Genomic DNA, 103,379 nt, shown 5'->3' with positions numbered 1-103,379 from the left:
TTTGAAAACATTCTAACATGTTTAAAGGTTTCTGTGAATAGGAAATTAAATTCCAGATTTGACTTTTCTGAAAGAATTAAAATGTCTGTAAATTTAGTTACAAAACTGAAGTCACTCTTGCTTTAAACAGTCGAATTTTACTTGAAAAACTGTCACTGCAACATGGTTGTAGGCCACTCTGTTTCCTCATTATGTCAAGTCCAAAAGATCTTTTAACTAAGAATTGGCAAGGAAGTCTGGATCCATTTCTGATCTGTTAGTAGGGCATCTTTTTTCAGCTACCTCCATATCAGGCCAAAGAGTAGCTGAAGGAGGATTAGTAATTGGATATTTAGCCCTTCACATGTAGGTCATTAAGCTTAGGCTGGCATAGTGATGTGCCAGAACTTTCAACAGCTGTTCAGTTGCCCCTCAGAGATCTGTTTTGTGAATAATAATATATTTTTCAGAGCTAATACCTGATACCCTTATTAAAACAAAAATTTTAAGTTACTTAAAACACCCTCATATGTTTTCCTTTGACATAGCCATTTAACTTTACAGTCATAGGGTGTGAAATTTAAAATGGTTCTAGTATCATCCAAAGCAAGCACTAGCAAAAAATGGACAATTTAACCAAAGATATAGAAAGCATATAGAAAATACAGGAAGGCAAAAACCATAATATGAAACTATTATTTTCATTAATCTGTAAAACTTATGTATTTATTTGACATACTTGTTGAGTCCCATGTTTTTTTTGATTTTTTTTTTTTGTCTTAGTATTGTTGATACAAAGATAACTAAATCGTGATCTTTGTTCTTGAGGAATCCTTAGTCTAATGGAAGAGCTGGTGTTAAATATCATACAATATAATGTACTTGAGATGCCTGTACATGGAAAGGAGCAACTAAGTGTTCCTGGAGGTGAGTGACATAGTTTCAGAAATTGAATAATTTGTTCTATCTTGGAAAGTAAATAGTTCTCCAGATATCAAGATGGAAAAAGTATTTTAAATATTGGGAACAGTGAAAGCAAAGGCATGTCATAGCTTGGTACATGACTGATAAGCTGTGGTTAGGATGAGAAAGGAGGAGGAAAGACTGACCCTAAGGGTTTTTCTAATTTAGACAACTGTGTTAGCCCCCGTCATGTCTGACTTTTTGTGACCCCAGGGACTGCAGCCTGCCAGGATCCTCTGCCCTTGGGATTTTCCAGGAAAGAATACTGGTGGGTTGCCATTTCCTTTTCCAGGGGATCTTCCCAATGCAGGGATTAAACCTGGGTCTCCTGCATTGCGGGCAGATTCTTTACCATATGAGTTCTAATTTGGACAATTGCTACTGCTGCTGCTAAGTCGCTTCAGTCGTATCCGACTCTGTGCGACCCCATAGACGGCAGCCCATCAGGCTCCACCATCCCTGGGATTCTCCTGGCAAGAACACTGGAGCGGGTTGCCATTTCCTTCTCCAATGCATGAAAGGGAAAAGTCAAAGTGAAGTCGCTCAGTCGTATCCAACTCTTAGCAACCCCATGGACTGCAGCCTACCAGGCTCCTCCGTCCATGGGATTTTCCAGGCAAGAGTATTGGAGTGGGGTGCCATTGCCTTCTCCAATTTGGACAACTGTAGGAATGTAATTCTGTTAACTGGATCATTTGGCAAATAGTAGAAGAAAATTAGGCTTTTAAAAAATTAGTTTGGTTTTGAATATATGGGTTCTGGGGAGTCTGCAGAACATCTAAGTAGAAACAGATCTAGAAATTATCAGCACATATTTGGTATTTTAAGCCAACATCAGAGGTTGAAATCAGAGATGCTAGACCATAGGTTACAAACCTATACTGTCTATTATGACTGGAAGGTAAATGGCACAAGCTATCTAGAAGAAAAGTGCCACAAACCTGACAGCATGGTCTGTTTAATCAGGGAACAAGTTCCAAGTAGTAGGCCTAATGCCATCAGAGCTCAATTTTTTAAGAGCAGCCAGAGGTCTGGTTTTCTATGTGAAATCTGATTTTTAAGTGTTGGTAACTTATTTTGTTTGTTTTTAAGTACTAAGCAAAGCATATCTTGGACCACATTTAGACAGCAGCCAGTTTGTTAAATTGGACTGTAGATCACGGGTTCCTAACCCTCAGGGCCATGGACCGGTTAGGAACCAGGCCTCACAGCAGGAGGTGAACGGTAGTAGCAAGCAAAGCTTCATGTATGGCTCCCAATGGCTCACGTTACCACCTGAACCAATTCCCCCTCGGCCCCTCTCCCACCACCACCATCCATGGAAAAATGGTCTTCCACAAAACTGGTCTTTGGTGCCAAATAGGTTGGAGACTGCTGCTGTAGATTGTAGAGAAGAGGGCTACAGGTAAAATCAGAATGTTAGGACACAAATATGGTAATAAATAAAGTGATGAGCTCCTCCAAAATGCTTGGCCTGAAAACATAGGGCAGTCATCACAAATTATTTTAAGCCTAGTTCTGATGTTTTATACATATGAGAGTACTCTTCAGCAGGTTGGGGAAGTATGGGAATAGAGTTACACTTGTAGGTATATTAATTTGAGGCTAAGCAAAAAAAAAGCCTAATTTATTTTAAATGACATGAAAGGTATCTAAAAGGCAGAATCAACCTATCATCTGTAATCATTTCAACTTGCATTTGGATTGCCTTCAAAAATATAGAAAAAGCTTGTAAAAATGTTTTTAAAAACACCTTATCCCCTTCCATCCTGAGTAACATGAATATTGAAGACTCTAGGAAGATGACTGGAGACAGTGTAGTCTGAATCTCCTCATAAAACATCTAGGACAGTAATTACAAGAACAAATCATGGCTACAACAAGAAAGAATCCTTTTAAAGTTCAAAATGTGAACAGGTGGTAGCAAACCTCCAACTTAATATCAGAATCTGCATAAGAGGAAATAGTGGGAAGACAACAGAGTAGCTAAAGGCCATGAGAACCTCTGACTGCCAACAGGTATTCACTGACAAGCAAGGGAGATCAATATGAAATTAGCAGCAGAACTGACAGACTCTAATTTCAGAGTGAATACAGACAGATGAGCAGGAAGGTCTGAAGGTGCTCATGGGATGTGGCGGGGGGGCGGTCTATGAATTCCCAAAACTTAATAAAGCTCCGTTCTTGGAAGAGAGCCCAACACTAAGGGGAAACTTCTGGGAGTAGAATTCCAAATTAGACAGATTAGAGACAATATAAGCAGAGAAAAAAAGGTCCAGATGACAGTGGGAGAAGAGACGACAGAGCTAAGAAATGACCAGGATATGAAAGTGTCATTTCATGAAAACATCAGAAAAGGAAGCTCTGGAAGCTAGAAAATCTATTCTACACACACCTGTCTCTTAAAAGTATAGAATAGCTTATTTAAACTAAAAATGTGCCATGAAAAGAATTATAATTGAATTCTATGTAAAGCTGTTATAATAAAAATATGAAACAGCAAAAAAGATGAAAACTGTAACCCTATATTTCAAAACAGGAAATTGTTTAAATGGTAGAAGATAGAACAACATAAACCAGAAAAACTCAGAAATAATGTGATTGGAGAAAAGATTTGAAGGGGAGTAACAAAACTCAGAAAATATGAAATATAAAAAGTATATAACATACTGAAAGTGCATGCAAACATAGGAAGAAAAGGAAATAGAAGTAAAACTATTCTCAGGTGACATGATTGTCTATGAAAAACATCCCCCCAAAACAAAAACTACTCATGGAATTAATAATTGATTATAGCAAGGTCACAAGTGACAAGGTTAATTTAGGAAAGTTCCTGTCTACCATCGATGAACAACTGGAACTTAAAATTCAAGAAAACATTAGCACCAAAAACAAAGGTATGCTTCTAACAAAATATACAGGATCTATATGAGTGAAACTACAAAACTCTGATGAAAGAAAGATCTAAATAAGTATAAGATTCTGAGTACATGGATTAAAAGATGATATTGTAGGGACAAGCTCAGGTCTTGCTTTCACATACCATTTTTCAATAAAAGGGACCAGAGCTCCTTGGAGAAAGGGCTGACTCTAGGATTGGGATAAAAACATACAAGATGAGCCTGGAGCATTTTGTAGGACCAGAAATGAAGGAAATGCTTGAACATACACACACATACAAAGATGGGATATGTCAAAGGAACATAGGAGCCAACTGAATTGAGCTCCTGATGGCTAAAGCTGGAACAATTGTAGAAATAAATTTAAAAGTCATATTGGATTATAACCCCAAATCTAAAATAAATAGTTGTGCTTATGCTGCTATAAATCATAAATAAATAGGGAAGAAGAGATAAATCTCTCATGCAGAGAAACTCCAAATAATTTATAAAGATACTCCATCCTCAAAGAGGAGGAATATAACTCCTTAATCTTTAGGTATGAGCTGCCCATAGCACTTCCTTCCAGAAAGTACAGTATGGAAAAGGTTTAAAAAAGGTAACTTTACAGTGGAGAAGTTTGACAACATTTGTCAGCCAGGTGACCAAGTTCAACATCAACAGTGATAAATCATACCTTTGATACAGTGTGATGAAAATGGCACCTCTATGGTTTTCCTCCAAACCTAGAAGCCCACTCGTCATAAGAAAAAAATATTCCATAAAACTAATAAAGGAGCATTTTATAAAACACCTGGCCTGATCCTGCAAAACACGTCAAAGCTGTCAATGCCATCAAAAATGGGGAAAATCATTATATGTGGAATCTAAAAAAGGAAGGGGGCAAAGGAACTTACCTATAAAATAGAAAGAGTTACAGATATAGAAAACAAATGTATGGTTACTAGGGGGTGAGGGGGACAGGGATAAACTGGAAGATTGGGATTGACATACACACTACTGTATATAAAATAGGTAACTAACAAGGACCAGCTGTGTAGCACAGGGACCTCAACTCAGTACTCCGTAATGGTCTATTTGGGAAGAGAATCTGAAAAAGAGTGGACATATGTGTAACAGACTCACTTTGCTATGCACTGGAAACTAACACAACATTGTAAATACTATAGGCCCATAAATTTTTTTTTAAAACTGAAGAAAATTAGAGAAACTAATAGCTAAGAAACACCTAAAGGTACATGACAACTAATTTTAATGTAACCTGGATAGAATCTTGGAATAGAAAAAAGCATTAGATTGGAAATCTGAATACAGTATGGATTTTAGTTACTATGTCAATTATTAATAAATATACCACATTAGTGTAAGATATCAATAATGACAACTGGGTACAGTGTATATGGGAAATCTCTGGAATGTCTTAGTAAATAAAATGATTCTGATCAAAATTTAAGCTTTGTTTTCTTTACAATAGTTCATTGAGAGCCATCAGTTTTCTTCCTAAATGCTAGAAATTCGGTTTTGTGCCACCAAAAATAAAGTTAGACTCCTCTTAGGGAGAGTATTATTGACCCACAAGGAGTTTTTGGTTGTTGTCAAATACATGTGTGTGGAGGTGTGGGAGGTAGAGGTAAAGTTTGTTTAATAACTCCCATTATGCAAAAATGATTATCCTTTTTTGCAGGTCTTAGATTCCATATATTTCAAACCTGTCTGGTTTATTCTTTTTAAGGAAAAGCATTTTCCTTAGTGCATTTTTCTTTTATTAAAGAGAATTCTAAAACAATACCTTTAAAAATAGTATGTGTATTCTCATATAATTTTTGCTTAGTATAAAAGAGAGCATTACTTTATGAGAATACAGTCCCTAAATTAGGACTGGAGTTGACATAAACACATTACTATATATAAAATAGTTAGCTAATAAGGACCTACTGTATAAAACAGAATTCTACCCAATAATCCATAAAGGTCTATATGGGAGAAAGATCTAAAAAAGAGTAGATATGTGTATATGTGTAACCAATTCACTTTGATGTACACCTGAAATTAACACAACATTGTAAATCAACTCTGCTCCAATAAAAATTAAAAAACAGACAAATTGAGAAAGTGTTAACTGACAAAAGTCAAAGACAAAAACTACAGTCCTGTCTCAGTATCTGTGTGGGATTGGTTCCAGGATTCCCACGGTCAGCAAACTCTGTAGATGTTCAAGTCCCTTACAGTTGTCCCTCCTGGGTATCCCCTGGTTCCTCATCTGCTGAGGCAAAGGGTGGACTGTATTCCTTACCTATCAAAAATATTTTTTGCAGGATTCCTTGAGAATGCTAATTTCCTCATTGAATTGATAATACTGGTAGAATTTATTATGACCGCTTAGGGATAACTTGAAGAGTCCCTCTAAAAAGTTTTTTTCATTAGTGTCTTGCTTCTTTCTAGGACAGAGTAAAGTGTTCTGACATCACAATGCCTTTCTTCCCTCCATAGATAGCTATCATACGTATTGACTTAACTATATCTAGAAGGGTAATACATTTCCTTCCAGCCTTTAGTGGGGTAAAGTTCATTCATCTTCTAATCTAGGAAATGAGTTAACTCCTAGCAACCTCTGACACTTAATAAAAATACAACTGTACTTTGGAATTAGTCCAGTTCAGTTCAGTTCAGTCGCTCAGTCTTGTCCAACTCTTTGTGACCCCATGAATCGCAGCACGCCAGGCCTCCCTGTCCATCACCAACTCCCGGAGTTCACTCAAACTCATGTCCATCGAGTCAGTGATGCCATCCAGCCATCTCATCATCTGTCGTCCCCTTCTCCTCCTGCCCGCAATCCCTCCCAGCATCAAAGTCTTTTCCAATGAGTCAACTCTTCGCATGAGGTGGCCAAAGTACTGGAGTTTCAGCTTTAGCATCATTCCTTCCAAAGAACATCCAGGCCTGATCTCCTGTAGAATGGACTGGTTGGATCTCTTTGTGATCCAAGGGACTCTCAAGAGTCTTCTCCAACACCACAGTTCAAAAGCATCAATTCTTCGGCCGTCTTTATTTCATAGTCTCTTTATTATCACTGCCAAATAGAATAGCAAATATTCCATAGTGCCATGTACTTACCAATGGATTTAATTGCAATGCTGCTGCTGCTGCTGCTAAGTCACTTCAGTCGTGTCCCACTGTGCAACCCCATAGACAGCAGCCCACCAGGTTCCGCTGTCCCTGGGGTTCTCCAGGCAAGAACACTGGAGTAGGTTGCCATTTCCTTCTCCAATGCATGAAAGTGAAAAGTGAAAGTGAAGTCGCTCTATTACTTGATTGTGACCTGACTAGCACAGATCAGTTTTTTTGCTGGGACCATCTGTTCAGCCTGGAACATCTAACCACAGCAATTAAGCTACCTGTTAGCCTCCACACAAAAGTGTGATGGACTTATTAAAAGACAGTCTGAATTGATAATTCTTTGTCATACCTAATAAATCAATTTTCCACCTCCTATCTCTAATATTATTTAAGTAAAGGAGGATATTGGATCTAGGTTTCAATGTTTGTTTTTCTATGATCCTTAAATCATTTTACTAAATTAATCTAAATGTCATTTTGCTAACATGTGAAATAATGGTTGTTAGGTTATACTACAAAACGTTCAGTGCTTGGCATAGTGTATTAACCTAGTAATTGTACCATAGATGGCAAGCTCTTATTTTTGTATCGTGCTGTGCTTTTCTGTATTGCTTCACATGCTGTGTAAATAGCTGATTTACACGTGATAAGATTTGGAGGTATTTCCCACATTATTGTAAAATGTCACTTTGCTTGGTCAACAGAGTAACCAAGGAGAATGCCTCTCCTTTGGTACACAGAATTCACTGGATATGAAAACGCTTTGGCATTCTTATTTCATCTCTGAAACTATCTTAAGAAGTCTTTCAAATATCTTTGTAAAAAGTTAAGGATGATGGTTGTTATTACTAACAGAAGTAGCCTTATTTGAACATCCTATATTTAAATGACTACTTAATACAGAGACTCATAGGTGCTTTCTAGTGGAAAGCAAATGCTCAAATGAACAGATTTTGTTAGGCAATAGTGACATGCTTTTTATTGGTTAGACTCTGGTAAACACCTGATGACGAATAGTACTTTAACCGAATAGACACATATCGTGCACCACACAGTCAAACCACAAGCATGTAGCTGTAAACCTCAAATGAAAACAAAAGGCAGTTCTCATAGAATTTAAAATAGTCCTTAATCTAAGCAAAAAAATATGTAAAGTTTAAGTGACTATAGTGGCTTCATATCACTATGTATGCAATGCAGAAATTGTGGGACTACATTGAAATCTATTCAAATGTAAAGCAATAAAGCACTTTCATGTTATCTTGTATTTATAATACATACCATTCATAAAAACATATTTCTTCAACAGTTATTTTTCTAAGAGGACAACTTATTATTTTCTATTTACGCCAGGATGACTTATTATTTATAACTTTAAAGTGAAAATAATAACCAAATATTTTATTTTTGTATAGGTACTTTAGCCATAATTTATATATAAAACATGATAGCAAATGAGGTTTTAATCTCAATAGAGGATAAAGACAAACGATTTTCACATTTCAGTTCTTTGTAAAAAATATACATATTTCAAAAGGAAGTATGCTTAACTTTGAGATTTTGTATTTTAGATTTCATCTTGTGGCCCTGTTTATCAAGTTGACTATCTTTTACCTGTGTTGTCTAGAAGATTTAAGCTTAAGGTTAGGATTCTAGAAAAGAGTTTGGAGAGAGACGGGGTTAGATGTAAGAACCCGTTATGCTTAAACATGGCCATACTGCTGCTGTTTAGTTGCTAAGTCTTGTCTGATTCTGTGACCCTATAGACTGTAGCCCATCAGGCTCCTCTGTCCATGAAATTTCCCAGGCAAGAATACTGGGATGGGTTGCCATTTCCTTCTCCAGGGGATCTTTCTGACCCAGGTCTCTGGCTTGGCCAAGAGGTGAATTCTTTACCATTTAGCCAGCAGGGATGCCCCAAACATGGCCATAAGTATTTTCAGTTTTCTTTGAAAAATCCCTTTACCAACACATTTGCCAAAGCATCCCCACATGGTTTGCAAATCACCTCATTTTAGTAGGTTTTATTCATAGCAAGTTTCTCTTGCAGAAGTTTACAAGAGCAGAGCTGGTTTAGTTAGTGTGGTCTTAGCCATTCTAGGGTATTCACTTTAATTCTAGAGAAGTGTCCTAATTAATTTTCTGTTGCAAAAGTAGTAAGGACTGGAATCCCCTTTCTGAATTTCTGCCTAGAACTGGGATTCAGAAAGTGCAGGGAACTCCAGCCAGCCAGTCTGAGGATCCAGACAATTGTTTATTGTCATAGCTACAGCTAGAGGTCTACTATGATAAACTCAGTTGCCTGCTAGTGTGTTAATGATAGACAATGCTGATTCACACATAAGAAGAATCATCTAGTTTTCAGAAATGAATGTTGTATCTATTCTAACATTATTTTGAAGTGATTGGTGGTGGTATAAGTTAAAATTTTGAAATTCAAATTCTAAAATTCAGAGTGATTTTTTAATAATAGCATACACATGGTGTAAAAAATTTCAGATGACCATACAAGAGAATAAAATTCCATCAAGTTTACCTGAGTTCGCAAATCCTCACCACCCTCCCACATCAAATGGTAAATGTGAAGACAGGCATTTAATGGTATGGGCATGTTGATGATTATGTGCTGAGCAGAAAAGTATCATCCCCAGTTTTCCTTGATTGCCCCTCTGTACTTCTGAATTTACAGGATGGTAACTGGTTTAGTTTAGCTCTCAAAAGTGAAAATTTTCTTGATTTTTCTTATTGAGTAAAAAAGTAAAAGAGTGAGAGACTGAAAACTATAGCCCACCTAAGTTTAATCATTAATAGTGAGCCCTTCTGTGAACTTAGGTCCTGATTTTGGAGTTTGGAGTCTGACCTTTCTCCCAAAGATAAACAGTGTTGCAGGTTCTGAGAAGGGTCACTCCCTTGCTGCCATTGAAAGAGTCCACTTCTCAGTGACTTCTAGCTGGGAACTGAGTGCATTAAAGGATAGCTTAATCAATATGATTCTTCTTGCTGTGCTTTTTCTCTGCTTCATTTCCTCATATTCAGCTTCTGTTAAAGGTAAGTTTGTGTTGCCTTCTGCTAAACGTTAATTTTAATCGTTGAGGGGGGAAAAAGTGTTTGTATGTGTAATGAAAGAATTCTTAACTGTGATCTTCAAACCCATGTAACTTTAGAATGCTGGTGAAGGCATGACTGGGTTGGAATGAAAACTAAATTCGAATTCTTACATACATTAAGAAAACAGAGGCTCCTTTTAGTTTCAGTCCTTCAGACTAGCATGCTTCTTGCTCCATTCTCTCATTCATGGTTTATTTTTAAAAGGGAGAAAAAAGATGCCAGCTATTGTTACCTGGTGCTGCTGGTCACTCAATGAATACAGCTACCTCATTTGAATTGTAAAAGTAGATTTAAAAAAACAGTTCTTAAATTTCCTTCTAGTTGCCTAGCAATGTGACATCAAAAAGAATTAGACTCAATGAAAAAGGCAGATTTATCAAAGGATTATGAATGAAATGGTAAAGCCTGTATTCTATCATCATTCAAAAAAGATAAGATTATCATAGTTGATGGATTATAGAAAATAAAACTACATGACATAGATTTAAGAGATAACATTTATCTTTGGAAAAATAGTGTTGCTCATTATAGTTTCTATTTTAAGATAATATTGATTTAAAAACATACAAATTGCTAACTTTCAGAGCAAACAAACTTTTGAGTAATGATTTCAAAAAGCTGTATGAAATATATTAATATGTAATCTTATTTTAAATCAGCTAATTTATGCATGCTTTGAATTTCTAAATATTGAGCCTGTAAAATGATCGCTTTTTAGAATCTCTTAAGAGGACTCTCCATCAAAGTCAGTTGACCTATTATAAAACAGCATGATAGTGTCCAATTTTAATAACTGTGTACGTTAAGCAATTGATATAAAACTATTCACTTGTAAGCTTCTAAAATCCTCTTGAGATAACTGTGACTTTTTTTTTTAATACGGTAAAGTTTGTCTCAAAATTTTTTGCATGGAAAATTTCCACATGAGGAAAAGAGACAATTTTTGCTATTGGAACAATAAATGTGGGGGGAGGGGCTAAATTATTTCACCTAAGCAAATTGCACTTCAGATTCTTAAACTAAAGATTATACATATATTTATATGCATATATATATATTACCATTTTCTAAAATGTTTGGTAAAGATATAGCCCTTACTTGCATGAAAGAAAATTTTAAAGAGAAGAAATAAAGGTTTGTAAATTATATCTGACAGAGAATTGTGAAACAGCTTGCATTTTATCTGTCAAATACTGCTAAATATTCATAATATGACCAATTTATGCACCATGAGATCAAACCTAATACCATGATTATTTTGAGAAAAATGATTGAGCTATTGTGGGCTTCTCTTTTTTCCTTTTCCTACATATACATAGAATATTGGATAACTTGATGTTTTCAAATACATGCATTTGTAAAGATTTAAATGCACACATATACACATACAGAAATGACATACAGGAAAATATGACTGAGAACATAATAGATAGCTACAGTTTATTGTAAGTTCAGTGACAAATCCAGAATTTTAGAAACTGAAGCTTATACAATTTAGGCTCCATTTTTGAGGAAAAAAAATTTTCACAAAAAATATTTTACTTTCACAAATATTACTGAAAAAAGATATGACATGTATGCATAACACTAAGATCCCCTTCTAAGATCTTGGAAAAGGCATGGGCAAGTGGGGGCGTCAAAGCTTAAGTGTTATTAGTGTTGTGATATAACCTACTTGTGCCAAATATCATGAATAAAAAATATAGGACTTGGCAACTTTCTCTTACCCAGATGGGGTAACTTCTTATATTATGGTGCTTTGTTCACTCAGTTGTGTCCGATTTTTTGCTACCCCATAGACTGTAGCTCACCAGGCACCTGTGTCCATGGGATTTCCCAGGCAAGGATACTGGAGGGGGGTACCATTACCTTTCCCAGGAGACCTTCCCAACTTAGGAATTGAACTCTAGTCTCTTGTGCCTCCTGCACTGGCAGGTGGATTTTTCACCACTTGCGCCACCTGGGAAGCCGTGTATTACAGTATCATGGTTTAATCATAGATTCCTTGTCCTTTGAAATGATTGACATTTAATAAGCGAACTAGTTGTGAAGAGTTTACTTTAAAATCAGGCCATTATAAATTTGGGATGTTATGCATCACTTCAAAACTCATCTCGAAGTTAATTATCAATGCAATTATTTAGCAAATCTCCAGATCTGGGTGGATGTTGAGAGCAGATTGGACTGTAAAGGAATGGAGAAGGAGTTAGTATAGGGAAGAGAGATGCTGACTCAATGTTTGGGAGACTCATGTATCCTCTACTTTTTCTAAATCATATTTTGTAATGGTGGATCTATTCTCATTGCCTTCTTTGGGTTTTCTTCATAATGCTTTTGCTTTCAATAATCCACCCATACGTACACTTTCTACTTAATCTTGTTACCTCCAAACCTGAACTGTTCCTGAATTCACACCAGTCTTTCTTTCATTTCCTGGCCTGACTATACTTTTCAGTCCATTCACAACAACCATCTTCCATTTTTCCCCTCCCTTATCCTTCATCCTACTCTTTTCCTTCCAGCCTTCTGGGTTTCTGTTGGATTCCTAAGTCCCCTTATCTTTCATCCTTATCATCACTGCAGGTCTCTTCAAGCCTCACCTTTACTAGCTTATTTCTATTTTGTCTTTTTGCTTAAGTCAATTAACTATTATATTGATTTGAGTTTAATAAAAGAATACTTTAAGATTTTTTTTTTAAGTTCAAAATTAAAAGCTTTTTTCCTTTTGTGGTGGTAAAAAAAATCCCTCAAAGGAACACACTGAAACGGTACAGACTCCTTTGGGAGCTAAAAATTGATTTGCTTATTTAATCTACCATCAAGTCCTGTTGCCCTTCTGCATACTCTACAGAGCAATACCCGAAGACAGAAATTTAGTCAAGATATATAAATGGAACATGCCCCCACTTGCCAGTATTGCTGGATCTCTGGGTAACATAAACAGAGAAATACTTATCAAAGAGGAAAGGACAGCCGGGACAACACTTCAGCACCATCCACTTATTTAAAGGATGTATCTTTAAATCCTTTTTAGGATGTATCTCCTATTGAAAGAGGTAGGAAAAGTTGTAGAACAAAGCCATTCTTTCCTCTACTTTACCACCTCCAAGTCACCGTCAGGAACTGAAATAGATTGTCCCTTTTCACATTCTTTTGACCAGTCAAGTAAAAACAAACAAACAAAAAAACCCAACATGATAGTTTGGAAGGCTTTGGCATTAAAGAGAAACTTTTCATAGTTATTTAATCAGAAGCCACTTCAGGTTGTCCACAAAACCTGAATTTTAGTATATTCCAACATCAAATTCTGCATTGTATCTGCTACGTTGAATTAAACGTGGAGTCAGCTTTTCTCAACTGCCCTATACTGCTTACCTATCAGATAAGGCAACAAGTATTTCGTTTTTGCCCTTTGTGGAGTTTGATAGGTGTCATAAAAAAGAAGGCCTCTTTGACCAAAATACCTTCCTGGTCAGAAAGCTGGTGATTGAACCTGCTACAGTATCCCCAGTTTTGGGAGGCTGGAGGGACTTACAGACTTCGTTTCCTTCAAGGTTTTTCCTGCCTTTGTCTGCTTCCTTATTTCATACCTGAGGTTCTGCCTGACTTGGTGTTTGGACACAGCCTGTTATCATGTACACATTTGGGTACCCACTCCATTACTTCCTTCTGGCTTTTCTGTTAAAGATTTTCCTTTTAAAATCCTCATCCTCTTTCACTGAAGTTTTGTCAGATCATGTAACTTCACCACCCAAAACTTTTCAACAGTTTTTCATCTCACTCAGTCGAATTTTAAGTCTGTACAAATACCTTCCCCCTTCACCCACCATCTCCCAGCCACTCATGGGTGCCTATTTGACCTCATCTTTTTCAGCTTTGTCTTTTACCCAATCCCAGAGTCTTTGGCCTCTCTGTTGTTTCTCCATTACCCCTCTGGGAACTCTCCTCAGGGTCTTTGAACTTGTTTTCCCTTCTGTGGTGGTGAGAAATGGGAGGAGGAAAGGGTGGGGAGTGCCCTCTCTGCAGATATCCAACTAACTAGCCTAAAGTCCGTGCCCAGAATATTACCTTCTCAATAAAGATTTTCCCCTCAGCATCCTCATTTCCTTTCCTATCTCGTTTTTCTTCATTAGCACTTCTAATATTCTTTATAATTTACTTATGTACTTGCTTTTTTATTGCCCATCCCCCCTCATTTAAATATAAATGCCACAAAGGTAGACATGTTGTCTGCTTGTTAACTAGTATAGCCCCAAAACCTAGAAAAGTGCTGACTACCCAGTAGGTGCTCAGTACATTCTTGTTGAATGAATGAATGAATTCCTAGCTCACTCCCCAGAAATGGAAGAGGTCAACCTAAAGGTTTATATGTGTATAGTGTAGGCAAGAACATGGTCTCTGAATCCAGACAGGGTGTTAGAGGCTTCACCACTAATTTCCTGAGTGATCTTGGGTAAATTGTATAATCTCTGTGTCTCTTGATTTCCTCATCTATAAAATCAGGCTAATAATAGTACCTACCCCATTAGATTTTTTTGAGGATTAAATAATACATATGAAAGACTTAGAATAGATAGGAAAGAGGTTTTCTTAGTTTTTGACTTTTCAAGTAATTTCACTTCCTTCCTCAGCTGCCTCAATTCTCTCCTAGTCATCTCAGCCTCCTTTTCTGTCCCTCCCCCATATGCATGCTTCCTGTGGGGGAAAAAGAGACATGGTTGCCTGTTACAGTTAACTAGTCTATTCTGCCCTGTTAGCCCTGAGGAAAAATGCCTACTGGAATCTTTTTTTACTCTCTCCTGAGAGCTATGAATGGAAGATATATCAAAAGACTTTGTATGACTTCAGTTCATCTTTGAGAAAGACTGGATGCGACTATTTTATGTTTTCTTTGGGTTAAGATATACCGACTGGAAACTATATGAACTCTTCCATGTATCTTTTTTTTTTTTTTGGTTATGATGCTGACTTGTATACTATTTGACATTAAACATTAAATTGTCCCTTCCAAATTAAAACCTGTGCTGGATTTTATGTAGGAAAACATCATTTTATTCAGGAACAGCTAATTTAAATTTACATATGTGTTGCCTGGAAATGTACTTTCATACTGAAAGTTTGCTAATTTAATTAATAGGATAAATTATCTTGAAGGGATATTGTTTAAATGTTCAAAATATCCAATGTAAGGGACTACCATCTAACTGCTAAAATTTCTTTGGCTTTGACCTGTTGTATTTTAAATATGTTAATTGAAAATTATCAAGCAATCTCTGGCTGAACTTCTACTTGAAATCAAATTTTATTATTTGATTTAAAGAAAGCTGGGCAGGGAGAGGGGAAGAAATAATATACATATAAGTTAAAGCAATACAATGATATTTATTTAAAAATATTCTATAGTTCAACCAAGGCAATATTTAGATAATCGGATTATTATTTAAAGATACAAACTAAATTTTCTGAAATGGAAGCTTATTTCTTTGTTAGTTGTTGTTTTTGTTGTTCAACCAATAATTTCAGCAGATGAAGTAGAACCATGTTTCATTTAGCAAAGATTTACTCCCGTTAACAAATATAAGCTCCCACTGGGTACCACTGTGCTGGAGAAGGAATGCACTGATGGCAAGATAGCATAGTCCCTGGCCTGCTGGGTGCCTTACAACTAAGACTTGACTTGTATCACTGTCTTTTTTACAGGTCACACAACTGGTCTCTCATTAAATAATGACCGACTGTACAAACTCACATACTCCACTGAAGTTTATCTCGATCGGGGCAAAGGAAACCTCCAAGACAGTGTGGGCTACCGAATTTCATCCAATGTGGATGTCGTCTTACTGTGGAGGAGTCCTGATGGTGATGATAACCAACTGATCCAAATTACAGTGGGTATTTTCTACCCCAGAGAGATGCAAAGATTAGATGTTAGCAAAGTCTTTGAGAAGTGTACCATTCAATAGCACTTGTTTGTGCTGTTGGCCATATGTTCATTGAATATTATCCATCACTAAAATAAGTAGATACACAGTTTTGAAGTTTTTGCTAATCAAAAATTATCTGATCTTTCCAAATTATTGAAACAGGCAAATGAAGGTGTCTACTGGTAACTGAAGTATTATGTTCAGTTCTATATGTCATATTTGTTGTTGTTCAGTAGCTCACTTGTGTCTGACTGTGATCCCATGGACTGCAGCATGCCAGGCTGTTAATATGTCGTGTTAATAGGTACAATAAACTAGAATCCATTTGAAATGTTCTGCATGTAAGGAGTATAGAATCCATGTCATATGAAAAGCAATTGAGACCATTAGTTGTGTCTGACTCTGTGCGACCCCATAGACGGCAGCCCACCAGGCTCCCCTGTCCCTGGGATTCTCCAGGCAAGAACACTGGAATGGGTTGCCATTTCCTTCTCCAATGCAGGAAAGTGAAAAGTGAATTTGCTCAGTTGTGTCCGACTTGTAGCGTGGACAGCAGCCTACCAGGCTCCTCTGCCCAAGGGATTTTCCAGGCGAGAGTACTGAAGGAGGAGAAAAATTGTGACCTTCTAGCTTTCCTGAGTTCCTTGATCTGACAGGTGGAATCACTAATGAGGAAGTAACCTATCCTGCTTTCTTCCTGAGGACAGAAACCAGGTGCTTCCCTGAATGGCAGTGTTTGGTCAGTTATGATGCTTTAGATTTATGTGTTGACAAAGAAGGTCAAATTAGATGGCCTTTGGGCCTCTTCGGACGTTAATATATGATTCCACATTTGCTTTTCAAGGACCTAAAAGCAATAGATTTCTTTAGTAAAGTCAGTTCTCCTTCTATACGTCAGTGTGAAGCAGGCACCAGGACCAAGATTTTCCTCATTGTAACTGGTGAGTAGTTGGTAATATACTTTATAATGAGGTACTGTTGCAATACATTTATCAAGTAATCTTTGCTTCTTTGGTTGTCTCTAATAGCTGTGTGTGTTTTCCGAGTTGGATCACAACTTTATCATCCATCTCCCCATTTCTCAGTAGAACAGTATTCTGCAGAAAACATTCTGAACCTCTTTGTTCAGTAATCAGATTGTTAGTGCTTAATTTTGTATGTATAGAGGTACAACAAGGCAGGATACCTTTCAAACAAATGGTACAGAAAGTGAAGAGAGCAGGCAGACAGCAACAGTTCAAAACAAATGAAGAGAGTGAAAATGACATTAAAGAGCCATATTCTAGACACAGTTACTATAAACCTGAAGTCACAGATTCCTTTAATGTCAGTATTTTTACCTAATTCAAAAATCTAATTTTTGAATACCTTCTCCTTTCTTTTAAAGATGATGGCGAGGTACTGTGAATCATGTGTTGAATGACAGAAGAAATTATGGCCAACCCTGTTTATTGCTTTACCATTTTATTTTCTAGGAAACTCTGATGGAAGCAGGTATAGGAAGTTTTTCTAATAGGTTTCTTTCCGTGATTCCAGATGAAAGATGTAAATGTTGAAAATGTGAATCAACAGAGAGGAGAGAAGAGCATTTTCAAAGGAAAAAAGTCATCTCAAATCATAAGAAAGGAAAACTTGGAAGCAATGCAAAGACCTGTGCTCCTTCATCTAATTCATGGAAAGGTAAAAGAGGTTTTTGGAGTTCCACGTCTTTTTTTCCCACAACTTCATCTTTTTCTTCCTTAGGTAGATATTAATATCATTTTAGGTGATCATGGTGTCACTACTTTTGTGAAAAATGGAATTTTTTAAAAAGAACTAATAAATGGAAGTCACAAATTAAATGTTTCATAAGTAAATCAAGGCACTGGATTCACTTATACTACCTAGCCATTTATTTCCCTATTTTTATGAAAAATCTTTATAGTAGAATCAAGTATTTGTTTATTGATGAGAGGCAGTATTAAAAGGTACATTCCTTATTAAATTAGAAAGGATCAAAAAGCTACTGTAACACAATAAGTCATCATAGATGAATGGTTAAATTCAGGAAAGTAGGCAAATTATAAGAATGAAATAATCTAAATTAGTTAAGTGATATGCATTTGTCCTAAGAGTATCAATAACTGGCTCAAGTACAAAACTGAAGCTTTTGAAGGGACATGACATTTCTAAGATAGAGTTGATTAAAAAAAGACATTTAGAGATTATTTTAAAGTTATGACTTTGAAAAGCATTTTATATACTAAAGTAATGAATGAGCACTATATGTTGGAAATTTGCTCTGAAAATTCTGTAAATGTGATTACTTACAATTTGCATCTCATCTCTTAAAACTGTCTTAGTATGTTTGGAATTAAAACACAATTGTGATCTGTGAATTTTCAGGCATTAAATATATGGGTTTATGAAGAGTATAGATGTTATATTGACATGTCAAAACATACTATAGTAGTAAAGATGAAAGCTTGCTTTCAGGAATTAATGTAGAAAAAATAGAAAGGGATCAGTAAAACTTCAAATCTCTAAAATTTCTCTAGATCAAAAATTTCCAGATTCAAACTAAAAATGAAAACAAATACTTTAAAATACAAATTTAAGACATGTAATATGTTGCTATTCCTGATGCTCATTTTTAGTAAAGTACTAAAAAAGGGATTCTCAAGAAGGATTATTGTATCATCACTCTCTTACAACCAAATATGAATCACCATTTCAGGAATGCTTCTCTCCCTTCTCTACTTGTGAAAATATTAATACTTATTATGCTTCAAGCTTTGCTTACAGGCCTTTTCTTTTGTAGCGTTCACACCCTTTTAACCAGCTGGAAATAGCTATCCCTCTTTAGAACCTTCTTAGCACTTTATAGCTCACTCATAACCCTTATCACTTTCCTTTTGGCCATTTGTGTTCATTGCTAGATGAACATTTGTGTTCATTGCTAGGTTTTGGTGAAAGAAATTGTTCTTCCTCTTTATATTCCAGCCCTTCTACTCTCTTCCTGAGCAAAGCAGTCAGAACCCAGTCTTGCACTGACTGATTCGATGTTCTGGAAGCCTTTCCCAAACGCTATGCTTCCCTGAGCCTACCCAGGTACTGCTAGTGGTAAAGAACCTGCTTGTCAATGCAGGAGACATAAGAGATGTGGGTTCAATCCCTGTGTTGGGAAGATCCTCTGGAGGAGGGCATGGCAATCCACTCCAGTATTCTTGCGTGGGTAATTTCATGGACATGGGAGCCTGACAGGCTACAGTCCATGGGGGTCACAAAAGAGTCAGATACAATTTAGCTAAAACATATTTAATGCTTAATACCTGCACTGACCAAAGGTATTACATGAATTCTCTCTTTTATCTCCATAACAGCCCTGGAAAGCAGGTGCTGCTTTTTCATCCTCTTGTAATAGATGAGGAAATCAAAGTTAAGAGAAGGAAAGAAACTTGCCTAGAGTCACACAATTAGCAAGTGGTGGAGCTGGGATTTAAAAGAGAGGGTCTGTGTGGAAACTTCTATGTTTTTCCTGTCTTTTCTAGCTGGAAAGTATTTGGGGAAAAAACATGTCTCTGGTTGCTTTGTAGTCTTCTTGTCATTCTTCACTGTATGTATTAACTCAGTTGATTTTCATATGGCCCAACTTTGTAAACAACAGGAAATACTGTTGTTTTTTCCTTTGGCATTCCATTGTGGCAACATGCTTGAGCCATAACATATTAATTGCATTTATAATCTAAGTGTGAAATGTTAGTCACTCAGTTGTGTCCAATTCTTTGTGACCCCATGGATTGTAGCCCACCAGGCTTCTCTGTCAATGGAATTCTCCAGGCAAGAATCCTGGAGTGGGTAGCCATTCCCTTCTCAATCCAGGGATCAAACCCAAGTCTCCCACTTTGCAGGTGATTCTCTACCATCTGAGCCACCAGGGAAGCCCAAACCAGTCAGTGCTAAAGGAAATCAACCTTTCCTTTCATTGAAAGGATGCTGAAGCTGAAGCTCCAATACTTTGGCTAAACCACAACCAACCATTTTATAGCCCTGTGGGCGGCAGTTGAGTACAAAGTCTTTGGTTACACATACAAAAGGACTCAGTGCCTCCCTGTACAAAGGCTGGGATGGAGCTGCCACATCATTATTTCAGTGACCCCAACGTGCCGTTTCTGCAGGAGCTGTTTCTTGCGGTGATTTACTGTAGTCACAAGTTAAAGTACATTGTGGTATCTTTCATTTATATGATTAAGTACTAGTTGGAAAAAACATGACCCTGGAGATAAAGAAGCCACGTGGAATTTTTAGCCACTTCACTGTCAGAAATATCATTATTTTAACTATCACATCATCTTACTATGGGGGAAATTATGAAAGGAAAGTCTGTACTGCTGATTGGCAGTTTTCTGAGAGTATTTTCTATCCCAGATTCAATTTAAGTTTTACTTCCTGAAATTTCTGTGATCTCAAGGTTTCTCACCAGCATGTATTTTTGTCTTTTCAGAGTCCAAATTTACATTATAAAAGATACCCCATGAAAATACTTAGATGCATGTTTATTGCACATATGTTTTTTTCATCTCCCTCTACTTAAATGTTTGGGTATGACTCTAATTTATTTACAAATTAAGTTGGAAACGTGACAGTTTTCTACTTAAGACTGACATGCAAAAGACGCCTCGTTACCACATGGATTCTTTTTTGGCCTGAAATGCTAATTCAATTAACTGGAATATTACCAGATTTCTATTTCTGGTTTTCACTCAGTATTGACTGAATTAATCACGTGGCTGCTGAGTCTGCCCTTCAATTTTGTTGTCCCTAGGCATTGATTTGCTCTCTGAATCTGGCAGCGTCGCTCCTGTGAAAGTGAAAGTGAAGTCACTCAGTCGTGTCTGACTCTTTATAACCCCATGGATAGTGGCCTGCACCAAGCTCCTCCACCCATGGGATTTTCAAGGGAAGAAGTACTGGAGTGGGTTGCCATTTCCTTCTCCAGGGAATCTTCCCAACCCAGGGATCAAACCCAGGTCTCTCACACTGTAGACAGACGCTTTACCGTCTGAGCCCCAACCTCCAAAAGAAAAATGACACCTTGAAAGCCTCCTAACTCTTTGTGTATTTCTTCACTTGTCTGTTTTACAAGGTACCATTTCCTAGCTATGCTCTTTCTTAAGTACATATGAAAGAGACATAAATAGCTTCAGCTAAGCAGACCAAAGAAAGTGACTAATCTCTGTTTGCTGTGATCCTTTTGGTTTAGTTTTGCTCTTTGGTAGGTTAATGAAGTTTTGCTTTCTCTTTTTCGTAATGAATGTGTAAATTGAAGGAATGTATAGAAGCATTTTTTTCTTTAAAAAATATGAATAATCCCTACTGATTTCTAGGGGAAATTGGCCCTCAAAATTTGGCCAGAAGAAGCGCTGCATCTCCTTCGTCACAACCCACCCTTATTCCTCTGTGTTTAGTTTCCTTGGGTTGATGGCTTACTTTGTGACTATACTGCTCTTTGGAAGCTTCAGGGACTGTGAATTTAGATAAGAGTCCTGTGCTCTTGGATATTCAGAGCTCATTTCAGAACGGAATGAAGTAATCAGATTTATGGCCTGAATATAATAAAACTCACTCAGTTCCTGTTGTGAAATAATGAATTTAAGATTGTGTCAGCCTCATGGATTAAACTTCAAAGTTCTGACTTTATTATTTCTTAATTACCACTTTATTCTGACAGTTTTTACATGTAGCTAGTAGGGACACAAGTGCTGCCTTCCCTCTGGGTCTCAGTGGTCTACATGGGTCTCAGTGGTCTGCAACTGAAGGGAGGGAATTTAGGTCCCAAAGGTTAGCGGGCATACAAAAGGAAAAAGAGACTTGTCATCTTTTCTAGTTCTATGGAGACAATAAAAACTAATAGGCGGAATGAAAAAGAATTTTCTGTCTCACACTTTGTGTTGTTCAGCCTGCCAGGAAAAAAAGTCTGTCACACTGTTTTCTTAGGGATATAGCAGTCAAGATCAGAAGAAGGAGTAGGAGGAGAGTATATAACCTTATATATGAAGATTAAATCTGTCAACTGGGTTTCTGAAATTTTAGGGAAAACTTTATAAGCAATTCAGACATATTTTATAGCTTGAAAGCAAACTGAGGGTACTGATCTGATGGTAGTACAAGTATTTTTCCTAGTTAATGGATCCTCTCACTTTCTGAGGTATTTAAGGCTCAGGCCAAAAATGTCCCAGACCGTAGGCATGTGCATATTGCTACCAGTGAGCCCTTCTGACTGTGTATGGGCTCAAGAAATCCAGTTAGGATCCTTTAATAGTCCTGATATTTGGAGATTAAGTTCTCCCAAATATTTGCAAGGAAAGTTACACTCTAATTCCTCAAAGGTAAGAAAGCCTAGTTTACAAAATAGAACATCAGAAACTCAACCTTGGTTCTGAGAAATTGTCAGTGATTTGTTTGAGAATATGATACCGTGGATTTCCAGACGTTGAGGTCACTATTCCAGTTCCCTTTTAACCTGGACAAACACAATCCCAACATTTATAGGTTCATCCAGTGTAATGACTAAAATTGATTGCCGGATAAAGTACCCGGTAAATCTGTCCCTAAGGCAGAGTATATGTAGAAAATAAAAATAGAAAATTTGAGGTACTTGTTTGAATTTTCAGGCAAAGTATTTTCATATAAAGTATGAGGGAGTTTTCATGTACACTAAATTGTTCAGATTGGTATCAATTGAATTTATTGCATAATGAGCGAGCTTTCAGTTTTACTTGAGAAGTCATGGTTGGTTTTAAAGAGAAATAAGAAGGCATTCAGGATATTTCTGGTAGATATGCATCTATAATTACCATAAACCTTGGGAATTTTTATAGGGAAGCTATATCCATCCTCTCCATTTCTAAATCATGTGATATGTTTGAAGTCAATACAGGGTAAAAAATGACAGCCTGCTTTCCAGAAAATTCTTTGTATTTTTATCCTTGTTTCTTAAACATGAACTAAATGATCAAAATGGTATGAGACATAGTTATCGTCTCTGTGCCTGTAAATGTCAAGGATGAAACAAAGCTAAGATAAGGCTTTTACTAATGCAGCCAAATCACAGTCCCCTTCCTCATTCTAGCCTTTTTCCTGCTTTCTGAAGAGAAACTCAAAGCAGTGCCTGTAGCAGGCCATGCAGTGTTAGCACCGTAAACCTCAAATCTTCCAACCTTCTGTGTCTCCTCATACCCAAGGCCAACAGGAATGCTCTGGAGAGCCAAACAACATCAGCCTTGTGGAATTTTGTCCATGGGCATTTTGGCCACGTGTGGGCCCTTATCATAGCCCTTAGAGGCCGTGCTGTCTCCGGATTCACAAGCATGGTGATTGCCATTCTCTACAAGAATCTATTTCTGTGGTTACTTTGAAAATTGATTAGTTTTTTAAAATTCTGTTTATACACTTTTGACTGTGATGAAGACTTGATTTTTGTCTTCGCTGCGCTGAGCAGGAATTCTCTAGCTTCAGGGGCTGCTCTTCCTTGAGGGGCAGGTTCCTCATTGTGGCGGCTTCTTTTGTTGCGGAGCATGGGCTTTAAGCGCATAGGTTGTCACATGTGAGCAGTAGTTGTGGCACTCCAGCTTAGTTATTCTGCAGCATGTGGGATCTTCTTGGATCAGGAATCAAACCCATGTCCCCTGCGTTGGCAGGCAGGTTCCTAACCACTGGGCCACCGGGAAAGTCCAAACATTGGTTAATTTTTGTTCCAAGCAGAATTACAGGTAGGGAATATGTTGACATGCTTGAAGAGAATGTTCCTGATTTCTCTTTCTTGGGCAATCCTTGTTTTCACAGAAACCCTATCCTGTATCAGTACTCTTTTTCCTTTTCTGTGTTATTACCATCATAGCCAAAGCCTTCATTATCAGCCTCCTGAAATGTCATATTTTGGTGGTCTAGCTTTTTGAAATATAAATGGCTTCTTTTCACAAAAAATGAAGTCCCAGCTTTGAACTAACAGATCTCTTTCTCCCAGGATTGATAGGGGTGAGAATCTAACCTTTCCTGCTATTTATTTAACCAAGTCTCATAAATGATCCATTTATGCTCTATTTATGTTTATTCTTTTTTTACCTAGATCAAAGAGTTCTACTCATATCAAAATGAACCAGCAGCCATAGAAAATCTCAAGAGAGGCCTGGCTAGCCTATTTCAGATGCAGTTAAGCTCTGGAACTACCAATGAGGTACTTAGTAATATTATTAAGCATCTAGAATCTTATTTGTTAATATAGTTACTAAAATTGTTTATACGGGTTTCTATTTGGAGAAATTCAGTAAAAAAAAAAAAATTTACTCCTATGGTAATGATTAGAAAAGGTGAGTTGGGTAGTTGTCTCATTTACATATGAAACAAATTGTCCTTTACCCCAATTTGTATTTGAATACAGGGGAAAAGAAATTAGAATCAGTTATACTAAGGAGACCTGTAGAATGACTGAATGATCAGTTCAGTTCAGTTCAGTTGCTCAGTCGTGTCTAACTCTTTGTGACCCCATGGACTTCAGCACACCAGGCCTCCCTGTCCATCACCAACTTCTGGAGCTTACTCAAACTCATGCCCATTAAGTTGGTGATGCCATCCAACCATCTCATCCTCTGTCATCCCCTTCTCCTCCCACCTTCAATCTTTCCCAGCATCAGGGTCTTTTCAAATGGTCAGTTCTTCGCATCAGGTGGCCAAAGTTTTGCAGTTTCAGCATCAGCATCAGTCCTTCCAATGAATATTCAGGACTGATTTCCTTTAGGATTGACTGGTTGGATCTCCTTGCTATCCAAGGGAGTCTCAAGAGTCTTCTCCAACACCACAGGTCAAAAGCATCAATTCTTCAGCACTCAGCTTTCTTTATAGTCCAACTCTCACATCCATACATGACCACTGGAAAAACCATAGCCTTGACTAGACAGACCTTTGTTGGCAAAGTGATGTCTCTGCTTTTTAATATGCTGTCTAGATTGGTCATAACTTTTCTTCCAAGGAGCAAGCATCTTTTAATTTCATGGCTGAACAATAGAGACCCAAAAAACCTTGGAGAACATTCCAGTGACCTCACTGTACATCCCTATGCCACAGGGAAGTTATAAAAATAAAGATTCCCTGGATTTACTGTAGAGATTCTGGTTCAGTAGATTAGCATCTATATTTTAATAGTTTTCTCAGCTAATGTAGGTGCAGTCAGTTTGAGAAACTACTAGTCTATATGAACCCTTCCATCTAATAGATGAAAACAAAGGTTAAATGACAGAAGTTTAGTGGCTCCCCAAGTATTATATCTAAAGCAGAGCTGAGTCCAAGTTTTCTTGTCTGAATTCAGCCAGTTCATGAGCTGGTAAGAAAATCTGATGGCAAGGCTGGCCTAAGAGAATGTTGGTTAGCTTGCTGAAAAGACTGAGGGTAGAAAGACTGGCTTGTAGAGCCCAAAGGGACACCTCAGAGAAGCTATACAGAGTCAGTATTGAGATGTATTTGCCTACATTCAAATTATTCATGTGCCTTATAGTGAGCTGAATTAATGCCACAGGTTTTAAAGGACTTAGCTCATCAAAGCATGTGTGTGTTTGCATGTAGACACACACATACACACACACACACAGCCTACACATAGTATTGAAAGTCAACTCCCCTCACCCCATAATTACCCATTTGAGAGATTTTGATTATGACTAGGTCATTTTTTGGGGTTCCAAAATCACTGCAGATGGTGACTGCAGCCATGAAATTAAAAGATGCTTTCTCCTTGGAAGAAAAGTTATGACCAATCTAGACAGCATATTAAAAAGCAGAGACATCACTTTGCCCACAAGGTCTGTCTAGTCAAAGCTATGATTTTTCCAGTAGTCATGTATGGATGTGAGAGTTGGACTATAAAGAAAGCTGAGCGTCAAAGAATTGATGCTTTTGAACTGTGGTGTTGGAGAAGACTCTTGAGAGTCCCTAGGACAGCAAGGAGATCCAACCAGTCAATCCTAGAGGAAACCAGTCCTGAATATTCATTGGAAGGACTGATGCTGATGCTGAAACTGCAAAACTTTGGCTTGATGCAAAGAACTGACTCATTTGAAAAGACCCCGATACTGGGAAAGATTGAAGGCGGGAGGAGAAGGGGATGACAGAAGATGAGATGGTTGGATGGCATCACTGATTCAATGGACATGAGTCTGAGTAAGTTCCAGGAATTGGTGATGGACAGGGAAGCCTGGCCTACTGCAGTCCATGGGGTTGCAGAGTCGAACGTGACTGAGCAACTGAACTGAACTGAACTGAACTGAGGCCATTTGTCCAATTCCTATTAGACATTAGAGAGAAGTAGGAAATCATTTATTATTCCTGGGGCAATAAGAATGTGCTCATAAGACTCAAAGAGGATGGAAAGGAATCCACATGCTGTGGGAAACACTGAATTCTTCTGTCTTCCTATCTTGTCAGAGAAAGGAGTCCTGCAATGCGTATTAGAACCCCAATTTTTAAGCTACTTGCCACTGGAATTCAAATGGTTCATGTGAGAATCCCATCTGAAACATTGTATTTTGGCTTTTCTTTTTAGGTAGACATCTCTGGAGATTGTAAAGTGACCTACCAGGCTCACCAAGACAAAGTGACCAAAATTAAGGCTTTGGATTCATGCAAAATAGAGAGGGCTGGATTTACGACCCGACATCAGGTATGCTCGCTATCACTTTCTTTGAGGCAACCAAGTTCTTTTTGCAGAGATGATTCAGCAATAATAGGTGAATAAAGCAGCAATATAATTTGGGAACACTTGTAATTTTTAGTTTAGGGTATAGTATTATATAATATCAAATGAATGGATTTATCTTAATGTATTGTAGGCTTGTGTGTTGAAGGAATATGAAGGGAGCATTCTTATGAAGATGAAAAGATAATTTGCTATTTGGCTTGATTCAAAGATAAAAAGCTGATTGCTTGTTACAACCACATTTATTTATTTAGGTCTTGGGTGTCACTTCGAAAGCCACATCTGTCACTACCTATAAGATAGAAGACAGCTTTGTTGTAGCTGTGCTCTCAGAAGAGATACATGCTTTGAGGCTGAATTTTCTACAATCAATAGCAGGCAAAATAGTATCGAGGTAAGATAATGCTTAAATTTTCTTTACTGTTCTTTAATGTATTATTAAAATTTAAAAATATATATACATATATATACATGCACATAAATTAATAATTTATTGCTTCCTCATTTTGACTGTGAGCTCCTTTAGAACAATGATTATGTCTTGTTCATCTTTATTTTTCATATTATGTATAATAGTATGTGGCATGAAATAAATACTTAATGTTTTAAAATAGGACTTCATTAAAAATAGTTTATTGAATAGAATCTAAATTTTAAAAAGGCAAACACTTTGATTCATTCTTATTTATTTTCTGATTTCTCTATTAAATGCTTTTAATGTTTAGATTTAAAAAGTGGCATTTGTGTGTTCTCTCCTCAAGATTATTTTTTTGTCATTGTTGTTAATAAACACAAAAATGTTCCACTGTAAAGTGATATGACAGAATTTTTGCTGCGATTTATAGTACTTACATATTCAAAACTGTTATTTCAATTTGAGAAAATTTCTCTGGTCAGAATAGTTCTCACAGGCTAAAGGACTAGAATTTCAAATCTAAGAGTATGTCTTACTTTCAGATTTTACTTTAGAATAACACATCCTAGCATTAAATGTAAGTTATATCTTCTGCTATTATTTCTCAAATATTTCTTCTGAAGTAACCCTAATGTCAGAGGTAAATGGTTAAAATCTTGGTAGAAATGCCTCAAACCACAAATGTTTGAAATTTTATTGAAGTCTCCTCTGAATTAGAACCTTGCATTCTGCTTTGTACTACATCCATCTTGTTTTCATATAAAACTAATATTTTAAATTTAGGTTTATCGGGATTCCATTGTTCTATAACACACCACTCCAAACTTAGTAGTATAAAAAGCAGCAATCACTTTATTATTTTCTCTCATAATCGTGACGCTTGCCTTGATCCTGCTAGGCATGCCTTGCTTGGTGTGTGCTGTGCAGTTGCAGAGCTGGTTCACAGGCTGCTCCCTCACCTATCTAGAGTCTGGGCTGGAGATTCACATTAGGCTCCTCATGCATCTCTCTTTATCTCCATGTGGCCTCTCAACATGGTAGCTTCAGTAGCCAGACTTCTTACATGGTAAGAAGGTATGTGCTGCTAGCATGCCAGATGAAAGCTGAATTCCCTTTTGTGACATTGCTGTTCAGCCACCCAGTCGTGTCTGACTCTTTGTGACCCCATTGATTGCAATACGCCAGGCCTCTCTGTCCCTCACCATCTCCTGAAGTTTGCCCAAGTTCATGTCCATTGCATCAGTGATGCCATTCAGCCACCTCATCCTCTGATGCCCTCTTCTCCTTCTGCCCTCAATCTTTTGCAGCATCAGGGACTTTAGCGATGAGTCAGCTGTTCACATCAGACGACAAAAATACTGGAGTTTCAGCTTCAGCATCTATCTTTCCAATGAGTATTTTGGGTTGATTTCTCTTAAGATTGACTGGTTTGATCTTGCAATCCAAGGGACTCTCAAGAGTCTTCTCCAACATAAAAGGACTTAGCCTTACAAGCCATATATTGAAACTTCTACTGTTCTCTACAAGTCCTGGCAGTCACAGAGTCCTGCTCAGGTTTAAGGAGAGGGATGTAGACTCTACCTTTTGAAGGGAGAGAGGCAAGCTACTGAAAGGGCATATCGGATTATTGAGGCCATATTTGGAAAACAAGATTTCCTAATTGTCTTAGTAAGTGACATGTGGTTGTCCTGAAGATATCATTTTTCAGAGAGCTGGGCTAAAGCCCAAAGAGGTGACATCATATATCTTGCTCAGTATCCAGGCAAATTTTCTTTCCTGTAGTCTCTTGTCATAATATTTTGAAATCCCAGGCTTAAACTTTCAAAGCTTTGAATAAAATTGTTGCTCCAGAAAAGTTTCAGAATTATCTTGAGATTTCTGTTACTGCTGGAGATCTCTCAGTTTGAAAGACATGGCCTTACAGAACTTGAATACATTAGTATCTTGTTTGCCAAAAGAATGACAATTAATCACTTGTTCACTCAAAAGAAGGCTGCTGATGTGATATTTCTCTTCCTTGGTTATGCAGGCAGAAACTGGAGCTGAAAACCACAGAAGCAAGCCTGGGACTGAAGCCGGGAAAGCAGGTTGCAGCCATCATTAAAGCAGTCGATTCGAAGTACACGGCAATTCCCATTGTGGGCCAGGTCTTCCAGAGCAAGTGCAAAGGATGCCCCTCTGTAAGTGTGAGCCACAGCACTGTGTGGCCAAATCATGGAATAATCATGGCCTACAATTCTGTTTTCCCTTTGTCTCCAGTGGAAGCTTCAGTTAATTTATAAGGAAAGTTTACACAGAACACCCAGCACCACTGAGTTATAATGGCAGTAGCCTAATAATATGCCATAATAATTAACAAACGACTACCACGTCCACTTAGTTCAAATAAAAAATATTATGACTTGAAGGCAGCTTCCTCAAAGCAGACCTCAGAATGCAGTGGGGATAAGCCTGATGAAGTTAGGGGAAGCATACAGCATTGAGAGCATAGACAGTGGCCTGAATCCTGAAAGTTCTGCCTCTCAGGAGTAATATGTCCAGACTTCCCAGGTGGCTCAGTGGGTAAAGAATCCACAGATGATGCAATACAGAAGATGCAAGAGATATGAGTTGGATCACTGGGTTGGGAAGATCCCCTGGACGAAGACATGGCAACCTACTCCAGTATTCATGCCTGGGAAATCCCATGGACAGAGAAGCCTGGTGGACAAAAGCCCATGGGGTTGCAAAGAGTAGGACACAACTGAACCAACTGAGCATACACACAGTAATATGTCCACAGGTGAAATGTTTTACTGAGCTCAGTTTTCTGAGAGCTGCTAGGAGGACTAGAAATGGATACCAAGCTCTTCACCTAAATCAGGAACACTTATTTACCACACCCCTACCTCCACTACTGTTACAGCCAGAAATGAGCACACAAGACTAACCCAAGGCTAAGTGTGTGAGTATGTGTGTCTGTGTGTGTGCAGGTGTGAGTGTATCTGTATGTATTTGTGAGTGTGTGTGTAATATTTTTACTCTAATAAAGAATAATTTCTTTTGTTGCATAAATCAGTTGTGATTTACGGCCACAGATGTGACTCTGGGTTCCACCATTTCCTAATACTTAACCCTTGGCTTCAGGCTCTTCCCTTGGCCGTTATTAGTGTTCAAAAAAGTGGAATCATCAAGAGCTAATACTAGAATTTGCTTAAAGTGCAAGGCACTAATTCCTTATTAGTTTCTCAAATATATCAAAATTGAGTGAAGGGGAAAACAAAATGAGACAAAACTAATTGTTCTCAAACCTTGTTTCTTCTTTTTTCCCCACAAATTATCTAATGTTCCAGTGTCATTTGCTAATGTCATATGAGATGGAAATTATTTAGAAAGGTGACTAATGAAACCAATGATCTTTTCTTATTCTGTTAATTTCTCTCCCCATAGTTATCAAATATTATGAGCCATCTAAGATTTCTCAAAACTATTTCTCCATTATTATAGGAAAGGTTTATGTCTTTGGTTTGCTTATTCAATGTCAGTATAATGTCACCATTGCAACTCTTTAAAGAAAAAAATTCTGACTTAACACTGATGTGATCTCTGCCTTCAGAAACAACCCAGTAAATCTAGCTAAGTACAACTGGAATATTTTTTTGACTATCCTCTTAAGATTAGATAACCAAAAGGGATTTGAAAAGAGCAAAATATGTATCTGTTGTTATTGGAAGGAATGAATAATTTAAAAACTGGTAGCACGTAGATTATGCAGAGTTAAGAGTTCAGTTCAGTTCAGTTCAGTTCATTTCAGTCGCTCAGTCGTGTAGGACTCTGCGACCCCATGAATTGCAGCACGCCAGGCCTCCCTGTCCATCACCAATTCCCGGAGTTCACTCAAACTCGTGTCCATCAAGTCAGTGATGCCATCCAGCCATCTCATCCTCTGTCGTCCCCTTCTCCGGTCACTAATGGGATTTAACACATTTTTTTTTACAACTAGGGGAGAAGTGGTACACTATGAAAACTAAGGTTTTGAACTTTTTTCTAAGCCAAAAGATGTTATTGGTTAGAACTATTTACAATTTTTAAAACCACAGCAGCATAACAGTAGTGTATATGAGTATTACCTTTATCTAAATGCCACTCTACTTAACACAGAAATATGAAATGAACAGTTCAGATCTCAGCAAGATGTTTTACTATTACTAGTATTTCATCCAAACCATAAAATAAAGAGAATAGGGAGATCAAATTATTATAAAAACTGGTTTTCAATAAGGTTTCAGTTAATAAGAAATATGATACAATTCTTCAGCAGTTCTGATGATTTTTCCCAACAAAATAGCCTGTTAATGAAAATTCGACATAATTTCACTATGGTAGTCAAAGCCTGGCCTCAGATGTAATTCCCTTGTGTAACCATGGAATGACCTATATGCCCAGAATCTTGAGGTCATTTGAGCTAAGTTCTAATTGACAAAAAGCGTCCTCTTGAGAGGACTTGTGCACTGGTCAGCAGGCCTCTGTATTTGCCTCTGAGAGTCACAGGAATGTGACAGGGGCAGGGGCAGTCAGATATATGGAGGTAAGATACAAAGAGTTTCTTTTGCTTGTCGGATACAAGGAAAAATTTATTTCTGGAGAGAACATTCTTTATAAACACAGATGTTCAGAATTATGAGTGTGGTCTGGGCCCGCGGCCATGTTTTGCAGCTCTCAGAGCACTGGCAGTCCATCAGAAAACACCTGCAACCTGACAACCTCTCCAAGGCTGAGGCTGTCAGAAGCTTCCTGGCCTTCATCAAGCACCTCAGGATGGCAAAGAAAGAAGAGATCCTCCAAATTCTAAAGACAGAAAACAAGGAAGTACTGTAAGTTCCCTGAACATTTCCTGGGGTTGTCTATAAGAAAATGTTTCTGGATTGCTGTTTATTAAGCAGGTAAAGATCCCTTTTTAATCGGGTGCCTCACCTTCCAATCAGTTATTTTGCTATTTCACATTTGCATTGAACAGTTATACCTCAGTGCAGTAACTCAATGGTTATTTGGCCAGAAATGCAAGTTTTCAGCAGTGACTCAGAGCGAACATTTTATTTTGAACATTTTGTTCATGAGTGTAAATCAGGTCTAGATTGGTACATAGATAGGGGGAAGGTAGAACTTTGATGTGATACTACGGTGCAGGTGCTGCCACACTCTGCTGAAATTATGTTACCAGAGCTATTAATTGACACTCAGAAAGAGTTCAGAATTGATTATGAAAACAAACAAAAAAAAAAAAACAGTATGATTTTTTTCTATTAAAAATGAGCTTTCCTTAAAGATACAGTGATGATTCTCATAGAAGCCTTGTTTTGAAGAGAAAATTGAGAACTGAGATAAACAGCCAAAAGAATCCAGAGAAAAGAAATATGTACATCATTTGAGTATTCAGTGGAAGAGTGCCTTATATTGCATCCACAATAAAGAGAGTTGACAATTCTCAAACTTACGTTGTAAATACCAATACAAATACACTTTCTAAATAGAAGTGTTTGGGTCTGTAAAACAAAATTTATCTGCAACTACAAATGCAACTGTTTAACACTAATTATCCTAATTGATGATATAGAACATGGCTCAATTAGTTTGACAAACAGTGGAAACTAGCCATTAATAGTCAAAAGTATAAAATGGCCAAGTTACACCCCTTCCCACAAACATACAACAGCAACAGTCAGTGGTCACTGAGTTCAAAGGACTTGATTACTCAAGAATAAGAAAATTCAGCTTTTTTCCTGAGAAGATTGTTTATTCTTGATTGTACTGTTATTGACTTGACTTAGGGGATTAAAAAATTGATATGAATTCCATATGACTAACTACTAGTTAGTTGGATACTGTCTTCAAAAATAAACATTTAAACTGAGTTAAATATATGCAAAATTATAAATTCTCAGACTCTGTTTTAATCATAGAACTTAAGGATATATTTTAGAGTGACTTATCTTTTTGTCAAAAAAAAAATTACTGACAAAAACAGTGCAAAATTTGGCTGTTAACTTAGAGAGATTACACTAAACCTTAGACTTATTTGTATCCTAAAAATCTTATGGTGGCAATAATTTGTATGATTGCATGATGTATTTTCTAAACCAGGTTATTTACCTAATATTTTCAATATTGTATCATATCATAGGGAATAGACATGTAACATTGTATAGTAGAAAAGATATTCTGTTCAGTTCAGTTAAGTTGCTCAGTCATGTCTGACTCTTTGCGACCCCATGAATCACAGCATGCCAGACCTCCCTGTCCATCACCAACTCCCAGAGTTCACTCAAACTCGTGTCCATCGAGTCAGTGATGCTATCCAGCCATCTCATCCTCTGTCGTCCCCTTCTCCTCCTGCCCCCAATCCCTCCCAGCATCAGAGTCGTTTCCAATGAGTCAACTCTTCTCATGAGGTAGCCAAAGTACTGGAATTTCAGCTTTAGCATCAGTCCTTCCAAAGAAAACCCAGGACTGATCTCCTTTAGGATGGTTGGACCTCCTTGCAGTCCAAGGGACTCTCAAGAGTCTTCTCCAACACTACAGTTCAAAAGCATCAATTATTTGGCGCTCAGCTTTCTTCACAGTCCAACTATCACATCCATACATGAACACTGGAAAAACTATATAGCCTTGACTAGACGGACCTTTGTTGGCAAAGTAATTTCTCTGCTTTTTAATATGCTATCTAGGTTGGTCATAACTTTCCTTCCAAGGAGTAAGCGTCTTTTAATTTCATGGCAGCAGTAACCATCTGCAGTAATTTTGGAGCCCCCCAAAAAAGTCTGACACTGTCTCCACTGTTTCCCCATCTATTTCCCATGAAGTGATGGGACCAGATGCCATGATCTTCATTTTCTGAATGTTGAGCTTTAAGCCAACTTTTTCGCTTTCCTCTTTCACTTTCATCAAGAGGCGTTTTAGTTCCTCTTCACTTTCTGACATACGGGTGGTGTCATCTGCATATCTGAGATGATTGATATTTCACCCGGCAATCTTGAAAAGATATTCAGTTCAGTTCAGTTCAGTCACTCAGTCATGTCTGACTCTTTGTGATCCCATGAATTGCAGCACGCCAGGCCTTTCTGTCTGTCCATCACCAACTCCCAGAGTTCACTCAAACTCATGTCCATCGAGTCGGTGATGCCGTCTCATCCTGTCGTCCCCTTTTCCTCCTGCCCCCAAACCCTCCCAGCATCAGTCTTTTCCAATGAGTCAGCTCTTCGCATGAGGTGGCCAAAGTATTGGAGTTTCAGCTTTAGCATCAGTCTTTCCAAAGAACACCCAGGACTGATCTCCTTTAGAATGGACTGGTTGGATCTCTTTGCAGTCCAAGGGACTATCAAGAGTCTTCTCCAACACCACAGTTCAGAAGCATCAGTTCTTCGGCACTCAGCTTTCTTCACAGTCCAACTCTCACATCCATACATGACCACTGGAAAAACCATAGCCTTGACTAGACGGAACTTTGTTGGCAATATTACATATAAGTTTCCTTAAATATATTCCAAACTTACATGACCTTGAAAATCCCTCTTCTTAAAGCATTTTGTAGGATTAGTGTTACATGAAAACACTTTAGAAAACACTGTAATTAAGACCCATGTATTCCAGAGTCAGAAAAAACTGAGTTCCAATCCTAGCTCTATTTTTACCAGCCATGGGACCTTGAACAAATGATTTGATATCTCTGAGTTTGTTTCCTTATGTATAGGGAGAATATTAGTATTAAACTGACAGAGATGTTCAGTGAGCTGATGGTATTAATAACAGCATATATTTATTGAGTATTTACAATGTGCCAAGCACTATTCTAAGTGTTTTACATAGATCATGTGATTTAATCCTCTTGACAACCCTAAAATAACTGCTCTTTATAGCCCCATGTTACAGATGAAGAAGATAAAGCAAAAAGAGGGTCCATTCAATTCAGTCACTCAGTCATGTCCAACTCTTTGTGACCCCATGGACTGCTGCATGCCAGCTTCCCTGTCCTTTGCTAGCTACCAGAGCTTGCTCAAACTTGTGTCCATTGAGTTGGTGATGCCATCAACCATCCAACCATCTCATTCTCTATCATCCCCTTCTCTTCCTGCCTTCAATCTTTCCCAGCATCAGGGTCTTTTCCATTGAGTCAGTTCTTCGCATCAGGTGGCCAAATTATGGGAGTTTCAGCTTCAGCATCAGTCCTTCCAATGAATATTCAGGAGTGATTTCTTTAGGATGGACTGGTTGGATCTCCTTGCAGTCCAAGGATCTCTCAAGTGTCTTCTCCAATGCCACAGTTCAAAAGCATCAATTCTTTGGTGCTCAGCTTTCTTTATGGTCCAACTCTCACATACGTACATGACTACTGGAAAAGCCATAGCTTTGACTAGATGGACCTTTGTTGGCAAATTAATGTCTCTACTTTTTAATATGCTATTTAGGCTGGTCATAGCTTTTCTTCCAAGGAGCAAGCGTCTTTTAATTTCATGACTGCAGTCACCATCTGCAGTGATTTTGGAGCCCAAGAAAATAAAATCTGTCACTTTTTCCACTGCTTCCCCATCTGTTTGCCATGAAGTGATGGGGCCAGATGCCATGATCTCAGTATTTTGAATGTTGAGTTTTAAGCCAACTTTTTCACTCTCCTCTTTCACTTTCATCAAGAGGCTCTTTAGTTCTTCTTCACTGTCTGCCATAAGGGTGGTGTCATCTGCATATCTGAGGTTATTGATATTTCTCCTGGCAATCTTGATTCCAGCTTGTGCTTCCTCCAGCCCGGCATTTCTCATGATGTACTCTGCATACACGTTAAATAAGCAGGGTGACAATATACAGCCTTGATGTACTCCTTTCCCAATTTGGAAAAAAGGTTGCATACCTAAAATAGCTAGTGGAGTGTTTGCAATAATAACACTTAAGAAGTATTATCTCTCTCTCTCAGTCTGCTCCATTCCATGAGTTTTTGTTAGGGCCAAAATGGTATAGTACAAGAATATGTTTTTAAAAATATGTATATATATATCTAGTGCATTAAATACATGTATGTATTTGTTATGTAGATGTGGAATGAAATATATACAGACATCTTATGTTCATTAGTATAGCAACTAGTTTCAGAAATATTATCATCCCAAGACTCAACCAATCAGGGATTCTTGATGAGGAGACTATGTACCTAGCACTTTCCTGTAGAAGTTTCACTCTATTCTCAACTAATTGTTGTGATTGAACTTGAACTATGCTTATGTGCACGCTAAATCGCTTGTTGTGTCTGATGCTTTGTGATTCTGTGGACCGTAGCCCACCAGGCTCCTCTGTCCGTGGGATTCTCCAGGCAAGAATACTGGGGTGGGTTGCCATGCCCTCCTCCAGGGGATCTTCCTGACCCACGGTGAAACCCACCTCTCTTACCTCTCCTGCACTGGCAGGCAGCTTCTTTACCACTAGCACCACCTGGGAAGTCCATACTTGAACTGTACCATGGTGCTTTTTATTTTTTAAAAAAATGAGCAGAAATCTCTTTCTTGGATATAAATGAAAGTTAAAAGAATGTCCCATCTTTCCACTGAATGATACTACCTTAGTTATGCATTTAAGAAATGTATATAGTTGCAAAGCTAATTAGAAAAAGAATTGATTTGAGAGACCATAGCTTTTATATATTAATTATGGAGAAAAGAATTTTAACCTAATTTGTAATATTATTATTATTATTTTATTTACAAACCTCCAAATTATATTTGGCTTAGGGTAATACAGTAAAATTAATCTGTGTATTCTGAGGGTACATTGAGTGAGAAAGAAGGGAGTTAAGAGAGAGGCTTAAAATAAAATGGGGTCGTGTCTTTCAGAGAAAGCCATCACTTTTTTTTGTTTAAATAAAAAATTTTCACTTCTTTAGGAAACTCAAACCAATGGGGTCTATGAATGGTAGCAATTCAAAATAATTTATTAAGCACCCTAAAGATTGATATATATGACTATGTTTTCTGTTGTAGACCCCAGCTAGTGGATGCTGTCACCTCTGCTCAGACACCAGACTCATTAGATGCCATTTTGGACTTTCTGGATTTCAAAAGCGCCAAGAGCGTTATCCTCCAGGAAAGGTTTCTCTATGCCTGTGCATTTGCCTCACATCCCGATGAAGAACTCCTGAGAGCCCTCATTGTAAGTCAGATGGACACTGCCAAAATTAAAGCTCTCAGCTGATCTTCAGAATCTAAGCAGTAATTAAAAGTTGCCAGCATCAAAATAAAGGCTGAAACTAGACCTTCTGATTATTCATATTTGAATTCTATTAGACTGTTTTCTTTCATTAATCATTAATTGTACAGTAGATTATTTCACAAAGTAGAATATTTCACATAGTGTCTTCTTTGCAATTCCTCTGGATAACTTAAGCTATGTTTTATGGAAATTTAAAGATTATATTCACCTATCATGTAATGTGACATAGGAAAAAATTTCAATTTCAGTCTTGGTTCTACTTCACAATTTGACTTTAAAAGATTTATTTTGACTTCAAAAATCTTCGTGCTATTTAATGTATAGTACATTGTATAACATATAATTATTATATGTTATGTATTAGGTTGGCCAAAAAGTTCCTTTGGGATTTTCAATACATTATTACTGAAAAGCCCCAATGAACCTTCACCAACCCAATACATATAATTCTTCTGATACTGAAAAATTATATTGGAAGCAAAAGCTAGAGTTCTCTTGGACCCAAGGTTTAAAAACAGAAAGTGTACTTATTCACTTATGATTTAGGGGAATAATTCATAGTCTTTTTGGAAAATAGGCTTGTTTGATAATCTGATAGCATTAGTGAAGTCCCTCATTACCCACACATACAATTTTACAGACCATTTTTTTGATTTACTGATGCAGTGAATATAATCCATAAGCCTCTCAGGAATTCACAGATCCATGTTAAAAATACCTAGAAAGACTTTACCAACTCTTCAGTTCAAAGCTAGATAGTGAATTTGAGTGTCCCCAAAGCAAAAATCAGAGTTTGCAATCTAGAAATATGGAAACAATTTCTTTAGGCTTTGGCTACTTTGTTTCTTACTGAAAAATATTCCATGAAAATGTTTAAATGTTTTGGTAATCTGTTTTATCCCTGTTTGGCTAATAGAGTAAGTTCAAAGGTTCTTTTGGAAGCAATGACATCAGAGAATCTGTTATGATCATCATCGGGGCCCTTGTCAGGAAGCTGTGTCAGAATGAAGGCTGCAAACTGAAAGTAAGTGCAAATCCAATCTCAGGCACTGTATACATATCTCCAAACCATCATATTTAACACTTGCGTGCTCACGACTGGTGTTCCTAATTCCTCTCACCCTACTCTGTTTTCACTATTTGCATGGCAATTATTGCTGTTGGACATACTTTATAATTCAGTTAATTATTACATGGATTATTTATTCTGTCTCCCACTGAAATATAAGTTCACTGCAGAAATGGATCTCTGTTTATTCCACACCAATTGCTTAAAATGGTGCCTGGTACATAGGTAAAGTTCATTACATGCTTGCTGAAAGTGAATAGTCCAAGAATCCCTCATCAAGAAATATTTATTGAGTACCCACTGTGTACTGTACTCAACTTTGAATGATGTATATATGTATATATGGTGAAGTTCTTGTTCTTCGATAGTAGATTCTAAGGCTACCTCCTAGAGCAGACTGTTATCTATAGTAAGTATGGTTTGCAGTTTTTGAGTTTTTATGGGAGAAATTTGTTACTTCTAACTACTTTAGAACTTTGTATTTTATTTTTAATTTAATTTCCTCAAAGCTTCTCCATTTGCCTGAGTAGACTATCAATTTTAACATCTTCCTCATTAAATTATGATAAAACATTCACTTTTAAGTACAACTAAATATGGAAAATCTAAATGAATTAATATCAAACTCAATTCATCTTTCTGTAAGGCAAATAGGTTAAAGATGTTAAATATATACAAATATAATCTTTTCTCCATCCATGTTTAGTATATAACCAGCTTTCAGTCAGAATTTTACTTCTATTTCTGTTTCCTATTAATATGTGTTTTTGCTTACATTTTGATCTCACTGCATCCTAATTTCTTTTCTCCCCCAAATTTATATTTGAAAAAAAATTCAGACCTATGAAAAAGTTGTCAGAATAGCACAATTTCATGAATATTTGTATACCTGATTCATCTAAATTTGACAGTTGTTAATGTATTATCCTATTTGAATTATCTTATTTCATTTTATATTATTTTGGTTGAACCCTTTGAGAGTAAGTTGCATGCATCTGATGTTTTACCCCTAAAGACTTTTACTCCTCATTACTTGAAGGCCATTGCATCTAGGCTTTTACAATGGACAAAATACATGTATTTATATTTATTAAATTGTGAGTTCATACTGCTACCTCTAATTCTAATCCAGTTCTACAGGGTTCTTTCTCTCCTTCTATCATTCCATAATTATATCTTCCTTCTCCCACAATGAGGACCTTGGTTCTCAAGAACATTGATACTGTGATTCATTTGCTCAATCCTAAAGCATGCACAAAATAGCTTTGGAATTGTTACACGAATATCACTACAAAAAACAATCTTAAGTAAAGTTCAAGACTTCACAATCTTTTTGTCTTTAGAATATATTACACTAAAGGTATATAATCAGAGTACTATGCTCAAACATTACTTGGGTTAATTCTTTTTTATTCTCTTTCATTCAGTTATGTTATTAATCTGAAATTTATTCATGTTCATTAGATTTTGTTTGAATTCAACTTTAGCATCCTTACATCCTTGTTAACTTCATCTTATTTCTTGAATATATGAAATAGGAACATGATTTGAAAGTCAAAACTTGATTTAAAAAATATTCTCAAAGAGGTCTCATTCCCTTTCCTACCCTTCCACCCATTCTTAACTACTTTTTCTACATAAGTGGTATCATTAGTTTGGGTTCTCTTTCCTGTTTCTTTTTGCAACAGTAAGCAGGTGTACACACACATTCTTATTCCTTTTTTCTTACACAAACTGTAAACGTCTGTATATCTTATTGTTTCCACTTAACAACATATTCTGGAAATCAGCCCATACTGGTTCACAGAGATCTCTCTCCTTCGTTTTACAGCTGCCTAGTACTCCATTGTGTGTTAAACTGAGGCACCACAGTTTATTCTCCCATGTATGGTCATTAGGTGATGTCCACTGTTTTTGCTCTTTAGAAATAATATTTAAATGGATAATCTTGGGCACATTTTCTCTGATTTTTGGAGCTATAGCTTCAGGGCTAGGGTACTGGATCAAAATGCAGATCTGTTAGCTTTTGCCAAATTATCTTCCATGGGAATTGTAACATTTTAGGTTCCCACTAGGATGCCTATTTCCCAATAGGCTCAATAACAATGTATGTTATCAAACTTTTGGGTTTTTAGAGTTCAGTCTGATAGTTGAGAAATAGGACTTCTTTATTACATTTAAACTTCAGCATCTTCATTCTCTTTGAGGGTCACTACCCCCCATCTCTCCCGTGTGTGTGTGTGTGTGTGTGTGTGTGTACCTGAAGCCCCTAAAACATACCTAGTAACAAAGGTTAAATAGAGCCTATTTCTAATTTGCTTTTCCATTAAACTATTAACTTATTAGTTAATAGTTTCTAGGCCAGAAAACAAAAGGCCTTTCCTGATTAAAGAATATGTTTCCAAAGTACCTGCTACACAGAAGGCATTCAAGAAAGGTTTTTTGAACAGTATGTCAGCATTAATGAAATTTGGAATTGAGTGGAAATGAGTACTCTTTAAACAGTTAGAACAAGACCTTACAGTTGAGTCCTAGGTGCTTTCACCATAGTTAATCCAAAAGAAAAGGTGAGTGCCACCAGTTAGGTACCTTCTAACCATTATTTTAGAATTTCAATGAATGGGTAATTCTAGGAATAATCGATTACAAGGGAATTTAAAAAATGATTTTATACATGTGTTTAAAAGTAAATATGCCCATTGTTAATTATACTCATTGCTTCTTGCAGATATGTTAATGTATGTATTTAAAAAATAACAACAATACCTTTATCAAGCTTTACTTTCTCATTTTCATTGCATGCCTCAGTCAAGCAACCAGTGCAAAAGCTGTAAAACTTGAGGCTGTTGTCTTGGACACAAGAGTGAAGCCAGTCTTACCCAGGCTTTGTTTCATGTGTGGTTACACATGTGTCTGACGTAGAATGTGTTCTTTTAGGGAGTGGTAGAAGCCAGGAGGTTAATCTTGGCAGGACTTGAGAAAGCAGAGAAAAAAGAGGACATCATGATGTACCTGCTGGCTCTGAAGAATGCCCGGCTTCCAGAAGGCATCCCGCTCCTTCTGAAGTACATGGAGATGGGAGAAGGGCCCATCAGCCACCTCGCTGCCACCACACTCCAGAGATACGATGTCCCTTTCATAACTGATGAGGTAAGTTCTCCAAGAATATTAGCAACCTTCACAAAAGGGGAACAAAAGCATGCCTAATCATGCTGCCGCTGCTGCTAAGTCACTTCAGTCGTGTCCAACTCTGTGCGACCCCATAAACAGCAGCCCACCAGGCTCCCCTGTCCCTGGGATTCTCCAGGCAAGAACACTGGAGTGGGTTGCAAACTTCTCTCAAGTCACCCTATTTCCCACCCTAAACTAAGAATCTCTTTTTCCTGTTTAGAAATAACTTCAATTGGATTTAAGTCGGTTCTGAAGTAGCCTCACATTTTGAGTAGATATTGTCCTATATCCTGAAGCATAAATATTGAAGCACCTTCTTTTACTTTAAGAAACAAATTCTTCTCTGAAATATCTTTATTTCCCTGGTGGCTCAGATGGTAAAGAATCTGCCTGCAATGCAGGAGACCCAGGTTTGATCCCTGGGTAGGGAAGATCCCCCTGGAGAAGGAAATGGCTAACCACTCCAGTATTGTTGCCTGGGAAATCTCGCAGACAAGAGGAACCTGATGGGTTACAGTCCATGGGGTTGCAGAATCAGACATGACTGAGCAATTAACACACATAGACACACACACATACACACACACACATAAGTTTTAAGATGCTCTTAAATTGTTTGACATGGGAGTAACCTGGCTTAAGTGTGACCATTCAGGAAGCCATCCAAATTAAAAAATTTTTTAGGACAGAGAATGTTTACAAAGTATAAGATAAACTGCCTGCTCAGAATGATGTTCTAAGTTTGCAGCTACATTTGTTGATAGGCTGTGAAGTGTGATAATTAGGGTCATGAGTGTTTGAGACAGACAGACTTAGAGAGAGATTCTGGCTCAGTCTCTTCTTAGTTGTTTTTGTTTTGATGAGTATCTTAATTCCTATGTATTTGAGAACAAGGTCAACATTTGAGAGAGAGAACAAGGCAGAGGGGAGTAGAATTGAAAGAAACATTTATAAATACCTAGTATAGAACCTCTATTGTTAGGTGATGCTAGTGACTAATGAAATTAGTTGTTGCCACAGGATGTAATTATTTTGATGAATTTTCTTCAGTATTAACATTTTGTAAAAAAGATTAAAAAAAAAGAAGAAAATCCTCTATTATAACCTATGGCCTTTGGATGATAATGATATATCAGTGTAGGTTCATCAAATGTAATACACATACCACTGAGATTCAGGATGTTGACAGAGGGGAGGTTGTGTGGAAGGGGGAGTGGGAAGGGATGGAGATCAGGAGGTATATAGGAGCACTATACCTGCAGCTCAGTTTTTCTGTGAACCTAAGATTTCTCTAAAAAATAGTCTATTAATTTTAAAAATATGGAAAATTCTGAGGCACTTCATTGTAAGGAATATAGGTTCATATAGTCATCTCTCTCTAGAGGCCCTTTGCCGTGTAGCAGTAGTACCTTTGAAAAATCTGTTTGTTAGGTAATACTATGATATGCTGCATAGCAATCAAGACTCAGAAATCTCAGTTTCTCACATCTCAGCTTCTCATCCATGCTATGGCTAATCCATGCTAAGGGAAAATGTGGCCATGAACTCACTATAGTAGTAGAGTAAAGAGCAGGATAAGATATATCAGCTCTTAGCTGCCTCAGCCCAGAAGTCACCCGCAGAAATTCTGCTTACAGACTATTAGCCAGAACTATGGCCCCACCCTAAGTGCAAAGAAATGTAAGAAATATACAGGCACGTGTCTATTTTTATGAGCATGAACTCTTCCTGCCATGGTATCAATTCATGAAATGAGATGTGAGCTAACCAAGCTTGAACATCTTGCCTACAGGTAAAGAAGACTATGAACAGGATATACCACCAGAATCGTAAAATACATGAAAAAACTGTGCGTACTACTGCAGCTGCCATCATTTTAAAAAACAATCCATCCTACATGGAAGTAAAAAACATCCTGATCTCTATTGGGGAACTTCCCAAAGAAATGAATAAATACATGCTCTCCGTTGTCCAAGACATCCTACGTTTTGAAATGCCTGCAAGGTAGGGAACAGCGCCCCCTCTCTCTGCTTATCCGAGCTTGCTTGTATAATGATGTGATACACATGTGGCTAATAATAATGGTGTGGTCTTTATGCTGGGTTATGTTGCATAAAACCAAAGAGTTTGCCAAATTTCCCATAAGAGAAGTATTTAGCAGGCCAGATTAAACTTTGCCTTGGCACTATGATTTGGAACTCTGGATATAGTTTTTTTTCACTCTAGGTCTTCTGTTCGGTCTGGTAATATCATATTGCCAAATGTTAGTGATGTTTTAAAATCCAACTACATTTTCAGTAGGACTGAAATCTTCTCTCGGCCTGACTTCATCCCTGGAGCAAAGCAGAGAGAGCTAATCACTCACTCATATGCAGTCCCTATGAGTATTTGAGGACTGCTCTTTACCTTTTCTTCTCTATGCTAAAATCATATCACCTAGTGATTCTGGGGTGAACCCTGTAAGGCAACATTCTTCTTCTTCCTCTCAATAATGTTCTACATCAGACCTAGGTATGGATTTCTTTGGTGGATTATTTTCTTTTTTTGCTGTGCTGTTTAAATTTTATTATTACTGATGCAATTAATGTTAAGTAGTCAGGAATGGCAATATCTCAACACTAATTAGATAAGTAAATAAGATAGAGAAAAAAAAAAGTGAAAGTCTCTTGGTCGTATCCAACTCTTTGGGACCCCAGGTACTATACAGTCCATGGAATTCTCCAGGCCAGAATACTAGAGTGGGTAGCCTTTCCCTTCTCCAGGGGATCTTCCCAACCCAGGGATCAAACCCAGGTATCCCAGGTCTCCCATACTGCGGGCAGATTCTTTACCAGCTGAGCTACCGGGAAGCCCAAGGATACTGAAGTCCATAGCCTCTCCCTTAGAAGGGTAAGCTTACTTAGAAAGAGACGCTCAGGCTTCCCAGAGGGTGCTAGTGGTAAAGAACCTGCCTGCCAATGCAGATGAAAGAGACATGGTTTCAATCCCTGGATTGGGAAAATCCCCTGGAGAAGGGCATGGCAACCCACTCCAGTGTTCTTCCCTGGAGAATTCCATGGACAGAGGAGCCTGGTGTGCTCTAGTCCATAGGGTTACAAAGAGTCAGACACAACTGAAGTAACTTGGCACACACATTGCATTTTACTGAGATGTTTCTTTTCTTTTTTTACGGCCATGCTGAGTGGTTTGTGAGATCTTAGTTTCCTGACCAGGGATCGAACCCGTGTCCCTTATGGTGGAAGCTCATGAAGTCCTAACTGTTGCACCACCAGAGAAGTCCCTTGTGAAGTGTCCCTTTAATTGAATATTAGACAACACTAGAGGGTATAGGAAAACATTTAAAGAAAGATTGGGCAGCCTCTCCAGTTTGGTACAATTTTCCTTAAAAGTATATACTATTTGACAATAGAACCACAGTGATTCAAAGAACATGTTGTTTTCCACTTCTGAGTTGTGTCCATCACTCAGCTTCAACCATCTCATAGTTGGGTGTCCTCACCTTGCTGTCATTTTGATACCAAACTAAACTTCAGATATCTGAGGAATGAAGGGGAAAACCCTCATCCTGATGCTGACACTCCAGCTGGCACCTCCCTAGTCTTGGAGTGGCACGAGGAAAATTTGGCCCCTTCTTTTTTCCACTGAGGATTTGGGTTCCTTCCAAATCTGACTTGGGAAACAGCCACCACAATGCAGCTTTTTCCTTTTTTGTGTTACAGCAAAATGGTCCGTCAAGTTCTGAAGGAAATGGTCGCTCATAATTACGATCGTTTCTCCAAGAGTGGGTCCTCCTCTGCATATACTGGCTACGTAGAACGTACGTAACCCAGAAAGGGGCTCTCCCTCCCTGCCCCATGCCCTGCTCAGTGTTGCTGTGACTGTTGTTAAATTTGTGGATTTTTTTTGTTGGTGTCATTAGGGACTTCCCATTCGGCATCTACTTACAGCCTTGACATTCTTTACTCTGGTTCTGGCATTCTAAGGAGAAGTAACCTGAACATCTTTCAGTATATTGAGAAAACTCCTCTTCATGGTATCCAGGTATCTCATTTTTCATTAATTTTGCTTATTTGACTATGTAAGCAGTTAGTGTGAAGTAGGATAAAATATATACTAATGATAACACTGCTGCTGCTGCTGCTAAGTCGTTTCAGTTGTGTCCGACTCTGTGCCACCCCATAGACGGCAGTCCACCAGGCTCCCCCGTCCCTGGGATTTTCCAGGCAAGAACACTGGAGTGGGTATGATAACACTATAGAATGTGTAAATTAATCATGGATCTATCATGTCATCCTGATTCCATCATCTGCAAGAGGCTGCGTGGTTTATGGTCCCAGAGAGTTTAAAATATGCAAACATCCATATTTTTTCAAAGGTACACATGTTCACAAAATTGAAATCATGCCAGTATTTCTCACATATGTTTTGCAAAAATATTTTATTTTTACTCATAGATATATATATTCCTTGGAGCTCCAGATATTTAATTCTAGAATGTATTTCCTTCTCTTGGTGTTTTTATGGAGAGATTAATTCCTCATAATGAAAGCTCTCATAATAGAATATGGTTCTCCAAAGAGTTGATCTAATTTTTCTAATACTTCTAAGACAGAAAAGAATAAAGTGTAGGTATTTGACAACTGGCTGACTTCGATTCATTTTGTTTTACCCCAGATTTGGTGACAATCTTTAAAGGCTTCCTAATTTCAAAATATACTCTCTTTTTACTTTTTATGCGTCTCAAAACTATAATCTTCTAAATAAGCTAATTTTATCTTTAGAAATGATTCAGTGTTCTAGAAACTTGAGTTCTTATCAATATTGTATTACTACACTGTTTAACAAGACTCTAGTCAGAAACCATGCCTCTGTCCTGAGGAATCACCATCTGTTTTCTGATATGCGCTCTGAAATGCCAAACGCCCATGGCTAGGGCCCTGGGTGTGGAGGACAGAGAATATGTAGGATTCTTGTGTCTGGTAGAGCTCAGGGTGTGAGCCTGCTCTCTATGTTCAACGTCACTTCTTTTACTGGAAAAGGTTTTACATGGAAGGTTGTGAGTCATGGCTTAGAGAGTTGCACACCCTCTCATAGCACAGACTTGGGCCAACTGTGCCAACATCTCTCCACTTCGTTTTTAGGGGCTCCCTGAGACAGGCAATCCACTATGTATGACAATTCTGCAGAGAATGTGTCTCTAGGATGATGCCATTAAGTGGAAAGTTCATGCTTTGCAGTCAGACAGAAGAGGTTTAAGACCTATCTCTACCATCTGAGTGTTTTTTCAGGCTTCATCTACAAACTGGATACAATCACGTGAACCTCCAAGTGTGGCTGTGAGAATTAAATGAAGAAAACAAAGAAGACAGAAGAAAACAAACTCATATTCAGACACAGAGCTGTTTGTGTTTTATTTTTTGCTTATTTTTTTGCAGCTGCAGGCAACTTTTGGAACCCCAGGACAGTGGTAGGTGTAGCTCACCCTCTCGTACAGAACAGGCAGGGAACTAATATCATGAATGCTATATCTGTTTTCCCTAGGTGGTCATTGAAGCCCAAGGACTGGAGGCATTAATTGCAGCCACTCCTGATGAGGGGGAAGAGAACCTTGACTCCTATGCTGGCTTGTCAGCTCTCCTCTTTGATGTTCAGCTCAGACCTGTCACTTTTTTCAACGGATATAGTGATTTGATGTCCAAAATGCTGTCAGCATCTAGTGACCCTATGAGTGTGGTGAAAGGACTTCTTCTGCTAATAGATCATTCCCAGGTAATTCAGTCCGCATGTGAACATTGAACAGACAAGTCACATCTTACACACATGGAGGAGATGAGGTTAAGTTCCACTCATCTTGGAGCTAAGAGTCTAAGCTTTCGACCCTCTTGGCATTATTGTCCTTTCTTCTTACCTACAGGAAAATGGGTTTTCTTTTGCCTGTATTATCTGATTAAGATGTCTTCTCACTGTTGAGGCAAAAGAGGAACTACTCAACGTGAGTGTAATATAATGTCATTATATCTCAGTAAAACTAAAAGCGGGGGAAGGAAATTGACGTGAACAGAAAAAACTATGGAGAAAATAACTTAGGATTCAACAGAGGACAGGTGGTCTTATTTCTTTCACTTGGCTTTTTTGGGTACTAAGATGATATTTTTTTTCTGAACACAAGCACTGAACTACCAGCTTCATAAGTTACTGATGACATTTAACATGATGACATTAGTAAAGATTCAAGTAGCGCGTCCTCCCTACCATATCAGTAGAGGCACAAGCAAGCACTGACACCAACCACATGTTTCATGGACACTCTTGGCCTCACAGTCTCATGTTCACAGAACCTTACAAAGGTCCATTCATTGTTAAAGAATAAGAGCACTTTCATTCACTTGACCTGCATTCTTCAGAATAGTTTTCAATTTTTTTCACTCCTAAATCTTACATTACTGCACTAACATATGACAATAGTATATTCTGTGTGGTAAGATTTAGGTGACGAGGTTACTGTAGGGTGGGAGTGGTCTGCCTCATGGAATTTTCTCAGAAACAGAAGAGGGTTAATCTGAATAACCTTTGAGTTTGACTGTGTTTGTTGTTTAATTTTTTTTTCTTTAATGACTTGACATTCCCTGTCTTACTAAGCATAGCTATATAAAAATGGAATATTTGCTAAAAAGAGGATCTTATGAAAAATGCTTAAAGTGATCACGTGCACTCTAACTTGTATTTTTGAGTTGAAGAAGTATGAGGAGATTGGATTAAAATGTACAGACTATAGGACTTTCTGGGGAAGTTTCCTTTTGTGGTTTATTCAGAGGTAATAGCCTAGGTTTGACTTTTGCCTCCACTAGTTACCTTCTGGAATGGGCGAATTTAACTCAGATAACCATTATATCTACTACTGTGGGCAAGAATCCCTTAGAAGATATGGAGTTGCCATCATAGTCAACAAGAGTCCAAAATGCAGTACTTGGATGCAATCTCAAAAACAACAGAATGATCTCTGTTCGTTTCCAAGGCAAACCATTCAATATCACAGTAATCCAAGTCTATGCCCCAACCAGTACCGCTGAAGAAGTTGAGGTTGAATGGTTCTATGAAGACCTACAAGAGCTTCTAGAACTAACACCCCCAAAAGATGTCTTTTTCATTATAGGGGACTGGAATGCAAAACTAGGAAGTCAGGAGATACCTGGAGTAACAGGTAAATTTGGCCTTGGAATGTGGAATGAAGCAGGGCAAAGGCTAATAGAGTTTTGCTGAGAGAATGCACTGGTCCTAGCAAACACCCTCTTCCAACAACACAAGAGAAAACTACATGTGGATATCACCAGATGGTCAATACCAAAATCATATTGATTATATTCTTTGCAGCCAAAGATGGAGAAGCTCTATACAGTCAGCAAAAGCAAGACAGGGAGCTGACTATGGCTCAGATCATGAACTCCTTATTGCCAAATTCAGACTTAAATAGAAAAAAGTATGGAAAACCACTAGACCACTCAGGTATGACCTAAATCAAATCCCTTAAAATTATACAGTGGAAGTGAGAAATAGATTTAAGGGACTAGATCTGATAGAGTGTCTGGTGAACTATGGATGGAGGTTCATGACATTGTACAGGAGACAGTGATCAAGACCATCCCTAAGAAAAAGGTATGCAAAAAAGCAAAATGGCTGTCTGAGGAAGCCTTACAAATAGCTGTGAAAAGAAGAGAAGCAAAAAGCAAAGGAGAAAAGGAAAGATATACCCATTTGAATGCAGAGTTCCAAAGAACAGCAAGGAGAGATAAGCAAGCCTTCCTCAGTGATCAGTGCAAAGAAATAGAGGAAGATAAGAGTGGGAAAAACTGGAGATCTCTTCAAGAAAATTAGAGATACTGAGGGAACATTTCATGCAAAGATGGACACAATAAAGGACAAAAATGGTATGGATCTAACAGAAGCAGAAGATATTAAGAAGAGGTGGCAAGAATACACAGAAGAACTATACAAAAAGATCTTCATGACCCAGATAATCATGATGGTGTGTTCACTCACCTAGAGCCAGACATCCTGGAATGTGAACTCAAGTGGGCCTTAGAAAGCATCACTACAAACAAAGCTAGTGGAGGTGATGGAATTCCAGTGGAGCTCTTTCAAATCCTGAAAGATGATGCTGTGAAAGTGCTGCACTCAATATACCAGCAAATATGGAAAACTCAGCAGTGGCCTCAGGACTGGAAAAGGTCCGTTTTCATTCCAATCCCAAAGAAAGGCAATGCCAAAATGTTCAAACTACCACACAATTGCACTCATCTCACATGCTAGCAAAGTAATGCTCAAAATTCTTCAAGCCAGGCTTCAGCAATACATGAACCATGAACTTCCACATGTTCAAGCTGGTTTTAGAAAAGGCAGAGAAACCAGAGATCAAATTGCCAACATCCATTGGATCATTGAAAAAGCTAGAGAGTTCCAGAAAAACATCTATTTCTGCATTATTGACTATGCCAAAGCCTTTGACTGTGTGGATCACAATAAACTGTGGAAAATTCTGAAAGAGATGGGAATACCAGACCACCTGACCTGCCTCTTGAGAAACTGTATGCAAGTCAGGAAGCAAAAGTTAGAACTGGACATGGAACAACAGACTGGTTCCAAATAGGGAAAGGAGTACATCAAGGCTGTATATTGTCACCCTGCTTACTTCTATGCAGAGTACATCATAAGAAATGCTGGGCTAGATGAAGCACAAACTGGAATCAGATTTCTGGGAGAAATATCAATAACCTCAGATATGCAGATGACACCACCCTTATGGCAAACAGTGAAGAAGAACTAAAGAGCCTCTTGATGAAAGTGAAAGACAAGAGTGAAAAAGTTGGCTTAAAACTCAACATTCAGAAAACTAAGATCATGGCATCTGGTCCCATCACCTCATGGGAAATAGTTGGGGAAGCAGTGCAAACAGTGACAGACTTTTTTTTTTTTGGCAAAATAAAGTCAAAATCACTGCAGATGGTGACTACAGCTATGAAATTAAAAGATGCTTGCTCCTTGGAAGGAAAGTTGTGACCAACCTAGACAGCATATTAAAAAGCAGAGACATTACTTTGCCAACAACGGTCCGTGTAGTCGAAGCTATGGTTTTTCCAGTAGTCATGTATGGGTGTAAGAGTTGGACTATAAAGAAAGCTGAACACCAGAGAATTGATGCTTTTGAAGTGTGGTGTTGGAGAAGACTCTTGAGAGTCCCTTAGACAGCAAGGAGATCCAAGCAGTCCATCCTAACGGAAATCAGACCTGAATATTCATTGGAAGAACTAATGCTAAAGCTGAAACTCCAATTTTTTGTTCATCTGATGTGAAGAACTGACTCATTTGAAAAGACCCTGATGCTCTGAAAGATTGGAGGTGGGAAGAGAGGGGATGACAGAGGATGACAGAGGCATCACTGACTTGATGGACATGAGTTTGAGTAAACTCCCAGAGTTGGAGATGGAGAGGGAAGCCTGGTGTGCTGCATTCCATGGGGTTGTAAAGAGTCGGACACGGCTGAGCGACTGAACTGAACTGAATTGAAATGAGTTACCTCCTGTGTACTCTTGGGAAGTTACTTCATAGCTTTATATCAGGAATTCCTACACATAAAATGAGATATTTGGAACAGATGATTCAATTTTTTATTAGTTTTGTTCTTTGGTGGATAACTCGAGGATTTTGATGTGTTGGGTTTTGCTTATGAAATCAAAGATTTTAAGATCTGTAAGTGACCTGAAGTATCAGATTTCCTAAAAATCCATCCAAACGTCATTGGTTGCAACTAGAAATTAATTCCCTTTCTTTATTATTCTTCATAACAGTTCAGAATAGCTATATATAACAACAAAAAAACTTAATTTAGGGTAGTTTGACCAAATAGTTTGATTTTTATCATGTAAAAGATATTTAGAAATAGATAGTCCAGGGTTGATATGGCAACCCTAGGTATTATTAGGATGCGGGCTCTTTTTCCATCTTTATTTGTGGCTTTTAACCTCATCTTGCCACCTCAAGATTCTCAGATGGCTGTTGTACTTCCAGCACTAATTTCTCATTCCAGGAAGGAAGAGGGAAGGGTAAGGGGCAGCAGAGTCTGACTCTTTTCAAGAACTATCCTACAAGCCTTATCTATTTCTAAAAAAGAAAACCATCTGCAAATGGAAGTCCTTTGTTGTGACCAAAACTGTGTCATATGGCTCTCTCTAGCTGCAAGAGAAGCTGGTAAAAATAGTATTTTTTGGTGGCTGTACTGACACTCTGAACAAAACTGTGTTTCTGTTACTATGAATGAAAAGAAGGAAACCAGCAATGCCTCTAATACCCCTTAATTCTCAAAATCACACATGAAAAATTGTTCTCAAATTAATCAGAGAACTGCACATCATTACTCTGCACATTTCCATTAAAGTACTACCTGTGGGAGATCATCTTTTTCTTTAGTTGGGGGGCTGTGGTGGGTCTCCGTTGTTGCACATGGGCTTTCTCTAGGTATGCAGGCTTCTCACTGCGGTGGCTTCTCTTGTTGCAGAGAGCAGCAAGACTAGGCACACAGACTTCAACAGTTGCAGCCCGTGGGCTCAGTAGTTGTGGCTAATGGGCTTAGTTGCTCCACAGTGTGTGGGATTTTCCCAGACCAGGGATCAGACCAGTGTCCCCAGCATTGCAAGGTGGATTCTTAACCCCTGGACCACCAGGGAAGTGCTGGGGAAATGCATTCATAATGAAAGAATCTCCGAAGAAGTTCTAAGAGTGCTGAGAAAGTAGTTCACAATTTGAGATGCAGGAATAATAACAGTTCAATATCATCTATATGTACTCACCTTCCCATCAGCAATGCTTAATGTCTAAATCAGATATTAAACTTGATGCAATCATAAATAGTAATCTAGACCAGGGTTGGGAAACAATTTATATAAAGGGGAAAAAGTAAATAGTTCAGGCTCTGTGAGACATATGGTCTCTGCCATTGTAGAGTGACAATAGCTATAAATGATATATTAACATATGAGTGCACCAGTGTTCCAATAAAATTTTATTTACGAAAGTTGTCAGTGGGCCAGGTCTGCCTGCAGTCCATAGTTTGCCAACCCCTGATCTAGATTATCTTTATGGTTTTCCTTTTTAAAAAACAATTTTTTAATTGAAGTATAGTTGATTTAAAATGTTGTATAAGTTTCTACCAAACAGCAAAGTGATTAAGTTATTGTATATTTTTTATTAATTAAGCTAGGGCACCACAGATATATTCTAAGAGAAAGATCTTCACTTAGCTATTAAACATAGCGCAGTGACAGTGTATTTTAAATTGCAGTATTTTACAGATCTCAATTTATTATAGAAATGAGCTGTTTGAGTCTCCCTGGCTCTGCAGAGTGCTCCAGTAATGCAATTCCAGCTTGAGAGGCACATACCACTCTAGGTCAAGTGCTGACATTGAAGGAAATTTTGGCAGTTGAGGGACTGTCACAGCCACCAGGGCAGATGGAATTACTCTATACTCTCTCTCTTTCTCTCTCTCTCTCTCTCTCTCTCTGTCTCTCTCTCTCGGCTAATTGGATTACTCTTCAGAGAAGAATGTTTGATAAAGTCAGATTAATAGGGGGATCCTCTTTAGCCAGCAAAGAACATACTTTCCTGAATGGAAGCAATGGGATGAGTTATCAAAACATGAGTGTCTGAGCTATAAGAAACACCTTTAGGACTAAAAGTAAAAGATCAAAGGGGTCCTATTAGCTACAAATACAAAGCTCCAGTATCTTGTTCTTCTAGTTCATGGACAAGAATTAAATATGCACTCTGAGTCAAACAGGACATAAACCTATTGCTGTTTTAGTCACTAAATTGTGTCTGACTCTTTTGTGATGCCATGGTCTGTAGCCCACCAGGCTCCTCAGTCCATAGGGTTTCCCAGGCAAGAATACTGGAGTGGTTTGTCATTGCCTACTCCAAGGGATCTTCCTGACCCAGAGATTGAACCCAAGTCTCCTGCCTTGGCAGGCGGGTGCTTTACTGCTAAGCCACCAGGGAAACCTGTACTTTATCTTTTTTTGCCATATTTCTTAGAACAGGCCTCCTTGCACAGTAGGAGACAACTGAGAGTTATGATTTTGTGATGGTCATGTATGGTAGTAGAAAAGTCTTCCCACTAGAGACCATCTGGATGTTCAGTCTAGCTCCACAGGTAGCCTTCAAGCCTCATTTTTCTTTTCAATCTTCTGCCAACCAATGAAGATTTGTATGGAAATGAAATGAGATATGAAATATAGAGCCTCAAGGGGCCCGATAGATACTCAAAAACCATTCAGTTCAGTTCAGTTCAGTCACTCAGTCGTGTAGGACTCTTTGCGACCCCATGAATAGCAGCACGCCAGGCCTCCCTGTCCATCATCAACTCCCGGAGTTCACTCAGACTCACCTCTATCAAGTCAGTGATGCCATCCAGCCATCTCATCCTCTGTCATCCCCTTCTCCTCCTGCCCCCAATCCCTCCCAGCATCAAAGTCTTTTCCAGTGAGTCAACTCTTCTCATGAGGTGGCCAAAGTCCTGGAGTTTCAGCTATAGCATCATTCCTTCCAAAGAAATCCCAGGGCTGATCTCCTTCAGAATGGACTGGTTGCATCTCCTTGCAGTAAGGGACTCTCAAGAGTCTTCTCCAACACCACAGTTCAAAAGCATCAATTCTTTGGTGTTCAGCTTTCTTCACAGTCCAACTCTCACACCCATACATGACTACTGGAAAAACCACAGCCTTGACTAGACAGACCTTAGTCGGCAAAGTAACATCTCTGCTTTTGAATATGCTATCTAGGTTGGTCATAACTTTTCTTCCAAGGAGTAAGCGTCTTTTAATTTCATGACTGCAGTCACCATCTGCAGTGATTTTGGAGCCCCCAAAATAAAGTCTGACACTGTTTCCACTGTTTCCCCATCTATTTCCCATGAAGTGATGGGACCAGATGCCATGATCTTCGTTTTCTAAGTGTTGAGCTTTAAGCCAACTTTTTCACTCTCCTCTTTCACTTTCATCAAGAGGCTTTTTAGTTCCTCTTCACTTTCTGCCATAAGGGTGTTGTCATCTGCATATCTGAGGTGATTGATATTTCTCCCGGCAATCTTGATTCCAGCTTGTGTTAGTTCTATTTATTTTACATCCCTCAAAAATTAGAACCACTGTGTTGTGTGATTTAGTCCCTTTCATGAAGGAAAGAGTGGTTTGTCCTTCTACTGGGGTCAGTGGTCTATCCTGAACATATTCCTCTGTGATTATATGTAAGAATTTTTCTTTGATCCCTTTGTGTGAGAGACGGAATCTTCCCAGCAAGCCAAGGCTCTCCTCAAAACCCTCACTGCAGTGGAAATGCTCTCTCCCCACAAAGGGCACATTGTCTAATAGCCGTGAAATGTTCTTTCCCATGCTGCGTGGTGTGTTTTGACATCCACGTAATGTATGGTCAGTGGGAAAACCAAAGTCTACATCATAGACCTCTGCTGAGTTGGGTGGACTAACAAGATTATAGCTTTCAAATTGGAAATATAGAATATGATGCAAAGAAAGAAATACTTCTGAGGCAGGGCACACAATAGGGCCCATTTGGAAGCAGACACCATCATGGTACAAATGCAGAATTTGTATCTTGGTTCTGTAGTTCATAGGCATGGGTTACAATTTGAACATGATTATTTGGGTTTTTCAGGATAATTTGTGTTCCTTCATACTAGTTATGATGCACGAGACAACCTCTGCATCCTTCCACAGTGCCATTTTGTTCTGGACGCACTGTAGCAGTAGATATCCTTAGGGCTGCCTCCTAATGTGCCCCGAGCTCTTTGTCAAGAATCTCATGTCTCCATCTGAATGTCTTTCAGACCAAAGGTAGTTTCATGCCACAATCAGAATTTTTTAGTAAACCTAGTTCTATGACTGAGATTCTTGCCACTCTTTTTGGAAAGTTGGAGAAAATCCAGGGAGATCAATGACCAACACAATCCTTTCTAGAAATTAAAATTGCAGCATTAACAGTTGATAAAAGCGTGGTTTGTTTGGTCTGAGTAGGGCAGTTACCCGAAGAAGTTAGTCATGCTGCCAGTTGCCATGAACCTAAGATCTTTGAAGGAATATAAAAAATTAAGAGTACTGAGCCTTTTTCAAAGAACTGTGGTAATTTCCAACATTGTCCCCAGGCAATCTGATTCCAACCCAGCTGAAGAAGTTTTCAGCAAACATCACCCCATCTAGTGTACACAGAAATTGCAAGGCTTAAAAGGTATATGCTGGCAATCAGTATAAAACAATGAGCTTCAGACAACTACACAGTTGCTGAGGATGGACTATGTTTGTACATGATTACTGTCACTCTGGAATATGCTGTGGGGTTCATGTTGATCTTTTTTGTTATATTGATGTCATTCCAAACGTCAAACAATAGGGTATTAAGGCTTAGTTAAGTTACCCTGCCTTTCTTTCCCAGCTTTCCTTTCCTAGGCAATTCGTAGAATTTGTATACTGCACCAGCAATTTTTATCTTTCCTTACATTTGCCAGCTAGATGCAGTTTACTTTATTTGACACAGCACATAACTACAGAAGTGCTAACGGACTTCTGAAAATCATTTATCCCAGCCCTCATCCCCACCCCAAAGCCAATGCTGGATTTCCGATGGAGATGGCTTCATTTTTCCTTGTCTGGTGGCTCTCAAATTTGGGTACATCAGAATCACATGAGGGCTTGTTAAAACACAGATCCCTGGGCACCCCCCTCAGAGTTTCTAATTCAGTAGATAGGGAGCTCGCATTCCTAACACGTTCCATAGATGCTCCCGTTACTCATCAGAGAAGCACACTTTGAGAAGCATATTCCTCACAAAGTGAGGCAACCATCGAGAGAAAGCACCCTTCTCAACTTACACTTTACTTGTTTATTATTTTAATTGATTACACAATGTAGCATTGTCAGTAATCCACTTCCAGTGATCAAGATTAGAATGTGTTTCCCAGCCTAGAGAAAGATTTCAACATTAACACAACTCCAGTGGTATTGCAGGAGGAATGTGCTATTAGAAAAGGGCTGGCTAAATTGTGCTGCCGCTTCTCCTCCCCTCTCCCTTCACCTTCCCCTTTCCCCTCCTCCTCCTTCCCTTTCTCCTTCTAACTATTATTACATATTTTTGTTTATAGGAGCTTCAGCTGCAATCTGGACTTAAGGCCAATATGGATGTTCAGGGTGGTCTAGCTATTGATATTACAGGTGCCATGGAGTTTAGTCTATGGTATCGTGAATCTAAAACCCGAGTGAAAAATCGGTAAGCATATGTACAGTACTCTATGAAAAGAACCACAGATATTTCTTTTATAATTTTATTGAAGTATAGTTGATTTACAATGTTAATTTCTGCTGTATAGCAAAATGATTCAGTTTTACTGATACATAAATATGTTCTTTTTCATATTCTTTTCCATTATGGTTTATCATAGAATATTGAATACAGTTCCCTGTGCTATATAGTAAGACCTTGTTATTTATCCATTCTATATATAATAATTTGCCACTTCTCACGGCAAACTCCCAGTCCTTCCCTTCCCCATCCCACTCCCCCTTGGCAACCGTGAGTCTGTTCTCCAAATGCAGAGATATGTTTTTGAAATTCTTTAACCTTCCAACCCCTCAGAATCTATGCTATTTGTAATCATTAAATCATAGAGTAGGGAGTAAAGAGTCATTCTTACCATAGACCCTTATGAGCAGGTAGGTATCTGATACAACTTAGAGAAGGATCTTCTTGCTTTTAAAGACATCCATGGACAGCTTGCCCAGTGGATGAGACATCCATCTTCTCTTGGTATTCCACTTTCAGTTCAGTTCAGTCGCTCAGTCGTGTCCAGCTCCTTGTGATCCCATGGACTGCAGCACGCCAGGCTTCCCTGTCCACCACCAACTCCTGGAGCTTGCTCAAACTCATGTCCATCAAGTTGGTGATGCCATCCAACCATCTCTTTCTCTGTCATCCCCTTCTCCTGCCTTCAGTCTTCTCCAGAATCAGGGTCTTTTCCAAGGAGTCAGTTCTTTGCTTAAGGGGGACAAAGTATTGGAGCTTGAGCATCAGTCCTTCCAATGAATATTCTGGACTGACTCCTTTAGGATTGACTGGTTTGATCTCCTTGCAGTCCAAGGGACTCTCAAGAGTCTTCTCCAACACCACAGTTTAAAAGCATCAATTCTTCAGTGCTCAGCTTTCTTTATGGTCCAACTCTCACATCCATACATGACTACTGGAAAAACCATAGCTTTAACTAGACAGACCTTTGTTTTGCTTTTTAATATGCTGTCTAGGTTGGACACAGCTTTTCTTCCAAGGAGCGAATGTCTTTTAATTTCACGGCTGCAGTCATAAAATAAGCAGGGTAACAAAATATTCCACTTTAGTAGTTGACAATGCTGTCAGAAAACTTTATTTTTACGCAAATTATTTTAGCTTATCTCTCTTGTTGAGATTTAAAATCTTCTTTTGCTGTCTTCAGTGGAGAAAAAAATAAAAAGATGATCACTTTTGTGAAAAATCTAAGTCTTAAATATTCTGAGTCCTTTAAGTGTATTTATCAGTGTTCATTTTTCTAAATAGAATTTTCTCTCAGGTCCTTTAGCTTTTTTAATTGACCCATATAATCAAATGAAAGCATTTTATTTTGACCTTAAAGCATCTTTGAACTAGCATTATAATCAAAAGAATTTTTCTTCTGTTTGTTATAGCATTGAAGAAAAGAAAATGAAATTGATTTTTACATTTTTGGATATTTAAAAATACAGTAGGGCAGAAGTGAAATAAGAGTGCTAAAATTAGATTTTTAAAATTTATTTTGAATGATGGGTGAAAGAATTGAGAAAAATCAACAGGTAGCACACTTAACATGAAAGATGAGCCTCAGGGTTACTGAAAGGAACCAGAGTGAGAAATGGGAGAAGCTTTCAGAGGGATAAGCAATGTAATTGAGGGCTTCCCACCAGATCAGTCATCTTTCTCATCTTTCTGATGTATTTTCTGGATAGAAGTTTTCCCAAATTAAACTGAGTTGAATTGTTTGCAGAAAGATGTCAACAACAGCAATGCCCCCCCCCAAAAAAAAGCTGGCTTTTTTAAAAGGGACACAATATCCCTAATTGTCTGCCAGTGTCCACATTATAGCCAATTCATCTTCAGTTTACCATTTGCTCATTTAAAGATGATCTAAGCCTTTGTTGAGCGTAAGATATGAGAAGGTATGGTAAAGGGTTCAGAGATTTAAATGCTACCACCTCTGACCTACTTTTCACTGGCAATGGCAGCAAGTATGCTGTGAGTAGGACGGCAAGCTTTAGTAGGTCTATCAAAAGAGTGTAACGTACAACTCAGATTTTATCTGAAGTCTGCAATTAAATTAGAGTGGTCCCAGAGGTAAGCCTTCTACTAGAATTGCTTATCCTCTTCATTTTCCTCCAAGACTTTATCCTACTCAGTCCAGTCTGTCTAGGTGATCATTGGAGAACCTATGATATCTGTCCTTTCTGAGCCATGCAATGTACATGCTATAGGAATTGTTCTTCATGATACTATATATTTTTAAAAAAATATCTTGGCAACCATAGACTTCTGTCACCAAAGACCTTTTAGAGAAAGTAATGAAATGAATTGAAATAACTACATAGAAGCCAAAAGAGAGACTGGTACCAAGAAAATTGTTGTAAACATCAGCTGTCTTCTGGGTGAGCTTAGATTTTAAGATAATCAGGTATTTCTGACTTTCTGAAAGGACCAGATCCCAGGCATCTTTTCCTCTTGGCTCTTGGTATGCCCTTATCAAACATTAATGTCAGATAGACATTTCATTTCCACATTTAGAACTGAAGGCTGGGAAAGGACTTAGAGGTAAGGCAAATTTTCACTGCCCAATTCCTAGAACTATCCAGGCTGTGGAACCAACAGAATTCTAAGCAAATTTAGGTCACCTTTCCAGTTATCAATGTCAGAAATTCAGACCCCATGGTCTGTTAGTTCAGCTCAGTTAAATGTGATTCATGGATTATTTTGCTCAATTTTTAGGGTAAGTGTGTTAATAACTGGTGACATCACGGTGGACTCCTCTTTTGTGAAAGCTGGCTTGGAAATTGGTGCAGAAACAGAAGCAGGCTTGGAGTTTATCTCCACGGTGCAGTTTTCTCAGTACCCATTTTTAGTTTGTCTGCAGATGGACAAGGAAGATGTTCCATACAGGTAAGAAACAGGACTTATGGAATGTTCCAGGGACATCAAGAGTTCACCAGGAACTTGCACCCAATTTTGAGCATTCCACAGAAATTAAAGAAAAATGGTAAAACCCAGTGAGACATGAATTTTCTTTAAATGAGTAAAGAATAATTGATAAGACTAAAAAAAAATGTCAGTTTCTAGCATGCCAAGAAACTATAATGACAAGTTCATTTGATTCTGGAAATAATATCATATTCTAGCCCAGAAATAATTTATCAAGGCAAAAAAGAGATTTGATTTAGTGTAAGTTTCCACATAGTTTCAGCAAAAACACTAGATGCATGTTTACTATCAGCTGTTTTCACAGTTTTCTCTTGGAGAGAAAGCTCAAAACAGAACATCTGACAATCATTTACCATGGCTTAAAAGCCCGAATGAATTCACAAGTTTTATGTAATCCATATAACAGCAACTTGACCTGGTTTAAATTTTGGCTCAAGCTTACGTGTTGGGGATTTTGAATTTTAAAAAACATGCTTTTATTAGAGTACTTGTGTGTGCATGCTCAGTCTCTCTGTTGTGTTCAACTCTTTGAGACCCATGAACTATAGCCTGCCAGGCTCCTCTGTCCGTGGAATTCTCCAGGCAAGAACACTGGAATGGGTAGACATTGCCTTCTCCTGAGGATCTTCCCAACCCAGGGATCAAACTCAGGTCTTTTACATTACAGGCAGATTCTTTACCATCTGAGCCACCAGGGAAGCTTCCCTGAGGCTATTAAGCAGTTACTAATTTATATTAACTTATGTCTAGAATGGACTCCCTGGTGGCTCAGACGATAAAAAATCCGCCTGTCAATGCAGTAGACCTGGCTTCAATCCTTGGGTCAGGAAAATCCCCTGGAGAAGGGAAAGGCTACTCTCTCTAGTATTCTTGCCTAGAAAATCCAATGGTCAGAGGAGCCTGGCGGGCTACAGTCCGTGGGATCACGAAGAGTTGGATGTGAATGAGCAACTAACACACACACACACACACACACACGTCTAGAATAAACCTCCATTAACACGTTAAAAAGAAAATCAACCTTCCAGTGGTCAAAATGCAGTGACCAGCAGCCCAGGCACAAGGCTAACTGATCCGGTTCCACATTTCACTTGGCCCAGAGCTCTGGGGGAGTTTCCCTGTCAGCATTGTTGGCTTAAACCCAGATGGATTTGCTCCTTACTAAAAGGGATGTACCCCAAAGGCAGGGGCTCTGGAATGAGGGATGGGGGACATAGCAAAGACTAGAAAGCTTAGCAGCATCTCCAAAAACCTGAGGTATTTGGTCCTTCATGCCAGAAAAATGAGTGGCAGGACTCTCATATCCCAGGCCTGTGAAGTGTATCTGTTAGTGGGCAACGAAATGGGAAGAAAAAAATCACCCCACTCATGGGAATGAAAGCTTTGGTACTGACGTCCTTTCTCAAATGGCTTTGACTCAGAAGCTTGAAGTGTTCATTCAATAACTGGCCTCTGATGGGTGTGGTGTGACTTTAATATGTGTGTGATTTTGTTATTGTTGTTGTTATGCAGGCAATTTGAGACAAAATATGAAAGGCTGTCCACAGGCAGAGGTTATGTTTCTCGGAAGAGAAAAGAAAGCCTAATAGGAGGATGTGAATTCCCGCTGCACCAAGAGAACTCTGACATGTGCAAGGTGGTGTTTGCTCCTCAACCAGAGAGTAGTTCCAGTGGTTGGTTTTAAAACTGATGGGGGCTGTTTCACTAGACTCCATCTCGCCAGAAGGGATACGATGTGACATGCCTAAGTATTGCTCTCTGAGAGCACAGTGTTTACATATTTACCTGTATTTAAGAGTTTTGTAAAACGTGATGAAAAACCTCACATAATTAAGTTTGGGCCTGAATCATTTGATACTACCTACAGTGTCATTCTGAGCCAATCTATGTGATACTTTTAGTAGCATTCTTAGTTTTCCTGCATCTCTCTCAAATTACATTTACTACTGTGAAACTAGTTCTGCCCTAAAAAGAAACTATTGTTAAAAAAAAAAAAAAAGACATACACACACTCAGGGGAGCACAATTTTGTTTCAAAAATGTTCAATCACTGTATGAAGTCCTTGGTAAAATCTTACATGGCTTGTCTCTACCAAACATGCCCAATCAGGAAAGCAGAGCTTTTTGTTGCTGTTTTTAGGGGGCATGAGGGAAAAGGGACATGACTTTTAAAGGCTTCTGTCAACTATGTTCTAGAGTTAATATTTATCTCTTCTATTGTTGGTTTTATTGAGCATTGAGGTAGGAGGCACATAGAATTGACACGTACCATCTCATCTCTCTGCTGGCCACATAGATTGCTAGAAGAAAGCCTGTCAGTCCTCTGCCTTCTGCCTTACAAAAATGTCAGACTGAGCTTATCAGAATTAGAAATATTAACTTCAGGAACTCCATTTGACTTTTTTTGTGCTGTGTCTCTTTGAGACTTCAGTATGGTCCACTGTCCTTTATAAGGAAGATCCTCAAATATTCATCATTTTTTATCTTTCGATCAATTGTTTTGTGGTGGGAGTTCCAATCTGTTGGACTACAATCTACAAAAGCTGGGAGAACTTAATAATACTTTAAGAAACTGATGGATTTTGATTCTAAAATATGAAATCAAGAAAAGAATGTCTCTAGCTGTACAAATTAAAAGAAACATTAAAAGAGACATCTCTTATGTCTCCTGTATTGGCGGGTGGGTTCTTTACTGCTAGCAATCAGTACTTTACTCTTTTTACTGTTGAATAATATCCCATTATATAAATATGCCATTTATCAGTTGATGGACATTTGGATAGTTTTCACCTTTTCATATGTTAACCATTTTCAAGTATTTATTAATAAAACAGATGCATGTGTTAGTGATAGGGATCCAAACAGATAACAGGTGCTTACTTGTCCATGAAACACACACACACAAAATGGAAGTTTAAGTAGCCCACCATTAGTTGTAAATTTAAGATGAAACGTGATGAAATAAATATGTGGAATTCCTACTGACTTGCTTTTGTCTTCTATTACTTAGTTGTTGTTGTTCAGTCACTAAGTCATGTCCAACTCTTTGCAACCCCATGGACTGCAGCACACCAGGCTTCCCTGTATTTACTATCTCTCAGGAGTTTGTTCAGACTAGTGTCCATTGAGTCAGTGATGCCATCCAGCCATCCATTACTTTGAGCACCATATTTGTCTGTTACCGTCACTTTCTGAGCACAGATACACATACAACTGAGCCTCTACAGCTCTACAGAATAGGCCAGGTGCTCTGAGTGGTCAGAATCCTTTGGAAAATACACTACTGAAAACAGCAGCAGTCAGAAGCTCTAAGCCCAGTTTTTTTAAAACTTTGGACCAGCACACTTATTGTGGTATTGAGAAAAGAAAAAAAGACTAAAAACCAGGAGGGTTGGGGGGATACTGGTAGTGGTGGTGGCATTGGCCTTGGAGGAAATATTCTATAGAGATACTGTTGTTGCAGCTAAAGCAAGTTGATGCAGAGCACTGAGCTCAAGATGTTGTGAGCTAAGAAACCTCGGCCATATGAGGCTTGGCCCATCCCAGCTACTTCTGTGATAACAGCCTGTGTGGTGTGTGTGTGTGTGGGCTCAGTCGTGTGCAACTCTGCGATCCCATGTACGGTAGCCCACTTGGTTCCTCTGTCCGTGGGATTTTTCAGGCAAAAATACTGGAGTGGGTTGCCGTGACCTCCTCCAGGGGGTCTTCCCGATCCTGGGATTGAACCCACATCTCTTACCTCTCCTTCATTGGCAGGCGGGTTCTTTAGCACTAGTGACCAGTATTTGACTCTTTTTATGGTTGAATAATATTCCATTATATAAATATACCATTTAACAGTTGATGTTCATTTGGGTAGTTTTCACCTTTGGTTATTATGAGTAATTCTGTTATGAACTTTTGTGTACAGATTTTTGTGTGAGCATATGTTTTTATTTCTCTTGGGTATATGCCTCATAGTAGAAATGCTGGGTCAAATAGCAATTCTATGTTTAGACTTTTAAGAATTGCCAAATTGTGTTTCATGTGACTACACCATTTTACATTTCCACCAGCAGTGTATAAGGTTTCTGATATCTCCCTATCTTCAACAACAATCTTACTGCCCTTTTAAAATTATAGCCATCCTAGTGGACGTGAAGTGGTACTTCACTATTGTTTTGATTTGTGTTTCCCTAATGAATAATGATATTGAGCATTCTTCAGCGCATTTACTAGCCACTGCGTATTATTACGTTTTCTTTGGAGATATGTTTATTCAGATCCTTTGCCTTTTAAAAAATTGGATTATTTGTCTTTATTATTGAGTGGTAAGAATTCCTTGTATATTTGGGGTGTAAGTCCCTTGTCAGATAAATAATTTCTGAATATTTTTTCGATTCTGTGTGATGTCTTTTCACTCTCTTGATAATGTTCTTTGAAACATAAGAGTTTTTAATTGTAGTGAAACCCAAGTAATCTATTTTTTCTTTTGTTGCTTGTACTTTTGGTCACATCCAAGAAACCACTGGAAGTCCAAGGTCACAAAGATTTACCCCTATGTTTTCTTCTAAGAGTTTCATAGTTAGTTCTAAATTAAATATTTTATCTAGTTTGAATTAATCTTTATATATGATGTACAGTAGGGGGTCCAAATTCATTCTTTTGTATGTGGACACCTGGTTGTCCCAACAGCATTTGTTGCAAGTATTTTTTTTCCCCACTAAATTGTCTTGACATCTTTGTTGAAAAACAATTGACTGTAAGTGTAAAGGCTCACTTCTGGATTGTCAGTTTTATTCCATTAATCTGCATATTATCTTTATTCCAGTAGGATACTCTTTTGATTGTTGTTGCTTTATAGTAAGTTTTGAAATTGCGACTTGTGAGTCCACCTCCTTTGTTCTTTCTCAAGATTGTTGTGGCTATCCTGACTCCCTTGAGTTTCCATATGAATTTTAGGATTTAGCTTGTCAATTTCCACAAACACACCTGGGATTCTGATAAGGATTATATTGAATCTGTGCATCAGTTTGAGAAGTATTATCATCTTAACAATATTATATCTCCTGATCCATGAATGTGATACACCTTTCCACTTACAGAAATCTTTTAAAATTACTTTCAATGATGTTTTGTAATTTTCAGGGTATAAGTTTTGTATTTCTTTGTCAAATTTATTTCAAGTGTTCTATTATTTTTGATGCTATTGTGAATGGAATTGTTTTCTTTCATTTTCAAATTTTTCATTGCAAGTGTATAGAAATGCAATTTTTTGTATTCGATCATGTATCCTGCAACCCTGTTGAACTCACTTGTTAGTTCTAATATCTTATGATAGATTCCTAAAGATTTTCTATATAAAAGAGCATATCATCTGTAAATAAAGACTGTTTTGCTTCTTCCTTTCCAATATAAATTGCTTTAATTTTCTTATTGCTTAGATGCCCTGGCTAGAACTTGGAGGCTGCACAGTGAATGGAGTAGTGAGTGTGGACATAGGAAAGATGGTGGTGCTAGTGATGATGGTGGTGGGGGCGAGAGCAATGAGGGATGGTAACCTCAGAACGTGGGAGGAAGGCTCGAATCACTTGGTAAAGCTCCGGTTCTGTTTTCACTAATTAATTTACTTTAAAATTCATAAAAACTTATTTGAAAGCTTAAAACATATTAAAAAGAGTCTAAATGTGCTCCTGTACAGGGGAGGAGGCACAGAGTTCAAGATGTCTATCCTGTCATTGGGCTTCCCACGTGTTTCCGCTGGGAAGTTGAAAGTTAAGAGTCTGTTCTGGACTCAGGTTGATCAAATATTCACTGCACTTTCTGCATTAATTTAGTTGTCAATTGAGACAGTGGGGACAGCCGGTGGGTGGAACCGGCAGGTTGTGACTTGAAATTCCAGGTCTACAATCTGTTGGTTGAATGATTTGGGGCATATGACTCTATTTGTCCTCTTTAGGTATGATAATCCTATTTCACTGGGTGGTTTGAAGAATTCCTTGAGATAATGAATGTATATAGTGCAGTGGAGTGGATTGCCATTTCCTTCTCCAGGGGATCTTCCCAACCCAGGGATCAAACCCAGGTCTCCCACATTGCAGGCGGATCCTTTACCGACTGCGCCACCAGAGCACACAGTAGCATCTGATAAATGTTATTTTCCACTTTACTTAATACTATTTTTAGTATTAGAGATGTCATGAGCAATGTTCTTAGTCATCAATGATCAGTTTCAACAAAATTATATTTGTTTATACTTTCTACCTCTACCTTCCAACTAGTGAGATAACACAGTGGTCACACTTCTCTAACTCAATGGCCAGGATATTTGAGCCTCTCATGCACAGCATCCAGGAGAGTGGGAAGCAGGGAGGGAGGTTTGGAATAAGACCACATGATTTCTTTCCCTTTCATCAGCTACTGCTTAACCAGGATTGGCTTCTCCTGTGTATCAGACTCCTTTACTATCCAGGACTTCTAAACCCCCAAGATGGAGTCAGGTCTGTTTGCAGCTTGAGTGTGCAGACAAGCAGTTCACACCCACAGAGCCTACTGCATGATTGCATATTCTATTTGATGAGGTTAGAGAGGAGCATAAAAGTTGATATCAATAAAAAGTCCACCATTGGAGGTACATTAACTAATCATTTACCTTCCATAGTGGGATTAACATTAATCTAGAATGAGTTAGTAATCCTTTGCTACCCTCCTATTAATAAGAGTTTAATTTGTTCACAGTTGACTTGGAACGTCACATAAACCTGTATGCTATTTTGATCCTTCTATTTTTACTAAAAAGATTCCTGCCATCATCTTCTAGGATTACATGTAAAAGTTTGGACCTTCTCTTTCCAGAATAGGCTTTAGATTATATTACCTGATTCCTTTGTTGGTGAAAGTGAGTCACCTCCATTCTGTTTTGGGTTACCTATCCCCACTTTTTTAAACTTCTCCCACTCAATTTGCTTGAAGATCAACCATGTAAACACAGTCAAAAGTAAGATTTCTGTATGAGATGAATTAAATTATTGAGATACGAAGAGATGTTTGTGAGTGAAGATGTTCTAATATATTCCCCAATTATGGAAGAAGACATCAGCTTTCCAATAAAATCTGAGAGGACCTTGGTGAAGCCAAAGCACTTATGGGAAGATCAGACAGTTCCCAAGACTTAGTTATTTGTACTTCACCAAAGTCTTCCACAATCTCCCAGTTACCCTCATGATCCATCATTTGATACAGAACCTCTTAGGCGCCATGCGCTGCCCTAGGCACTTCATAGGTGGCCTATAATTTCACCCTCAAAATGATCTCATAAGGTAGAAACTGTAATTACACACCTTTTTTGTATGGAGAACTGAAGCACGGGGAGACTCAGGGCCTTGTGTAAGATCTCATAACCAGTAGAGAATGCAGGATTAATCCAGGAGTCTCCCTCTAGCGTTCAGGTACATAATCATTGTCCTCTGCTACCTACCCAGGATTCAATCTGAGCTCCTAAATCTGGAAGTGAGTTTCCTCTCCACACTCAAATTCAACATTTCATTCCAGCTTCAACCACATGACTCTTCACAGATAGCACCCCTCATGCTCCTGCCGCATATACTCGCCAAACACACCAACATCCAGCTGTTACAGTTCCTCGTCTCTCACCCTTCTTTCTGCCCAAACGAATCTCCCCAAGTGCAGCTTGCATCATATTTCCTGTGCATAGAAGCTGCCAATGACTGAGTCACCTGCTTGCAGGTACACTTGGTACGTCTACCACCCTCCTGGGAATTAAAAAGGGTGAGCTTCTCAAGCATAGATCCACACTTGGAGAGCCTTGCCCTAGAAAAAAAGAAGATACTTAAAGTCATAAGAAGACTCCTAAGTCTCTTCTAAAGTTTGCAAACTGTGTGTGTGTATGTGTGTGTGTGCGCGCGCGCATGTGTGTTTAGAAAGTGGAGTTGTTGGGTGGGGGAGGGGTTGAAAGCAAGTGTTTGTATTTTAGCAGTAAATATGTATTTCAGCAAATGACAAGGCACTTCTCATCCCTCAGTCTTCAGGATAATTTTATACGAGTGAAGTGCTAAAATATGAAGTTTCTAAATAAGGTGTTTGCATGTTTGGGGGTGGATGATAGGGAGATATCTGTGTCAAAAGTGTTAAGATTATTCATGACCTTTTATTAGAGGACTTTGTCTCAAGGAAATCATCAGAGATGCTTGGAAAGATTTGTGTTCAAAGATGTTCATGGCAGCATTATTTTCACAGCCCCAAACCATAAGAACTAAGTGCTTAAAATATGAGATTAAGTAAACATGAAATAAGAAATAAGGTATAGATGTTAAAAAACATTCCTTTAAAAATATTGGAAGTTAAGGAGGTAGGTTTATAAATTTATGGAAAAAATAGACTACAAAATAGCATGTAAAGTATCAAATACACTTGCAAGTAATAATATTTGTTTCTGGCGGTATTTTGCTTAGTGATTAAGAATTTTCCCTGCTTTTTAGTTTTTAGATTATTTTTACATTTCTAAATTTCCTTAAAAGAACATGTACTATTTTCATAAACAGAAGATATCCCAGTAAGTGGTTTGAGCATTTTTAAGCAAACTGTATAGGAGTGAACTTGAATTTTTCAGTAGCAAATGTGCTATAATTAAAAGGTATATTGTAGTAGTTTATATTTCCTTTTTTTGTTAGTAGTTAATATTTCTTGAATGCAACTATAGGCTAGGAGTAATATGCATTATCTCACAATTCTGTCTTTATAATAATATATAATATGCCACATATTATATGTATATTATAATGTTATCCTATAATGCTCTATCTAGGGTTTGTTTGTGTGGAATATACAAACGTGTATAATGAAACCTGTTTTCACTCGCTATCCAGTGGTACTGAAGGTATATAAGCCTTCAGGGATGATTATACTCAAGGGGCAATCTGTTGATTGGGGCAGAAAAAATATATGTAAGTTTTTGCTGTGTCTTTGATGACTATCTTTTCACACCACTTCTGTGTGAATAAACTTCCTGTCAAAGGGCTTGGGCCATGCTACTGCCCGACATGCTCCTCTCCTTACTGCCCTTCAACAGACCCCTGCCCTCTGCACAACTAAACAGCTGCTTCACTTTCAGTCTCTTGCTATTGCACTGGTTTTCTGCTTCTCTTCACACCTAGCCCTCTTTGCGCCATGCCTGCCCCATGCTGGGTCGCTGGCATGGATCTCCTCTTTGCAGCCTTTGGCCAGTTTCCTCTTTCAATCTCCATGCCTTCGACAAGGCTTAGACTAAAGAGCTTCATCAGCGTATCAGGCATTCTCACCATATTTAAAGGCTTCCTGAAATCCTAACCTCTTCGTGAGTCAGAATGCCTGGCATATAGCAGACATTCATTCATTCCTAAAGAACATTAATTCCCTCCATGCTAGAAATACACCAGTGAGATTCTACCCTCTGAGATTCCAGCATACGCTCAACACATACATAAAGCACACCCAACAACTCTTTTTTTTTGTTTATTGGAGTATAATTGCTTTCCAATGTTGTGTTAGTTTCTGCTGTACAACAGTGTGAATCAGCTATACGTATACATATATCTCTCTTGAACCTCCCTCCCCTCCACATCCTACCCCTCTAGGTCATCGCAGAGCACTGACCTGAGCTCCTGGTGCTATACAGCAGCTTCCCACTAGCTAGCTATTTTACACATGATGGTGTATAGTGTATACATGTCAATGAACAAATCTTTATAGACCATTCTCATTCTAGATTTTTTCTAGAACCTTTGACCTAACCTACACTAGTCTAAGAACTAGCTTTAAAATTCCTTCTTTAAAAAGTATCTGTTTAAAGGAAAGGAAAGTGAAAGTGAAGTCGCTCAGTCGTGTCCGACTCTTTGCGACCCCATGGACTGTAGCCTACTAAGCTCCTCTGTCCATGGAATTTTCCAGGCAATAGTACTGGAGTGGATTGCCATTTCCTTCTCCAGCAGATCTTCCTGACCCAGGGATCAAACCCAGGTCTCCCACAGTGTAGACAGACGCTTTACCATATGAGCCACCAGGGAAGTCCAAAGCACTCCTTAATTAGGATGGTGGTTAAAACAAGTCCCTGAATTATTTGACACTCTTCCCATTGAGAAATGGGACTATGTTTCTGCCCACTGAAATCCGGGCTATGTGAATGCTTGTCAGATAGAGTAAAAGTGATGCTGTCTCACTCTGAACTAGGCCTTGAGAAATGGGCAGTGTCTGTTCCTGTCTGATTGGATACTCATTTTTGGAACCCAGCCACCATGTTTTGAGGAAGCCCATACAGTCCAGGATTCAATCCCTGGGTTGGGAAGATCCCCTGGAGAAGGGAAAGGCTACCCACTCCAGTATTATGGCCTAGAGAATTCCATGGACTGTATATAGTCCATGGGGTTGCAAAGAGTCGGACACGACTGAGTGATTTTCACTTTCTGATCACTTTTTAAGCTGTCCATGGAGAGGCCCAGCTGAAGAGGAACTGAGGCTCTTGACTGGCTCCAACTGAACTCCCAGCTGACAACTATTATCAGCTTTCTAGTCATAGGAATGGGCCGTTGTGGAAGTAGATTCTCCCTAGAAGTTGAGCTGCTGTGAAAAGCAGAGCCAAACCTTCCAAGCTGAGCTCTGCCCAAATTGCAGACTCACAAGTTAAACACATGAGTTTTGTATTTTTTAAGCCACTAAGTTTTAGGGTAGATTGTTACTCAGCAACACACCATGAGAACAATGGTTCTGGACATATGCAGTGGACCTGCTTTAGGAGGGCTTTGCTCGATGGTTAAATTGCTCTGCATAAGAAATAATAGGAAAATGAGAGGATTCTGAGACAACAAGCTAAGGAGCAGAGGATGAAGGGAGGCAGAGGGCTCCAGCCATACAGAGGATGGGTAAAGCATAAATGAACTCAACAGCCAGCAAAACGATCTAGTGCTAGAGATGGCAGGGGGCTATTCGGAACAGGGGTGCTAGTGCTCAGGTTAAAGGTGTTTGCTGACACAGCTGGCTGCCGGCATGGGGCACCTGCCAATCTCTGTGCCATTACCGTAAGCATTCAACATAACCCTGCCACATGTATACACTCTCGAGTCTGGAATATTCAGGACAGGATGGGTACACTGCAATGAAGCTTGGTGGAATAACACAATGCAATTATTAAGGTTTATAGTGACTTCAGTGTTAGAGCTGATCCTTCCTGCCCTGTCTCCAACTGCGCCTCATTTATTTTGGTTTTGAAGGGGAGGACCACAGATCCTTTCCTGGGCCTCGGTGTGAACCCTTGGGGACAATCGTTGTCTAGATTGCTCTTTGGTATCACTGGAGCATCCCACACCTTGGTAGGTGCCCCTCACAATGTTACTTAATAATGCGAGCGTGTAGATGCCTTAGACACCTTGATTAAGTGAAATACTCTAGGTCCAAGGAAAGACCATATCAGACTCTGACGTCAAGAACCATAAAATAATAAACTCATGTTGTCTGAAGCCACTATTTTCAGTGGCTTAAGCCACTAAGTTTGTGGTTACCACAAGAGAAAAGTAATAAAACCTGGATGTGAAACATTACAATAGAGTGTTTTAAGTTAAAGGAAAGATTTGTTAGAAGACAGAAAAAAAGGAAAATGTCCAAAGCTTGTTTCTTGAGTTAAAAGAAAGACAAAACAATGCACATTTTCTTTGCATTTACTTTTACTGGAAAAAAAAAAAAGAAAAAACAACAACAAAACATTTTTTTCCCAAAGAATCAAAAGACCATTACACAAGATTGCACAATCACTTACAAATACTGTCAATTAAAGGTAAGTAGGCTAGTCTCACAGAGTCCTTGTCTAAGTAGTTTTCTCCGTATGCAATACACTGACAAAGTAATTCTCAGAGCTGTTGGGCTGGATTCACAGTCCCACTGGGCATGCTCACTGCATTCCATAATTGAATCACATCAGATCTCAAGTAGGAACTCTTCCACCAAGATTTCTATCATGAGAGCAGTTTAAATAGTCACCTTCTTTCCATTTCCCACTGGCTTTTTTCGTAGTCAGAGGTATAGTTCAGCGTTATCCAATGTCTTTCTCCATTTACCACACAATTTACTCTCCTTTGTTTGGGACCTAACTTCCTCAGTCTTCACATTCTTTTCAACCACCACTGTCTTTACTGTACAATAAGCTGAGTTCAGTGTAAATATAGAAACCAACATCTTCCAAGGGGGAGAAAAAGAAAGGACCACCTGCTAGAAAAAGGATACAGGGATGATAGGTAATTTCAGGAAGCCCTGGAAAGGACTTTTTGCCATTAACATTAGCTTGTAAAAAGCAAGTATGAAACTTAAAAAAAGAAATCAAATTTGATGTGTGTGTGTTTTATTTTGCACCATTATGAATCAAATACAAATACAACTAATAATATGCTCTAAGTTGCAACATGAAACAAGAATGGTAACAGCTTACAAATGCTGTGAACGTTCAGTTCTCTTCTGAGACATGGGGTATATCAATACTCCAGTTTTCAGAATCCTCCCCTGGGCCTTGTAATCACACATGCCACAGATGGACCTGTGTTTTTATTTTTCCCCCAGAGGACCAGAGTCTGCAATTCTTATTAGATTCAAACTCAAGGTACAACTTAGCAAATGCTACATGCTTTATTAATGATTTTATGCACCTGTGAGGTCTACTTAGGACCCAGAAATTAATTAAGAATATAGAAACAATCTCTTGAAAATATATATCATATCTCTACATATACCTCTTTAGGAATTATGTAAAAGCCTAACATATTCTGTGAATTTGATTTTTATAAGTAGTTTTCTAAAACAAACCTACACATAATTTTTCCCCTCAACAGTACTGATAAAATACAGGGCACCTTTTTCTTTCAAGTATTTGGGTAAAATAACATACCCTGAGAATTTGGGGTGCAAACCTACACCTTGTAAACTGTAGAATGAAACTCCTCAAGCACCACATAGGAAAATGTGTACCATGATGGTTTTAAAACACAGAGACCATTACTGAATGTGTCTTCTCATGCACATATAATATATACTTATCATGAGATTATAGTCAGTCTACTTAAGAATCAACACTGTCCTGCAGTCCAAAGTATTATTTCAGGTAGCATGAGCATTCAATTTGTAACAAACACAGACTTCCATTTCTATGAAATATGAAAATAATTTAAATGCATTGAATCTGTTTAAGAGGCAAGAGTGATGAAATCAAATCGGAAATTAAAAGGATTTATATAGCTATGTATTTCTGAGTGACATAGGATGAAGTGCATGTTAACACTTAAGATTCATCATAAAGATGTCAAAATGTAATTTGTATTAGCTTATTTGTTCAATCATATCCAGAGACCCATACACATACAGACATAACAGATGCAGACAGACGTACAGAGAGTCAATATGTTAGGTCATTAACTGCATATTTGGGCTTCATTTCATCCTGAGGGCAATTTCAGAGAGTGTTTTTCAAGAAAATACATTCTGGTGAATTAAACTGCTGTACTGGTTACAAATTCGTTCAGTTTTCCAACAACAATTCAAAAGGAGCATATTTCAACCTGACCATTTGACCAACAGGGAAAAAGGGGAAATGGGTCAAGATTTCTACACAAAATACCCTGTGGTTCATCTGGAAAACTACATTTTCACATGTAACCCCAAGAAGAGATGGCAAAAGCCAGACTCTGCAATTCTAATTAGATTCAAGCTCCAGGAACCCTATAGGAAATGTTACATGCTTTATTAATGGTTTTGTATATTTAAACCATAAAAAGGTAGCTTGGTAGCTGAAAGGACACTGTTAGGGTGATGGTTTTATGGGCCAGAAGGTTTCATATACTCCTGGCTTTTTCTACTTAGCTTTGGTTGAATAAGGAAGGACTCAACTACTTCATTCAAATATCAACACAACCTCAAGAAATAAAACAATGAAAAGTGAGGATTTAGATTTACCTCATGTTTTTAAACATGTTCCCCTCTATCATTTGAGGTGGTAAATGGCCTAGCAGCTTTGCTTTTTATGGTTTGATGAAATAGAGAACCATGAAATTATCACAGATGATATGGTATTCATAGAACACTACTTTAAAATCCTTTATTTTAACCACTTGGACATTTACTACAACCAAAGCAGCTTCTCAGAGGATTTGGCCTCTCTGATAGGGCCAACAAATGAAAAGTTCTTTTTTTCCTAGTTTACCTCATTGTGAAAATTTGAGGCTCAGATCTGTTAGGGGAAAATAATGATAAATAGTGATAAGTAGCTTATGGGATCCCCAGACCCTTGGTAGGTAAGACTCCACCATATTCTCTGGGAAAGGAGATGTCTCTCTTTTTGGAGACCTGGAGTAGTTGACTACTTAACATCAGCACTGGGTTTTCCTAAAAGTCACATGTAGTTTTGAAATAGTCTTGTCAATTCTGGTTCTATCTATGAAATTGTATCTGAGTTTCACAGGATGTGTTCAATACTTGAGATTTCAGCGTTCTGAAAGCATTATAAGTTATTTGAGTACTATGTTTGAGATCTTTAACAGATTCTACATTCTTGTTTCAGTATTAAGTGACCAAGACCCAGAGCATCTCTACTGAATATAAGGAAGGGCTGATGCTGTGAGAGACACTTCCTAGTAATGAAAAATTAAGTTCTGGGGTGAATCTGTTGATGGAGTTGAGTAAGATAACTTCTATAACAAAGGAATAACACTTCCCCCAATTATGGCACAAGGACATCTTTTCCAAATACAGAGACTGTTTCATATTTCATGCTCCATATTTCATAGAGGCAGTCTCCTCATTTCATAGCTCATCAGCCCAATGATTGATTGAATTGTGACCAGAGCTGACTATTCCTGACTCAAACCCTTCCTTTTACCCAAAAGAACTTCTTTTCAAAATAAGATCCCATTAAGGAAAGCCCTGAATATGAAACTGAGGGTTTTTTTTAAAGAGTACAACTGAGATGGAAGCATAACACATATCTTCAGTCATGAACAGTAGAAAGTTCTGTGGTTTCAAGATGTAATTTTAAGCAAAAATCAATATTGATGATCATTAAAATAAAAATAAGGCTTTAAAAATTACCAGAATGCTTTATCTTTTAAAAAATAAGTAAATAAGAGGAGATTCTTTTTTGAAAAGCCCAGGAGAACCTTCAAGTTATTCTTTTTAAAAGTAAGAAATATTCCAATGTAACATTTGTTGAATATATAATATACTGACTCACTTATAAATTATGATAAGCTAAATATTTATCTGTTCAATCAGCTCTTCAAAACTTACCATGAACACTCACTAAAATAACCTTCAGAAGTGGGCTACAACTGAGGCAGTATTGAATGTCAATGAAAGATTCTATGATTTGCATTCTCGACATCTCTTAAAACCATAAGGAGCAAGTGATATAAACCTAGATCACTGCTTTTGGTATGGTGACGGCTGGAGAGAATCGGAGCCACCAAATCAGAGTTCACTTTCTGCTCCACTACCCCAAACAGGTCACACTTCAGACTCCAAACAATCTGTGAGAGAGAGGAGTATGCAACTATGGAGGGAATCATTAAAGAAGAATATAATCCTCCACACTCATAGCAAAGCTTGGATTCTAGAGGGAAATAGATATTTTATACCTTTCTGAAACTAAGACCTTAATCTTAAATGCAACCACTGGCTCTCCAGTCTTTCAAACCATTCTATTTTAAGGCAACAAATGGTGTCATGGCATTGTACCAATGGGAAAGTTAAAACAAGGCACAAAAGTTAAAACCACTGTTTTTCACAATCACATTTGAAATCATGCTAAACCCAATAAAAGGACATGTAAAACATAACCAAGAGAATGACTAGGCTTGGCTGGTCTATGATTCAAAATACAGACCCATCATATTTAAACCCAGACAAATGCTACAACTCTGCCAGCCAGTCCTGATATATTGTAAGAATCTGTAGGGAGATTTGTGATCCAAATGACTGATTTGCTAGTTTGGTTTACAACAAAACCAATCTTATTCTGTTGTATGTTTTGACTGAACTACAAGAACATGTAAGAGATGGTTTGCCTAGTCACAAATGCAGGAAGGAAAGATGAAGGGAAAGCTTATATTAAAGTACAAAAGGAAATAGTTTTACATAGGAAAAAAATGCAACCATTCAATCAGCAATAACACAAAGTGTCTTAACAGGGTTATTCAGAAAAATATGGAAACTTACACACTTGTTTATAAGAAGCAAAAACTAAGAATAACGTAACTAGAGGAAGTTTTTCCGGTGGTTCTTAGTGTTGTTACAATGAAGCCTTCAGATTTAAGAAGGTTTGTCCATCTTTCTGTCTTGCTCCTATAAACAAACATAGTCAAAGAAAAGACTGTTAGTTCTGAAAGTAAATCTCAGTCTTAAGGAAGCAAGAAAAATGCCAAGATACATTTTATTTAACTGGCTAATTTCTGTGTGAATAATGCTGAAGTTCACATTTTAAAATTGGAGAATGTGTTTCTGAACCTACTAGACATCCTACTGACTTCAAGAAATTGCCCCAAATGGGACATCTTTTGGAAACTTGAATTAAATACAGTCAATCCATTCAAAGAGTTAAATATTTAGTTTTACTGAAATCATCCATAACAGAAAATAGTATAACAGATATGTTCTTAAAACATGCAAAAATGATATTTAAACTAAACTGAAACATTTGAAATTAACATGAGATATTAATTTATTTAAATGAATAAACTCTATACTCTAAAGTGAACGGTCACCACCTAAATTGTGTGGAATTTCATACTGTGCATTTTGTTTGAAATGAGATATACTGGTTAGAGTCTGTAACTTATTTCAATCCATTCTAAAACAAGCATTGATGTGTTCAAAATCTTACTGAAAATTAGCCCTTTCTTTCTGTCAATCTCTCTATATATTGCATATCTAATAGAACTTTGCCTAAAGAACTTTTTAAAATTAACCTTTAGGGGTTGAAATTTGAACGTAATATTATGAAGACAGAAATAGAGTGGCCTACAGGTAATATGTTTTTAGGGATTAGACGACTCTATCATGTGAAAAACAACCTTCAAGAAGTATCAAATAACAGCTATCTAATCAATTATATGCAATCAGAGTAGACTGGCAAAGGATATTTTAATCCTGCCATCTAGAAACTGACCTGTGTTAAATATATGCTTAAGGAAAAAGAAGTCTATAAGATTAATTATAGGTTTAGAGCTCATATGTATATATTTCAAGTTTGTTGATTTTACCCTTTTGTACTTTATGTCAAGAAATGACTTTCAAGAGAAAAGGGACTGTTATGGGTCTGGAAACTTCTCATTTGCTGAAGTTTTTCTACCTTAGGACACACAGAACAGGAAAAGAAAACATAATTACAAGAGGAGGAAAAGAAAATAGGAGACCAAGAAGAAAAATATCAATGTGGATCTAAGGACAACTCAGGCTGAGTCCTGTCATGAAGCAAAGTTTGCAAGGACTCCTTGAGCAGAGAGGGGAGAGAGACAGAGAGAAACTGAGAGAGCGCGGGAACACCCCAGGATGGGGAGAGCAAGCTGAGGAATGGAGGAGAAATCTGTTTCTACCAATTGCTGGGATCATTTTCAGGGACTTGTCAGATAAGATCTTTTCACTCATTTGTGGGATATTGCTTCTGCTAATTGGAGAAGGAAATGGCACCCCCTCTAGTATTCTTGCCTGGAAAATCCAATGGATGGAGGAGCCCTGTATATTAACTTTAGAGGAACTGTGTTTAAAATCTTGAAAGTAATAAGATTGCTCCAGTTCCTATTAAGGCTGAAATAATGATTGCCAGTTCAACCTGGCAGAGGGTCATGACAAGTCAGGGAAGGGAGGGAGTGACTGTACTGTCACCAGGCAGTCTGGCCTGGATGACTTCCCATGATTTTAGGACGGAACCCATGACAGAGTTCAGCCGGGATGTTGGGTCAGACTCCCTTGCTCCACACGGGCCTGCACCCAGAGAGAGGGGAAAACCACCACACGCAGCTTGCACCCTACGCCTGGAGCTGTATAACATGCTGAAAAGCGTGGGGGATACTAGAGAACCCTGACCACAGCCAACTCCTGCCCCAGGGGGCCAGGCAGCATGCAGAGCTGTGAGCATGACCTCCGGTTTGGAGAAATACTAAGAAATCCTGCATACCAGCCCCTGGTGCTGCCCTGAGAGTATGCAGGGAAAACAGCTGACTTTCTGCCTTGGTGGAGGCCCCAGAGAGATGAGGGGCTTCTAGTCTCCAAGGAAGACTGAACTCTTATGACAGGGCATGGACTGCGTGCCATGTCCTTTGCAGTGATTTTATGATTCAATCTTCACAATGCTCCTGCAAGGTATCCCCACTTTACCCTTGAGGAAATTGTGGTCCAGAGAGGGCGAATCATTTGTCTGGGGGAAGACTTTGAGTCAGGGTGCCTGACGTCAAGGCACACATACCTGGGTTTTAGTCAAAGCCACGCATCTTCTTTTGGACTGAAATGCTTGTCCCCATTGGCATTTAGCAGACCCTGCTTTCAAGTGACATCCCACACCTGCCCCCCCGTTACCTGTCCTCCCCCCCAACACAGATTACCCTACCCCACCCACACAAACACTGGCAGCCACAGCCCCTAGAAGTGCTGAAACTATTTCTCTTTGGGATGTACAGTGTTCTAATGATTCATGTCAATGTATGGCAAAACCAATACAGTATTGTAAAGCAAAATAAAGTAAAAATAAAAATTTTTTTTAAATGACTAATGAGAGCTAATTTTTTAATCAAAAGAGAAACACACATGGAGGCTTAATATATGCTAGACAGTGCCAGATTCAGGATCAGTTTCTTACCTTATTCTCTCCCCTTTTCCCAGTTAAGAAAGAGGGACAATTCACAAGGAACTGAGATGTGCAGGGCAGAGAGGGAGAAAGTGGGCAACACATGACCACTGAGCTCAAAGGGCCTGGATTTCAGCTGGTCTCTTGATCTGGGACAAATTATTTTTTCATTTGTCAAATGGGGATAAGAAAGTACTCACTGGCTTAAAGACAAGCAGCATGATGTTAAATCTTGGTATATAATAAATGAATACACATTAGCTATTAATTTTCCTTTCTTATTAATTTTATAGAGGTTTGAGGAAAATACAATGACAAAAAAAAAAAAGAAAGAAACCTGCAGAGAAAAGCACAAAATAATAAGAATGAGGAAAGCTACAATCCAAGGAAAGAGAAAGGGAGAAAAGAAACACCAAAAAAAAAAAAGAAAAAAGGAAGATAATACAACAGCAACTATATATAATCATCAGGAGAGGAAGCCACAAGCAAGGTAGGAAAAAACAGATATAAATGAATTGATTCAGGAATGTGATCATGGGATGAGCTGAAAATGAAACATCGAGCGTGTTGCCTGCAGCCCGCCCTCTGACCTCGTGCACGAGGCTACTGAGAACACAGGTGAGGGAGCCGCCACTTCCAGCCCGCCCTTGGAGCAGCTAGTCCATGATGACAACAGACTCCAAACAGAAAAGGGAAGAGAAAGGAAGAAGCAAGGTGGGGCTTTAAAGTCAATCAGCCCGCGCGGGGATGACCCAGAGAGATGTTGTGGGGAGGGGGGTGGGAGGGGGGTTCATGTTTGGGAACGCATGTACACCTGTGGTGGATTCATGTCAATCTATGCCAAAACCAATACAGAATTGTAAAGTAAAAATTAAAAATAAATAAATAAATTAAAAAAAAAAAAAATAAAGTCAATCAGCCTCAGGGGGACGGGAAAGAAGAAAAACAATAAGGAATAAAAAAGAAATGATCAAAAAACAGAAAGAAAATTCTCAAACAAATGGAAGGGGAAGAAAAGAGGGAAAGTAAGGTGCGGGCCTGACCCCAGGATGGAGGAGCAGAAGGAAGACTGGGAGAAAAAGAGAAGGGCAGTGGGCAGCATTAAGAAAGAAGCACATGGAAACAGACTCTGGTCTGGATACTTCAGTTCTGAGTCCCAGTTCTGCCCTAGATGGACACTGTGACTTCAGAGGGGTTAGCCTGAATTTTCTCCTGCCATCTTTACATAAGAGGACAGGGTTTGATGATCTAAGGACCCCATGGGGCCCCTTTAGAGAACCCTATGAAAATAGTTTCCCCTGAATCTGCTCCCTTTCTCCTTCCTCTTCAGTTGCTGATGTCTGGGGCTCTACTCATGAGGTAGAAATAACTCTGAAGAAGTGAGGAGAAAAAGAAAGAACGATGACACAGTAACAGTATATAGCACACTCAGAAATGAAGAAGCAAATGGGTCAAGTATTAAAAAAAGAAAAGACGTTCAAAGGAAACAAAATAATTGCAGTCCCCACTGGGTGGCAGGCATGGTGGCAATGAAAGTTTTCTGTTGTTATTATTACCTGTTTATCTTTATGCCCTTGTAAATGGTATTTAGTATCAAGTCTCAGATACAATTTTAAAGCAAAAATACAGCATGTAAGTGGGTGGGCAGGAGAAAGCAGGAGACTGCCTCCAATGACAGAAATCTAAAATCAAAATAATCTCATCAGAAAAGGCATCAAAGATACTGTGGAGAAGGGACTTCCAAAACGAAACATAACAAACAAAAGGCCTAAAACAGAAGAGGCCTAACAAAAAAGGAGAGAGCTAGGAAGTTTTGAACTGGTATGCCCAGCACACTGGTGTGTTCCCAGTGGGTTTCTATTGTACCTCTCTGGCCACCAGCTGGGAACAACTTGGTCCATTTATCACACTGTGTGATGTCATTACTAAATACAAATAAAATACATAATATTACTACTTAGCTTCTGAGATGTGTTATGACCAGGCAAAGATTGAGGAGCACTGCAATTTTGTTCACAGGAAGAAGAGAAATAGTAAAGACACACCTATGAAAGCAAAACTAGAGGAAAATTCATAACAAAATAATCTGAGAGGAGCAGCAGCTGGGTATACTCAAATCTATATGGGGGAGAAAGTAAGGCTCCTGGTTACAACGTGCAGCTAAAAATAGATGATGAAACACTTATTATTTGAGCTGGAAGGAATCTTAAAGGTTAAGACAGGATTTGAACACTGGTTTTGCAGTTCTGTGTGTACGGCTTATGTCTTCCAGCTGGAGTGCAGGCTCCTGGCTTGTATTAATAGGATGGTCACATGGGGTTCATAGCCTCACAACCGAGTTCACCGTGGCTGATGGAGTGTAAACATATAATTCATGCTCGTGGAATGAATGAAGGAGTTAGTGCATTTTATTAAACATTCATTTTACAAAAGTCAAGAGAATCAGAGCAGGTCCGAGGTGCCCTGGCTGCCAGTCCTGGGCTCATTAGGCTCCTCTGCCATCCTTTTTTTGTTTCATGACTCCTACCAACAAACAAACAGCATACTGTGTGGTCCAGGAGCCAGGAGCCAGCCCCTTGGATCCTGGTTCTCTCCCTCTCTGGGGACCTCAGCAAAACCGCTTCTTTCTAAAGCCCCAGTTTTCTTCTCTATGAAATGCTGTGTTTGGATCAAGTCATTTATGTGCCTCCCTAGTTGAGAGGGGCACATAAAACCCTACTCTACCTCAAGAAAATACTCTGGAATAAGTCTAGTTTTCAAAGGAAATCTTAAACTGAAACTAGCTTCCAGGCCTTCTCACACTGACTGTCCGTACGAACACCAACAGATGAAGGGGGGTGTACCATGTAATTCTTGCTATATCTGAACTATGTTTAAATTTTTTCACATAAGGAAAAAAACTATACATTTCCTTTTTTAAAAACCTGACTTTTCTTTGGCAAGTGGCATAGAACTTTCAGGATGCTGAGTCTTGAAGGATTTTAGTTATCATCTGAATTTGGGTAATTAGATTTTCACCTATACACAGAAAGCTAATAATTAACTCCTCTGTGTGTGCATGTATTTGTGTGAGTATGTGTATCAATTGCTCAGTTGTGTCTGATTCTGTGAAACCCCATGGACTGTAGTCCGCCAGGCTCCTCTGTCGATGGAGTTCTCCAGGCAAGAATCCTGGAGTCAGTTGCCATTCCCTTCTCTAGGGGATCTTCTCAACCCAGGAATTGAACCCAGGTCGTTGCATTGCAGGTAAATTCTTTACCTTCTGAGCCACCAGGGACGCCCCAATTATTTCCCTGACTAGCCTTAAATCTTGAAGCCAGCTTTTGCCTTTCTGTCTATCTTTAGGGTTGTGGAGTAAAATAAATGTTAAAGAAATGAAAAGCTTTCAAAGAAATCACTGTTCAAATCTCTAGTGCAAAAAACCTGGGTTTGTATTTGTGTCTGATGGAAACCACGCCGGCCTAATCTCTCCAGACTCAGCAGACGGGAGAAGGGCCAGAGGCAGCTGCTCCAGGACACGGAGCTAGCCTGTGCCACTTCCTCCCTCCTCGGGGCCCTGTCCTCCTTTCCCCTTGCCCTGCGCCTCCACAGCTCACACAAAGGCCTCCCAGGATTAGCTGCTCCCAAACAGCCTTAGGTAAGCATCCCACCTGTCCAGAAGATGAAAACACTTTTGTCTAGAGGCTACTTCTTTTCTTCTGCAAAGCTGTCTCTAAACTGGGGCCTCTTCCACATGCATATTTCTTTATTTTCTACAACGAACAACAGTTGCATTATTTATCTTTAATCTTTCCCTCCTTTATTTGTGTTCATTACATATGGCCCATTGCAAATTCTTGGAAAGGAAGAATTCGAATCATCTATTTCTAGATTAGAAGTGAAATGAGGGTTGTGCTTTTACCTGAATTTTTAGAGGAAGATCCAAGGATTATTGAACAGTGGTCTATTGTTTATTTTTCAGCCTAGTAAATATAATACATAGTAAAACCCCTTAATTTGGAAAACTTTTATATTTTGCAACAACTGTTCCATGATCTGACATTCACACAAATGTTGAGCAGTAGAAATCATTGACACACAGTTGTCATGGGTCCTAGAGAGTTTGCATGCCCGAGAAAACACAATTGGTGAAAAGATGCTGACACTTTGATCCTACATCCTAATTTAACGCCTTTTCATTTCAGAAAGAAACAATATTCCTCTCTTTCTTTTCAATACAGAGAAGACAGGAATGGCTTATTTTTTCCATGTAAGCATAGAAAGGGTTCCCCCCCCTCTTCTCCTTTCTTAGTTCAGTATGCTCTTAGCAAGGTATGAAACCCCTTAGAAGCATTTATGCTGTCAACCCTTCCTCATGTGAAGACAACAGGAGAAGGAGAGGGCAAATCTGTCCGCCCAGTGCCAGTAGCTTCCTGCTGTATCTGAAGGGTGTGTGTGTGTGTGTTTAGCTGCTGGGTCATGTCCATCTCTTACGACCCCATGGACTGTAGCCCGCCAGGCTCCTCCATCCGTGGAATTCTCCAGGCAAGAATACTGCAGTGGGTTGCCATTTCCTTCTCCAGGGGATCTTTCCAAACCAAGGATTGAACCTGCATCTCTCTTTCACCACTGGGCCACCAGGGAAGCCTGTCTGAAGGTTGCCCCTGCCTTATGTGCTTGACCTAAGTGTCCTGGTTCAGAAAAACCTGGCTCCCCTTCCTATCAAGTTCCTGGACTGTAGTAACAGCAAGGATTCCCACCGATGAAGTTGGATGAACTTTGGTGTCAGAATCCACATCTACTTCTTTTAGAGAGGGGAACAAGGGGGAGTTGATTCTTTTCTGATGTGAGAGAATGTAGATAGGAAAGGGTGCCTTGTAGGCATTCCCAGCAGAGCATAGTGGATTCACTCTGAACAGACTGGATCAAACACAGCAGCTTCATCCCAGGAGCCACTGCAGTTTGGGAATCTTCCATCCCATAGGGGTCAAGCCGTGTGTGTGTGTGTGTGTGTGTGTGTGTGTGTGTGTGTGTAAAATACTTTAAAGACTTTGTAAAGACTTTGGACTTGCCTAAACAAAGTATTCTGATTGTCTGAAAGCAAAAACGAGACCTTAAAAATAGGCTCTTTGTATAAGAAACTTCAAGAGAAAGATGTGGGGGACGGACAGAAGCCATTCTGCAGGTTTTAGAAAACCTCTTAACAAGAAAATGTCAGCCTTTGACTCTCCTTACTCTGAGGAGCAACCAGAGTAACGGTGTTTCCAAAGATGCCCTGTGCCTCTGTCACTTGGGCTGCAAGGAATAAAGCGCACTCCACAAAATCCAGACCAGGTTTTCACTTCTTCCCCCTGCCAGTCTTCACCCAAGGCTAACCCTGAGAGATCCCTCCTACTTACTGTGGGAAAAACACTCAGGCAATTTGAAAAGGTCAAAGGGAAAAGGCCAGCCGTGGGGCTGAGGAGTGGGGAGAGAAGGAAGTTTGGCAGGAAAATTAGCTCCCTAATAATTTGAATGGGGTTCCATTCTTACAAAAATACCTCCTCTGCTATAAACCTGCCACTTCAAACACAAAGGATTAAGACTCCTCTTAATCCTTCAAACCTGATTATCAAAGTGATGGTCACTCACCAGCAGCTGCTCCCTTCGGCTTTCTGGTGACCACTGGTCATCTGTGTTCCACCACGAAGCTCATGGTGGTGCCGTCAAAGGAGGGGGGTGCGATGATCCGCGGCCCCAGGGGCTGTGAGGTGATGCTGATGACAGGCTTGCCATGCAGCTGGGCAAAGCCCTTGGCCCCCACGAGCTGGGAGGTGGCTGCCGGGGCAGAGGAGGAAGAGGAGGCGGGAGACTGACCAGAGGCCATGAAGTAGGGGGCCTCGGGGAATGCTGCAGCTGCCTCTTTGCTGGGGGGCTCTGCTGCCAGCGGGGAGAGCTCACCTCCCCCTGGAGTGCGAGCAATCGGTGTGGGCTGCAGGGCATTGGCAGGCAGCACTGTGGGCAGAAACCCGGGGTAGATCATGTAAGCGGGGCCATAGGCCCCAGGACTCAGGGCCAGAGGAGGCACGGGGAGGGACATGGGAGCCACTGCCTGCTGCTGGGAGGTCATTGGCACGTCCACATACTGCCCCGTCTCAGGGTCAAACAGTCTCCGGGTCATGGGCTGTACTGGTGTGTCCACCAGATAGTACTGGCCGGTGGTCACATCCAGGAGCATCTTGCGCTGGGTCTGCTGAGGTGGGGGCTGCTGGAAGGGGTCTGTGGGGACAGGAGCCGGGCCGGCAGGTACCGGGGCCGGCATGCCTGGAGGGGAGAAGCAGAGGACCTGGGGCTGGGCGCTCTGTAGGGTGAAGGGCAGTGGCTGCTGGTGGTAGACGGCGGTTGGGGGATGCTCAGCGCTCTGGGGCCCCGCGGGGGCAGCTACTGTCTCCCGGGGGTGGTCAGGTTTGGTGCGCCAAGCTGGCCGGCTGGTTCCACTGACCTGAGAGCCCTTGGGACTAGTGGGGACCTGACTGCGGGCACTCAGGGGGGGCAAGCTGCAGAGAGTGGCCGTGGCTGAAGAAGCTGGGGGTCCCTCCCTCCCTGCCCCAGGCTTGCCTGGAAGCTCTCCAGCTGCAGAGCTTCCTTTAAGAGGGATGGTCAGGTAATTCTCACAGTCGCTATTGCTCTTTTCCAAATTGCTGCCTATTTTCCTGTTGGTCACCTCTTCCAGAGGTGCCCGGGTGGCCGGAGAGATCTTGAGGGACCGCAGTCCCTGCGATTTGATGCCCTTGGCGGCCGCCGAGGGACTCTCCGGAGAAGGGCCTTGTGGAAACTTGCCAGCGACTCCCCCAGTTTTCTGGGTGCTGCTGGCACTCACAGTGAAGACGTTCCGTTGGCTGGGGAGCGGGGGCAGGGGCTGGGTTCTGTCCACATCCTTGTGCACTGGCGGAATATAGAGGGACCGGGGCCGCTCCCTGGCCAGGTTCTCAAAGGCGGCCGCGCGGGCAGACACGCTCTCCGTGCTGGGGTTGGAGTTTCTCCGCTGTAGACGCTCTGGGCCCCCTCTCAGGACCACCCCGCCTTTGTTCCCGATGCCCCGCGGCTCCTCTGCCTCACCCAGCCGTCTGGCCAACTTGTCGGGGTCAGCGGCCCCGGCCCCTTCCCTCTCCTCGCTGGCGATGAGCGACAGGACGTGGCTGTCGGTCAGCAGAGGCAAGGGGTCGCTTTTCCGCTTCCACTCGTTCCTGTTGAAGCTGTACAGCTCTTCCATGGACCTCACGGCTGCCGTCAGCTTCTCCAGGGCATTCCGGGATGTCTTGGGGCCTTTCCCTTCCTCCTTGACCTCCTCCTCCTTGACCTTCTCTGGGGTCCTCTGAGCCTTGGAGACGATCTTGAGCACAGGCAGGTAGGAGCCCTGCTCAGGCTTGTTGGGGGCGATGGTGGCCACCGGCAGCCTGCCAGATGCCCTGTGCACCAAAACCGTCCCTTCTGGTGAGGAGGAGTTCAGGACCCTGCCGCCTCCCTTGCCTGCATTCTCCCTGGGCTCTCGCTCGGTGCTGTCCTCCCTGGGGTTCACCACAGCCTGGCACGTGATCACCATGGGGGACAAGGATCCGGATCCTCCAGTGGCAGGGGCCAGCTGCTTGGGTTTGGGCCCGGTCAGCCCCTGCTCTGGGGTAACGCTGCCTTTGTCACTGCTGTCCCCTGACCCCTTGATTAGTTTCCGGACATCTCTCACCTGATGGAGGGGGCCTTGGGCCTTGGACTTGTCTCTGACGTCTCTCACCTGGAACTGGGGCACTTTTTCCAGGTTGTCCCCCCGGAAGAGCTTCTGCTGGGCCCTGCTGTTTTCCTCAACGGTCTTGAAGAGGTTGGAGGCACTGCCGCTGGCCAGTTTGGGCGTGAGCAACTTGGCAATGTTGAAGTCCGAGCTCGGCTGCTGCACGCTCCCCAGGCGGATCTTGATTTCGGGAGCCTTGGGTCGGATCACTGCCGTCGAGGTGGCCTGAGCAGCAGGGTACTTGGTGGCCTGCTTCCCTGGCTGCTTATCCCTGGGTGTCTGCTGGATGTTGGGGACAAAGAGGCGAGACATGATAGTGGACTTGCTGGCAGAGATCTCCCCCAGGTCGGCCCTCCAGTCACCCCCCTTGGGGAGTTTCAGCTTCCCAACGGGGGCTCTTTCTTCTCGCTTCTCAGCCTCTTTCTCCTTCCAGGACCGGAATGCACTGTTCTGACTGCGGAGGAAGATGCCCTTGACAGTCTCTGAGGCACTCTTTTTAATTTCACACACTTCTGGGAGTCCATCGGCAAAATGACGGCCGGAGCCTGTGTGGCTCTCCCGAGGGGCGCTGGCTTTGAAGATGGGGGATTTAGACCCAGCTACGGCCCCCTCCCCACCGGCATCAGACATGCTGACCACCGTGTACTCGGAGCCGGCCTCCGAGTGGCGGGAACTCTGCCTCTGCAGCCCCCTCTCGCGCTGCTTCTCAGCCCCGGGCGGAGGGCCCTCCGTCTCCTTGGAGGTGCTGGAGAGGTGATGGTGGGATGTGTCGCTGAGTTCTCCCCTCTCCATTTTGAACTCGTGTTCCCTCTGCATCTTCTTGGAGATGACATTTTTGAGCAGGCTGGAAGCAAACTTGGACTTCTGGGGGCCATCAGCGCGGGAGGCCGGCTTGCAGCTCTCGGAGGTCTCTGAGCCATCATCCGTGTACACCGACCCGGGGCCCTTGCTGGGGCCTTTGGTGGCCTTGCAGGGCCCCGCGGCCAAGCTGGCTTTGCTCTCACTGCGTAAATTCAGAGGCTCGAGAAGGGTGACCACGCGCGGACCCGACTGGACCTGCTTCTGGAAACACAGAGGTGTCTCCACGTGTTTGATCTCGCCCTCGACTTTGCTGACCACGAACTCCAAGGCCTTGGTCTGGGACTTCTTGGATTGGATGTAGAGCTGGTCTGCCGTGGTCCTGGCCCCACCGCCCTTCCTCAGCCCTGCAGCCACTGAGGCCGCGCTGCTCCTCAGGAGGCTCTGTTCCACCCTGGCTCCAACACCTCCACATTTTAAGTCCAGGAAGGTCGACCAGCGCCCAAAGCCGACTTCGGAGAGCACGGAGGACTCCCGGGAGCTGATATTCAGAGCCTCAAAGTAGGGGTAAGCGAGGCTCCGGAAGGCCCGGGAGGTCAGATTACGCACCTCTTTGTCCGCATCGTCCAGCTCGCTCACGGCACTGGAGGCTCCACTGGAGTAGTCCACCAGCTCCTTCGCCCGGATGGCCCCGCACCGGGTCTGCAGGCGAGCAGGGACGGCGATGAATTTCTTTGCATGGTCCTGAGCCACGGCTGCAGCCGGGTCTTGCTTCAGCGAACTGGAATTGTGTTCAGCAGCTGTAGAGACGCGGAGGCTCATGTCGCCTTCATGCTTGGCAGCATAAATAATGTTTTGCTTTGCACACACGTTGCTAGGCTCATTTATAGCCCGGGAAGTCGGTTTGATTGATAGGAGGATCTGGCTTGCTGCGTTCCCACAGCTGCTGGCGGCGGTGGCTGCTGCTGCCCCTGAAGCCGCCTCCGGGGGCTCGGGCAAGGGCTCCCGCGGGGTGGCCGTGCCAGGCCCCGTGGGTGGGGGAGTGGGGTCACCGTCCGAGGGGCCGCTGCCCACTTCCGTGCTGCTGGTGTCAACGCTGCCGCCGCCGCCGCCGCCGCTGCCCGCGCTGGGCCGGGCGGGGTCGCTGCTGGTGGGGCTGGGTGTCCGGGTGGCGTTGGTGCTCGGAGTGGTGCTAAGGTAGCAGCTGTTGTCGTCGTCCTCTTCGGTCAGGGTGGTGACATCCTCTGGGGTCTCGTCGCTGCCACCGAAGGAAGCATAGTCCACAAATGAGTAGATCACGTTGTTGTCCTCGAAATCCCAGCGGGAGGCCAGGCCCACATCGAAGTCCATGTCCTGCTCCACCTCGCTCAGCTGGATCTCGTGGGTGGTGATGTAATGGGCCTCCTGATTTCTGGGGGGGTCCCGGCTACCCTGAGACTTGGCAATAATGTCTCTGCACTCTGTGGCATCTGCTTCCCCACATCGCCCTCTTCCTCCCCCTCCTCGTCCTCCTGCTTTTTCCCCTTCTTCTCCCTTGGGCTGGCAGCTCAGCGCATTCTCACCACTGTCACTCTCGAAGCCTAAGGATGAGGAGGAGGTGGCCAGAGCCCCTGTGGACGTGGTGGTGCCATCCATCTTGGACAGGCCACCTTCTTCTGCTCCGTCCACTGGGGAGGAAGAAGAGGAGGAAGAGAAGGGGTTGCTGCCCTCATCGGTACCGGAGAGCTGGGATCTGGAGAGTTCCAAGGGGACAGAATTCTTCAGTGGGGCTGGGGCTTCGCGCTCTTGACTGCTGACTTCGTCTTGGGCTTTCTCCTGGGGACTCTTCGAGCCCCTCTGATCCCCCTGGCGCTGCTCCCGAGTAAGTCTCATGGTCCGGGGACTGTCCCTTGGGACTCCAGCTGAAGCGCACATCTCCACATATTTTGCTTCTCGCAGGGAGGAGGCTGATGGCTTGGGAAGCGGCTGCAGCTGCTGCTTTAGCTCCTGGCTATCTTGAGCTCCACTCACCCCGTCCCCCACCTCCTTGGATCTGGCCTGCAGATTCAGTTCAGGAGGGGTGCCTTCCATTCTGAGCCCTCGCCTAGGTGTCAGCGACAGGAAGAGACAGTGGTGAGCGACGGGACTGTCCTGGGTCCCTCCCTGGCCCTGGAGGGGCTGCAGAGTAGCCCGAAGCAGGGTCCCACGTGCCTGGACTGGCCCCAAGGCTGCAGGCACCCTTGCCACCGCCTCTACCACCTCCCAGTTCTTCAGCCCCTGTGGCGGGGCCCAGGCCAACCTGAGGGAGGTAGGAAGGCTCCTGGGTGGGGGGGCAGAGGTGGTCTGTGGCCAGGGGGCTGCTGCTCTGGCCGAGACTGTGGCCAGCTTCCAGCAGCCAAGCTGTTCTGTCCAGTTGTTGGCCTGACGCTGTCGGCAGCTAGGAGTCTGAATGCCATCGACCACGGAAGAAGCAGCATCTGTAGGTCGACTCCGGGACGTCCAGAAATGAAAGGCAAGCATGTGCTGTTTCTTGTGGAGTCTTGTCCCTTTCCTGGATGGGGTAAGAGTGGGTCACGTCATTCCAGAAATATTTTTAGTGTCTATTCCCCAGTCATACTGAAACCACACTTGAGGCAAGAGAGAAGAGGCTCTGAGATAAAGAGAGAATGTGGGAGGTAGAGAAGACGTGTGGGTTCTAGTTGAAATCAACCAAATGTCCTATGTAATCTATTACGGGGATGTCTAGCAAGTACGAAATTATTCTCTACTCACTGCCATCTTTCATTCTCAAGTCTGATTAAATGTGCCCCCCCCCACCTTGTTCTTAAATAAATCTGAATTCAGCAGTGCATTTCAAATCAATTAAGGACAGCCCAGAAAGACTTCAAAATCTCCCTTGGACATATGGCAGCTTTATGTTTGTCTGAAAATCTATGCCTTTTCTTTCTCTTTCATCTTAAATCAATTGAGTTCTGGTAATACCACCTTTTGTAGGAATAAAACACTCTATCCCTCCTTCCCCAAGGTTCCACTTTATGAAACATAATCTGTTTAAAAATAGGAAGAACTCCTCCAGCCCTTACTGTTGACTAAAGTGTAAAAGGGCATTTTCAGAGACTTGAAACTTAACACTTGAAATAAACTTTTAATTAGAGTCACTAAAAAGCACCACGTGGTTCCAAACTGACACTACTTCAAATCCCTACAATCTCAAAAAGTTCCCTAAACTTCCAAAACCATGGCAAGACAATAAACCTCCAATTATATATATAGCCTGAGCCGCAGCCTCACGATTCAGTTACACTGGCTGGATTCCAGACCTGCAGGGCACTGACTGAGAAGGCGCGGGAGAACACCGAATACACTTACCCTTCACGAGTACAGTGTGGCTGGCAGGGAGGCTCAGAGAGGAAATGTGGCCCATTGGCGTGCCCCATGGCACCGAAGCCAGAATCCTAGGTCACTGGCTCTGAGATCCTTTCATTTCAAACAGTCCAGGAGTTGTGCAAGTGTATTTGCCAGGCAACCCCAGATGGGGGTTCTGTGCTGGCCATCCTCAGGGCAGATCCCTTGGGTCTATCAGTGGAGAATCACAACTCTTGGTTTGGTGAGATCTGGCTCCCATCACCTGCCAGGCCCAGTTCCACCACTATACATAGTCTATGTGTCACTTATGCCGATTGAATAAAGCACTATTTTAAACATTCACATTTGTGGGAAACAAAAATAATACCCTCAACCATTCCCTCCCAGCATGAAGGCCACCCCCGCACTGAAAAATGTTCCTTCCTCTGGCTGGGCGTGGGGGGAGATATGCAGCAGGAGCCCCTAGCGACTGAGGCATCCACCTTCTCATCCTTGGGATGAGGAAAGTGCGGCCCTGCCGTTCTCCCGGGACAAGTCTCTCCTGCCCACATCACTGCCGTTGAAAACACGACATAGGGAAGGCTGGAAATATCAAGTATCACAATGTGGATAGAGAGCCAGAGTGCTAGAGGCAGAGAGTAAAAGAGAAAGGAAACAGAGAGGGAGAGAATGAAAGAACAAAAAAGTGAGAGAGAAAGGAGGGACTTGCTAAATTTGTGATCAAATTTTTGATTATGGAGAGCCAGGTATAATGGCACAAAATCCTAGATTCTTAATGATAAAAAAATCGTGAATCGCAATAGTTATAACTAAGAGTTACACAGTGTTTACTGTGTGTGAGGCATTACCTGAGGCACTTTTGGATGTGTCTGTATTTATTTATTTAATTCTCATTACAGCTTGGTAAGTTAGGTACAATAATTGTAGTGAATTTACAGGTGGAAAAGCTGAAGCACAGAGATGTTAAGAAATTACAGTGCAGTTGCTCAGTCGTGTCCGACTCTTTGCAACCCCATGGACTGTAGCCTACCAGACTTCTCCGTCCATGGAATTTTTCAGGCAAGAGTACTGGAGTGGGTTGCCATTTCCTTCTCCAGGGGGTCTTCCCAACCCAGGGATCGAAGGCAGACGCTTTACCCTCTGAGCCACCAGGGAAGCCCAAGAAATTACAGAGCAGAATTCAAACCCAGGCTGTCTGGTTCTAGAGCTTGCTCCTTCACCATGTTGCTGCACTGCCTTGCTGACTTCCATACTCAAATACTCTCTGCTACACACAGACGCCCAATTAGACTGGAGCAGGACGTCCTAGGCTATTTCATTTGAATGACCACAAAATAAGCCATGTAACCATTTCTTGGTTTTGTTTTGTTTATATCATCAGCCTGCATTCACATTATGTATTCAGGGATTAAGGAACATGAGCCTATAAATAAAATGAAATAAAATATATTTGTCTCCTCCAGACAAGCAGAGTACTTCCAAAGCCCCATTTTAATTTTGCTTCGAAGCCTGGGATGAGAAACCCTGAATACTACCTCAAACACTGTGGGCCATACAGACTCCTCAGCTGATTAGAAAACAGAGTTTCTGCCCATCAAGGCAATTATACTTCAAGAAGAAATGTTTCCAGCACTTTCCATATGGCCCTGTCTGTCATGACAACTCAACAGATTTTAGCAGTTTTGCCTTGCAGTTGGCAAAGCACAGAATTGAAAGGTCAGATGCCCTGGATGTAGGTTAAGCATAATTATTCAATGTCCTGAGTTCTAGAAGCTTACTTCCAGAGTTTTGCTTCTTCCAGAGAGTAAACCCGAGCCCAAACTCCCCACAAAGAGAGAAGGTTAACCTAAAATAGGCACTTACCTCCAAAATACCTGTGTGGCTCCTTTTCTCTATTCTAAGTCAATGCCAGCATAGGAAAAAAATTTGTAGAAAAAAAAAATGGCCTTTTTCAAGTGAGGTCAATTTCCAACAAGTAGAGTTTAATTCAAACCACATATTTAAAAATCAAAAAAGCAGAAAATTTGGACTAGGAAGGCTCTATTAAAATTAAAAAAAAAAAAAAAGAAACTCACAAATGGAAAAACAAGGACCAATCATAGAGTAAAGTAAGACTAAAGCACCAAACTTCTGCTTCCTGGCATTTCCAGAGCTCTAGATTAGTATATGCTACTGTGAAATAATTTCAATTCTGATGAGATCATTTTTTGTCATTCATTAGCCATAGAGCCATTTATTCCTAACATGACTACAGTCATTTTTTTTTTTATAGATGAACTCAGTGATTGCCTACCTGATCTCAGCTCTTGAGCAATTAACAGTGACTAATATCACCAGCATTAACCCATGCTAAGCAAGCATACTTGCTGGACTAGGCAAGGTATACTCAGTAGATAACTTTATATGGGAATTCAAAAAGCAACAAAGGAAATGACTCATGTTGTTATATTTATCTCTGAAGAGAAAGTTTCTTAGCATTTCCTGAAAGTCTTATGCGATGTATCACAGTGAAGAAAACTTTAACATGATTAAAGAAGAATGATGTCCAGGCTATCCACCAACCAGTGAAAGGGGATGGTTATATTTCAGGCCTCTGACAGCGGCATAGTATGATAGACAAATACCTCATTCAAAAGCAAAACAGTTATCCACTGTAGACTACAAGACCAGAAATGAAGAGACAGGTTTAAACTCTGACTCAAACTAGACAAAGGATTTTTCAAACAAGGGGATTTTCAGGATTCTCTGAGGTGCAACAGGGGAGAGACAGTTTCTGATTACTTTAAATTTGGAGTAAGGCTTCCCATTGCGTTTAAGTTGTGGTGCTGCAGAAGACTCTTGAGAGTCCCTTGGACTGCAAGGAGATCAAACCAGTCAATCCTAAATGGAATCAATCCTGAATATGCATTGGAAGGGCTGATGCTGAAGCTGAAGCTCCAACATTTTGGCCACCTGATGTAAAGAGTCGATTCACTGGAAAAGATCCTGATGCTGGGAAAGATTGAAGGCAGGAGGAGAGGGGGGGTGACAGAGGATGAGATGATTGGATATATCACATTCATTCAACTCAATGAATATGAATTTGAGCAAACTCTGGGTGATAGTGGAGGACGGAGGAGCCTGGCATGTTGCAGTCCATGGGGTTGCAAAGAGTCAGATACAACTTAGTGACTGAACAATGACAAAGGCTTCCCCAAAACACCTGCACACCTATTTGCACACACTGATGTGAAAGAGATTTTTCTGTTGGCCACTGCTTAATGTCCAGAGTGTGGCCAGCTGTTTTTCCTCCTAGCCAAGGCTGACACACCTAAGAATTACATCTGAAAGAAAAGCATCAGTTTTGTTTGGTTGGTTGGTTGGTTGGTTTTTTGGCTGGTGGTGCCAAAGAGCGAAGACAGGTAACCTGGATGACTTTTTATAACTACTAAGTGCTGGAACCCTGCCTACCTGGCTCTGAGAGACTCAAATCCACACTCAGTTGATGACTGAGCTTTCAGTTCATGAGGTGGAGGTCACAGGCTCTTTCCCAGTGCTGGCCAGTAGGCTGTTCCACAGCCTCCACCAGCTGCCTACACATGGGAGCAGCTGGTCACCATGGAGTCCAAGGAAATGGAGTGGCAGGATTAGTGTAAAACTATCTCTGTGAATAGCAAACAGTATGTCCCATGAGGATGAATAAGTAGCTCTCTCTTCTTGTGCAAAGAAGAGCACGTTATCATAGAAGCGAGCCATGCACATCAGAGATGCAACCTCTTAGCTATGCCCTTAAAACTTGGAAGGACAGAAAGGGGCAGTTCATCACCAGAAGTAAAATATTCATAGACACTCAAGCCTGCACAGAGAGGGCAGAGGTGGTGCAAAAAGTCCTTCACTTATCCCCTTGAGTCAGGCTGTGTATCTGCGGTTGCTCCTCTTGTGTCCACCCCCATCCCACCACTCTTCTGGGTTTCCTAGACATTTTGGACCCCCCACCCTTGCCCCAGACCCATGCCCCTTCTTCTTCCTTTTGGTCCCTGACAATAGTTTCTATCTTGTTGTCTCTTGAGGGAGTACTGGAGTTTTTGGTGTTTCAGATCTTACGGGATAAAGAAAAATTGTCCCTTCTACATCAACCTCAAAGTGAAACATTGACAGGACAAATAAGTCTTCCTCTGTGGAATACGGACCACTTTGAAGAGCCTAACTGTCAATGTTTGTCCATCTCGCCCAAGTCTGTCTGTTATCCTAGACTGTAGGAGGTGGAGGCCTGAGAAGGGTGCTGCTAAGGTTGCCTCCTTGGTCTGAGAAAGCAGGTCAGGGAAGAGGCCTCCTTAAGGTTTCACAAGTTAAAGTAAGTTTTTTCCAGTTGGTAATGAAACAGAATTTACATCATCAGTCAGCTCAGCTGCCTGTCTATGGAATAACATGAATAACTTATTTCTAAGACTTTAGAAAGGAAGCTTATTTTGCCTTTTAATTCTTGATATTGCATTGTGAGAGCTAAAAATCATGTTCCTGTTTTGTATTACTTTGGTAAATATTTTTTCTCCCCACATTTCTGATTTCAGACTGTGGTGATTTCAAACAGAAGCCTCTATAGATACACTCAGTACTTTATTTTTCAGCTTTCTGTTTTCTATGAATACTTGAAATCATTATGAAAATTAAGATCTCATTTCTTTCTTTACTCCAAATCTGTTCAAAACTCAAGTACTGAGATGCAAATTAAGCAACTTCTGAGAAAATAATGTGACAGCTTCTGTCTATCATATGTAATATGACCATTAGGGTTCAATAATATATATACAGGAATGTTTATTGCACTGTGTTTTGATAGCAAAACAAATTGGAAATCACATAAATATCAACCAGTAGAGGACGATTGATTGATTACAGAACACACACACTCTGACTCATTGTGCAGACACTAAATAAATAGAAGCATACGTTCCAATCTTTGAAGAATTGCCACGAAAAGACAATTACAGAATAAAAATGTACGAGTATGAATCTGTTTCAAATACAAAAATAATCAAACTCACTTAGTGACCATAGTTCATGAAGTTCACAGTTGAATCAACAGAAAATTAGGTACAAGCAGAACAGCAAACTAGCATGGTTTTTGTACATGTAGGGAGATAAGATTGAACAATTATGATTGAGTCTTCCTTCATGCAGCTCAGTATTGTTTGAACTGTTACAACAATTGCATTTTTCTTGTATAATAAAAAAAATTATTTTGGAAAAACTTCACTTCTCTATAAATATTCCTTGAGCCCAAGCAGCTTAGCGTGGAAACAAAGACAACTCAGGCTGCAGTAGACCAGAGACTTTTCAGGTTTACTTCCTCATTTGACTTAACTAATTGACTGATTGAAATTTTGGTCGTGCTGGGTCTTTACTGCTGTGCATCGGCTTTCTCTAGTTGCGGTGAACGGGGGCTACTCCCCATTGCAGTGCACAGGCTCCTCGTTGCCGTGGCTTCTCCTGCCGTGGAGCCTGGGCTCCAGGCACATGGGTTTCAGCAGCTGCATCTCGAGGGCCCAGCAGGTGCAGCGTGCAGGCTCCAGGCTGTGAGGGCGCTGGTAGTTGTGGCACGTGGGCCTTAATTGGTCCACAGCCAGTGCAATCGTCCCGAACCAGGGATCAAAAGCATGTGCCCTGCGTTGGCAGGCAGGTTCTCATCCACTGAGCCACCAGCGAAGTCCTTACTTCCTTATTTTATTAACGTAGGAAACAAAGTTCAGAGACTGTAAGAGACTTGCCCAAGGTCACACAGCGATGAGCAGCAGAGAAAGAGTGGAATCCATTTCTCCTGACTCCAAATTCAGGGCTTGTTCCTGTGTTGCTTAAAGAAAACAAAGGGAATAGGAAACCAAGTCACCTTCTCAAACAACTGGAGTGTGTTCCCTAAGAATAAATAATTTTATTGTGGAGTTATGTTTTACCTTCAAAATCAGTGTTGGTTAGATAAACAAACCATAGCCACATGCCACAATATAGATGTACCTCACAAATGTTAAGAAAAGAAGCTAGATGTAAAGATAATATACTAGATGATTCTATTGATTTAAAAATCGGAAACAGGACAAATTGAATCACTGGTGTTGGAAGTCAGTCTGGATGGTGGTGACCCTTAGGGGACAGTGTCAGAAAAAGGCCAGTGAGGATCTGGAGGGCAGTAACTTCTGTTTTTCAATCCACATGCTGATCGCATGGATGTGTTTACTTTGTGAAACTATATTGAGCTATATCCTTATGATTGTTCACTTTTCTGCACACATTTTATACAATATATTCATTAAAATTTTTAAAAATTATTTTACTTTTATTTGGGGGCCACACCCTTGGCATGTGGGATCTTAGTTTGCTGACCAGAGATTGAACACACACCTCCCTTTACTGGATGGGCAGTCTTAACTACCAGACCACCAGGAAGGTCCTATGTTCATCAAAAAATTGATGTGATGTTTACAACCAGAGTATACTCATATTTAATTTCATATATGTATTTTCAAATGTTGGAAAAAATGTGATAGTTTGTCAAAACACACACTATTTGTCCCTTCACATACCCCTTATCAAACTCCAGGGTGTCCCCAGAGGCATGGGCACCCAGGTATTGATGAGAAGTGAGGCATCACGGGCATCTCTGGCTGCAGGAGGGAGTCAGGATATTTTAGGCCAAGCAACAGAGTGTTCCAAAGCTTGGGCACTGGAGTCACGCTGCCTGAGTTTGAATAATTGCTCCACCTCTCCTAGCAGTACAACTGGGGACAAGTAATTTAACTTCCCTTTATTCGAATAGGGTACATGTCAATAGAGCTGTGAGAGTCAAACTGGACAATCCACTGAAAGCACTTAGCACAGGGCCTGGCCTGTTGAAGGCATGGGATAAATGTTAACTATTGCCAAATCTTGTTAAGCTCTGTGGGAATGTTAACCCTTCCCTACCTACATGTGTATCTCCCATGTCCACCTCCCAACCAGAACACCACACACTGCTTTATACATATCAGTTCAGTTCAGTCACTCAGTCGTGTCTGACTCTTTGCGACCCCATGAACCGCAGCACACCAGGGTTCCCTGTCCATCACCAACTCCCGGAGTCCACCCAAACCCATGTCCATGGAGTTGGTGATGCCATCCAACCATCTCATCCTGTCATCCCCTTCTCCTCCTGCCCCCAATCATTCCCAGCATCAGGGTCTTTTCAAATGAGTTAGCTCTTTGGTGGCCAAAGTATTGGAGTTTCAGCTTCAACATCAATCCTTCCAATGAACACCCAGGACTGATCTCCTTTAGGATGGACTGGTTGGATCTCCTTGCAGTCCAAGGGTCTCTCAAGACTCTTCTCCAACACCACAGTTCCAAAGATTTAATTTTTTGACGCTCAGCTTTCTTTATAGTCCAACTCTCACATCCATGCATGACCACTGGAAAAACCATAGCTTTGACTAGATGGACCTTTGTTGGCAAAGTAATGTCTCTGCTTTTTAATATGCTGTCTAGGTTGGTCATAACTTTCCTTCCAAGGAGTAAGCGTCTTTTAATTTCATGGCTGCAATCACCATCTGCAATGATTTTGGAGCCCCCCAAAATAAAGTCAGCCACTGTTTCCACTGTTTCTCCATCTATTTCCCATGAAGTGATGGGACCAGATGCCATGATCTTCGTTTTCTGAATGTTGAGCTTTAAGCCAACTTTTTCACTCTCCTCTTTCACTTTCATCAAGAGGCTCTTTAGTTCTTCTTCACTTTCTGCCATAAGGGGGGTGTCATCTGCATATCTGAGGTTATTGATATTTCTCCCGGCAATCTTGATTCCAGCTTGTGCTTCTTCTGGCCCAGTGTTTATCATGATGTACTCTGCATATAATAAGTTAAATAAGCAGGTGACAATATATAGCCTTGATGTACTCCTTTTCCTATTTGGAACCAATCTATTTTTCCATGTCCAGTTCTAACTGTTGCTTCCTGACCTGCATACAGATTTCTCAAGAGACAGATCAAGTGGTCCGGTATTCCCATCTCTTTCAGAATTTTCCACAGTTTATTGTGATCCACACAGTCAAAGGCTTTGCCATAGTCAATAAAGCAGAAATAGATGTTTTTCTGGAACTCTCTTGCTTTTTCCATGATCCAGCAGATGTTGGCAATTTGATCGCTGGTTCCTCTGCCTTTTCTAAAACTAGCTTGAACATCGGGAAGTTCATGGTTCATGTATTGCTGAAGCCTGGCTTGGAGAATTTTGAGCATTACTTTACTAGCATGTGAGATGAGTGCAATTGTGCAGTAGTTTGAGCATTCTTTGGCATTACCTTTCTTTGGGATTGGAATGAAAACTGACCTTTTCCAGTCCTGTGGCCACTGTTGAGTTTTCCAAATTTGCTGGCATATTGAGTGCAGCACTTTCACAGCATCATCTTTCAGGATTTGAAATAGCCCAGCTGGAATTCCATCACCTCCACTAGCTTTGTTTGTAGTGATGCTTTCTAAGGCCCACTTGACTTCACATTCCAGGATGTCAGCTCTAGGTGAGTGATCACACCATGGTGATTATCTGGGTCATGAAGATCTTTTTCGTACAGTTCTTCTGTGTATTCTTGCCACCTCTTCTTAATATCTTCTGCTTCTGTTAGATCCATACCATTTCTGTCCTTTATTGTGCCCATCTTTACATGAAATGTTCCCTCGGTATCTCTAATTTTCTTGAAGAGATCTCTAGTATTTCCCATTCTATTGTTTTCCTCTATTTCTTTGCATTGATTGCTGAGGAAGTCTTTCTTATCTTTCCTTGCTATTCTTTGGAACTCTGCATTCAAATAGGTATATCTTTCCTTTTCTCCTTTGCTTTTCACTTCTCTTCTTTTCACAGCTATTTGTAAGGCCTCCTCAGACAGCCATTTTGCTTTTTTGCATTTCTTTTTCTTGGGGATGGTCTTGATTCCTGTCTCCTGTGCAATGTCACGAACCTCCATCCATAGTTCATCAGGCACTCTATCAGATCTAGTCCCTTAAATCTATTTCTCACTTCCACTGTATAATCATAAGGGATTTGACTTAGGTCATACCTGAATGGTCTAGTGCTTTTCTCCACTTTCTTCAATTTAAGTCTGATTTTGGCAATAAGGAGTTCATGATCTGATCCACAGTCAGCTCCCAGTCTTGTTTTTGCTGACTGTATAGAGCTCCTCCATCTTAGGCTGCAAAGAATATAATCAATCTGATTTAGGGGTTGACCATCTGGTGATGTCCACATATCAGATGCTCAATATTCCTGAACTGAATCCAGTGCTTCCCCTTGGTCTATAGGAGAAAGTCCAATATCCTAGTTTTCATTTAAGATTGTTCCTCATTTCATCCCCATCTGTTTTCCAGCTTCATTTTCTTCACTCTTCCATATTAACCCCCTATCCCAATCATACAAGTCTACAACCATTCCCAGCTATACCTTACACTTTTGTATCTCAGAATCTTTTCATTGCTTATGTAAACTTGCACTGTCCCCACTTCCCAAAACATCCTTCCTGCTCTTCCATACCTTCTATAATTTAACAGCTTTTTAAGACCCAGATTAAATTGATCTCCTATAGCAATGCTTCTAATCTTTTCTGTTTTACAAAACCCTTTGCGAATTTTACAATTGCAATTTGACAGTTTCTCTCTTTTAGGAAAAAGATATGTGCTACATACAAACAAACTATCTGATTCTGGGGGTTTGTGATCCCCCTGAACCCTGGTTCAGCCCCCAACCTGTGGTCCTTGGACTCCAACACCATTACAAAGTGACTCTTGTTCTCAATACCCATAGCAATCACTATCTGAACTAATAAATTGTCCCTTCTTTTGACGTTTATTTTCACTTTCTTTCATGTTTTTTCTCATACTCAGAATGCAATTTTTTTGAGGAGAAAGGAATTGTCTCACATATCTGTTTGCCCTCGATGACTAGGCAATATGCCTTATATATAGTGAGTCCACAGTAAAAATGGGTGGACTAACTGTTCACTTATCATCTGCTATTATTATCTTCTTCTTAGGTGATCTCATCCTGGCCCATGGTCTTAAATGCTTTACATTTGGGACTTCCCTTGTGGTCCAGTAGTTAAGAATCTGCCTTCCAATGCAAGGGATGTGGGTTTGATCCCACATGCCACGGGGCAACTAGGCCCGTGCACCTTAACTAAAGAATCCAGTCCACATGCTGCAACTAAGACCTGAGGCAGCCAAAAATAAAAATAAATAAATGCATTACATTTGTTGAGGCCTGTCAGTATTATGCCTTCAGCCTAGACATTATCCCTAAATTCCGGATTCATATACCCCGAAGGTTCCTTGAATGTCAAGTAGGCATCATAGATATAAAATGTCAAGAAAGGAAATCATGGTTGTCCACACCACTCTTCCCTTTCCCCAGATATTTCCATCCCAGGATTTTCCATCTCAATAGTGGTACTTCCATCATTTGAGAGCTGGGCCCTCCCTTTTACTCTGTTCATCTCTACCCACTCTTATAGTATTAGTCACTCAGTCGTGTCCGACTCTTTGTGACCCCATGGACTGTAACCATCAGGCTCCTCTGTCCATGGAATTCTCCAGGCAAGAATGCTGGAGTGGGTTGCCACTTCCTCCTCCAGGGGATCTTCCTGACCCAGGAATTGAACCCACATCTATTCATGTCTCCTGCATTAAAGGCGGATTCTTAACCGCTGAGCCCCCAGGGAAGCCCATTAATCAGTTATACTCTAATATCAAATAAAAACTGAAAACATAAAGTGGGCCTCAGAATGACCATGGACCCCATTACTTTGTATATTCCATTTTACTCTGATCCAGTTACCTTTATAGAATGTATGTCTGTAGTTATGGCTCATCTTCTCCATCAGAATTTAAACACTCTGCAGGCAGGGGTCATGTCTGACTTGTTTGTTGCTTCAAATCCAACATCTTGGAAAATATAAGCTCCGCAAGGGCATAGATTTTCTTTTCTCTTTTACTTTTTTGTTCTCTGATATTGTCCCTGGTGCGTAAAAACGTCCTGCCACATAGTAAGCACACAACAAATCTCTGCTGAATGAAGAGTAGGGACTCAGTAAATGCTGTTTTGTCTACATTATTGAATCAATCAATCAATGGATTAATTATTACTTCAGGGTAATTGGAGAAAAGCTAGCGACATTATTTAGGGAAAAAATCCTCCTTAAATGAATAGATAAAAATGATTTATAATAAATTTATCAGAGCACTATGATCTCTGGGTATTATTAATACATTGTTTTTAAACAGTTGCATCCAAAGTCCTTAGAAACATTCAGTACTCAAAAGCTAGTAAACAATTCCCTCATTATCTTGTTTGCCTTACAACTTTGCATCGTAAAAAAAAGTTTCTAAATAAAGCAACATAGATTTCTAAATAGAAGGTTATCAAATAATACATATTTAGAATGAATATTCAGAATGAATTGATCCTAACATAATGACTTTGGTATATAACTCAGCTCAACAGTTGATCAGGTAAATCCGAAGAGGCTTCTTTGCAGTACTTCATAACCCTTCATTAAATCAGTCACTGCCTCCAGCAAAATTCTCTGCTCTCTGTAGACTGCTCTTCATATTGTGCAGGAGCCTCCTGGGTCAAAAGAGATATCTGAAAAAGGTCGTCTTTAAAAGGTCAGGGGTTATTCATCAAGAAGGACTGTTTACTTTAAGCTCAGAAAGCTGACCATCTTCGGCCAGCAGGGTGATGGGTGATGAAGAGTGCAAGGAGATCTTTCACTGCTGAGCATCTAGGCTTAGTGGGATTACATAGGAAGGAGAAATCAGCCAGATACATTCCAGGCCTGCAGACCCTTCTTATATTTATAACAACATGTTTTCCTAGTAACAGTTTATTTTGCTGAAAACATTTAATAAAAACTTTCAGAGCCTCTTATGAGAAGATGGTTTCACATTCCCTAGTCAAGCACCTGCCTGACTTTAATGTGCTACTATTTTAGGTCCTGGAAACATATACCCCCTTCCATAAGACTCAAACTGGTCTCTTTATAATTACCAAGCTCACAGTCCCTAAGAATAGAAATAGGTGCAGAGGCTTTTTCTGGATAACTCTGGTGAACTGTCCTCTCTCAAGCCCTTAGCAGCTAGGGAAGCAAACTCATGGGAAAGAATGCTACTTCTAACACAACACACTTTATAAAAAAATATTTTATTTAAGTATAGTTGATTTACAATGTTGTGTTAATTTCTATTGTGTGATACATATATATATATATATTATTTTTCATATTCTTTCCCATTATAGTTTATCACAGGATATTGAATGTAGTTCCCTGTACTATACGGTTGGACCTTATTTATCCATCTGTATATAATAGTTTGCATCTGCTCATCCCAAACTTCCAATCCATCCCTTCTACCTCCCCAAACTCAGCAATCACAAGTCTGTTCTCTGTATCTGTGAATTTGTTTCTGTTTCATATATAAAGTTCATTTGTCAACACAACACAATTTCAATATAACAGTTCACAAAACATTTTTTCACTGATTTTGACACATGTTCTCCTGGTTTTGAAACTTCTCACCTGAGTTTTCTCCCAGCTATCTTAAAGCAACCTCTGTGCAGTTCTGGATAAGATCTAACAGACTGATCAAACATACAGAGAGATTTGGATTGGAACTTGGGACCAGGGGACATCCATCCTTTGGACTTTCTCATTCACTAAATGGCCATTTTAATTCACGGTAGAGTCACAGGCTGGTTGGGCTTCT

At 40.2% G+C, this 103,379-nt stretch overlaps 2 protein-coding genes across 3 annotated transcripts; one reads left to right on the top strand and one right to left on the bottom strand.

Annotated features, from left to right (window-relative positions):
• The first annotated feature begins 15,777 nt into the window (after positions 1 to 15,777).
• LOC120861897 (microsomal triglyceride transfer protein) lies at positions 15,778 to 62,887 on the top strand. The gene is made up of 17 exons (XM_040237800.1): positions 15,778 to 15,955; positions 17,528 to 17,671; positions 24,099 to 24,206; positions 26,565 to 26,681; positions 26,972 to 27,111; positions 29,162 to 29,312; positions 31,828 to 31,985; positions 37,131 to 37,299; positions 38,276 to 38,383; positions 41,366 to 41,578; positions 43,392 to 43,603; positions 45,319 to 45,416; positions 45,519 to 45,640; positions 47,141 to 47,368; positions 56,796 to 56,920; positions 59,693 to 59,863; positions 61,415 to 62,887. Exons 2-17 carry the CDS (start codon positions 17,528 to 17,530, stop codon positions 61,584 to 61,586), a joined length of 2,436 nt encoding a protein of 811 aa, XP_040093734.1. The 5' UTR covers positions 15,778 to 15,955; the 3' UTR covers positions 61,587 to 62,887.
• Positions 62,888 to 71,570: 8,683 nt separating this feature from the next.
• Positions 71,571 to 93,509, bottom strand: CUNH4orf54 (chromosome unknown C4orf54 homolog). Of its 2 annotated transcripts, none has more exons than XM_040237797.1 (2): positions 84,354 to 93,509; positions 71,571 to 76,246 (listed from the first exon to the last, which is right to left on the bottom strand). In XM_040237797.1, exon 1 carries the CDS (start codon positions 89,779 to 89,781, stop codon positions 84,391 to 84,393), a length of 5,391 nt encoding a protein of 1,796 aa, XP_040093731.1. In that variant the 5' UTR covers positions 89,782 to 93,509; the 3' UTR covers positions 71,571 to 76,246; positions 84,354 to 84,390. The 2 variants fall into 2 exon arrangements, with proteins under 2 accessions (XP_040093731.1, XP_040093733.1); XM_040237799.1 differs by lacking the exon at positions 71,571 to 76,246 and adding an exon at positions 80,821 to 80,861.
• Positions 93,510 to 103,379: the final 9,870 nt, after the last annotated feature.

The sequence above is a fragment of the Oryx dammah genome, unplaced genomic scaffold (assembly GCF_014754425.2).
Source record: "Oryx dammah isolate SB20612 unplaced genomic scaffold, SCBI_Odam_1.1 HiC_scaffold_3, whole genome shotgun sequence".
In the NCBI taxonomy this organism is placed as follows: domain Eukaryota; kingdom Metazoa; phylum Chordata; class Mammalia; order Artiodactyla; family Bovidae; genus Oryx; species Oryx dammah.
The sequence above is the reverse complement of the archived record's forward strand: the minus strand, read 5'-3'. Positions and strand labels throughout refer to the sequence as shown.

Excerpts from the sequence above, each read along its gene's own strand:
- LOC120861897 (XM_040237800.1), top strand. The coding sequence starts at position 17,528 with ATGAAAGATGTAAATGTTGAAAATGTGAATCAACAGAGAGGAGAGAAG. Across the intron at positions 27,112-29,161 it reads GCAGGCAAAATAGTATCGAG|GCAGAAACTGGAGCTGAAAA; the intron begins GTAAGATAATGC and ends TTGGTTATGCAG. Across the intron at positions 47,369-56,795 it reads TGCTAATAGATCATTCCCAG|GAGCTTCAGCTGCAATCTGG; the intron begins GTAATTCAGTCC and ends TTTTGTTTATAG.
- CUNH4orf54 (XM_040237797.1), bottom strand. The coding sequence starts at position 89,781 with ATGCTTGCCTTTCATTTCTGGACGTCCCGGAGTCGACCTACAGATGCT.